The sequence below is a fragment of the Nymphalis io genome, chromosome Z, assembly GCF_905147045.1.
Source record: "Nymphalis io chromosome Z, ilAglIoxx1.1, whole genome shotgun sequence".
Classification (NCBI taxonomy): domain Eukaryota; kingdom Metazoa; phylum Arthropoda; class Insecta; order Lepidoptera; family Nymphalidae; genus Nymphalis; species Nymphalis io.
In genome coordinates, this window is record NC_065918.1 from 13,174,747 (window position 1) to 13,318,925 (window position 144,179).

At 32.1% G+C, this 144,179-nt stretch overlaps 4 protein-coding genes across 4 annotated transcripts; 3 read left to right on the forward strand and 1 right to left on the reverse strand.

Annotated features, from left to right (window-relative positions):
- The first annotated feature begins 1,301 nt into the window (after positions 1–1,301).
- Positions 1,302–64,882, forward strand: LOC126780467 (peroxidasin). Its single transcript, XM_050504968.1, has 7 exons — positions 1,302–1,509; positions 55,278–55,493; positions 59,896–59,967; positions 60,058–60,290; positions 60,361–60,654; positions 61,284–61,556; positions 61,718–64,882. Exons 1-7 carry the CDS (start codon positions 1,346–1,348, stop codon positions 64,579–64,581), a joined length of 4,116 nt encoding a protein of 1,371 aa, XP_050360925.1. The 5' UTR covers positions 1,302–1,345; the 3' UTR covers positions 64,582–64,882.
- Positions 64,883–70,402: 5,520 nt separating this feature from the next.
- Positions 70,403–71,748, reverse strand: LOC126780537 (acyl-coenzyme A thioesterase 13). Its single transcript, XM_050505120.1, has 3 exons — positions 71,559–71,748; positions 71,147–71,334; positions 70,403–70,969 (listed from the first exon to the last, which is right to left on the reverse strand). Exons 1-3 carry the CDS (start codon positions 71,640–71,642, stop codon positions 70,813–70,815), a joined length of 429 nt encoding a protein of 142 aa, XP_050361077.1. The 5' UTR covers positions 71,643–71,748; the 3' UTR covers positions 70,403–70,812.
- A 2,860-nt stretch (positions 71,749–74,608) lies between these two features.
- Positions 74,609–76,666, forward strand: LOC126780676 (piggyBac transposable element-derived protein 2-like). The gene is made up of 2 exons (XM_050505305.1): positions 74,609–76,382; positions 76,611–76,666. Exons 1-2 carry the CDS (start codon positions 74,609–74,611, stop codon positions 76,664–76,666), a joined length of 1,830 nt encoding a protein of 609 aa, XP_050361262.1.
- A 43,916-nt stretch (positions 76,667–120,582) lies between these two features.
- On the forward strand, positions 120,583–125,487 carry LOC126780510 (uncharacterized). The gene is made up of 2 exons (XM_050505066.1): positions 120,583–120,606; positions 124,174–125,487. The coding sequence occupies exons 1-2, from the start codon at positions 120,583–120,585 to the stop codon at positions 125,422–125,424; spliced, it is 1,275 nt and encodes a 424-aa protein (XP_050361023.1). The 3' UTR covers positions 125,425–125,487.
- The last annotated feature ends 18,692 nt before the right edge of the window (positions 125,488–144,179 follow it).

The window sequence follows — 144,179 nt, forward strand, 5'->3', positions numbered from 1 at the left end:
TTAGACACATGCAGGTTTCCTCACGATGTTTTCCTTCACCGAAAAACACGAGATGAATTTTAAACAGAAATTAAGCACTTGAAGCTATGAATATTCAGAGGTGCTTGCCCTGGTTTGAACCCACGTTCATCGGTTAAGATTTACGCATTCTTACCACTGGGCCATCTCGACAAACTGGCTCATTTTGAAAAACAAGCTTTGTAGCATTATAATATGTATAAAAACATAATTAAATGTTTCCTAATACATATATAAAATCATTTAATTTATTTTTATAATAAACACACTAACAGTATACATATTACACAATTATACACATAAATTCTGATATGTATATCAATTATAAGTGTACATTACATTCAAAGATTAAACTTTAAATATAAATTAAAGATAATGATTTATAAAAACAATATTTTGATGATGAACTAACCGTCATAAAATGATGAGTCTTATTTTTAAAAGTATTGAAACTGTCATGTAAGATGTTATTGGCATGAATATTTTTTACCAATTCGTTATGTTTAGCACATATACGTACGTACTATTGGAGCTAGCTTTCCTAGACGAGTTTTCGTGATAGGAATATAGAATATTTTTGTTAAATAACATCGGGGATATTAAATATAGAAAATAAATTTTAAATTAGTTTTTTTTCCAAGTACAATATATTTTTTTTAAATGTGTAAATGTCAAGCCTTACTGTTGAACAGATTTTTTCTGATTAGGTTACGTAGAAAAATACACTGATAAATAGTTATCTAAGAGGAAAATAATCTAAAATATTATTAAAAAATTAAAAAAAGGTATATTAATGTAAGTTTTTTAATTACACGATGTCTAAAATCAGTCACTAGAGCTAATAAATACCTATTTCTATATGAAACATAAATAATTTTAAAGTTATTTATTTTTCCGACGGCCACGTGAAAGATTAAATTCGTAAGCTAACAAGTTTTAATAATTATTTGATACTTAATGTAAAACGTGAAAACTTACTAGTTTAACTTTGTACTTTTGAGTAATCTTTGCATAATTTTAAATAATAAATCCGTTATTGCTCAACAAAAGCGAATCAACATATATACTTTATTAATTTACTGTATAATAATAATTAAAATTAAATAAATAAAAATATAAATTACTTGTTTAAGATAAAAAAAAGCTTTCAATCATGCAGGACTATATGTAGCGACGCTTTTATGAGATTTAATATGTGGTGGCGTCACTGTTTACGGCGCAGAGGCGGTCTCGGCGACTTGTGACCGTTGCGGAGACCGGAGTCAGTCTCACTCGCATCGCGGCCCTCGCAGTCGGCAGTGCACTGCGGACGCGACCACCGCCAACGATGCGGCCTCCAAACTTACTCAAGTTTTACCTCTTCCTAACTCTCCTCTACCTATCTTTCGCTGAAAAATGCCCTCCGAAGTGTCAATGCGTACACAACACGGTCCGGTGCCTCCACCAAGACCTGCAGGCGATACCGAAGACTCCCGATGAAGCCCACACTTTGTAAGTATTCAAACTTGACTTTTTAACGTCTATTTATAAAGTTGCGTTATTATTATGCGTGCGAATGCCGCTGCGAAAGAGATTTTTACGAGTAAATTTTAGGCATTGCGATTATCGGGACGACTTATTGCGATAATTTTTTTAAGATTGATTTTTAAAAATCAATTTTCGAAGATTGTAAAAGTTTAAATTGAAAACCAGCGTGTAGATTTTGACTTGTATTTTCTTTCGTGGCACAATTTGATCGGAAACTTGGTGTTGGTGTAGGTTTTTTATTTTACTGATTGCAAAATTCTTGATAAATAAAAATAACAGTCGTTTATGAAATACAATTAAAAATGTATCGTGTGTAATTTCGTGCTAGATATATTTTGCGTTATAAAATATGTTTTTAAAATGTTATCTAAATAAATGATAAATTATAAATATATTAAATTATTGACGAAATATATAAATTATAATTAAGTAATCTGTTTAGATTCGTTTCTATTTTAATGTGACAAAATTAACGTTTGCTTAAATTTTACATAAAAAACGGCAAAGCGTATAAAAAATTGACAATATCTATAAAATAATCATCAGTTCTCCCCTTTTTAGTACCATGTTAATTTTAATATGATTATAATCAATACTATGTGGTCCATCTGCGATAATTTAAAGAAAAAAATACGTCTTTCTAAACATCGGTATTGTTTCCTAATTAAATCTTTTCATTTATTTCCACTGACGACACTTAAAAGGAACCATAATTTAAAGTGCTGTTTATAAATTATATTGAATATAGTTGCATTTTATAATTTGTAGATTAATTATTTCTATTGTCATATAAATGATTGCCAATTAAATGATCGTCAATTATTGTATGTTATTCAGTTACAAAATGTGCTTCGTTGTGACATAAATATATGTTTCTGCAAAAAATGCAATAAATATATGTTTTGTATTAGAAAACTAGAAATTAAATAAGGACCATCATTGTATTACAAGGTATTATTAGTGATAACATATAAATATACATAATAAAGGGTTATAATAAAGATATATGCATGAAACGTAATGATAGGCATATCTTATTTAAGATATGCGAACGCTTAGCGTAGAAGTATAGAAATCGATACGTTTCGGAATAGGGTATATTTAATTTTATTTAATAAATAAACAAAGTAATCAAATTTATATAGGCGGACGGGCAAATGGGTTACCTGATGGTATGTCCCCTGTGCTCACTGGCTCACTCACCCTTCAAACTGGAACACAATAACACTAAGTATTGGCAGTATATTTGGTGAGTGAGTGGTACCTAACTTGCACAAGACCCTACAAATAAAGTAAAGCGCCGACGGGATGGCGAATTAACATAAAATAATATAAGCATCTTTACTCTGACAACAATTTTCTAAACTATGATTCTTAATATCGGATATAAAGAATAAAAGCGCGGTTCACGTGATATATTGTTTAATCTATAACTGTATTACAGGATACACGTTCACAAATGTTGCGCGACATTTTCCATCATAACTTTGAATAACTGGCTGAAACATATATAAAACTAATCTATCTATATGCAAATAAGTTCACTAGGGTATAGTCCAGTCTTATAGACGTAAAATATACATTAAAAATACCTCGAAGATATAACAACATTTTGAAACACAAGGAAACATCTTCATTAATTACTTGCTAATATTATAACAATAAAATTACGCAGACGGTTTTATATTTACTTATAAAATAATTTAAAACGTATATTAAAGAAAACTATTATCAAATAAAACATTTTATACTGTACATGATATAGGTGATAAGAGAGCTGAGAGTTAATAATCGTTAACGCTTATATTGAGGGACAATTATAAAAAAATTTTGGGGCCATCATCATTAGTTTCATCACGAACGAACAAATAGACACACAGAGGACAAAAAAACAGACATTATCTTTTATTAATATAGATAAACATATAAATTTAAACGTTATTAATGCCGTCAAATCAAATGTATGGCACACCTAAACTGTTTGTTACTCAATTATGCCAAAACAGATTCGAATGAAACTTTGTACGTAGTCGTAGAGCCGAGATGCCGGCGTGACTAGAACGCGTAAATCTTAACCCAAGATGAAGAATGCGGGTTCATACCCGGGCAATTACTACTGAGTTCTTTTATTGAAAATAATTTGGCTGAGTGACTTATATACCATAATAGGTCATCACCAACCTTTGTAACTAAGATGTTATGTCTCAATCACTGTTTAAATCGGAAGACAACATTACCAAGTATTACTTTTTGGCGGTGGTAAATGTGATGAGTGGGTGGTATTAAATTATAATTAAAATATAAGTAAAAAATTACCTTTAAGTACATTGATTGTGCTTGGCAGTGTCCATTAACCTGCATATGTTTGATGAAATTCTGTCGCTTTCGATTCCACAATTCCGTATCGGAGAAGCGTGGTGGATAAACTATAAGCCTTTAAGAGGAGAGAATGCCTTAGTCTTAGTTAGCAGTGGTTCATTTACAACTGCTGTTACTTATGTAGTATTTAAACAGCATATAGAATATTTTTTTAATGTCTACCATCTACACAAAACCTTAGCAAAGCGTTAGTTTAAATGACAGTATATAAAAATCACACACATAACACTAGTCTCGCCCGCGGCTGAGCTCGCGTGTTAGGGACGTGTTAGTACCATATTTTATGTCCTTCCTTGGTGCTTAAGCTTGCTTCATACCAAATTTCATCAAAATCAGTGCAGTGCAGCTGTGAAGGCGGAACAAACAGAGTTATTACATATTTATAATATTATAATATTAGTATAGACATATATATTATATATGTCTATTCTAATATTATAAAATAATTATACTTACTATAATTATTAAAATTGAAGTACAATGTAGCAGCGTTCATTCATCCTCGTGTTGTAGACATTATCTAACTTTTAATCGTATGTCTTTTCCAGCGAATGGAAATATGTGAAATTGTCATATTCCCGCGGATTGACATTTTATTTAACGCAACGTGTCTTGAGTTCCATCGATTTCCACACCGTAGCTTGAAATATATTTATGTCAAATAAATTGACATAAATATATTTCAAATTCATAATATATCAAAATAATAAGTCAAAGTAAATAATGCTTGTATAAGGTCTTGATGGTAATCCGACGTTTTTGGCAAATGTTTTTCATTCTGTACTTGTGTAAATGAAAAATGTGTCAAAAAATAACTCTATACAAAATATTTTTAGTAGAATAACGTTGAAGAACACAGAACTATAATTTTTATTTTCTATATTCTTCGACTTACAATAAGTGGAATGAAATTAAAACATTCTTAATGATAGGTTGTGAAGACTTGTAATTTGTCTTTGTCGTGTAAGTTTAATAAAGCTAAATAATTTAATAAAATCACAACCAAATTGTTTAGACTAAAGACTGGTACACAGATTATATTTAAATAATACGAGTTCATATTTGATATTATTTAAGGTACATCTATATTCTTCCGAATCTTCTATAGATTTAAATTGAGAGTCGTTTTTTTATAAAACTACTAAACCAATATACATCAAACTTATACAAGAAGATGTAGCGCGTTTCGGAAAAGGTATATTATATTCTTTTATAAGTAGCACCGCTTTGTAGCTTAACCGCTTTCAATTAAGACTGTTGACGCGATAAGCGTGAATTTCATGTTTTTGTATTTTGTAAAAGTAATATCGAGTCAAATAAAGAAATCTATGTTTCGAATACATTCGTTATAAAGACAAATAATATGTTAACGACGCTTTTTCATTTCCTATAAAGCGGAATCGACAATTTAGAACAATATTTATTTGCTTAACCCGCGTTGAGCCCTTCGTGCCCTTAGGCCAAGCGTTTGAAATCAGATAATTTATCTTTCATATTTACAATAAAGGCTATGTGCCTTAAGGCTGGTAGCAAAACGCTTTAATTGTTTCATAATTTGTAGGAAGTAAACCGTTTTGTTTACCGATATATATGATTTCAGTCGGCTTGTATGTATATTCATCTATTCCCGTGTAACTTCTAAACTATTCATCAGAATTCCACTAAGGTATCGTTAGACATCTTTTGAGTTCATTTAAATTTAATTTAATTTAATTTTTTATAAAATATACCACCGTGTTGGGTATCAAATGAAAAATCAAATTTTTCAGAGTGCGATTTTTGCGTAGTCGGATTTTAGTATTTAAGCTTTTACTTATTTTATTAAATCATTTCTATATATTATATCATTTCCATTATAATATTAACTTAAAGCATAATATATAATTGTAATGTGTCAAGTTTTAGACTAAGTATCGCTCCAAATATTAGATTTACAAAAACTCAGACGAGTTACCATCTGTTATTATGTACAAATATCATTGTGAATAATAACATTTGGTTTGCTAATTACTGTTATATTCAATTTAAATATATTACATTCGTAAATAAGGAAAATTTTATTGTTTAAGAGGGTTAAGTGTATTTTCAACAATTCATTATGTGTTTGAGATCAGAAATTTATATTGGATTAAACCTTTAATTAGAATATAATAAAATTCAAATGTATTAATTAAATCAAAGTAAATATAAATCAAACTTAAAAATATCTTCAGAAGAAACCATGATCGCGTGCAATGCTGCATTTTCCATTCTTTCTTCATTCTTATTCGTTCTCTATTTCCTAAATAGAATATTAACGTCATATTAAAACACTTTAAGGTTATTTTACTACGAAAATTATTTTCTCTTACCTCACAGAAGTTTTATTGAGGTAAATTAACGCAGGCAGTTTATAAAATTAAAAGTGTGTTTATTTATAATATAGTAATCATTCTACAGTATACATTGTATTTCTATGTAGGTATTTCCTAGTGCTTTTAAAACCTTTTTATCTTTAATAATTGCTGGATTTTAGAATTCAACTAAACGTTGTACTAAATTAGTAGTACGAGGCTTTGAGCTTGTTAATTAAATGTACAAAGCGTGTTCTTCTCTAACACCTGGCAGTGCAATGTTGAATATCTAATATTGCTGATATTGCCTGTCTTTATTTACAGAAGTGACGTTACCCCGATTAGTTTACGACAGAGCCCGATTCCTTGTCGTTCGCATTAAAGAAATCGTGAGAGTAATATTAGTGACTAAAAACCTTTTTGCGTCAGGTAAAAAAAAGTTCAAACATTACATATACGAACGTTGCAATTACAGATATTGAAACGTATATGACAAGATATTTGAAATGTTTATGGTGACGTTTTTTATAATTATAATTTTGGAAAGTTTGTTTCGTATTTTTTATTTTTATATTTAATATTGCGATGCTAATCATTTAATAATTTTCATTTGAGATTATTATACGAGTACAATAACTGAATATCAACATGTCTTGTCTCATTTCAATCTCTAGCTCAGTGCACGCATGTCAAGTTACGTCTCGAATTATGTTATATATCACTCGGATGGAACAAGACAGAGACTGGCTTTCGAATTATTATATTAGTAAGGTTTCTGTATTAATAGAGATGCGCGTCACAGAAGAGTAGGTCTCACATAGTTTATAAAATAACATAAGTTTATATACACTTTTATAATCACATATTTTCCCGTAAGTAGATAATCTTTATAAATTGTAATATGAATCTGGCCCAAATTATCCCAAACACCCATTTATGTGTGTGTACATCACGTTCATTCGTGAAGGTGCCTTGCAATTCGGAACAAGTACTACTGTCAGTGATAAACAATTTTATTCTATTTTATAAGTTAGATTTTTTCATTGCAACTTTGTTTTTTTTTTTCATTGTATTATATTTTTCTAAAACAAAGAAATACTAAAATGAATGAATGCAGAGTTAGCTTATAATTGTGTACATAATATTAATCATAAATTTCAATTTGAATTTTCATAGATACATTCATCGTGCACGTTTGGGTTCTAAGAAAAAAATCGACTGAATTTTGTAAATCCGAATGAATTACACGTAACATATTCACTTTAAAGAGCCGAGATGGCTCAGTAGTTAGAGCGTATGTATCTTTATTGAAGATTACGGGTTTTTTACTGGTGGTAGGGCTTTGTGCAAGCTCATGTGCGTACGTACCACCCACTCATCAGATATTCTACCGCAAAATAGCAGATCTTGGTGTTTTTGTATTCCGGTTTGAAGAGTGAGTGAGCTAGTGTAACAGGCACAAGGGACATTACATCTTAGTTCCGAAGGTTGGTGGCACATTGGCGATGTAAGCGATGGTTGACATTTCTTACAATGCCTTTGTCTATGGGCGTTGGTGATGGTGATAATGATGTATTGATATATAGTTATGCATTTAAATTCAATCGATCATACAATTTTTAAGACAAAACATTATCAACAATAGTGTTAAATATAAGAAATGTTTCAGTGGAAACAACAAGTGGATCTTTATCGAGGTTCAAATCCGGGGAAGCATCACTTAGTTTACAATTTTAGCATTAATGGAAGAACGAAACGTCCCAAGCAATGTAATTATAAATTTGTCTTATCAAATATTGCAGCTTGCTGTAACATATACTTAGACAAGATACAAATATAAAGAGAAAACTCACATATTCAAGATTAAGCCATCCTTTAAGTTTATAATAATGTTAAGTTATGAACACACTTACCGGCGGACTAAAGTTTAGCGCACTCTAACTGAACACGCTAACTTTCTCTTGCCTCGGCTTGGTTTTATTCATCTTTGAAAAACTTACACTAATGTGAGATGAATTTAATTAATTAATTAATTATACGTGTACAACAATAACATACAACACAATTACTTAAAAAGAGCGAGGTGGCCCAGTGGTTAGGTTATGTCAATCCTAACAGGAATTTGTGGGATCAAACCAGAACAAGCACCGTTGGCTTGTTTAGTGCTTTGTTCTTTGCCCAATACACAATTTCCAAAGCTTCGAGAGAAAAAGATGCCTTTGCCCAGCTGTAGAAGCCATGGGACATTTAGAGTTTGTTGCTGTCTTTTCTTTACTTAATCATTCTTTTCGATTTAATCTTATATTTAAGTCATAGGTTGATGATCATGATGATGAAAGTGGTAATCTTATATTTCGTTTTTATTTAGATATAAATTAGTCTAATTATAATTATAAATAGTATAAAGGCATTCGTGGGGTAAGTGTTATGCATAGAATTTCATTTAAACACTAGTATTGATATCTTACTTAAATAGAAACGCAATCTAATTATAATCATAGTTAAATGAAATTGAATTGAAATTCAATATATTATTGGCATAATATCATTTCTTATTCTGAAATAGTTTATTCTAAATATAAAAACAATTACTTCACAAAGTTTACTCAATGAATAATGACTTCGAGACAAACCAAATCCCAGCAGACGATGCCGCGAAATGGAAACTAGCTCGGTATAAGCTCGAGTTTAATATAAAATAAATATATTAAAACCAATAATTTAATATATAACGATTCTATATACATATATTGTGTTATATAACACGGTAATTTTGACTCTGATAATGAGGACACAATATTGTAATTAAATTAAGCGAATTCCCTTTATTAAGCGATTTAACTTTTTAATGTGTGTTTATTTTTCGTCCCGATAGTCTGGATTGCTATGAAATAATTTTGAAACCCTTGCCACTATCAAGTGCGGTCATGATATATTATACAGAATTTATTTTTAATATATTTGATAGTTAATTAATGAAGAATTTTTTATTTGTAACTATTGAACATTTTAGTGAATATTTTAGGCAAAAAATAGTATGTATCAAATATTAGCGTTAATCGTGTTTTAATATATCATATTTGGTTATAATGAAATATAAATTAAAACAAGTGTGAATTTTTTAAACCAATGATATATTATTTATTCAAAAGTAAAAACTGATTTTAAGTGTTAAAAGAAATCAAAAACAAACTTAAGTCGTTTGCTCTTCGTCGTAATAGGTCTTTTAAAACGGAGCGTTTATTGTTGTTTCTTTTTGAACGTTCGAGGTGCAAACCTGCCTTTGGATTTGCTAAACCTGTTTCTATCTACAGCAAGATTAAACTTAGTTTAAGAGTCAAGACTTAAAGTCGAAAATTGTTTGTGTTTTTCCTTACTACAAGTTCTCTACAAGTAAAGTAGTAATTATTCGCAGTAACAATACACGAATTTCAGCGATTTCTTAATTAGAAACGTTTTAGAACGGCAAACATCAGAAATGCTTTTAAGAAGTCTGAATTTTTTCAGATATTTGATAATACGTTCGAAATTTAAATGTTAAATATTAAAATCTCTCCTCAGTTATCCTGTCAAAAGTAGTATAAAGCTGTTGCGGGAAGTATAAATATGCTGAAAATGCTATTAGTATTCAACGATTCTGTCGCCGTAACTGTCTGTGGTTAAACCGGTTACGTGGTTAATTTTGAATAACTTTTGTGTGTGGTTTATAACCAATTCTGATTCGAGCATGTAGTGACCGATCACGAAAATAACTAGAAAGATGGAATAGTTTTGCAAGATAAACCAGAAGGAAACTAAATTGTCACGATGGAAGTATTCGAATAAAATATTAAAATATTTTAAATGTATTCCTAAGAATACCTATTACTAGTTTCTAACTTCGCGCTTTACAACCAATTAATAAAAAATGAGAACAAATGAACATTCATCGAACTCTTCTATTATTTTGAAGTATAAACTCCAGTCATTTTATGCCATCGATGAGATAGTTTAGCGTGTATACCAAACTGTTCCTATTTTTTGATGTTTTTTTTTCTAATAGGTTACCACTGACGATCAGGTTGGCCAACTTGCCAGATAGTTTATTTAAAAAAATTGTGAGAAAAATATATATTATATCTTAAATTATTGTTAATGTACGTCATCCTCTGATCTTTGATTAACTTAAAGACGCCTGCTCTAATTTGATTCAGAGCCTGACTAAGATGACTTAGTTTCACGTATCATATTCACTGGTTAATTTGATTATGTATTCAACCAGACCATTTCAACTCTGTAATATCTATGTATTGTACATGCAGCGCGTGTTGAACCTATTAATAAAATTTTGAAATGATAAGTTGAATTTAAAATTCGAATCATAATGAAACATTCTATATACGACATTCTATTTATTTTGAAATTTGTATCAATAATTTTCTCAACTTGTATTCATGATATATACAAAAAATAATAAATGAGTGACATATCAAAGCACAGCTCATACTACTTGGGCTAGAACCATGAAAATTTTCATTTATTCCTTTTACGCAGTAGGTTGGCGTATTTTTGAAAATTAAGCCTCTCTAAGGTCTATTATAGAGCAGACGAGTCCTAGAGTGGCGACCGCGGATCGGCAAGCGCAGCGTAGGGCGCCCTTCAGCCAAGTTAACCGATGACCTTAAGAAGGTGGCGGGCACCAACTGGATGCGGAAGGCGGAGGACAGGGAGCTTTGGCGCACCTTGGGAGAGGCCTATGTTCAGCAGTGGACAATGATTGGCTGTTGATTGATTGAAGGTCTATAAAAGGGATGAAAGTCCTTATATTTTGCAGAATGAGCTATGAGAGTTTAAATTAAGCTATTTTGATTTAATGCGCAAACGAAACTGCGCTAGTTATGTATTCATCGTAGTAGTAGCATTTATATCTTTGAATTTGAATATTTGTTACTTTGAACTTTGTTACGTTTCTATTTACATGTGTATTAAGCTGGTTTGTTGGTCAAGTAGCATGTACAGGTTCAGATCCGATGGCCTCTGATTTAAACCATTGGAAAATTAAGAAATTAGGATTCCTGTTAAGAAATTTTTAATAGAAGTTCGGAGTTAGGAAGTTTGGCATTGTTAAATGCTGTGTTAAGCCGTTAGTCATGCACCTGAGCTCTTTTGCGGTCGTATCAGATCACACACACTTGTATTTGTGCACATCGTGAGAATATCCGAGTGGCGTAATAGGTAAAGATTATTTGTATATAAAATCGTTTAAATACAAGTCGATGTTCGTTGAACAACTAAATCGAGAACAGCAACAGCGTATGTAATGAAAATGTATTTAATGAAATTTTGAATTTTTATTCGTTTACAATTTTGTTTCGAACAATTGAAACGAAAATATTATTATTAAAATCCCGATATAAGGATAAAATAGTTTGGAAAAGCAGTCACGTGTAAGATAATGATGAAATAAGCGTACGCTTATTGCAATAGCCTGGAGAAAATAAATCACACTTAATATTATATTCTTCGCGATCTCAGCGCAATATATTTTGTGCAATCATATTAAATATTTATGTCTGTTTATGTTTAGTAATATATTTCCAAGTCATAACTTTATTTAAAGTTCATTGAAAATTCTAAATCATTTTCATATTATTCGCCCATTATATTATATATTAGCTACCCTGGCTTCGCACGGGTATAACTACGTTTGTATCGTAATACATATAACTCTATATATATTAGTCAGATTTCAGCCAATTACTGAAAGCTTTAATGAATTACACACCTACACCATCATGAATTACTCCGTCCATTGGTGAAAACCGTATCAAAATCTGTTCAGTGCGTTTTGAGTTTATCGCGATCAGACAGAGAGAAAGACGCGTCTTTGTTTTATGATATGTTCATTACATGTTCTATATTTGTCATAATGTCACATCAATGTCACATCTATAAAGCAATATTATTTAAAAACTATAAGACAGGATAAGTAAAAAGAATAATTCTTTACCCCAAGAAATATCGGTTAGGTATCTTAAAAATGTTTTAGTAAAAGTTTTTTGTTTTCTTCTCACACAAAAAAATGTCTTTCTCATCCCGAGCTCCTCTAAGAACAAAACTCAAATCGTATTAAAAATAACAAAAAAATATATTTATTACATAGAATCAACTACTTGGATGCACTTCTTCTCAACTCACATCTTCTCACGTCATTTCCCGCGGTTGCGATTTGTATAGAAGCTATTTTTAATTTTGGTTTATTTTAGTCAACTACTATACTACTTGATAAATAAATTCATAGTTTTTACTGTACAGTCTGTAGAAATTGGACTAAAAGAATTCAGTACTTTTCGAACAAAATAAACATTCCTAGCCCTTTTTTATTACGGATCAATTTGCTCTATCTAAATAGCGAGTTTATATTTAAAAGGGCAATGGAAGGCCCTGTCTCTGTGTTATTGTTTGACGGATTCGAACACATTGAGATTGAACGTGTTTTTCTGAGAACGTGACGCGAATACGAATTTAATATTTAAACTGTTCATTGATAGCGTTTTGTAACGATGCTAAAGCGTCTTAAAATATAAATTCATTCATTGTTCATTCATTGTTATTTTTCTCGACACATGCACGCACGGCACGGGTATTTCACCAAACTATAAAATGTTCAACGCGAGCTACTTTGCCAAGAAATATATTTTTGTACGTTTCAAAGTAAATAGATTTTTGAATCTTGTTATTATTATGTAAATAAGACATTTAATGTTATACAGAGTAATTTAAGATAATGTTTACCAATACAGAGAGTTTTTATTTTGTACGATAATATTACTATTTACTTGATGCTAGGACTTTGTCCAAGCTCGTTAAGGTAGGTATTCATTCATAATATATTCTACCGTCAAAAAGCAATACTTAGTATTGCTATATTCTAGTGTAAGAATTAGTGAGTCAGTGTGACTACAAGCACATGGTACATAACAAAGATGTTAGAAAACTAAGAAGTTTCCTAGGTTGATGGCGCATTGGCATTGTCAGCAAATGGCTACGCCTATAGATTGTATAAAAAAAAACAAAGTATATAATATCTGTGGAACTCATCTATGTACGTCAGAGAAAAAGTAATGCAATATCCTGCGAAGTCATGGCCTTCTTATAAGATGAAGTTTTCTAACTTATTTCATTATAGAATTTTAATCGCAGTCCCTCTAAAAAGCAGATAGAAGCCAGAAATGTTTACGTCCATCTTAATAAAATGTCACTGTTTTAATAAAATGTAGTGTTTGACTTTTCATACCACTCAACCTTAGATACGTCATTATATTTGTCTACTCTGTGGTAGCTAATGATTGACACCAAGGCTGTATAAGTAAGGATTAACATACTTAAATATTCAACGTCTTATTTGCTTAGTATACTTCTGAAGATTGCCCATTAGGTACACATATGGCACACTACACGACGCATATAAATTGATTCTTGAGTTACTTCTATACATCATTCTATTATCGAATCGAAACGTACATAAGATTCAGAAAACTCGTTTAAAATTCAAAGGAAGAAAAATTATCGTGAAAACTTTTGAATTTAAACTTCTGTTACATTAAATCATGCTATATCAAGTATCGGTTCTTGTTCTAAATTAAAATAATGTTTTGTTTTATTATATGTACGAAAGTTGTTTTTAAAACACGCTCGCAATACAAAAGGAATTCTAATAAAAATTAGTATAGAAATCGATCGAAAATGTCGTGAAATGAGATGTTAGTATGATGAGCTGCTCAGAGTAATTTTCTGTCATATATAAAAGTTAATTAATTAACATCATTAGAGTATACATTGAAATGAGATCTGAAATGAATAAATTGTGTAAATGGTTAGATTATTAAAGCTAATAAACTCGTGAGTAAATAAAAATAAAACATATCGTAATATTTTAACAATCCCAATAGACATACTATTAATGGATTATCAAGCTGCATTATTAAAAGTCCGGAGGTTTCGACTTTGAAGAAAAAGCATAAACGGAACTTGGAAAGATAAGATTTAATTAATCAACTTAGGGAACAACTTTTAAGAGCTGTACTAAAGTACATTTTAATCACGAAATACTTCGAAACAGTTCCTTACGATTTCCGTTAAATAACTTCGTCTTTTTATTTCGCACCCAAGTCTTCCAATTCCACTCGCGGAATAGTATTTAAGCTAGAGAAGAAAATCAAACAATAGCTTCTAATAAAAAAACCATTTTGATAAATTGCTAGCTCAGTAAGTTGTCGTCTGTACTGTAGAATTACCTCCGAGTTCAAAGTCTGTCAAGAGCATACGGGTCTTAACACGTCGCTCTTTTCCACTTTAGCGGTGGCATACACAGCTTAAAATTTCTTCTGATGTTTGCACATAGAACGTTCTCACCATTAGTTTGTCACGAGCAGATTATTTCATAGTAGCAAGAAAGATTAAAACGTTGTCTTGTTGTCCGTAATTAAGCTATTCAGTCCTCGACTTCTATCAACTGAGGATTTTCTTCAATAAATCAATATTAACGAATAATATCTTTGCCGTTTACGGTTGTAGTAGTAATCTATTATTATTGTAGTACTATCTTAGTAACAAACGCTTATAAGTATCATAATAACAATCGGAATTTTAGAATTACAATAATAATTTGTTTTGTTTAAGCAGTCTAGTATTTGTTAAGTTAGTTTTTATTTATGTTACTTAAGTAAACCCACTGCTATACTAAAGGCTGCTCCCCTGTTGACTAGAAGGTTTGTAAAGATTTTTCTCAAAGGGAAAGGAGGCCTTAGCCCAGTTGTGGACAATAACAGTCTTTTTTCTTTGCTTTTTTATAATATGCAGGTTTCCCAACGTTGTTTTCCTTCAACTCGTCTCGCGCTCGAAGAAACAAAATAAGCACATATGAAAATTAAGCAACGCTTATCTAGGTTTGAAACAGAAAATATCGATTAAGACTCTGGGCTCTTTTTGTAGGGCCCTTATATCATTATATTATTCGAGTATGAAGTTGTCAACTCCTAGCTATAAATTATTCGATATCACTTCTAAATCCATTTTTATCTTTATCGAAGAAAACGCGACGTTTGCTAAAGAATGCTCGCGACTTGGATAAATCATTTGAAACATCGACGTCTTTTTGTTTCTGAACTGATTTAAAATTGTGATTTAAGTTTCGAATTCGCAGTCAGAAATTTTAATGACGTTTATATAAGTAGTCTAGTTCAAAAAGTCGATTTAATGAAAATACCTATTCATGTTTAATTATGTAAAAGAGTTTATTATCCTTGTCAGTATTTATAATTATTAATCTGTTTTATTAACATTAATTATTGGCTTAATAATTATTAAGAAAAAACAGTTATTAGTTTCTGTATTGATATATCCAGTGATTAGAACGCTTGAATCATAATCGATGATTGGGAGTTCGAACCCGATTAAGCACCACTGAATTTTTATCTGTTTATTCGTGTTTTTGATTCACCTTATGCTCAGCGGTGAGGAAAAATATCCTGAGGAAACTGAATATGGCGGCAGAAGTTAATAGCACATGTGCATCCATCAACCCGTATTAGATAGATGAAAGTATATATATATACTTACTTATATACTAAATAATGTAATATACCATGACATAAGATATCTTATAACTAAATTTCATTTTAATCTAATCAAGTCGTATAGGAGTAATGGTATGAAGCTTTTCAAATGAATATACGTTAAAATATTTATAACCAAACTTAATACAGTGAGATAACGACTTTGTACGTGTACCAAAATACTTTAAATAATATTAAACTTAAAGAATACTGTTATTCCGATTTTTGTCATCTTCTTGAATAACCTGCTTTATTATTATTTTTTAAATAAACTTTCATCGTGAATGTGTGGCAAATGTAAGCTACGTACATACCTAATAGTTATTTTTAATAATAGTTACATACTACCATCGATTGACCTCATTTATAATTGAAAATCAGCAATATCTACTTATTAAATCGATACAAATAATCATTTGTCCTCGTCGAACCTGAGTGAAATTTATACATACTAATATAATTTGAAAACATATCCCAGGTTACAATGAAAAAAATAGTGCTTGTCTTAGTTAAACTCAACGAAATAATAATTAATAAATCGTAGATCGTATTTAGAATTAAACTAAGGGTAAATATTGCATCGTTATTCCGGTTCAGGATTTCCAGAGTCGAGAGGAAGCCGACACTTTGTTCTTGAAATTCAATTTCAGCTTCATAGCCCTTATTAAACGGGTCGTAGTTCGCATTAATATACAGACAGGCAGAAGTTTAAATTGAAGGATGTAAGGCTAAAACGAATGCATGTTTTATAAACTAGATAGTAGCTAAAGAGCTTAATAAAAAAGTTTTTGTGATTTGTTGACTTTTCCATTAGTGTTTGGTAAAATAATATAGTGAAGTGAATGAATATATATATATATATATGTTCAAAAACTATTTTAAGCATACCAATTAATTTTATAAATGGATGAATTGCAATAAATTTTGAAAACATTCATATATTATCTTAGCTGCTATAATCATTTCCAAAAAATATATATCATAAAACATTTGCCGATATTATTGGAAAATTTCAAGATTAAATTTATAACCTAAAACCAACAGAACAAAATATAACATATTAATAGGATGACACTTCTGTTAGATGTTCTGAATGCTAACGATTGTTTTTATCGATGGCTTTTAAACGTTTGTTATGAGCTATGACAAAAAAGGTGGTCTAATCAAGATTCATCGCGCGTTTTCGTTTGTTCAAAATATTTGGCATAACGTTACTAAATAGTTATTAGCATGCCGACATCGTGATATTAGTATTGTTAACATTTATGGCCGACTATTAACCTTTTATAATTCATTCGGCTCGTTGATAATGATAACAATGACCTAGAGCGGATGGCATTACATTTATCAAACGACTTCTATGAATTATTATTATCTTTAAATTCTATTTTAGTGGAATGATAAAACGTCTCTACAACATTACAGTAAAATTAAATAAAATAACCATTTAAATAAAAAAAATAACGATAAAAAATTCAAATGTATGTTTTAGCGTTTACTTTTAAATGTTGCTTAGGGAGTGATTACTTAAACAATGCTTTATCTGCTTCTTTCGAATGTCAAACCAATAATAACAGAAAGATGGAAATCACTGTTTAACTTAACAGTCGCTAAACAAAGTTTATAAGTAAGATTCTATTGGCCTTTTGTTTAACTTTTTGAAACCCATATTTTATCGAACGCTTATGAAATTAAGAATAACTTCCTGATGCTACTTAGCTCGTTCAATTACAAAAAATCAACTTTGTATTTTATAGTTGACTAGTTCCGGTAGCTAGACTAGACACTGCTTATATTATCTGTTAATTTAATTAGAATGGTTGTTCTGAAGTAATACACCGAGCTCGTGTCATAAACAATTAACTAAATATTTAAAGTATAAATTCAGACAATTTAAATTTATACGTAAATTTTCAAAGAGATGTGTACTAACGGTTGCACAATTGACTGTAATAAATAGATCTTCCTTTAACGAACTGTTTCTTGTGCTTACATTGTTTTTATTCATCATATATTAATTTTCACTGACGTATTACTTGATGGTATCGTGCATACGCCGAGGTTAGGGCTTAGTCAGGATTTGTAGCCTGAGCAGATGATCGTAGTTTTAAGTCTCCGGATGCTAGAGTAAAGATCAAGTTAATATTGCAGTCAAGTCCTAGGAAAGGGTACTTAAGAAAGCTCGTCTCAACCGCAGCAATCGTAGTAGGATTAAATTGGCTTTTGACTCTAGGAAAAATAAGCATTTTAGTCACAAGTGAAATCGGTTGAAAGCAACTTCAGGTTTCCCTTTCTTCTAATATTGCTCAAATCTGTAAACTCTTGTCACCTATCAATATACAATGGTTTTAATGCTCGATGCTGGAAGTGTCAGTTTGCAAAACCCTTCAACTTTGTATAACAGATATTCGCATTATAAAATACTCCGCATTTTAGACTTGATCAAGGCCTGAAAGTTCTCACCTATTCAGACCGGATCGGTTTTGGTAATATTGTGACTGCAAAATACGCAAAGGCCCTAGCCATCTTTTCGATATTTCAAATCAATTTACCTGATCTGACTTCCTTGATAAAACTTAATGTTCTTACTTTTTTTTAGCAAAATTCTATGAAACACTAAATTGAAACATACCTTTCATACAAAAATTCTAAACGTTTTAAAATTTTAAAATTAATTTAAAGGGGATCCCCCCTTCATAAATTTCCATCGAACTATTGTTCAGTCAATCGTACGCCATACGTCAGGGCAATATCGTTATTTTGCTCTTCGGGCGCTGTACCTTTATGCAAAAATATGCGAAAGGTTTTTCTAAAATTGCTTTAACATCGTTCTATTGTTAAGCTAATAAGTGTACTAACACGTGAAATAGCTTTGTATCTTAATCGGTTTTCACTTTCACCTTTTTGTTGTTTAATATTGATGCTTGTACATATCTCTCAACTTAATAAAGTTTATTGGATAAGTGTTACCCTATTTCTTTTTCCCCTGACGACATGTGTGCAACAGTTCATGATGATAAGTTTAGTAGTTTACTAGGAATTAATCCTTTGGTTATCTTTTTTGTCTTAATTTTAGGAAAAATATGCATACAATATTTTATATTCTAGATTAACGTACTCAACATTGAGTTGTTTTTCTCTTTTATTTTATTTGGATAACAAGCATTATTTAGTTCCTTTTGGAAGCAATACAAGACATCCGATTCAACAGAAAAAGTCAATTAACATTTTTTGGTTATATTTTTTGTAGTCCTGGAACGGAATCACCACAGATATTTATCTGTTACGTTATTGGAGACCGAACAACTCCATCCGTGTAGCCTACACGTGATAGTCTATAGCGCGGCGGCGATAAAATATTCCAATCCAATTTTTATAGGTGCCATAAGATATTGGATGGAAATCTGTACCAACTAAACTATCAAATCGGAATTTGAATAAAAAGTAAACCCACGATGGCAATGAAGACAAATTACTTGATCGAAATTGATATGTATTTTCGAATTGCGATAAAACTGATTATATTTAACAAATGATTTATTTGAAACTGGTTTTACTCCGCGTCTTCGCCCGCGTATTGTATAATAAAGTAGCCTTCCTTGGTTCAAGTTAGTGTCATACCACAACTAAATCGGTTCATCGGGTCAGCCGTAAAGGCTACACAGATAGACAGACAGACAGTTTGTATTAATAATATAGACATAGAATATTTTAAAAATGTATAAACGCAAGTGACACATGTAATTTTATTTTTTATCAGAATCAAGGCAAAGTTTTCATTTGACTGAAACTTGTTGAATTCGAATCTGTTCGTAAAATTTTTGATATTGTCGCGCCTAATGAAGTTTTATTCCAAAACTTTTTAAAAAAAATTCTGAATGGACTTTAATTGCTCAGTAAAATACTTTTATCTTGGAAAATCTGTTACTAAAGCTAAGGCGAGCTAAATGATATCTGAGCCAGGGACAGAATATGATAATCTAATTGAACTTTGTTAGAAAATTTACTTTTCTATAAATGATTAACTGTTCATCATAATTGTATACTATAAATGATTTGTATACATATATGTATACTATAAATATCATTTATAGTATACATATATGTATACAAATCATTTGTATACTATTTCATATTTGTATACTATAAATGATTAATTGTTAGAAAATTTACTTTTCTATAAATGATTAACTGTATCATAACCAAAATATAATACGTATGTAGTCATCTTCTTCACCATCATCGTTGGCAATGCATAAATTTAATTAAAATACTCCTTAACCTTTCAATGCACCGACATCCAAGGGTCTAATATTTTATGACGCTCGCGCCTGTAATTATTCTAGTTCATTCGCCTTTCAAACCGGAACAGCAATATAAAGTATTGATGATTTCCAATAGGATAACTAGCAAGTGGTGTCTACATAGAAGGGTCTACACAAAGGGCTTATCAATTAATGCATGATTTTTTAATAAGCCTGTAATTGTAGATTGTTACTTAAACTGATTTTAAACGTTCTTTTGAATGTTTGTGTGTGTCACCGGTCACCGATAACTCGAATGGGCGTGTATTTTTTTGAGTACTTGTATTTCATTGGTTTTTTAATAAATAAATGAACAAAAGAGTTAGAAGGTAGAGGAACAAGAGGTTTTCTTATTTATTATTTACTAGTTTCTACCCTATGTCCTTTTCTGCACCTCTCATGACGTGAATACAAAATTTCATAATGATCTCTTAAGTAGTTAAGGCGTCAAAGCGTAACAAACAAACTACCTTTCGCATCTATAATATTAGTAAGGATAATGTACTTTGTCCAGAACAACGTATTATTTTAAAATATAAGTAAGGTGCTTTTGTTTAAGCTGTCGATGCAGATACTCAACATATATTGTTTATTTATCTTATGACGCCTTAGCATGTGGACGGGTTTCAATGAAACCCGGCCTAGTGTGATGATGATAGCTTTATTACTACGAATAAACAGTAAATAAATAAATTTAGATATTAATTATTTAAGAATTGATATCGGCCTGTCAATCTATTTTTAAACCGGGAAAGACCAAAGGATAATTGCGAGCTTTAATGTCGTAACACGAGTTAGGGGTTTCCTTCAATTAATTTAAGTTGTTTAACTTAATAAAATTTTAAAGTTGCAGATATCGCTAGCTATTTCAGTGGAAGCGAACTATAATGTCAACAAGGCAAAGTTTTGTTTTATTATATATTTAAAAATATATATTATTTATTTAAAAAAAACAGAATAATTTCAAGTCGATTCCATGATGCTGGTCGATTACAGATTGATCAGATTTTCTTAAGAAACATGCAAGAAACAGGAACAAGGGCTTAACATTAACATGCTTACCGAGGAACAGGAGTGTCAATACTGCCAGATCCCAGAATTTTTCGACAGAACAACGAAATAACTTTTTATTTACCAGACCCGGGATTCAAGCCCAGGACCTAAATAATGCGGCCTTTTAAGCTAGACTAACGAGGCAGTAATTGATATATAAAAAGGCTGGAGAATTGTATTACTGAAACCGACAATCTTATAAAGAGCTAGTCCAAATTGAATAATTCTTTTTACGTCAAAGCGTCCTTTCCAAGGACGGTTAAGGCTATTTTAGTTTACGCTTCGTCCATCTTGAACGGCTTAGTCACCGTAAATGTAAAACAATATGGCAAACGTTTTTATGTTAAAAGTTCAAACCGGTGCGTTAATAATAAGAATTCACCAATTACATTAAATGTTAAAAAGTATTCAATTATTGTATTTTGTTTATTGTATTAAATAGGCAGACTGGCAAGAAGGCCGATGGTATGTACCAACTTCATAGACATTAGAGCTGTAATAAATATTAATCATTTCTTACATCGCCAATGCTCCTCTAACATTGGGAACTAAGATGTTTTGTTTCGGGCCTATAGTTACACTGGCACACTCACCCTACAAACCAAAACACAACACCGCATATTTTACCGCAACGCAACTACACTCAGTGTGTGTATCGTGAGTACTGGTACTTATCCAGACGAGCTTGAACAAAGCCATACCACAAAGCCTTTTTAGTTTATTAAGCTTAAGCTCCAAACATAATTATGTATTACATTTATAGACATTTTCAGTTTACAGTTGCATCATTTTAATCCCTTGTTAAGGTATTTTTCTAGACGACATCAAAGTTAAATAATTAATACTTGAACATGTAACTAGACTGTCTATATGCGCATTACGCGGAGCTGTTGAATCGTTTTTAATGATACTCGACATGACGCTACCAGCATACTTGAAAGTTTTTGTCCCAGGAAATAGTAGAATCGCGAGTTTATAGTTAAAAGTGCGACGTTATTTGTAAACTTCAATAAAATTGACTTTTCATAATGACAAAGCGGCTTTGTATGAACCCCTTTTAAACTTTTTAATTACAGTTGCGTGTTAATTATATATTTTGTCATTTTTTTTTATATTCATTGAAGGAATGTAATGCAATTGGTACTTCAAATAGAACCTCTACCTCACATTAAGGCACGTCATAGCACTGCACTGCACAGTAAAACGAAGACTGAGCTATATTCCTTGTGGTTGTTATTACAGTGATTCGAACCGAAGCATTGTAGAGCAAAGGTATAAGAATAATCATAGTTACTGGTACAATAATTTTTGGAGTGTTTGCTTAAACTGGGCTCTACCAAACCAACCACTAGTCTAAAGTTTAGCGGAATATATTTCTATTCATTCGGATTTTTGACATTAAAGATAGAATAAATTTTAAGTTCATCTTCCAAACAAAAGGCATATAAATATTTCTAAGGATTGTTCGAAAACATGCGGGTTTGCACTCGATGTTATCAAGCGATTTAAGTGCTTCAATATCGTTTTAGTCTGTGTAATAAGTACCCTATGCTCTGTCAAGCAGGTTAATAACTTTTTTGACAGCTGTCATCGAAAGAACAGATTACGTATAACCACAAAAAGAGTAATAATGGAAGTGAGAAATGTACCTAATCTTATTTAATTACATTATTTTAAAAGCGAAAATGTATAATAATAATAATATCTTGGGACATTATTCACACACGGCCATCTAATCCCAAACTAAGCAATGCTTGTACTATGGAAATCAGACAACTGATATACTACATATACTATTTTTTTTTTGTAAATACATAATTATATAGATAATTACACCTAGACTCAGGACAAACAGACATGTTCATGCACACAAATGTCTGCCCTGGGTGGGAATCGAACCCACAACCTTCGGCGTGAAAGGCAGGTATCTTACCAACCACGCCAACCGGCTCAATGTGTCTGTTTTCTTTAAAGATTATTTCATATTATGTGTATATATATATTCTTATTTAGCCATGAGTAATAAATATTGTTATATTATATATCAATCGAATGTTTGAGACGCGAATGAATAAATCGATACATAATGATATGACAAATAAGATGATATTTTATTTTAGGCTATTATTCGCCACATAAACCTACAAAATTGAATTAAAAGTTAACAAAGCAGAATTTGTTTAGACACAATACGGCTTAAAAACCAGACTATTTTTATTTGCCGACAAAAGCTTAGAATCGATACTACATACCAATTAAAGTGTCAATAATCGAATCGATAACCGAAGTGTAAAGTTGTCGTGTTCACTAGTTTCAACTATCAAAAAGTTAACAATCAAATGAACAGAGATACCTATTCTGTTGAGAAAATATATAATTTGTTATGCAGCAGAATTGTGGGTTGCTGGAAACAAACTTGCCAGAAGTTAATCCAACTTTATTAACTTTATTAACCTGTCAAATGTTTTTAATCAATGTCAAGCATACGCTCACTAACAAAAGTTTAGCACTCTAATGTTTATTGGTGCCTGGATTCAAATTGTAACCGTTGGTTAAGATTTCTAAGGTTCTATCTACTAAGCTTTTGCTCTCTTGTTGTATGTATATATATTTTATATATATTCCTAAAAATAAAATATCAATTTCAAATAATTTTCACTATTGTATTGCTTAACATTACGTAACTAAATAATAAAATATATACTGAAAAGTAAATATGAACATATAATTAGTATCCTTTTTTAACTTGATCGGTATAATTAATTTTTATAATATATAAAAATAAAAATAATATAGCTTAATTGTAGCTTACATTTAGTTTAAATAGACACAAACACAGAACCTCACTTTTCTACTAATTATTTGGCAGTCAAAGTTTTGAAACGAAATACATAAAAACTGAAAATGTTAATGTTGTTTGTGTGTGTTAAGAAGTTATAATTGAAACGCGAACTTTGCTTATTAATAACATAAACACGTATCGTCTAAATTTTCATCATTATAGCCCACATTGCAAGAGCAACTATGACGTCACTGCTATGTAATAACCGTGTGTTACAATTTTAATACTGCTACTACAAGAGCAGCAGAAGTTCCATTACAAATTATTTAAATTTAAATTAAACCTTCTTTGGATGCATCGAGTGTACAACTTCGAGGACGAATTTATGTGTAGCGATATATGTAACGTTTCAAGGAAACGATTTTGATGCATAAAAATTGCTTCTATGGCGGTTTTTACAAACGCCTTAATTTATTTATTTATATTTGTATGGTCATACGATGTATGGGATAAAGTTTGAATAATCTTAGCGTGTCAAATAGATTTAAAAATGGATGTCTTTTGGTTCTTATGCACGGCATTTGACGGCAAAAATGGCGTAGGCAATGTTGAAAGTCGCTTCTTCTTACTACTCTTCTCGACTAATCGGCTAAAATGGCTGATTATTTAACAGAAGATGAAGCTAATCGGTAGAGACGTTTATACTCAACGCAGTGAAATATATTTTGACAACTTAGTGACGTGATAGTGATATGCAAATATACCGCACCTTAAACTTGCGTTATAAGGATTTCTATAAACGTAGCTTGTAGGGATTATTTTCTTGAAAATACTAATTTACTAATGTTTTTTTTTAATATGCGAAATATTTGGTTATTCTTTCGCCTTAAATTTATTTAGAAAACAAATAAATAAATATGGAGTAAAAATAATGTTTAGAATTTTATACTATTTATTTATTAAAGAATATATTAATATCAACGAAAAATGTAGTTAGTGTCTTTTAAATTAATAATCACTAAAGTTAATTATCATTAGCTACGTGTAGGTACATAGTCGTCGTGTAAAATGAGCTTAGGTTAACTTTTAATTTTTTAATATGATTTCAAAATGGATTTCAAAGCCCAATAACACTCAGGAAGAGCGTTAAATATAATGTGACATTGAACAAAGAGTTCAAAGACATAAATTACTTGAGCAAATTGACTTTACACGTGAATAACTTTACGACGCACAGTCGTATATATGTCACTTGTATGGAATTCCATTTAATTTTGTTTTATTACGTAATTAATTAATTACGTAAACCTCTAATTATGAGCAGATATTGAAAGAAAGTAATCTGACAAATAATGTTCTGTCTTTGAAAGAATGAAAAAACGAGTACTTTGTGATCGCAGCATCCCGGCATTTTGCCAGAGTTTTATGACTATAATCAAGATTTGAATGCAGCAAAATTACACGCGGACAAAGCTGCCCCAAACAGATTGTATCTACTGCATATAGAACAGTATAATATGACAGTTCCAAATGCTGTGATATTGATTTTTCTGTCACAAATACATTTTATAACAGTGGTTAGGACATTGGTTCAAGCCCGGGCGAGCAGCACTATCTTATCAAGCATAATGTGTGTTTCTAATTCATCTCATGTTTGGTGGTAAAACATCGTAAGGAATGTCATGATGTCATGATGTCAGATGATAATACCAAATGTCCTGCCCAAATTGGAGCTGAATTGCTTGAAAGCTACTCATTAATATGAGGGGAAGCCTTAGCTCAGTAGTCGAATCGTCAGCCATTTACACCTGTTGTAAATGAGAAAATATTTCAATTAGCGAATAATACGTATGATAATCCTTGAGAGTCCTTGAAAATATGACGTAGTTAAATCGCTTCACCGCAAGCGTTTTAACTAAACAGCGTTTAAACTAGAGTCAATGCAATATTTATCTTGTATTTTTAAAGTGTCGGTGTTAAGTTGCCTAAGGCGTACTTTAGGCAGGTTTGCGCCGGGGTATTTACTTTCTAGCGTCCTCAGATAAAAGTACAGACAGCAACCAACATTATTCTCTGTTAAAGAAATATAAACTAAATACACACACATGCACACAATACGCAGTGTGCAAACGCACATGCAATAAGTTTAAACTCCATCATTTTACATTTCGATAAGCTTGTATTATTTATTGTTGATTGCTGTAAAGTACCTATTGGCGTGCCTCGAGGGTAACACCGACTCGTATGCCGTCTGCAAACGGCATGACGCTCTTTTATGCTGTCATGAGATAAATATACGTATGTATTTATTAACAAAATACTTTGCTTTTATGTTCTCTTTTGATATTTTACATATATTTACCGCCTCGACATTTTTTTTGTAATATTGCGTAAACTGTAAACATACATTAAGTAAAAGCGAAAGGTGATTATTTTATATGAGACTAATTCATTTAATAGTTGTCTAATAATGGAGGTATAAATAGATTCAGTTATGATACTCACTGGAGTGGTGAGTTTCCGATAAGTCAGGTATATATATGATATACAATATGATATGATATACAATACCAGATCCGTGTGAAATATTTTTTATTACCTTCAGTTCGTTACGAGATAATGGTGACATATTGAGTAGCCATTGAATATGCATTAATTTCACTTTTATGAGAGGTCAATCGATATATGACGTACGAAAATTCAATCAGTATGAATTCAGTATTGTTACACGTGATCTTAATTGTAAAGAACATGATACTACTTCCGGAGTCGTACAGGCTTATATGCACAAGAAAAAATCTATGGAAAACACGTATATTGTGGAGAAGTTAGATTATACGTACGTATAGACGCTTCATTTGTAATAACAGTACCAGAAAGTTTATTTTCGTTTTTCATGGAGGCGGAAAATTGGCCGCCAAATACGAGATTGAACGAATGGTTTTGTAGGAGAAACACCAGCGATCTACGACAAAATTAAAAATAGGTCAAGTAAGTCTAGTAAAGATAGCGAGTGTTTAGTGTTATACTATCAAAACGTACGTGGACTGAGTGCACGAAGTTGCACCAACTAGCTGCCGAAATTAGTGCTTCGCAGATTGATGTATTTTTATTAACGGAAACATGGTTAACGTCGGGCATTAAAGGCGAAGAGGTTGTGCCCCAGAGTTATAGTATTCTAAGGGCAGACCGGCTAGGTTCGAAACGTGGTGATGGGGTTTCTATCATAACAGCTCCACGATTTCAGCTTAGACGGATTACTGTTACGAATATGGTGTCGACAGGGTGTGACATAATTTGTGCAGGGTTATATATACTAAACCATCTACTGGTTACTCTTGTGTGTATTTATATTCCGCCTAATACGGACGAAGATAAATATTTGCTAGTGTTTAACGTTATTGAATCGGTTTGTGAGAAATTTGAAAATGTTTTAATATGTAGGGACTACAACATGAATTCCACAAATATTAATATTAACAACAACTTTGAGTATTTACTGGAGTTTTGCGAACTACAGCAGGTAAATAGCATTCCTAATAGCTTCGGAGGGTTACTGGACATGGTTCTGGCCAGTGTGTCGGTGGGCGATGTCTCTGTGCACCGGGCCACCGATACACTCACACTGCCAGACGCTTACCATCCACCTATTGATATAGTAGTTGTCCGCAAGCTAGAGGCGAACAACAGTATTTCGTCAAGTGAACAGGTTAGTGATGTTGGAACTAGCACTGAATGGGATTTTAGAAGAACTGATTTTTATACATTGTATCAGAGTTTAAAGAGTGTGACCTGGCAATCAGTGTTTAATATGACTGATTCCGACACAGCTGTGGCAGAATTTTATGTTATTCTTAATAAATGTTTAAATAACTGTATTCCCCGTAAACCGCGTAGGGCGGTGCAATCTCGGTATTGTTACCCTGTGTGGTACTTGCCATCAACTAGGCGCTTCATTAGATTCAAAGCGCATTTTCATCGTTTATATAAAAAAACCTTACATTGTAAATTCCGTGTTAAGTTTTCCTATTATAGAGCGGTAGGCAAATTAAGTATTAAAGCGGACTTCCGAATATATAAAGATCGGTTTGAGAAGGATATACGATTTGATCCGTCGACGTGATGACTATGTAGCGTCAAAACGTAATAAACGGAGACCTATTTTAAGTAATGGGAGATCAGTACCAGGCAGCGAATGTGCTAAGTTATTTGCTGAATACTTCAGATCTGTGTATTCAGATAAACCACCTAAGTTAGATGCACAAAGAGAGGCAGAACAGGCTGAGGTGTCTAACCGACGCATCTATATAGGGTCATTGAGTCTGGCCGATGTGGAGCTAGCTCTTGAAAAACTCAAACCAAAAAGGTCCACTGGTCCAGACGGCATTCCGCCATACATCATTAAAGATTGTCGGTCAGTGTTTGCTTCCCCTTTGTTATATATCTTTAATTTGTGTCTCACAACCTGTCGGTACCCAGATGTGTGGAAAATCACACGTGTGGTTCCGGTACCTACGAATAATTTCAGAACAAACAAAGTGATTATAGGCCGGTAGCTGTACTATCAGTATTTGGCAAGTTGTTTGATTACAGTAACAGCCTGTAAATGTCCCACTGCTGGGCTAAGGCCTCCTCTCCCTTTTTGATGAGAAGGTTTGGAGCTTATCCCACCACGCTGCTCCAATGCGGGTTGGTGGAACACACATGTGGCAGAATTTCGATGAAATTAGACACATGTAGGTTTCCTCACGATGTTTTCCTTCACCGAAAAGCACGAGATGAATTATAACAGAAATTAAGCACATGAAAATTCAGAGGTGCTTGCCCGGGTTTGAACCCACGTTCATCGGTTAAGATTCACGCGTTCTTACCACTGGGCCAACTCGATTTTCATGTTTGATACTTTCAAACAACTTACCAAATACTGATAATGAAAAATGAAATCATACATCACTTAAAAAATGTGTACAGGTTGAGATACAACTGTCTGATGCCCAGCACGGATTCAGAGTTGGTCGCTCGACTACGAGTAACTTATTATCATTTTACTCATACACTACTATGGCGGTGGATTGAGGCTTTCAAGTTGACACTGTATATTTTGATTTCCAGAAGGCGTTTGATACGGTCGATAACGACTTATTGCTCCGTAAATTTGCAGCCGCCGGATTTATTCCTGCCTTGTTACAATTTTTCTCCTGCTACCATGTGTACATATATATATATATATATTATTTTATTTCCTGTAAGTAATTTATAAATACGTGGAAAGAACAATGTTATTGCTATTATCTAAAATAAATACAAACGAAACGAATGAAGCTAAATTAAATTTAACATTTTGTTCTTTATTCCAAGCTCATTAAAATCTATTTTTATTTGCAGTTGTTTCCACTTAAACGTTATCACGAGTACCTACCTATTTTGAACATGTAACAATAAAGTATTCATTAGGAGTTTTATATCTGTAACTCTTTCGCTACCGGTCGTACTCGGAATGTGAGAGAAATATTTTGTCGGTAAATACTTTGTGACATACGACATTTTAAACTTATAAACGAAAAAGTTTTAACAGAACGTATTGTTCGTAGGATTTTTGTTGGTGATTTTTATATTCAATTTCAAATTCGAATTTTGAATAGAAATGAAAATGATTTATTTATATATGAACATAATAGTTTATTAATACATAATATACATTTAGAATTCGTATCGATAGTTTTGATAATGTAATTATGAAATATTTATTCATATTTTATTGGGTGAAATTACCTTTTGGAACTAATTGTAATCAGTTCGATATTCGAAAGTTCTCAATTTCTCTAAATCGAACTCTTGTCTCTTTGTTTCTTTCTTTATACAAAACGAGAACAAATGCATCGCTTTTTTTAATAAGTTCATGTATGAACAGACTTGCTACTAACTATTTAATTTAATTTATTTTATTTATAAACTAATGTAACGCTAAATTTCTCACTGGAGAAAAACCCTCTCAAGGAAAAGTTTTCGATCATATTTCACCATGCTGCTTTATTGCTTTAATGTAAAAGAGTTTCATCCGTTACGTATAGGTTTCCCTCCCTATTTTCTGATTCGCGAAAAACGAAATTATTTATAGACACAAATTAAACTCATTGAATCAATAGTACTTGACTTGATCTAAACCCACAATCCTCGTTTATGATCCCGTATTTTATCCACCAAGTAAACTTATTTTTTAGCTTTATTTATGTTTCTGATTGCATAACCCGAACGCAAAACGGCAACATAGTGCTTTTTTATAGTAAGAATATAAAATTTACTTGGTTTATATTTGCACGTTTTATTTATAAACAAATAAAAATAACATGAATGAATGAATGAAACAATACATGGCTTTCCACTTGCATTGGAGCAACGTGGTAGAATAAGCTCCAAACCTTCTCCTCAAAAGGATAGAAGGCATTCGCCCAGTGGTGGGACATTAACAAGTTCTTATTTACTTACTAACTTTTTACATAACATATTAGGATAAATGATGCAACTGTAAAAACTGTTGAGCGTAAATCAAATCATCAAATTTTATGAATATATGTAACCAGCTATATATATATATATTTGTAAAAAATCCACGTTTTAACGTTTAGTCGTAGTAGTGTTGTTGTTAAGATTGGTCTTGACGTTTTCAACAAACATGACTTTCAAACTATTTAATATTAGTAAGATTGCATAAGTTTTCGTATAAACTATCTGCAGCGATTAGATTGCTTATCGTGTTATTGAAATAGGAATCAAACTGATGGAATTGCTAACTTAATTTAATTCGTAAATTATTCGTTAATTATCTTGAATATAGAATATGTATATGTTAACTGCACAGCAGATAAGATACTGGAACCTCAAGACTATATCATTTTTTGGTATTATAAAAGAAGCACGCTCTTTAAACAACTCAATATGATTTGCCTTAATGTAGTACTTGCTTGGCGTAATCAAATTGAATCGAAATCTTTTATTCAACTTACTAGAAAATCCTGATATGAAAGAAACCAGTGTAAGAAACTCAGCGGGTTTTTTTATCATATCTTGGAATTGTTTACAAATTTAACTGTACCTAAATACATATTATGTATAATATGTTAAATGTGTGTTTACAGCCGTGCCTCGGAAAGCACGTGAAGCCGTTGGTCCTGCGCCAGAACTTTCCGGTCGTGTTGGACTGCCATCCCGTCGGATTATGAGAGTTAGGGAATAGAGAGTTCACCTGTGTTTGCGCACACACTTGTGCACTACAATATCCCCTGCGTAGTTGGCTAATCTCTCTTGAGATTAGCCGCCTTGGCCGAAATCGGTCTGGAGGACATTATTATTATTATTATTAATATGATAAATTATATAATACTAACAATCTTCTGCCTGTGTTGCAATGCCTATTTGAATGTGTTTGTTAATAATTTTCTAATAAGGCTTTGGAAGAAATAATCTCTGTACTCAAATGTATACCCATTGTTGCCAATTGCCATGAACATTGTATGAACAAATGTGCTGCAGTTCAGTAGCTATTTACAAGTATATAGTATAAAAAACTTTTCCGTATAAAAATCATATGTGTGCCAAGATTCACTGTGATCGTTAAACATAATAAAAAATACATGAGACGATAATTACATAGAAAAAATTTGCTTTGATAATAGTCACCAATATTTTAATATATGCAGACTTTTTAAATCATGAATTTATATTATTGATTATAACGTCATTACCAAAGTACCAATGATGACTACAGACAACTGAACTTATGCAAACAGTTAGACAGAACAGACTTAAATATATATTTTATTTAATACACAAAAATGAGTAATTTTTGGTAAGTTATCGTATTCGTATCGGATTAGTTAGTATAAGAATAAAATAGTCCCATTTTTGTTTATTTATATATTTTCATACAGTTTTAGGTAAATCCACAATGTCCTAAAATGGTTAAGTCCAAATATCAATAAAGTAAATAATAATAAGTTTGGTTAATTTATTGTGCTATTTGAAACGGTGACACACTATTACGACGTCTTCCTTTTAATCCTTTTAAGTTTTACATTTTATAATAATTTTATTATACTCAATGGCGCATAACATCACTTTCTGATATTTCATGAACGGTTTTCGAAGGTAGTTTCGAGTTTGATCTTACTAATGTTTTGCGAGCTTTTTTTATATATTTGCCGGGAAGGCAAATGACTCTACTTCACCTGATGGTAAATGGCCCGTACAGTCGAGAAGAATGTTCTGTACTAGCTGCCTCCGCCTTGCCGGTCCGCAAGATGCCTCTTCACGCCTCGTTTGAATGAACCCGGGTTGTATGAGGAGGGGAACACGTGAGCTGGTAAAGAATTCCATTTTTTGGTAGTGCGGCAAAGAAAGGAGTTGCCGAGCTTCGATCGGTATAAATGAAAATTAAGTAGTTTTTTTCATGAACAATTAAAAATGTCGACTGCGATTTTATAATCAAAATATTTAAAGAATAAACCATATTTTAATAGAATCTGTCTAGTCAAAAAATACAAAATGCATTTAAAATTTTATTGATTATTATGAAGCAATTCGCCGTATTAGTAGACGTGTTTCAAATGACACATTCAGTGACGTCATCAAGTACAAGTAAACAATACGAATATCTGTTAGCGCTAGACTGGGACTCTGCAATTCTAAAATAGATAAATAAAGAACAACCATACTATAAAAAACTTCTAGCTCGAGGGTTTTATCTTCGCGCCAGGATAATTTTGTATGGGTCATGCATGCGGGGGCTTCATTCGGTCTGTTTATTTGACGCATTATATGTTTGTTCATGTTTAAGAGATCCACCGGCGTTCACAATTCACAAGACATTCAGCTATTTTTTTGTTATTGTGTTTCCATACTTGAAGGTTAAATGTTAACTATTTTATAATTAATATTTTAATCATGAATTCTGTCTTTATAAATGTAAAGGGAATGAAAAAAGTTTATAAACTATATTTGAACTTAGTTATAATTATTATAAATAAGTGACTCAAGAAGTATCCAGACGAACAGTAGGTAATACTTAAATACATTTAACAGATGTTCAATTATCTTAATGTAATACTTCTTATATAAATAAACACGCTCTGTAATTAAAGGTCAGTTTAATCTCGAGTATTATATTACTGCCCGTTTCACGCGACTCCGTTTGAATCGTAATAATAATATTTCTGGATATTTTCGTACTTTATCTTATACAGTCTATCAAATTTCATTACGATCACCTCAGCGACTCACTTCCGGTTCCTATGATTAACGAATAATTATTGTACATTAACCGATCGTTTTTGAGTTACGAATAACACATAAGTTTTGACGTCATATGAATGCAACTTCTACTATACTAATGTATCATACTGATAAAATATTTTTAAATGTGAGTTGAATTTATATAATAATAATATTAGTCTGATTCGCGTCCATGATGGTGTGAACATGTTTATATCCAACAAACATTTGTTGGATATAAAACAAATATCACATTGTCATTTCAAATTATATCGGATTCTGTTGTAGGCAATATTAAAAATAATATAATTTGATAGGAATAAAAATGTTCTATTTTATGTGTAGTTTAAAAAGGGATGGCGTACTACTTTAGTTTAATTCCTTAAACTTATAACTGCCTCGTTGGTTTTGCTTATAATATAAATCCCGAGGTAAATGGTTAAGCTCGGTAATGGTACTCCGGTTTATTTTTATGTTAAGTAGCATTTCGAAATGAAAGTAAGCATTCTTACATTTCCGTGCTTTGCTAAGATGAGATTAAGGTGAGATTAAAAATCAAAACGTCTTCCTTGTGTACGTAATTGATCTTAGTTTGGTTAAATAGTAGTATTAGTGCGCGCCATTTATTAAAATAAATTAAATTGTAAAATCTATTGTCAAACTTACCATTTTAAATCTGATTAAAACGTATAAAATACATTTGAAGTAGTTTCTTAAAAAAATATCTCGCCGGGGCCTTTCTTTTTCAGTGTGTAGTCATTTTCAGAGCGTCATGGTAGAATGTGCAAGCGACCCCGTGGCGCTCCTCGTTAAGACGGAAAGGGTGCCGATGGTTTTCCTATGTAAAAAAAGGTTCTTAAAAATTGGTATTTCAATATATCATAATAATTCTACGTCAATAACTATAACGGGTTCTGAACTTAACCACTGCCAATTAACGACTCATGTCTCAATAAAAACTATTTTAAACTCATTCAATTATCATAATATTAAGTTTGTTAAATAATAATGAACTCATTTAATATAAAAATAGTGTTGAATCAAAAGTCCCGTTTGTGTGAGTGCGGTATTTTATGTTTGAGTGATACAAATTCTGAAAACCATAATTCATTGTGATGATCATTAAAATTTACATTTGCTTAATGATAAAACTTTTAAATCATCTTAAGTTTGTACAGATTATGTCATTAAAAAATAGACGTTTTTTAAATTTTGAGACTAAGCATTTTTATTTTATACTGTTTTCCTGGCCGTGTAAATATCGACTGTTGAAGTGTATAACTTAATGTGTTTCAATGCAATTAAATAGTAAGCTAGAACTAAGTTAATAATTATAAAAACCTTCTGTATGGAAACACATGTGCACACTATAATTGTTATTGGAGAAGGTAATTACTATCTAAAATATAATGTAAATTAATTATAATTAAAAAAAAACATACATATTTGTGCCATAATATCTCCTTTTATATCGACTCTTAATACAGACACTGAAATTTAATACGCATTCAATATCAAACAAAATCAAACTATAAATACATATTTAAAATACGTGGAAGTTCCAACGTTCTACGTCTGTCCATTCGGTGTATTATAAATTCATTGATTTATAGCGCGTACATTCATTGAATGGGATCAAATTCATAATTCACGATAAATAGCTTTTGTTAATAAATTCACTTAAGTACTAATTAATAGAACGTGAATTTGATAGGTATCCTTACTAATATTAAAAATGCAAAAGTGAGTTGGCCTGTTAAGCTTCACGTCTAATACTACTACTACTAACTACTCAACCGATCATTATGATGTTTTCCATATTGTCTGAGGTACAGAAAAGGTAGTTATTGATAAAGGTAGCTAATACCAAACTCTTTGCCCTTTGCTCTCAAACTTTACACGCGGTCGAAGCCGCGTACGGAAACTGGTCTCATTATAATGAAAAATTCAATTCGGACGTGTTATATTATAGTTCAATATTTTAAATAAGTTAATTGTATTGTTGTGAAATATTTCATATATGCATATGTCATGTCAAAACCAGCATTTAAAAACGCTATAATTAAAAGAGATTAAAATACAATTTAAATTACCATAAGTGCAATACATACTTACCAGTAGAAACACAAAAACACACTCATACACACGCACCTCCATTCATTACATTCTCATCTCTTAATAACTTTACTTTATAATAATAATAATATAATAAATGTTTATTTTCAGATAAATATCAATAGTGTTGGTTACAAGCTTAAAAACTATGTTAGTAGATTAACTATTATTTAGCATACATAAAACAACAAGTTGATACATGAAGTTCCCCCCAATGGTTAACAAATGGATTATCCATTTTCAGCATCAATGTATTCAGGATACCGTTAGAAACTCCGAGCTTACTTACATTACTTGCCGTTTTCTAGTTAGTAATTTGATATATTATGCTTAAGCTAATATTGGTTTTAGTTACAAGTCATGTAATACTTAATATAATAAGCTACCTCAACTGTTGGATTACCTAAAAAATAAATAAATATATAATAATAAATTATGTGTAACCAGTATTCGCCTGAAGCTTTGCCCGCGTGTTGGGGAAGAGCGGCGGGTATTAGGTACAAAAGTAGTCTAACGTTAGGTTACAGGCAGACATAGTTACTATCACATCCATAATATTAAATATTGAGAAGTACAAAACCGAGACATATAGTGGCATATTGGTTGAATTATTTAAAGCTTATCAATGTTTGAACTTAAAATTAAAGACAAGCATCGCATACACCGAGGAGTATTGGCTATTAGTTTTGTTTGATCATTTGTCTATTTCTAGATTTAAGCATACCTGATCGATATTGCAGAATTTTGTTATGATAGTATACAATATATATTTTAGCAAAACACATAGTTAAATGTACGGTCGTGTCTTGTAGTTTTCTTTTAGATTTAGCTTATTATGTTAACGCAGTCGTAGAAAATTGTCGGTCCCGGCGCTTTCCGAATAACCGCTATAAAACGTGATTCAGATACACGTAAATTTATCCGTTGAATTTGTCGATTTTCGAATGCCTAGAAATCTAAGCAAATAGTTTTAAAAATAAATTAGAACAATATAAGAAATTACTAAAATAAATTTATTCTTAACAAAAAAAATAATATATGTACAATCATAATATAGCTGGCTTTTTCTTTAGATGTTCTTTTATTGTTTACATGTTTTCTTTAAACGCCGTCTCGGTTAAGTAAAGCTTTTACGCAATGAAACAATTGTAATATTAACCATAAACACGTCTCCGAGTATTCGGATGTACCTACACTGTAACTGAAAACATAATAATATTTTTATAAACCGCGTAGAAGGAACAAATAGTACAAAAATATTATATTAATAATAAATTAAAATACCGAATAATTTTTATAGTCGGTTCGGGTCAGAACAAGCTTCGAAAAGTAAAGAATATTAAAAATCTAAATGAAATGCCCTTGTGTTGCTTTAGTTAATTCGAAAACTATAACTAAACGATACGATGTTGAGAACTTGGATTAGCAAACTTGTAAGCTTATCTCAATGAAAATAAAGTTTTTAAAGTTGACGAATGAGTTACGTTTCAATCACATCTGCAAATAAAAACGGAATTGCAGAGTTCTGTTAGAAGTCAATTCGAAACTAGATGATGAATACAGTACGAAAAAGTAATAAAAAAACTATCAGAACAAGCGATATCGACCACAATAATTATGTTAATTAACGGAAGCATCAATACGACGTAACAATATCAGTTTTTGTCAATTTATCAAATTAAAAAAAATTATAAGAATATATTTACATTATATTATTTATTAAAACCACTCGTTCTATCAAAAAATATTATAATACATGTTAACACAATATTATAATATAAAATTATATAATATTATTATTATATAATTTATTATTTATTTATTATATTATATTGGTCTAAATATCTAACTAAATATGATAATATAGAAAAAGTACTTTTAAAAAATGAGAGGAGTGCTTGCAATGAATAGAATTAGACTGAATATTGTAATATACTCAAAGGAAAAATATGGCTATTCTTTCTACTGACTTTCTCCGTGCGCATATGTAACGATTTTAATCTATCAACTCCTAATTTGTAATTTGAATCGTCTGAACAAGCTTTCAATCAAAATTAAGCAATAAAATAATTGGAATCTTTCAACTATTATAATGGACAATTTGAAATATTATTTCAACTCATAGAAACTCGCCTTTACTTGCATGGAATCGTTTGCGCAGTTGAGCGATTTTAGCATTAAATTGAAAATCGTAAAAAGCGATGTTAAGTTTGTGTCACTAGTACTGGAATTGAGTAATTAATTAATTTAAAAACAAACTTTTAATTGAGAGAAGTTTTCTACTTGACTTCATCAACTTGCGGTCATAAATTATTGAAATGTGCTAAATACAAAATATGTTTGAATGTATTAAATGTAAAAAATATGTAATTATATATATATTTATAAGATTTTCGAAAATTTTAGGCGCGCCGTATTTATTACTTAAATTTTTTAAGTAAGATCATCCTAAAGTTGGCATATTGTCGCTGGTGTATTTTCATACGACCGGCTTTACCTCAATAACCGAGTTGACGAAAGTAAAACACATAAAAAGTTCGAGCAATGGAATGTCTCTGTGAAAGAATTATCACTTAAGTTTTTAAAGAAAAATGGGATGATGCCCTTTGAGGACAAAGCTACCCAAACCTTTAACTTTGGAGAATGCCTTTGGTATTTTAATCAGTTTTCCTCACCAAAATCCTACAGTTTTCTTAACATTTCAGAAATTCCCGGGTTTAAAATATTTATGGGCTCGATAAAGCGATTGAGCGTTGTATTGACGTTTTTCTAAAAAATAAATAATTTTGCTATAAATTTTGCGCCAACAACTAACGAAATGTATCTTATGAGAACGGAATTAAATACAATTTAACTACTCGGTACAAATAAATTTAATGTACCACTTACGCTTGCGATTTAACTATATCGGTTCGTTCCGTCGCATTCAATTCTGGAAACTCTCTTCGTTGCTGCTTCGTAGATACTGGTACTGTTTATTTTTTGGACTCGCCTGTTTTCTCATTTTTTATTCAAAACGTGTGTATTATAAATGAGACCGAAAAAGGTGGCAAACATTCGCATTTAAAATAAAATAATATAAAAATTCTATTTCAATCGGACATGTAGTTTTTGCATAAGTCGGAATATAACAAACAAAACTTATCTCTATAATATAAGTTAGAGTATGATTGCGCATAGAGTGCGTTTTAATCTCTCACGAAGCGTTCTATTGTAACAAAACTTCTCAGTTACCAGTAGAAAGTACGCGTATTAAACCTAATCCTCATACCTTATTCCTGCTAGAACGATTTCAAAAGTGCAAACGTGTTATGGCGCAACCTGTATAAAGCTAAGTATTCAAAAAGCGAATAGTTTGATGATATTTTTGAATGTTTTTTTTTAAATGGTGAACGTTTTTATGACCACATTTTATTATTAAATATTAGAGCCTTCTTTGTAACATTGCCAATATCAAATTTATATTTATAAATGTAACCTTAAATAATAAGTAGGTATAAAAAACTTTAAAGTTGAAAGGTTTTTGAAAAGTCCCTTGTACCAAAAACTAGAAAATTATTATATTAGGACATACATGCATACATAACATGACGCTCATGTTATGTGGATAGAGTCACTTTGTGTTGCAGAGTCAGCAGAATAAGATATAAATGAAAATCTATCACTTTTTCTGTACTCCTAACAACGTGAGTACAAAATTTCTTGATAATCGGTTGATTAGTTAAGACGTGAATTAATTATATAAGTTACGTTAAAAATATATATTATCTCTGCGTCCAAATCTAGACAAACGAAGTTAATCATGAATCGTTTAATAGTGGAAATAACCGTTTAAAATAAACTAAAACTATTAATATTAACTCAATATATCCATTGAATAAAAAAATATGTCGAGTGTCAATCTAAATAATATCCATACCAAATTCTATTCAATAATAATACTTATGATTTGATTTTAAAAATATAGTTTACTTTGGCTGTAAGGAGCATGCAGATAATAAAGTCATTACTTTTTATAGATATAAGTTCTTAATTATTTATTAAAAATAAATGAAGTAATGCATTAATTTTAATGTGAATCAATAAGGTTAGATTAAATTATATTACCATTTAAGTAGTTAGCAGTTTCGAATGCGGTGCGAAGTTGATGTTTTAATATTTTAGTTTTTTTTATTTAATACCTAACAAGTATTTACAAGAAATTATTTAACAAATTTGTAATTTTTTTTGTCGATGATAATTGGTATGGGTACTTGTCATTTGGCGTACCTAACAAATAAGTGTAATATAATAACATTCACAATTTCAAATTTGGTTAACCGGTTTTTTATATTGGCAGGACGTTTTATATTATTTCTTTGAAACAATGAATTACAAAAGAAGTGTTAAAAATAAATAAGTTATTTCTAGATATATATGTACATTTTAGAAATATTGTGCGAGTTTAATGATTTCTGTAATAGTAATTCAATTATGCCATCGGGCGACATGTGAGCTAAATGGAGCCTGATAAATGTCAGTCGTTATAGTGATTACATTACGAGTGCATACCAAAATGCGAAAGCAATGCGTTTTATTATTTGAATATAAATTCTAATAAATGTGACATCACAAAGTTTTAAAATTTTCCGCCAATATGATTATAATTATTAAAAATTACATATGTTGTTAACAACTATAATATATTTTGTTTATTTTAGCCGGGCTTCTCGTGACGAACATATTTTGTATTTAATTTAAAAGCGCACTTAGCGTTTATTGGATGTTTAATAATTTAAGCAATCCAAAATATTTTCGTTCTTAATAATGTTATCGATAAACTTTAAAGTACATCTCATGTGATTTAAGCTGCGAGTTTAAAATTAACATTTCACCTTTTATTTTCAATAGATCAACTTAATAGCATACATAAAACAAACGTTTGATTTTAGTGATGTAATAATCGAGTTTTATCAAGTACTTATGGCACATATCTACATTATGGCATTATTAGATGCAAGATTCTTCTTCTAATGCATTGCATTCTATTTACTCTATTTAAGAACTAGTTTTTTGGAACGAAATTCTTTGACGCGCCTTACAGTAGAGTGAAATTGAAGAAATTGTCGCATAACGAATTAGCGTTATGCATTTTTTTACTTAGTGGAAAACTAAGAGAGAAATAGCGTTATGCTTTTTTTACTTATTGGAAGGGCTCCTTTGGGGGGATCCGTCCCCCCAAGGGAGCCTTTCCACTAATTTCCGGATTATGTAGGATTCTTACCCACTAAAATCACTCCGATGGCCATCCTCGGCACGGATTGGATAGGCTGCGGGATCGTAATCTTGCCAAGCACTCCTCGCTAGTGCGTACGGCAACGCGAAGCCAACCCGGCTGCCGTCTTCCTCGTAAGAGTTTCAGAAATTCGTAAATACATTTGGTTAATGATTTCCCGTATCTCTGAACGTTTACTCTCGAAGTGTTTCCCTATACTTTGCTTAATATTATTACTATAGATAATATAATGATGAAGTCCTCCTGCTCGACTTCTAATCTTAAGAGAGATTAGCCCCATATGCAGTGCATATTATAGTGCACAAGTGTGTGCGCACTGTTCCCTCGCACTTATAATCCGATGGAACGGCAATCTGGAACGTCAAAAAAGAGTTCAGGCGCAAGACAAACGGGAATTTAGAGATTTCAAATTTCCAGACTACGGGCTGCGAATCTTTGACAGAAAGACCTATTTGGTCCAGCCACTAAATTAACGAAAAGAAAAAAAAATAGAATCTAGATATATCTAGATTCTAATTTTTTAACCTGAAAATCTACGTTATAAACAAACATTCTTGGTGGCAGGGCTTTGTGCAAGCCCGTCTAGGAAGATAACACCCACTCATCATATATTCTACCGCTAAATTATTACTAATACTTATTTTTATGTTCGGTAATTAATAATAATAATATCCTGGGACATTATTCACACACGGCCATCTGATCCCAAATTAAGCAGAGCTTGTACAATGGAAACCACATGGACAACTGATATACTGCATATACTACTTTTCTTTTGTAAATACATACTTATATAGATTTAAAAAAATATGTTAAGCTAATTGAAATCAATTAGCGTTATCAATAACGACTGATTTCAAAAAGTCTTTCAACTTTATACAACGTAGTCAACGAAATAAGCTATATCCAATACAAACGTCAACCGTCGTACCACTTACACAATTAACAGAACTCTGGCTCTGCTATCGAATCTATCCAATCGTCAAATTGAACTAAGAAATGGTTTCAATTTTTTTTAAACAGAAAAATTATGATAGCAATCTAAGCGCCAGACGAACTTAAGCATTTTAAATTTCTAAAACAGTTTTATTACACAAGCAAAAAAAAACTATGCGAAAAATAATGTTTCCCCAGAAATTCTTTTGTTTTCCTTCACCGTCAAGCACGAGATTAATTATAAGCATAAATTAAGAACATGAAAATTCAGTGGTGCTTGCCCGGGTTTGAACCCACGATTATCGGTTAAGATCCACCACGTGTTCTAATCATTAGGCCATCTCGACAATTTAATTAATATACAATAAATATTTAAGTCGAGCCTAGATGGTCGGCGGAGGTCGGGCGGATCAGGGCTCTAGCCCAGCAGGCCCTGATCACCCGATGGGAGGAAGACCTGGGGTCCCCCACGGCGGGCCTGGCGACAGTGGAGGCGGTACGTTCCAACTTAAGTCGCTGGGTCAAAAGGAAACTGTAATGTATGGGGTAGTTTTAGAATATTACTTTTATAACTGTGGGTAATTGTAAACCCATGTATGGTGGTCCCTCGCTATTAAACGCTCAACCGAATGGACGTCTTTTATTGCGCTCAGTAATTATCCTCAAACAATTATCAATAATATTATATATTATTCACATATTCAACAGTGGCGACGAGTAGTAAAGAAACTACGTGTGTGACGCATCGTTTTTATTACTATGTCGGTGGGAAAACTGGAACACTTCGACCTTGGCAAGGACGATTGGAATTTGTATGTGGATCGGTTGGAACAGTATTTTATTGTTAACGATGTGAAACCGGCGATACGAGTAGCGACACTGATAACGGTGATCGGAAGTGACGCGTACGAACTGATGGTGAATTTATGTACACCAGTCAAACCATCTGCGAAAAGCTATGAAGAGCTGGTGGATGTTATGCGACGCCATCTTCAACCAAAACCGAGTGTATTGGCGGAGCGGTTCAAATTCAGACAAAGAGTGCAACGTCATAATGAGTCCGTGGCGGAATATGCGGCGGCATTAAAGAAATTGACGAAACATTGCGGTTTTTGTTCGGAAACATTATTGGATAATTTGAGGGGTTCATACATGCCCAAATAAGATTGAAGCAATTCAGAAGGTTCGCATACCGAATAATGTATCCGAATTGCGCTCATTTTTAGGATTAGTTATGTATTACGCTAGATTTGTTCCAAACATTAGTACAATTTTAGCACCATTGTATATTTTATTAAAAAAGGAAAAAAAATATGAATGGAATACAGAAAGTAAACATCTGTTAACATCTAGTGAAATTTTAGCACATTATTCACCTGACTTACCCTTAATTCTAACAACTGACGCTAGTAGTTATGGAGTAGGGGCTGTAATTTCACATATAACCGCTAAAGGGGAGCGACCTATAGCTTATGCGTCTCGGGTACTTAATGCTGCTGAGAAATCGTATGCTCAAATAGAAAAGGAAGCTTTAGCTATTATTTATGGCATTAAAAAATTTCACACGTACTTATACGGAAGGAAATTTACGTTACGCACGGATCATAAACCGTTGGTAGCTATTTTCGGTGATAAACATGGTATTCCTACAATGGCGGCTAGCAGAATGCAACGGTGGGCCGTTATTTTAGCTGGTTATAATTATAATATTGAATACGTTCAAAGTAATAAGAACGCGGCCGATGCTTTATCTAGATTTCCAACGGGAGAAGGGAAACTACAAGTAGAGGAGAAAACTTACGTTAATTTCATACAAATTTTTTTACCTATAACACGGAAGACAGTAGTAGAACATCAGAATAAGGATAACATACTTGAGAAAGTAATTTTATACTTACAACCCGGGTGGTCCAAGGCGTGCGACGATGAAGATCTTAAGCCATATTTTGTACGTCGTAATGAATTGTATTTAGATGCGGGGTGTATAATTTGGGGATACCGCTTAGTAATACCTAAATCATTAACATCTGAGTTGCTAAAGGAAATACACGTTGGTCATTTAGGTATAGTAAAGATGAAGAGCATTGCACGTAGTTTAGTCGTTTGGTGGCCCGGTATCGACGCCGACATTGAACGCACTTGTAATGAGTGTGTTACGTGTGCGATGGAAAACGCAGCACATATATTATTCACATATTCAACAGAAACGAGGCACGTTCTCGTTCAGGCTGACGCAGGTGCTTACCGGACATGGTTGTTTCGGTAAGTACCTGCACGAGATAGCGCGGCGGGAGGTGTCACCCTCCTGCCACGAGTGTGGTGCGCCATTCGACACGGCGCATCACACCCTGACGGAGTGTGCTGCGTGGGGGCCCCAGAGGCATTCCCTGACGGCGGTTGTTGGAGGAGACCTCTCCTTGCCATCATCGACGCGATGCTCGGAAGCGAGGGGTGCTGGTCGGAGATGGTCTCCTTCTGCGATAGTGTGATGTCACAGAAGAAGGCTGCGGAGCGGGCGTGGGAAGAAGATACCGCTGCAGACCCGCTCCGCCGGAAAAGACCGGGGAGAAGAAAAAGGCGCTATGCGCACCTTCTCTCCCCGCCACAATTATACGCCGCCGGGACTTGGGGGGGTTCATAGTACCATGGGAACCCTCCCTAGAGAATGGAGGCCCGCATAGGCAGGCCGGCCGTCAGAGCGCCACGGTAGCATGCGAAAGCGATCCCGTGGCGCTCCTCGTTAAGACGGAAAGGGTACCGCTGGCTTTTTAGTGGGTATTCCGATGTTCGGGGCGCACTCGGCGTCTTGGACACCGGCGAGCCCCACATACCCCCCACTGTTCCCGTGGGGGAAACGCGTAATGTGTTTTTCCAGCTTTAAAAAAAAAGAAAAAAAAAGTCGAGCCTAGATAACCTGCGTAACATGACCTGGCCGAGGTTAGGTCATGTGAATTTTACCCGAAGATTGCGGGTTCAAATTTTCATGTACTTAATTTGTGTTTATAAATTTCTTGCTCAGTGGTAAAAGAAAACCGTGAGAAATCACACACGTGTTTTATAAAAATATGCCGCATGTGTATCCATCGAATTGGGGCAGCGTTGTGGAAAACGGTCGAAATCATTTCAAGAAGATCGGGCATAACCCAACGTTATATCGGCAGCCATTAGGTAAGTATTTATATTACACAAAAAATAAAAAAAAACTTGCATTATATATTTAAATGAAAATACCATTCCGTTTTTGATATCAAAGAGGACCTACATACTAGGACTATATATACTAGGACGTCTATTGTTCTTACATGATTCCGAAGGAAATCACCGTCACGCGTCATGGTTCAATAGAGTTACCTTCATTAGTACAAGGCCGAAGTCCTACCTAATAACTGCTCGATACAATGGAGACATAAAATATTGTATATTTGGTATAGTCTTTTACATCTCATTGCAAATTATAGATAGGTAATTAAACAATGATAAATTAGAAGTCTTCGATACCGGCTTGCTAATGAAATAACAATTATATTATTTTATAATACTCCTTATATTTATTTATTTATTTATTTATATAAGAAACTTCTAGAAAATTTAAAAAAATAACAGCAAAAAATACGACAATATTAGGCTATATGTGATGTACAGTTTTAGGGATTTACAACAATATAATTGAAATGACGCTACAGTCATAAAATTAATAATACACTTATAATACTAATATTACGCTCAAATTAATGAAGGTAAAAAGAAATAACAAAACAAAATATAAAAATCCAAGTAAAAAAAAAAACAAATTAAATAAATAAAACTCTAAAGCTGCTGCTATTTCCATGCTTTCATTAGAATTAAAATTATGTTTATAAATTTTCACTAAAACAAATATATTATGAAATATTAATATATAAGGACAAATGCCTTTTTTTTGTTTGTATAATATTTTTATACAAGGAAAGGAAAGGAAGATAATATAAACTAAAAAAATACATATATTAGATAAAAGACTTTTTAGATTTATTGCATATATTTTTTGCTTAAAGTTTGTAATATTCCTGTCTACTATTCACCTTTGCTTTCTCAATACCTAAAAGGTTACTTGGAACACCTCACCTTCGTACACATTTTTTTTAATTAGTTAATTAACCACAGCAATAACAAAAAAAAACATAAACTGAATAAAATAGCAAATAGCTGCATTTTAAATCGAGATCAGGTTTTGATGGAATTCCATTTATTTTTATTTAAGTGTGCTCGTGTATTACCTTCTTAATTTTTCTTGTTATTATTTAAAAGATCTATGCTCTTGTATCTAGAGTACCACAACTATGTAACCTTAGTCGATTTTTTAAAAATATTATTATTGAGAATATGTTCATTTCATTTTTATAGTCAACAACCCTCTGGATTATCTTAAAATGAATATAAAAAAAATAATGAATATCGACATCAACCTTAATCGCTTTCAAGAACATGTTGATGATATATATTTAATAAAACCTAAAAATGGTGAAACCTACAGATCTGCGAAAAAATATTAATATGTAAATCGGAAGTTGAAATCTGGCAGGGACTTGACAAAATAATAAGAGGGTGGAACCTATACTCATCCGACGTAGAGGCGTTATGAAAAGAGCTCCAAATAATACTCCTCAAAAAATGAAGAGGCCTTTGCTCTTCAGCGGTACACGTTACTTTTTTACTTGTGATCTTTCACGACGATAACCTAAAATTGCAAATCCCTAGTCATTCGCAAATACTGCATGTATTATGTCATATTGATTATTAACGAACATTTGCTTTGAAATTATATGTATGAGTATTATAATTTATCAATAAATTTGTTTGAATGCTTTGTTGCAATTAAAATGTAATTCGAAAATTGAGTATAAATAATGATTTATACTCAAATTTCGAATTTGTCGAAGGACCTTAGAAACCGACTAAGGTATGTAACCTTAGTTGCGGTACTCTAAATACAAGAGCATAGATCTTTTAAATAATAACAAGAAAAATTAAGAAGGTAATACACGAGCACACTTAAATAAAAATAAATGGAATTCCATCAAGACCTGATCTCGATTTAAAATGTAGCTATTTACTATTTTATTCAGTTTTTGTTTTTTTTGTTATTGCTGTGGTTAATTAACTAATTAAAAAAAATGTGTACGAAGGTGAGGTGTTCCAAGTAACCTTTTAGGTATTGAGAGAGCAAAGGTGAAAAGTAGACAGGAATATTACAAACTTTAAGCAAAAAAATATATGCAATAAATCTAAAAAGTCTTTTATCTAATATATGTATTTTTTTTAGTTTATATTATCTTCCTTTCCTTTCCTTGTATAAAAATATTATACAAACAAAAAAAAGTCATTTGTCGTTATATATTAATATTTCATAATATATTTGTTTTAGTGAAAATTTATAAACATAATTTTAATTTTAATGAAAGCATGGAAATAGCAGCAGCTTTAGAGTTATATTTATTTAATTTGTTTTTTTTTTAACTTGGATTTTTATATTTTGTTTTTGTTATTTCTTTTTACCTTCATAAATTTGAGCGTAATATTAGTATTATAAGAGTATTATTAATTTTATGACTGTAGCGTCATTTCAATTATATTGTTGTAAATCCCTAAAACTGTACATCACATATAGCCTAATATTGTCGTATTTTTTGCTGTTATTTTTTTAAATTTACTAGAAGTTTCTTATATAAATAAATAAATAAATATAAGGAGTATTATAAAGTAATATAATTGTTATTTCATTAGCAAGCCGGTATCGAAGACTTCTAATTTATCATTGTTTAATTACCTATGTATAATTTGCAATGAGATGTAAAAGACTATACCAAATATACAATATTTTATGTCTCCATTGTATCGAGCAGTTATTAGGTAGGACTTCGGCCTGTTACTAATGAAGGTAACTCTTTTGAACCATGACGCGTGACGGTGATTTCCTTCGGAATCATGTAAGAACAATAGACGGCCTGTAGTATGTAGGTCCTCTTTGATATCAAAAACGGAATGGTATTTTCATTTAAATATATAATGCAAGTTTTTTTTAATTGTTTGTGTAATATAAATACTTACCTAATGGCTGCCGATATACCGTTGGGTTATGCCCGATCTTCCTGAAATGATTTCGACCGTTTTCCACAACGCTGCCCCAATTCGATGGATACACATGAGGCATATTTTTATAAAACACGTGTGTGATTTCTCACGGTTTTCTTTTACCACTGAGCAAGAAATTTATAAACACAAATTAAGTACATGAAAATTTGAACCCGCAATCTTCGGGTGACATTCACATGACCTAACCTCGGCTAGGTCATGTTACGCACGTTATCTAGGCTCTACTTAAATATTTATTGTATATTAATTAAATTGCCGAGATGGCCTAATGGTTAGAACACGTGGTGGATCTTAACCGAAGATCGTGGGTTCAAATCCAGGCAAGCACCACTGAATTTTCATGTTCTTAATTTATGCTTATAATTAATCTCGTGCTTGACGGTGAATGAAAACATCGTGAGAAAACCTGCATGTGTCTAATTTCATAGAAATTATGCCACATGTGTATTCTACCAACCCACATTGGAGCAGCGTGGTGGAATAAGCTTCAAACCTTCTGCTCAAAAGAGAGAGGAGGCGTTAGCCCCGATATTGCATTAATATTATATTGGATCATGCATCAAATGACGTGAAACAGAAGCTTAAGCTTAAGCCCTGCTTTATTAAAGAAGACTGGACTTTTTTTTTAAATTATTTGCCGCTTAAGAGCACGTGAAGAAAGTGTGTATTGTGCAAGTAAAAGTTTCAAAAGTGCCTTTGAATTGGGTGTAAGCACTCGAATTTAATGTTTACGTAATTATAGACTTCATTACACAATACCGATGGATCGTAATAAATTTTCAACGTTTTACCTTTTTTTTCCAAATGTCAAAATTTTTTTTAATGGATCCCTTGACTACCTCAAATGAAAATATATTTTACCTTTCCCGCTACGACTTTCCTGTCTAAGTTCCACCTGAGCAGGCTATTATGCATCTTATTGACTCAGTAACAAGTATCACTTAAAATTCATCTCAGTACAAAGTTAATAAAAATAATAAAGAATTTTTATCATATAGCAGTCTTCATAACAATATTCTTTTACGCACGTTTTTCCCTTAATTGAATTTCTCCAGCAGCTGAGTATCATGTATTCGTGATTTATTCTTTTTGTTATTGTAATATCAAATACCTACTTACTTACTTTTAGTTAATGATTGGCGAACGAAAAGAATTTCCGAGAGCGCTTGCATGACGAAAATTAAACTAGTATAAATTAAAAAACTCTTATTTTTTATGATTCCTATGTTTTACTTACTCTGGCGCTATTATAATTTGCTATCATAATTTTTCTTAGTTCAATTTGACGATTGGATAGATTCGATAGCAGAGCCAGAGTTCTGTTAATTGTGTAAGTGGTACGACGGTTGACGTTTATATTGGATATAACTTATTTCGTTGACTACGTTGTATAAAGTTGAAAGACTTATTGAAATCAGTCGTTATTGATAACGCTAATTGATTTCAATTAGCTTAACATATTTTTTTAAATCTATGTAAGTATGTATTTACAAAAGAAAAGTAGTATATGCAGTATATCAGTTGTCCATGTGGTTTCCATTGTACAAGCTCTGCTTAATTTGGGATCAGATGGCCGTGTGTGAATAATGTCCCAGGATATTATTACTATTAATTACGGAACAAACAAATAAGTATTAATAATATTTTATAATTATAATAAATTATATATATTTTTTCTTTTCGTTAATCTAGTGGCTGGATCATATGGGTCTTTCTGTCAAAGATTCGCAGCCCGTAGTCTGGAAATTTGAAATCTCTAAATTCCCGTTTATCTTGAACAGTGCGCACACACTTGTGCACTATAATATGTACTGCATATGGGGCTAATCTCTCTTAAGATTCGAAGTCGATCAGGAGGACATCATCATCATATTATCTATAGTAATAATATTAAGCAAAGTATAGGGAAACACTTCGAGAGCAAACGTTCAGAGATAGGGGAAATCATTAACCAAATGTATTCGCGAACTTCTGCAACTCTTACCAATACGATAAAAATATGATTTTAAAATTTTGTTAATTGTACATGCGACATCTTGATTAAACTTGTACAATAAGGACTTGACATCTGAACGGTGACCCGCAACGGTGACCCGTACTAGGGGATATTGTAAGCGGTATCGCATTAAGGGATCACGTATTGTTTGGTTTGACGACAATAAAGCTGTTGATCCACGATAACGGACAAGAGGAGTAGTAGAATATTCTTTAAAATACAGTACAATAATTGTACATAATGTAACAAAATATTAAATTAATTTAAATACATTTATCGATTAGCTTATTTTTATTTTTTATAGCATTATACGGCCTCACTTATATAAGTCTTAGGGGTGATTAGTAAAACAAAGTCTTCTTTTTGAATTTTGAAAGTTTTTAACTAAACAGCCACTAATAAGCTACGATTATAAATAAGACAATAATATTTTAATTTTATTTTTGCTGTTTCTTTAACATATTGAGTATTGTATACCGTAACTGAATGAAAATTGAATGAATGAACATATGGAAATTCAATGGGGCTTATAATTGAAGTCATCTCGTGATATGATTATAGGAAAAACGAATCACCCTCCATTTTGAAAGTAATGTAACGGCTTGTCACATGTTGAAGACATGGTATTCGTGTGATCAAATAAAAATATAATTCTAACTTATTGGCTTAATCGCATAAATTATATTTGGATAATTGATGTAGTTTTTTAGATATACATTAATAGTTGTAACGAAGAACTCAAGCGTTATGATTGAATTTCGTTACATATATTGTATTTTTTTTAATTTTTTTTTTACCCATACTTTTGATTGATCTTTTGATGTTTAAAAAATTTAATATGTTTATAACATTTCAAACAAACAACGGTGCCGTTTAAATTTATCCTATCAATAGTTTTATTCGCATTTTGACTAGTGACAGCCTGTGAATGTCCCACTGCTGAGCTTAGGTTAGTTTGGAGCTTATTAATTATAAAAACAACAATGTTGCTTGCCCCGTCTTGAATATTGAGCATCATGACTACATACCATTGTTGATTTGTTATAAATTAATAGAGTTAAGTTAGAGGCATCTTGCGGGCCGGCAAGGCGAAGGCGGCTAGTGCAGAACGTTTTTCCCGTCTGTACTGGCCGCCGTCGCGTTTGGACACTACTATCACTTACCATCAGGTGGAGTAGAGTCATTTTCCCTCCCGGCGAAAAAAAAAAAAAAAAATTATAATATTAATATAATAATAATAATGTCCACCAGACCGATTTCGGCCACGGCACCTACTCTCAAGAAAGATTAGCCAACTGCGCATGACATATTATAGTGCACAAGTGTGTGCCCGAACACAGGTACACTCTCTATTCCCTAACTCGAGAAATTTGGTCTGACGGCAATCCTACACGACCGGAAAGAGTTCAGGCGCAGGACCAACGGCTTTACCTGCTTTCAGAGGCAAGGGAGTAAATACACTTCCAACTTCCAGATTCCGGGCTGCTATTGAAAACTTTTCGATAAAAAAAAACCAACAACTTTTTACTGGCCCGATCTGGGATTTGAATCTAGGATCTCCGGGTCTGCGGCCTCACATCTAGCCACTAGACCAACGAGGCAGTCAATCATCATATCAGCCGAAAGACGTCCACTGCTGGACAAAGGCCTCCCCCAAGGATTTCAGGCAGTGAATATGTAATAATAAATAATATTTTACATTTATAAATAGAAATTACAAATATCAAATGTAAATAATTGATTTCAAACTTTAAATAGCAATTGAAGCAAGTATTGCTTCAATAAAATTCAATTGACTTTATATCTTTTTTTCCTTTTACTATTATACGGCCGCTGTGGAACGTCGACCATGGCTACGATCCGAGTTAACTTAGCTACGGTTTCTATTTGAATGTATAATAGACATTAATAACGTGAATTCAAATAGAAAATTAATTTCATCGAGTTCAAGTTTTTACTTGTCAATGAATAAATACTAGAACGCTATTATAAAATTATACGGTTTCTATTTGAATTCACAAGAGCTGTGAGTCGAGATGGCCCAGTAGATAGACAACTTGGGTCTTGTGGATCTTGAAGGATTCAAAACTGGGCGAGCAGCTTATAACTTATCACGGATACAATTTTTTTTATATGTATTTTGCTTAGGAATCCTAAATATTATGCTGGATAATTGATTATTATATGCATTTACCGTAAGGCTTAGGGGTTACCGTAAGGGTTGGTACTACCCGCTCATCAATTATTCTACCGCCAATAAAGTCAATACTCTATATTTCTGTGTTCTCGTTTGAAGAGTGAGTAAGCTCTATAGAAGATATAAGACAATATAACAATACAACGATGCTGTTGTTAGCAAAATGAAGTTGTATGGAGCCAATGCCTAAGGGTGAAGGTAACATATATATATAAAGACGGATATTCTACTTGTTTTGTAATATGATTTAAAATTACATTAAATTGAAGAGTAATTAAATTAAAAAGAAGAAGCGAAATCCAATATATACGTCGAAATATGTTTACCGAAGTTAGAAAGAACACAAACTAACAGAAAAATACAAACAGTTAATCAATTTTACTAAAGTTTCACAGTAGCGTGTAAAAGAAATATCAGAAAGTTGCTTTATAAAGTACTGTTTTGCTTTAAGTAATCTGTCATCAAACAAAAAAAGACTCGAATATATTAAACGTGCATTTTTTTCTACTATATTTAACAATAGCCCGTCCCGGCTTCGCATTGATAGAAAAATGGTCTACAAAAAACGTTGATACATATAACACTATTGGTTCACGCGGCACGTTAGCAGTCTACATGATTTTTCCGACGCGTTCAACATTTATCCTCATATTCCAGCCAATTTTTACAAAACCTTAGTATATACATCTGAACCTTCCGCTTGAAACGCTTAATTGGTAAAATCCGTATGAAAATCTATTTGGTAGTTTCTGAACTTATCGCGTTTAAACATACAGATGAGATGGGACACTTTGTTTTATAATATATAGTGATACTGTAGGTATATAACAAACTGGAAATAAAATGTACATACAAATTATGCCTGAAATACAGCAGTTACTTAAAATTTCCATTATAAAGGATATTCAAGGTTACAGATATTATATTCATGAATTTTTATGTTAAATTAAATACGTGCCACGTTTAAGCTGGTCAGAAATAAGACACCGTTGTCAATATAACGTTATTTATTCTCCGATATAATCTTAATACCTAAAAATAATTAATTTGTTGGTTCCTTCATTTTTCTAAAAACCGCTACCATGTCAGCTGTCCTCTTCCATAATGACAGTTGACAGACCAGATGTAATTTTATTATAAGTTATATCCAACCGACCGATATTGATTGTGTATTAATTAAGTGCTAACACAAGTAAATATAATATAAATTTCAATCATCTTATATTTTCATTAGATTCATTGGTGATATACATATTTTTGGTAAAAGGTCATTATAATATTTACAGCTTTTTAAAATATAATAGCTTCTTTGGTTATTTATATATTGTTGTATATTATGAGGGTTGATAAGTGTTTTTGTGCATGTCCAGATTATTTTATATTTCGATCCACAACAACACCTTGACACATACATATTTACAATACACACAAAAACACGGACGATAAAATATAGTTTAGTACAATTAACAAAAATGGAATAAATTTCAATAGAATAAATAATGCTAAAAATGTTTTTGATCTCATTTCTTAAATAAATTAATAATAGATAACATATTAAAACCGTAAACAGATTATCACAATAAATAATAATCATAAAAATCGGTTGTGTATGCAGATACATGCTTTCTAATTTTCCGCGCTTAAACTTAGTAGTATCCGTTTTATTTTTGTGCAAAATTGCGTTTTTTCATTAAAGACACTTGTATATAGATATGCTTTAAAAGCAAAGCCTTATATAAATATAATAAAAAATTGAGCCATTTCTGAGATACACGAAATATATTATACACTAGAATTGCTCGTTTAATATTATAAGTTATGTCGAACGTATTTGCAATAAGTAGACAAGAATGAAGTTCTTCTATCTTAGAATAATGTGTGATAAATACTACTAGTTTATTTAAGAAACAATTTAATGCGATCATTATTTTCGAAAATCGAGGAGATACTTAGTTGATTGAACTTTTTAATCGACTTTGAAGCATTGTAGCGTAAAATTCTCGCTGAGAAAAACAAAATGCATTTCCAACGCGAATCTCTTCTGGATGTATTGTTTTATTGTATTGTTTTTCTAATAGGTAAATTATTTGCAATTAAGCTTCGAATGTACAGTTATTTAAATTCTAGGTAACTATAAAATTTAGTATGTGCTAAAAGTTTTTTTTTATAAAATATCAAGGTGGACGGGCAAAGGTGCCGCCATAGGCGGTGTAACAAATATAAGCCGCCCCTTAAATCGCCAATGCACCAACCCTGGGAACTAACAAGTTATGTACCTAGCGTAATTACACTCGCTCACAAACTATTTAAACCGGAACACGACAATAGTAAGTACTGCTGTTTTGCGGTAGAATATGATAAGTGGGTGAACCCAGACGAGCTTGCACGGAGCCCTACCAGCAAGTAAAATTACGTAAATAATTCAACTGTGATTGACGTGTGTTAATGTTTAGGCTTTAATTACATTTATATTTTGGGTGATGTCAATGATGAAGCTATCAAAGCGAATGAATCGTTGGAAACTTTGATGTAATTATGTAACATAACGCTTGACTTAATCGCTTGTGTATAACCGCTTATTAGTCGTACATCTCTACGTTCATTTAATTTAGTAGCTCACATTAATTTGCTCGTTAAGCGCTTATATTTTTCACTGTTGTGGTTTTTCCGTTGCTTAAATTTATACCAGGTATTTTCTTAGAACTCATATATTATACTCATATCATTGTTAAAATTAGCTATTTTTTAAGAGGATATTTATCCAATTTTTTTGTAAAAGTTTATAACATAGCAAAGCTCGAATGATTTTAAATGTTGAAACTATAAACTATAAAAAAGCACTAGGAGCCACTCGCAAACACCGCAAGGTTGATACTTATTAATTTTATAATTTATTGATATGATTAATTACACATTTAGTTTTGTTTAAATAAAATAAGTATCATGTATTACGAAAATATTAATTATTAAGAAACATTGGTATTCCGATTCCAATTTTATTAAAATATGAAAAAATAATTATGAATTGGTTTTAAAATTTAAAAACAAATGTGCACTTTGTTACTTAGCCGACATGGTCCAGCAGATAGAAAAAGTTGACGTAAAATCCTGTGGTTATTTGTTATTTATAATTCACCTTTTGCGCGAAATCAGCGGTTAAGGAATACATCATTACTCCTTCCATGTGTGGACAAAACCGGACTAGCCTTTCATGGTTTTTCCTTAATGAGTTAAAATAACATAAAATTGTAATATATTTTTCATCGAATTTTGATTTTCTTTATATAATCGTGTATCGATCTACTTATAAGAAGACGCAGAGGATTTCGATTTAACATGTTATATTAAATTATGCATTTTGTTACAGGGACGTGCGTTTCAATCGTATCTATGACATCGCACCAGGCATTTTCAGCCATCTACACCGGCTGCGATCTTTGCTCCTCAACGACAACCAGTTGAGGGCAATACGTTCCGGTGCTTTCCATGGCCTACGACGACTCAAATATCTCTACCTTTACCGAAACCACATACAACACATTGACTCCGATGTATTTCACGGAATGGTGCACTTGGAACAACTGTAAGTATCGAATTAAGTTTCAGACATACCTATTCTTAATATTTAATTCGATTTTATACTGATTATACCATCAACCACTTAAACGTTATAGTTAACTGTTAGACGGTAATTGAATCATCGTTATTATATAATCTATATAAATATATCAAATAATGATAATTTCGTCTATCTACAATTGATAGATAAATTCGTTTCAAGTTTTACTTGACTTACGAATATACTATATAATATACGCTCCGACTGTCCAACTACCTGTTTCGAAAAATTGCATACTATTAAGATAACATTAGCCTTAGTTTTGTTTTCAAAAATAAAAAATGTATATAATAAACACGTAATGGACACGAGCAGTCTTACTCAGTTGTTTTTTCCAAACACAAATGCGCAATTTTGTGTGCGTGAGTCATGTTAATGTAAATGTTTCTAGTGCTTAATTACGTAAAATAAAATATAGAGCATTTGAAACTGTAGCGAGTAATCAAGTTTTGAGAACATTAATTAGTATTCAGAAATATAAACAGACTGCTTAACATCAAGGAAGCTCCTCTAATGTTTTCGTCGGCTTGCATTGTTTTAGTGTATAATGTATTAGTACAATGCGTCGTTGTTACTGTGTACGTTCGAGCGTAAAGCGCTTTGTATATTGTGTATCAAATAATTATACGAACGCTATGTAATAATTATAATTGGTGCGTAAATTCATATAAATATATCTTAGTGGAATTTGACCGATTTTACGTCTTTGTGCAACCTATATGGGTGGATAAAACCCGTTCATCAGATATTTCACCATCAGATTTCTTGCACAGACATCATAAATAACTCTTGAAATGTTGAAAACTGTGTGTGTGTTAATACCTAAAGTATTATAATTATTATAGTCAATATCACACAGCAATTTCTCATAAATCACGATATTTTTTAAGTGTTTCGAGTTCGTTCTAACATAATATCTCTACTGAATAAATCAATGAAGCTCAAAATTTAATGGCTTAATATTCTCATCAGTGAGAAATGTGCGCAATTCTGTATAATACATTATAATTTCTCTCGGTATTCAGCATTCTAACTATTATTATAAATGCGAAAGTGAGTTTGTTTGTATTTTACGCTTTTGCGTCTAAACCAGTCAGGGGTTCAGAACTGTTCATAGGGTACTCAACTCCTGCCTCCCCCCTTACATGCGGGCTAAGTCGCCGGCGGAAACTGGTAACAATATAATCGTTATTCGACCCGTGTTAGTACCTACTGAATACAAGTACTAATGTAGTATTTGTAGCCGGCTACAATTTGCACTGATAAGCGTTTTCCGTTCAAAGTCTATTGACGCTGCGCGTTATAAAATGTTCATGATGTGTTACCCAATAAATCTAAGACAGGAAATTTATTAGGGGAGCATAAAGAGAATAATACGATGTTGTGATATGTTGCCTGTGCATTACAAAACCGATCACAATGAATACTGCCATTGATTACATCCATCGGATCCCTCACATCAATCATCATCACTCGGAAAATAATCAGTTTATATCATAAAATATATAAATATTGTTTTTGATAAGGCTCTTTGAGACTAATAAACTTGGACATTTTATTTGACTGCTGAACGAGATCAACATGTGAAAAGATGATATAAAAATGTTTTATTTCATCATGGATTTTTATGCTATCCACTCTGATGTAGCCGCTAGATGGCGCTGTTGAATATGTACTTTTATGCCCTTTAGCCGATCGTCATGACAATGTTCGTATATACACATAGGCAGGGCATAATCTGCTAGATGTTGGCAGTAAAATATGTTACAGCTAATTAATTGTTACACGTCATATTTAAATTAAACTTTTCCATTTCCCTTTTCACATTATGATCACCAAATCTTATTAAAATACGGGCGTTAAGTTACAAACAAATTTTATATGACACGAGTTCATACGGAACTTTTGGTCAACAGCAAAACTGTAATTTAGATACGTATATCTACATTTTATACATGTAGCTGGTGACCAGCGCGTTGACTATTATTTTCGTAACATTAATTTCATAATTATATCTGCGTGGTGTTTTAACAAATTACTTGGAATATAGTGTCACCATCTCCAAGTATATATAAATATGAAGAAATTATTGTCTTCTGTCCAAAAGGAACTGTTCACGATTTTAATCTATTAAAAACAAAGGCATCATTATTAAGTTTAAAAAATATTATATTTTTTTTATATACGGATAAGAGTCGCTTATAGTGTATATCGTATATAATTTTAGCAAACTTCACTAGAACATAGGAAAACAGTTCAGTTTCTGTAAATAACTGACATCGAGGATCTCTTGAAATCGGACAGGTCAGATATGGAGTATGTACAATTTTAAGTCTGAAACAAGTTCAAATAAAATTGTTGGAAATGTTCGTCATCTGGAAGCAAATTAGGATTTTTATGGACTTTCTGATTTTAGTTTCGTCATATTGTTGACAATAAAGATGGACCAGATGTTGATTAGTATTTATTTGATTATTAGTTATTTATAAACTGCTTGTTCACTGGTTCGAATTTTATGGAACGTACGAACAATTTTGCTATTTATAAAGACTGACTTAATTGGCGGGAGGCTGCAATTACAAAGTGTAAGGAGTACACACTTAAGCCGTTGCCCACCATGAGGTTATGACATCTGGGACATTGATGTTTGCCGTTAGAATAACTGCTATGGAAGTGGGCTATCTGCAAAAAGCGATACCTATGATGTTTTTTTTAAAAGAATAATAGCAATACTCGCTTTCTGAAGGAATTACTAAAATTTCTATTTATCCCTCCATATAAGCTTGTGTTAGGAGTGAGGACGATAATAGCCCCAGGGGTCAGTATCAAACCTTCGACTTTTACGTCGCTAGGCGGCCCATAAATCATTGCGCTATTCATGCTTATGCTATTAACGCATTGTTCTTCAAATTTAGAGTCTTAAGTTAGTGTAAATAAATAAAATAATAATAACGAGGAAAATATTACATTACTATATTAGGAAAAGCGTTGTTAAAGCCGAGATGGCCCTGTGGTAAGAACGCGTGAATCTTAAGCGATGATCGTGGGTTCAAACCCGGGCAAGCACCACTGAATTTTCATGTGCTTAATTTGTGATTATAATTCATCTCGTGCTTTACGGTGAAGGAAAACATCGTGAGGAAACCTGCATGTGTCTAATTTCACTGAAGTTCTGCCACATGTGAATTCTACCAACCCGCATTGGAGCAGCGTGGTGGAATAAGCTCCAAACCTTCTCCTCAAAAAGAGGAGAGGAGGCCTTTAGCCCAGCAGTGGGACATTCACAGGCTGTTACGGTTACGGTTGTTATTTTAGTGATTGAATTATAATCAATATATAAACGACGCCCAATGTCAGTTTTTTTTTAATTCGTGTCATTATACTAGGGATATGATAAATTAATAATAAACTGCCTACACTAATTTTCAAACCTTACATACATACATTACGTAAACAATAACGTGAAATTATATTGAAGTATTAAGCTGTGTACAGATTAAAAGCAGCTTAAATACCAGCCGCCACGCCACACGTAGGTACTCGTAGTTCCCGTTCGAGGCTGCTCAAGTGCCGAGCCCCGAGTGTGTGGAAACGCGCCAATCATCTGCTCATTGGCATTATGTAGGCCTTAAATGGCATTAAAAACACGCGCTTTTTTATATGATTAAATTGAAGAATATATCACCTTAGTAGATATTTAATATAAAACCAAATACATTTTTAATCTAAATTTGTATTATGAAATCACTTTTGAAAGTTAAATAAAAACCAAGGACTACTTTCTTCTTTCTAATTTATTTCTTAAGCTAAGTTACTTCTTTGTCATCATTATTGTTATATGCAATTGATTGATTACATGCAATCGAATCGCGAAGGAACTTATTAACTAAGAATAGAAGCACAACAGTTTTAATCGTTATTTCTATGTTGATCTTAATGTCGCACATATAAAAATTGCCCCTTAGGTCAAAGGAAAATTAGTGATTAAGCTTTTTAAAATGGTGTACCCCTTCAAACACAAATAACCTTTTGCTGGCGTATTCAATATAATGTTGTACTTGTCTCATGAACTTTTAAAATTTAAGTACGGATAATCTAATGGAAATTTTCACCTAATAGTTTATATTTTCAATATAAGTCATTGAATTTATTCTATTTTCATTTTACCATTATTTAGCTTGAGCTGATACAAAAGGTACAGTGCTTAGTGAAGGTTACATGCTTCACTGTGTTATATCTTATTGTTCTAAGAGCTCGGTAAGCTTAGTAATATAGTCCATGTTTAACTCGACTATACCATACCCTACCATTATAACTAAACAAGTAACTTAAATAATATGACCAATATTTACTAATGTTTTTATAGGTACTTGCACGTTAACGAAATACATCAAATTGAACCGGAGACATTTTCCAACATGCCACGACTTGAACGATTGTGAGTCTACTATTATTAAAGTTATTTTCGTAATAATTTTATTATTATTTTTATTCGTGTCAAAAAATGTCAATGGCACATTATTTTTAGATACTTACACAACAATAACCTGAAGACCATTCCACCGGGATCATTCAGAGGGATGCCGAAGCTGCAAAAACTTCGGTTGGATAGTAATGCATTAATTTGCGATTGTGGTATGCTATGGTTTGTCCGGATGCTCGCTGAGCATAGTGAAATGAGCATCGCTGCTACTTGCTACGAACCAGCCGGAGCTACTGGAACATCCTTAGCTGCAATGAAAGAGAAAGATTTCCAGTGCCGTGAGTTTTATAACCACATTAATATAATATTAAAGGTTAATAACTGGTAGTTTAATAATTGACATTTTAGGTCACCCTGAAATCGCCTCCGATCCCGAAGATGTTATAGTAAATTTTGGAGAAGATGCAATGTTCTCTTGTAATGCAACTGGAGAACCGTCACCTGAAATTATATGGTATCGAGATTCCACAGTGATACCTATCGATAATTCACGCTATGAACTAATGGATAACGGCACCCTGATGGTTCATAACGCAGACGCGAATGACGTTGCAGTATTTGAATGTAAAGCCAAAAACCCAGCTGGTGAGGTACAGTCCAAACCAGCCAGGATGATGGTGCAAATCAAACCAGACAACCAAGGTATGTGCCTAGATTCATAGATAGACTTACATACAGGTTGTATTTTCTTTACCGTTGGGAAGTAATTGGATTAGAAACCTACGACAAAGTTTCTTATATACTAAGAATAAAACCAAACTAACAAACATACTGTGTATAAATACTGTACATCAACACAACACATGAAAATCAAGATAAAGTGTTAATCTGTTAATAGTATTGCCTTCCAGGTCGCAATTACATTTGCGTCTCTTTTTATTTAAATAAAACAACTGTTAGAAATGACAGAAAAAATTCACTGTCTCATTGAATTAAAACAGCGTATGATTTTTAGAAGCGTTCGATACTTCAAACGTTATTTGGAGACATAAAGCTGTTCAGCAATCAATTGTTTAAATTGATTGCTGAACAGCTTTATGTCTCCAATGAAAATAATGAAAATTCGTGCTGTTTGTGTTAATTGTCTAGTAATTTGTAAATAACTTAATTCGATTTCTTAAATATGTTAGCACGTCGTTGATCATGTAATGCTTGTAAACGTAGCAAGCCCACGAATCTACTTCAAAGACGAAAACGTTAAAAACTCCAGTCGGTAAAAATGTCACCTGTATATATGAATTATTTCTTTATAACATTGTTTTCACTTCCAGGATACCCAGTATTTACTGTCTTGCCTAGAAATCAAATAGTTAAAATCAATCAGCCTATTACACGCTTTGATTGTGTGGCACATGGAAATCCTAAGCCACATATTTCTTGGTATTTCAATGACCAACGGATATTACTAAGCGAAAGACTTTCAATGCGTCATAATGGTTCCATAATTATTGAAAAAGTACAACATGAAGATTCAGGAGTGTACACATGTCAAGCTGAAAATATAAACGGGAAAATAACAGCAGCTGCTACTCTTGAAGTTATGGGTAATTATCTAAATAATTAAAGTAAATATCTATATATTTAATTAAGTAAATATGTTGGTTAAAAATGGTTTATATTTAGTAAATATCTATATAATTAAAGTAAAAGACTTATACACGATTTCTTAAAAAAATACTCAAACCATTTTTATCGTTTGTTTTAGTTGCCCCAGCATTTATCACAGTTCCGAAAGATCAAACTGTAACCATTGGTGATACGGCGCAGTTTATGTGCACGGCTAGAGGAGTACCTAAGCCCGTAATTACGTGGTACAGGAATACTATGGTATTGCCACCGAATGAAAATATTGTACTACGAAATGATAACCAAAACTTAACGATTATTGAGACAACTGACGACGACGATGGCTTATATCACTGTAGAGCTGAAAATTCTGAAGGTCTTACGGAAATATCTGCTGTACTTAAAGTGCAAAATTTTCAAATTATTGCACCCAAAATTCTATTAAGACCTGAAGATACCGATGCATTTAAAGAAACCTCAGTACAAATGCCGTGTGAGTATGAAAGTGAGCCGCCAGCAACGGTAGAATGGAGAAAAAATGGAAATCGAATTTTTTCAACTGATCGAATTACAATCTCACTTATTGGAAGTTTGATTATTAATAATGTCAGCCTTAGTGATGCGGGTAGTTATGAATGTTCAGTTTATAATGAGTACGGCCGTGATACTGCGTCAATATTTTTGAGTGTGAAGGATCATATACTACCTGGTGATGAATATGTAAATATTGCTCTAACTGAAGCCACGCGAGACGTTGATCAGGCTATCGCAAAAACCATGAAACAACTATTCAGCAATCAAAGTTCAAATTCCAACTTACATGATCTATATAGAATAACAAGATTTCCCAATGCACCGGCGAGAGAAGTAGCGCGAGCAGCAGAAATCTATGAGAGAACTTTGGATAAAGTTAGGGAATTTATACAGTCTGGTTCAACAGTTACTTCCGTGCAACCATTTAATTATGAAAATGTTTTATCCGCTCAACATTTAGAAGTCATCGCTCGTTTATCTGGTTGTGTCGCACATAGAGAAGCTAAAGATTGTTCGGATATGTGCTTTCACCTGAAGTATCGTAGTTTCGATGGAAGCTGTAATAACTTTGCTTTTCCTTCTTGGGGCAGTTCTCTTAGTGGTTTTCGAAGAATTCTTTTTCCCATCTATGAAAATGGATTCAGCCAGCCAACTGGCTGGAACAAGGAAATAAAATACAATGGATATACTTTACCAAGTGCGCGGCTGGTATCTACTACAATAATAAGTACAACAGAGATATCAGAAGATATTGCAATTACCCACATGACTATGCAGTGGGGACAGTGGCTTGATCACGATTTAGATCATGCTCTGCCTTCTGTAAGTTCACAAACGTGGGATGGCGTTGATTGTAAAAAAACTTGTGATTATGCAGCTCCGTGTTTTCCGATAGATGTACCTGAAAGTGATCCCCGAATAACCAACCGTCGATGCATTGATTTTGTTAGGACAAGCTCAGTTTGCGGCTCGGGCATGACCTCAGTACTTTTTGGCAAACTGCAACCTAGGGAACAAATCAATCAATTAACATCCTACATAGACGCTTCTCAAGTTTATGGATTCGAAAAATCCGTTGCGGAAGACCTTCGTGACCTAACGAACGAAAATGGTACTCTTCGTGTTGGAGCCAAATTCCCTGGGAAAAAGCCATTATTGCCTACTACGGGTTTGAATGGCATGGATTGTAGACGTAATTTAGAGGAGAGTAACCGAAATTGTTTTGTGGCTGGTGACATCAGAGCCAATGAGCAAATTGGTTTGGCTGCAATGCATACTATCTGGATGAGAGAACACAATCGAATTGCTACTGCATTGAAGGGCTTTAACCCTTTCTGGGACGGAGACAAAGTGTATCAAGAAGCAAGAAAAATTGTTGGAGCTCAAATGCAAGTAATAACGTATGTACACTGGTTGCCTCTTATACTGGGTCCCGAAGGATATGGACAACTTGGTGAATACCATGAATATAATCCAAATCTTAATCCATCTATCTCCAACGTCTTTGCAACAGCGGCTTTGCGATTCGGTCACTCAATTATAAATCCAATTCTGCATCGCTACGATGAAAACTTTGAACCCATACCTCAAGGGCATTTACTATTACGCAATGCATTTTTCTCACCTTGGAGATTAGTTGACGAAGGTGGAGTAGATCCTTTACTGAGGGGCATGTTTACTACACCTGCAAAACTTAAAACTTCGACGCAAAATCTTAATACGGAGTTGACAGAAAAACTATTCCATACTGCCCACGCCGTTGCTCTTGACTTAGCTGCTATTAATATACAAAGAGGAAGAGATCATGCCATTCCTTCATACACTAAATGGCGCCAAGTTTGCAACATGACAGAAGTTAATGACTTTGATGACTTAGCAGGTGAAATTTCCGACAAAACTGTGCGAGATAAACTCAAAGAACTTTATGGATCAGTCGATAACATTGATGTTTGGGTAGGAGGCATCTTAGAAGACCAAGTTGAAGGTGGCAAAGTTGGTCCTCTATTCCGTTGTCTCTTAATTGAACAGTTTAAGCGCTTACGAGATGGAGATCGTTTCTGGTACGAAAACCCCTCTACATTCAAACACGAGCAACTAAGACAAATCAAAAAGGCAAATTTGGCAAGAATATTGTGTGACAACGGTGATAACATTGACACAATAGGTGAGAATGTATTCTTACTACCAGAAGTTCAAGATGGTTTAATTTCTTGTGAAGATCTGCCATCGATCGATCTTCGGTTCTGGACCGACTGTGAATCTTGCGGTGACGATAATGTTGGTACAGACACGAATAGAGTTCGAAGAGAAATTGTACCCGATGTTGACTATTACAGCCAACTTACTGAAAACGATCATCGTATTAATACATTGGAAGATTCTCAGAATGATATGAAGCAAACAATTGATGAATTAAAAAGACGAATTCGGCAGTTGGAAGAAACTTGTCCGAATAATGATATAGAATAAAAAGGAAACTGAATAATTTAAACGACTCAGGCTACGAATCTATTTAATCACTTCTCCCGGTAACAAGGCAACAATTATTAATATTTAGCTCCTTCATATTCTTATTGATGTATTTGATGTTTAAAAAAAATAAAAAATACAAAAAAAGATAAAATAAAACAAAAAGTAAAAAAAAATGTTGATGTAAGTAAAATAACAAAAAAATACAAAAAAATATGTGTACACTAATATTTAAAAAAAAAACATGTATTCGTACATAAAAAAAATATCAAAATCCCTATATTTGTGTAAGTAGTATTCTTCGTCGTATTCGTAAGTCTTCTCTGTGTGGTCCAACTAATTAAGAATTTATTTAAATTTTATTAAAATAATAATTTATGCTATACACATATATATGTATATATATATATATATACATATATATATATATATATATATATGTGTGTGTGTGTGTGTATAATATATATATACTATAAAGTGATTTTATTACAAACAATTTTGTTGTCCTATTTTTACAATTGACTGTAGGTCCTTTATAATCCGAATACATGCCGTAAAAAAAACCTTTAGCACTAAAATATCTTCATTTAAATTATAGTCACATAAAATACGTGTTATCACTTTTCAATGTTAGGTGTCTATGCAATATAATCTAGTCGTAATAATTAATCAGTACTTTAAGGATAACTAATTATTTGACAACATATGTTTTGTGATTCAGTTACGGTAATATTTATTTGCAATAATTCGTCTGATATATAAAATTAAACAACCTAGTGTGCCATTATTATTTTAAGTTTGCTATGTAATTTTTCACTTGAGGAGCTAAGTTTCGCAGTATTAATGTTATTTGCATTTACTAAATAACAGTTTCTTAAGGGTATCGTGGTATGTGTTCATAGGGTGAAAGGTCAAGATCCGTCCTAAATTGTATTTTGCGGGGTCAGAGACACGAATTAAGAATGTATAATAAGGACTGAGTATATTTCGAGTTCGGATAATAAATGAACGCTAAATTTATGCGATTATGAATTGCACTTAAGCTGTTGTTGCTGTTTATCTAATGTTTTTAGAAATAAGGTGGATGAGACTGCGCTACCCTTAACTACTATCTTGAAAGATTTATACCAATTGCTAATTTTATTGATACGCTTTGAAAGGATTTGATGTCGACGTTTTAGATTAGTAAGTAGGTCTCCATACATTAAATGGGGGCAAGTCTGCAACATAGCAGATGTTGATAACTTATACGACCTGGCTAAGGGAATTTCTGACAAAACTCTCAGATTAACAAGCAGAGGGTAATTTTACGGACGTCTATTCTGTTGTCGAACTGTTTAAACGAAACGCGTTTTATTTAAACGCATTTAATGGGATTTGCTGTAGATGTGTTAATTGTATAAGGTAGTAAGTATTATTAGGTTTATTTTAAACAGATCGCATGAAAACTTCAAAAAGCATTTTAATTAAAATTAATTCGGTATTCATGTAAATCATTTACAATCTGATCGATCATATCAGATTATCTTTCCAAAAAAAAAAATGAGGTATTTTAAATGATTTACATTAATGCCAGATTCATTTTTAGTTACGCATATTTAAATCATAATTCATTAAAATATTTCTTAATGCTAACCGACACTAGTGTCATAGCCAACATAGCCCAGCGATAATAGTACATGGATCTTTTAATCGAATATACAAATCAATATGTGTATACCTAGTCCTCAGTGGTGAATTAAACATTATAAAGAGGCCTATGATCATCGAGTGAGACCCTGCTACAAACCCGCGTTGAAGCAGAATGGATTAAGATTTATTCCTTTACATTAAAGGAAGAGTGGGAATTTGCCACGCATTTTCGGGCTTTATTACTGTACTTCATGCGGTCGGTTTGAAATTCCGTATTTAACCATTATACGGTTATAATCTCGTAGTGTAATCTCAATTATCTTTACAAGAAATGATGCAGAGTCTTTGAAATTATAGACTATTGATATATTTAGATCTGTAAAGTTATTCTATAAGAACACATTCGATACACACCGCAGAACATGATCGTGAAATGTCAGAAAGTGATTATGCAACATTTACTATAATAATTATAGCGCTTATATGATACAAGCATTGAAATAGCGTATTACAGCATGGTTACAATATTTTCAGCTCTTACAGAACAGCACTTAGGATACTTTAATACGAAATATTTAAATTATTCATCCATTCCATCTATCTAATAATAATTATTAAACGACGAAACCAGTTTATCCGCGCTTATTGCATTACTTAATTAAATCAATATCCGAACGACGCTCACAATCCACTACATATGAAAAACCTCTTACTCAGGTTTTTTTGTAACTTCATGATTAAAAATATACTTAAAAAAGCTGCTCCAGAAAAATTCGTACAATAATGTAATAAGACTAAGACTACTAATTATTTGGAACTAGCTTTGCACTGAATTATTGCTATCTTTTTCTTATGAGCGTTAAAACATAAGTAGATAGACAGGATAGAATTAATTTGGTCATTTCGAATTGCTTAACGAAAACATATTTTTACAAATAAAATCAGCGTCCGATAACTCACTATAATTAAGTCACGTAAGAAAGTTGAACCCATGATATTTGGTGTAAATGTCAGTTGTTGAGTCGACTGCATCAGAGGATTACTTAAGACTATATTGTACAATTCAAACTTGCAAGATTGTATGCATATATTATTAAGTTACAGATGTTATATAGTAGATACATACCACAATCTGCTATATAGCGTGCAAAGTTAATAATTATGGTATTATTATCGTTGCCACAATACAAAACATAGTCATTAATAACAAACAAACCGAAATTTTAAAGAAAAACATTCAAATAAGTGACTTCAAAAACCAGACTGTCTTTAACTTGTAACAGAGACCCTGCAACATTTTTTCTCATATTTAACATAATATCTGACTGTAATCGATGTTTAGTCATGTAAATAAGTGTCTATCATGGACGTGCTTGGCAATTAGCTTTGGGGAGGAATCATGAAATATTTATTGTATAGGAAGAAGAGTTGGTACCATTTGTATTTTTCTTTCTTGGTTCCTTAAAATTATGTAACTCCTGTCGCTCTTGTATATTTAAGTATTCTATTATATTTGGGAAAGGATTTTCACATATACAACGTGTTCAGATCTTGTATGTTATCTTCCCTACTCCTCCCTAAGTACGCCCATGATCTAAGCATACAACACCAAGTTTATATATTTGTGCTTGTTTAACATCAAACATAATTAAGAATAATGCAATGTAATATTTATATGTATAACCAGAAGCGTCTTATTCTCTTCATGTAGCGATGTACTCGATGATAATAATACATAAAAAAATATTCGTAAAATAGAAATAACAAATTTTTTAATTTACATATTATGTGATAGGTACATATTGACAACTAGTATCTACCTCATTATTTTATGTAAAAAATATACTATTATAAAAAAATATATACCATGAGTTATTTAAACAAAACAATTAAATATTAATTTTCAGTTAAATGAAAAGAGTACATCGCTACATAGTTTTAACGATTTAACTAGGTGAGGCTATAGCACGTGTTTTTAATCAACTTTTAACTCCTGTCATTTGTGTGTCATATATCACATATGTTTGCAACTATATCAATATCATAATTTAATAAGTAATTAATCGATTTGGAGGCTTAAAGTGCAAAAAGAAAATTATAAACAAAACAATTAAAAAAAATGACGTAAGTCTATCTATTTTTTTTATGTAATGTCTAAGACGCTCCGAATATATTATTTATTAGCTATTTTAACATTGAATATTTTGTTATTGGTTTAAATTTAATAAAATACGCACCACAACTTAAATATTCATAATACCTATCTACATTTCAGTGGAATTTGTGGGAGAAATATTAAATTAGGCTAAACATGGTTCGACTTTAACAAAATAAGTTTCAATATTAGTTATTTTAAATTTACACAACAACGCCAAAAATGATAAAATTTTACACTTTTTTAATGTAAATTAAAAAAAAAAAGATTGTTAGGTTAAGTTTTTTCTGACGTTTATTACTTTCACTTTTTCACAAATTCTAATGAAATGAAAAAAAAAATTTAGCAAAGAACATTTTATCGCAAACAAGGCTCCATTGTAAATATCTGACAAAACATGCGTTCTTTGTTTCGTGAAATTGTTTTTAACTGTCTAAAAAAATGGTTGCATGTGAAGTTTCATTTATTCACTAATTTCGCAATAGTAGACAATGCGCTGACAGAATGATTAAAAAGGCGTGTAATTGTTTAGTGAAATAACACAACCAAATATACATCCAACTTTTTAAAAATTTTAAATTATTATTATCGAATAATAAAAATAGCTAATGATAATGTAATAAAATATGCAAAATCAATGACGAATTGTTTCCGGAAATTTGTTTACTAATATTAATTATTATTTGCGGAATAATTAATATATTAAAAATCAGTGTTATAACTAGAGCGTAACAGTACTATGACAATATTTTAAGCAGGTTCGAGAAAGTTAAAGAAAGACAATTTAATGTAAATGCAATATAGTCGTAAAAAACATTTGCATACATTAACTAACCAATATTACGATTACGGACCCATAAAAAAAACAGTCAGTACAGTATTAAGATACGAAAACGTACTGTGCGTTTGAGTCGAAAATAGCAAAATCCAGTTCAAAAACAAGTATTTTTGAAATTGCATAGTAGTGTTTACACAGCCTAATATAATTGATCCTAACAACTTATTCAATTTAACAAACTCTGTGGTTTTCAAAAAAACACAGCGCTTTGCGTAGGAATCTGAAGACTAGCTTAATGTTGTTAAGTACGTCCAATAACGATACTAGTTATAGTTCTGTTTAAAAAAAAATGTCGTAGTAACTTTTAATGATTGTCTCCGTGAAGTTGAGTACTTACCTACGTATATTTAATTGTTGTTATTTATTAAGTTTATCGTTATTTCATTTGGATATATATCTATATACATAATATATTTTTTATATATGGACAATATAAGTATTATGTAACCAAAAAAATGGAAACTATTTATAATGCAATATGTGTTGAGTCACATTTCGGTTTTTATTGATTGAAATTGAATGAATATTAAGTACATATCTTTTAATATCTTGTTAAATGTTATTATTATATATCGGACTGTTAATTGATAGCGGGACTAGTCCTAAATATTAACTACAAACAGTGCGACCATTGCCTATAATCATGGAACTCTTTAACTCGAAATGAAATCCAGTACTGTGGTTAAATCTATAAACTAGTTACCTATATATATTAGATCATAACGTCACGCTGTCAATTAATAAAACATGTATTAGAAGTTACTACATCATTGTAAAATGTTTAGATGTTTGTGTAGTAAAAGTAACCACATATTTTTACCGAATGAACTAATTGTATGAATGACTAATTCATAAACGAAATAATACCTAATTTTGTTAAGAAAATTATCAAACTTACACATTCCTAAAGAAAGAGAAACATTTAGTAAGTAAAAAATTGATTAAAAAAATTTTTACATAAAATTTTGATTCATATGATTGGGTTTTTCATTTGTTGCATTTATATAAAATATCTACCCAATAACTATTTAAATAAGTGGTAATTGTTTTATTTACAATTTCTAAAAGATGTCCATACAATGAGTAAGGACTCAAATATATAATCTAATAAGAATCAAGGTCTGTATTATATAAAATAATTCTAAGTTTGATTACATAGATTTTAAAAAGAGATGATGGTCAATGAAAACAAAATGCAAATGCAAGACAATTTATTTTTAGTACCATAAGACAGAAATTATTTACCATTAGTATTAATTTTTCATGTTTTCATTTCATGTGTTTCTGCGTGGTTTCATTTACTACAAAAATTCTAAACATTACTATAGGATGGTGTATTATGCTTAGAAAATAAAAGAAAATAAAAATGTCTGCATTTCATTTTAAATATCCTTCTTCCCTGTTGAACAGTAAATTTATTTTAAGTAGACAGTCATTCATACCAAATCCAATTAATTGCAATCTTAATATATAATAATAAATAACTAAATAAAAAATTACATGACATGAAATAAAATCACTGTGTTATATTTGGTCTAAGAATTCATCATTTATTCTTAACAAAATTATAATAAATACAACAATTACTACATTTATTGAGACTAGTTTAAATGCCTATAAATTTGGTATGTCTGCCAGTTGCTAATAATTGATTGTTATCTTTGTTTCTAACTTCCACTTCGAGGAAGGCTATCTTCTTGCCAACTTTTCGGGTGACAGCTTCAACAAGTACATTGTCACCTTCCCTGGCCGCAGTCATGAAGCTGAAATATTTTTTGAAACAATAATATAGAAATTAAAACAGATGAGCTTTAGTTCGATGATTAAAAATAAGGTTTTATATTTTTAATGAAGGATATGCACTCACATGTTACACATTATAATGTTCTAACATCATGAACATTTCATTTCAAAATTAAATCTATTAATATTAAAAGTACCTCACACTAAGATCTATTGAGACTCCTCTGGTATCCACATTTTCATTAGCCGTTAGAGCATATGTGGAAATTGCATCTACTAGATGTGCAATAAATCCACCATGTAGGGTACCGCGCTGGTTCAAATGTTCAGGGCCAACTTGGAACTGAGTCACCAATCTACCATTGTCACAGCAAACAACCTTCAACTTTGTGAATTATATATTATGAATACTTTAGAAAGTTAAAACTTTTTTTAGATATAAATTAGTTACATAATTTATTGAACTCATATCATACACAGACTTTTTAATTAAATTGTAAAAAAAAATTGCAATATTCAATGAAATTTTTCGAATCCCTTCGGGGATTAAATTGATTGTCGATAAAACCACAGTACTATTATAAAATGAGCTAATATTAAAAATATTACCTTTCGTAGGTTATGATCAAAACATTTAGTTTGAGCGATGGTTTTTGTAAATAGTTCTGCGACTTTTGCTGCTTTATTACTCATTTTAGCATATCTTATGATATCTAGAAGAAAAAAATTATGTTAATTCAAGCTAATCCATTTCACAACAACCAATGTTTACTTTGTTTTTGACATTGACATCTAAAATGTCAATGTAATGAGTGTCATTTAATATTACTAATAATACAATTAGCACAATGTTTACAAAATTGTAAAAAAATACTCAAATTATTTTATTTTCACTTAAAAATATTATGTTGTAAGGAGTCAGTCGAGAAGACTGGCAACACAGGGGCACCGGGCTATAAAAGAACCCATCTTGAAATGATGGGCCTCTTTTTGCTCCTGAAGATTGGAACTCTATTTCTCCCATCTAAGCTGTGTCGTAGTGGTATATTTCTCTATTAATGTTAAACAGTCATTTTCCGTTACTAATTTAATTCCTTTGTTTCTTCATTTAACTTTTCATTTCTGTTATTTTAAAATCTACTTCTGGTTCCTAAAAATGTATTAATTTTTGCCCGTGACTTTGTACTAATTGTAACTGTTTTCATAATCAGTATTTATCACCGGCGGTTCAAAGTGCCTGACCTTGAGATTTGTTGATGGTCATAGCGAAACATACAAACTGCACGCAATAGAAATGGGAAATTGTTGGGAATGAGGGGTATGCGCGGAATGAAAACTATTTCACCAACTCCACAGCCCGTAAGAATTTCGGCTTCTATAATATTATATATAATATGGAAGCGACATCACTTTAATGCGGGTTGTTCCACTGCATAGCTCTGGAGGATTTAAGTTCCGAAGCAGCATAATCGAAATACTCACTTTCAGAACGATGTTATGCGCGGGGAGTGTGGAGGCAGAAAGATAGTTAAGAAACTCTACCGGATAAATGGTAGTATCGCTTCTAGAACTATGTTTATGGACCAGTATACCACCTGATTAAACTCACCTCTTTAAATTTTTTCCAAAATACTGTGATTAATAAAAAAAGCCAAGAATTATTCGGAGTGTTACTTGAGATACATCTCCATAAACGAGATAAATGAATTCCTCCACCGAAGGAACAATCTCACAAAGGTTATCTGGTAGAGTTACTAAGCCATTCGATTCGGGAAATGAAACTCCACCGATTTTTAAAACAACGTCCGTAAATTCTTGCGCACTGTGTTTCTACCTAATTGAGCCCTCACGTTCCTTGTCAGAATCAATTTCTGTGTTAGGGCCAGAGTATGGAGCATATTAGATATGCGCTCACCTCATCAGCTCTTATCGGGTTATAACGGGTAGAGTCTAAGAAAATTCCAACAAAATAAAACAGTAACCCTTCCCATGGTGTGATCGCTTCGCCGGATGTCTTGCAGAGTGCGATTGACTATTTCAACGGCCTACTTGTCCGCCATCGTAAACTCGTCCTAAACGATTAGACTGGAAGTTGGAAGGGTGTACACTCCCGTGCCTTGGAAAGCACGAAAAGACGTTGGACCTGAACTCTTTCCGGTCGTGTTGGATTGCCGTCTTATCGGATTATGAGAGTTAGGGAATAGAGAGTGGACCTATATTTGCGCACACACTTGTGCACTATAATATTATGTCCTGCGCAGTTATCTAATCTCTTTTGTGTTTGACCGCCGTGGCCGAAATCGGTCCGGAGGACATTATTATTATTATTAAAGAGCTAAGGGCATATAATAATATATATGCATAAAGCACACGACCTGCGAAATTTATCATGGGTTTATTTATTATTAGGTACTGTTTATGGTTTGTATGTAAATGGTGGCTCATCGTACATTCGTCCTACATAATGAGATAGACCTCTTGAAAAAAGTGGTCCGTATTTTTTTTATTATAATAGTTCATCTCCACTCACATACATTGGCATTATAAAAAAATATAAACCATCCCTTCCGTCGCCAATGCCCCACCAACATTGGGAATGTGCCTGTAGTTATTAGTAATTAGTTACTGGCTCATTCGCCCTTCAAACTGGAACACAAAAATACTAAATATTGCTTTTTGGCAGTAGAATATATGATACACACTACAAATTTTGATAATTTTTGATTACAAATGAAATGGACTAAAAATTAACGAGGGTTAGAGCAAGTCATCTCAAACAGCAATAACTATTTTACGCTTACGTATTAAAATATATTAATAACCATTTGCCTATCGTCTTCATCTTCTTACGGTTTTGTCGCTATCAAAAAACTGACCATCCGTACGTAGTAATACATAGTTGGAATAGTTGCTCAGATCAATCAGCTTTATGCAATCCTTATTAATATTACAAATGTAAAACTGAGATTGTTTGTTTGTTACGCTTTCGCTTCTTAACTCCTCGACCGATCATCATGAAATTTTGCATACATGTTGTCAGGAGTACATGAAGAAATAGATGGTGAGCCCCGCGTGTGGGATGGTGGCAGATGTTAGTTACACCTGCCCCCTGCCGAGTCAAGCACTTTCAACCATTTAACCCTTAATAACCTAGAGTTTCAATTTTGATACTAATATTTTAAACCGAATATTCACATCACTATTAGTTTTTTTTTATATGTTGGCTGTATGTATTTTACTGTTGTATAGTATTCTATCCAACGAAATTAAAAAAAAAACAAATGTCATTATTGTTTTATTTTATCTGTGACATATTACTTGCGCGGCAAAGTGAACAAGTAAACACATTTTACTAAAAGTTTTGTTGAATATAAATTTGATATATTTTCTTTTTCTGAAGAATATAAATACTTTTGAGGTAAGTGAATACATTATTTTCGCTATGATATAATTATTTTTAGCAAATACATGTTTTACTTGAAGAAATTAGTGCTTTTTTTTTGGTATCAATATTGATACTTCAGGCATTCCGCCCTACATAAAACCTACCTACTAACTCTTTAGCTATAAAACTTTTTGAACTTTCGTTTCATATTTTTTCTGCATAGCTTGGTGTGGGGATTACTTTTGTTTTTATTTATTATAGAAATTTATCCAAAATGCGGCCAGAAGAGATTGAGAACATATTGAAGCGGTTAGAAAATGGTGAAATTTCGGAAGACGATTCCACCGACAATGAAGATGACATAGACTATTATTCGAGCCAAAGAGATCGTCTGATGGAGCTAGATGATGAAGAGGATGTCGGTAATTTTCCCACTGACCCAAACTTGTATGCAGATCCGCCTGCAGCAAACGTAGATACCGACATGCAACATAATTTAGAGACTGTTGAACGAAACCCAACTCCTACAACCAGCAGCCAGAACAACCTGCAAACTGCACCTTTCAACTCTAGAAACTTAGTGTGGAGAGTAAAAAATATGGATTTAGTCCAAAATGCTTTCCAGTTTGCTGGAAATACTGAGTATTCACAAGAAATTATGAACTTAGACACTCCATTTCAGTTTTTTTCTTATTTTTTCGGTGAAGACATTTTGAGATTTCTAGTGGACGAGTCAAATAAATATGCCTTCCAAAAGAATCCCAACTTTACAGAACCTGTAACTGTCTTAGAATTACGTAAATTTATTGGAATTCTTATTTTTACTAGTGTATATCATTATCCTAGTGTCCGGTCATACTGGTCAAACATTACAAAGTTTGAACCCATAGTACAAACAATGAATCGCAACAGATTTGATAAAATTAGAGAAATTTTTCACATGAATGACGACTCTAAACATTTGCCCATTGATCACCCCCAGCACGACCGACTGCATAAAGTAAGACAAGTGATAGACTATTTGAACAAGAAATTTATTACTTTACCATTTGAGCATCGTCTATCACTAGACGAGCAGATGTGTTCCACAAAAATGAAACATTTTATGAAACAATATTTACCCAACAAGCCCCATAAGTGGGGATTCAAATTATACGTGTTATGCTCTCTGTCTGGTTATGCCTACAGTTTTGAGATTTACTCGGGAGCTAAGGACATGGACCGTTTACCTGGCGAACCAGACCTCGGAGCTGTGTCGAATACAGTTATTCGATTGCTACGACCAGTACCAAGGCATGTCAATCATATAATTTATTTTGACAATTTTTATACGAATATTCCTCTGGTACATTACTTGACCAACGAAGGTATTTATTGTCTTGGAACAGTACAGAGAAACAGGCTTGGAAAGTCGTGCAAGTTGCCGGATAAACGGGAGATTATGAAATCCAACGTACCCAGAGGAACATATCACGAAAATGTGGCCTCTCACGAAGGCCTAGAATTGTCGGCCACAAGTTGGAAAGACAACAAACAGGTATTATTACTATCCACGTATGTTGGCGCTGAACCAGCGGATACTATAACCCGCTACGAAAAAAAACTAAAGGCCAATATTCAAATATCATGTCCTCGGGTTGTAAAAGAATATAATGCACACATGGGCGGCGTTGATTTGATGGATAGCTTCATTGGTCGATATCGCATCCGCATAAAGTCGAGAAAGTGGACAACGAGGCTCTTCTACCACTTGTTAGACATGACTGTCATCAATGCTTGGGTACTGTACAAAAAGGTAAACACAAGGAAAGGAAAACTTCAGAAGAATATTATGAAGTTAGCAGATTTTAGAACTGAGCTTGCCGATACTTTATGTAGATATCAAAGTCACTCAAAAAATAAAAGGGGCAGACCCAGTACCAACAGTCAACAAGACAATACAGTACCCTCTAAAAAACCCCGGACAGGTGCACAAGTACTACCCCCAACTGACGTGCGTTCCGATTGTATTGGCCATGAAAAAATATTTATGGAGTCTAGGAATAAATGTAAATTTAGTAATTGTAGGAAACTTACCTCCTGGTTCTGTAAAAAATGCAAAGTATCGTTATGCGATAATAAAAACAATCGATGTTTCGCATTATTTCATGCATAGGTCATTTAAGATTTCTTTATGGCCATAATGCCTGAAGTATCAAAATTGATACCTGTTTTTTTTAAAATAAATATGTAAAATAAATATTGTGATTTATTTAGCTATTTTTCCCTTCATCTAGACCCTCAAGCAAATACAGTAATATTTAACAAAGAAGACTCGCGTAAATCAGGCTAAGGGTTAATTGCTACTGTTTTATCACAAGGCGGTCGACCTCTCTCTTCCGTTTCTTAAACTTTAAATCTTTTAAACTTAACGGGATTAACAATGCTATGAGATTTGAAACTAAATAAATACATATTATATAGTAACATTTATTTTGTTGTATTATTCTGATCGACATAAATACTTCACAACGCATTTGCTCGTGTTGTTTTTGAACAATGATGTATGAAAAAATATTTAGCTATAAGCTATGTGATATGACTGAGTAAAAACTTATAATATTGTTTTATAAGTTACGTATATTATAATAAATTAATAATTCATTTTTTTTTTATTAAATATATTTTTCTTTGTATGTTTAAATTTATTAACCCCGCATCTTTATGAAAACTGCCCAATATTATTAAAACCTGTCTATAACACAACAATATAAGTTTGATAACGGCATAAAAAGTATTAAAATTAATAATTGCAAAGGCGAATGAAATTTCTTCATCTACAATTTTGCTATTTTATTTGAATAGGAGTATTTTAAAGTATCACAATCATTTAAAGCAAAATGGCAATAACAACTTGCTATTGAGGTTAATATCTATTAAATTCCATTTTTAAATAGGTTTATTATATTTATTGTATCATAGAGGCTAAAGGGGGTATTCATATTTGCAATTAAATTATGTGTAAATAACAATTAATCAAAATGTTTAGTTACTATTTAACTATATGATAATTTTAGTGAACGTTTAATTATACTATATTATCTCTTAATAATAATTAATCAATGACTTTAATTAGTAAAATCCATATTCGTAACAAGATCTCCAATCACGAAGTGTATGCAGTTGGGATTTACGTAAACATTCGCTTAATGTATGGATACATGATATGGCTTATGGACGACGAATTTTAAAACTGTTGATTATATATTTTTTAGCTCTTAAGTGCAGTAATTAAAAAAGAGTTATTTTAATGTTTTAAATAAAATGCATCTGCTGATAACTTTTTGAAGTAGCGAGAAGCCCACGCGTGGGATTCTTCCAACTAGATACTCCATTGCGGTTTGGCTTTGCGGATTTACATGTCTTACGAGTCCAACGCTAAAACCCCTTACCGCCGAGCACGAAATGAATGGCAAACATAAATTTAGCTTAATAAACTTAATTATAGTGCTTACTTTGATTTAAAGCTACTACAATAGGTTAAGCCTAGGAAATAGGTAAAAACATCTCGCCTCTCTATTATTATTGTACTTATATAATAATAATTAAATAATCTTATATTCGTAATAAGTTAAGAGTAGGTTAATTTTCTTTAATACTGCATAGTATGCGAATTATTTACTTCGTCATATTTATATTTTGTGCCAATTTTTGTGAGTTAAATATGTGAAATTTCAAAATCATTAGATATTTAAAATCATCATTATCATTTAAAAATTTAACATTCCATAAATATTGAACTTACCGATTTAATTTTTTTTTAATGACCATAATATTGTTAAGACAGTAGTCAGTATACATTACAGCCAAGTCACCCACTTAAAGTAAAAATGCCTTAAATTGCGACTTATCTCATACACATCTACACTCACTAACATAACGTAAATTTACAAGTGCATACTAAGTAATTTCTGCTCCCATTATTAAATACAAGGAACCAGTTCAAACTGGAATGTTATGTAAGTTGTCTTGCTTTAAAACCGGCCAACTTTTTTGTATCGAATTTAATCGGGTGAGTTTAATAATCTGTCAATTCAATCGTGATAACTGATATCTCCAAAATGTACTTCAAAGAACGCACTTTCATTTTGCTCTTTGTAATTATAGTTTGTATGGAGCAAAATTATGTTAAAATGAAATGAATACGGTTGAGAATAACAGTCTTAGGTCCTTGGTTAGTATGTCAAGGTTTCAAATTAAACTAATTTAAAATATTTTACATTAGTTTGTGTTTGTAACAGCTTACAAAGTCAAGTATCAATTTCGAAGAATTTCAATTTACAAAGACAAATATCATTAGAATAGAAAAAAGGTAGCTGAAGGTATTATCTTGTATCCTGTCTGGTTTTACACACAAATATATAATATAGTTATACTAGTATAGATGTCATTTTGGAAGTTTTAGTTTATATAACTTTATTAACTATAAAAAACTTTATAGTTGTAGATCATTCATACAATGTTACGTACAATTTTTATATGAAATCTTTAGAAATATTTTCAAATTTATACCAAAATTGGTTTTTTCAAAAAGTGTGTAAGGTAAGGTGTTACAATGGCAAACAGTAATATATTATACCGCTCAAATCTGAATTGTGAACCAAGCTTTATAATATTTTCTAGTTACAAATAAATAGCGGCGGTTATACGAGTTGTTTACTAGATATATCTATAAATGTTTAAAGAAGAACCTAAGGGAAATAAACGGTTATTCTCGAACATACGTGTTCGCATACATTGGCTCTCCGTGAAACCAAACAAGGCCGAATACAATAGTAAAACAAACATTAGACGGACGTCTAGTTTCTGGTTTATTTTTAAAATGACAATTTTTATTAAAATGTAACAAAGGTTTTCTACGCAATTTGTGCAAAACTAATACTTAATATAATATAATACTTAATATTTGCAGGGCTTGAAATTTCTTATTATTGTCAGGTCATCGTCATATTTCTCTTGGAACTAAAGCTACAAGTAAATATCGTGAAAATCAATTAACAAGGGAACGGTGAAAGACAGTTGAGTAGATGACAATTCTGTAAATACAATATTATAATAGATGCGATCGGTGCGTGGTGATAGTGTTTATAAATAAAAAAAACAAATATCCAGCTCGGCAGCCATTTATTATATCCCTCCATATTTACAACTCTCTTTGCCGCCTTTTTATAAGACCATGTTGCCAACTTAAAAATATTAAAAAGACAGTTACATCTTAACAGTAAAAATATTACGTCATACTTTTTTAAAATTATAACAAAATCAATGAAATATGGTACGCCAAAATAACATAGATTAAATATACTATTAATATGAAATATTTATCAATCTCATTAATCACTAATTACAGCTAGTTTAAATAGGTTTGTTACAATAAATCATTATTGTTTCTTTGTTTATTTATTTAAGATTGGAGATTGTCTAGTGTACTTTTTTTTTTTTTTATAGAAAAGGAAGGCGGACGAGCATATGGGCCACCTGATGGTAAGTGGTCACCAACGCTCTTAGACATTGGCATTGTAAGAAATGTCAACCATCGCTTACATATCCAATGCGCCACCAACCTTGGGAACTAAGATTTTATGTCCCTTGTGCCTGTAATTACACTGGCTCACTCACCCTTCAAACCGGAACACAACAATATCCAGTATTGCTGTTTTGCGGTAGAATATCTGATGAGTGGGTGGTACCTACCCAGACGAGCTTGCACAAAGCCCTACCACCAGTAAACAGAACAGAACAGTACAGAACATAGATCGTGGGCAACGAGTAAATACGTGCAAGCACTAAGGAGTTTACGTGTGTTTCATTTGCGTTTACGATTAATCTCGAGCTTGGCGGTATATAATTGAGAGTGGTGTTATTTTCATTTGGTTTTATGAATTTTATATTTAATTTAATTTAATAGAAATAAAATTATATTATGTAAATTAAACCTTGCGTGCGATCAAGAAATCTTGTCAAATAAACTTCAATTAGTACTTGACATTTTGTAACAATAAGCAGTTGTAACGCGTATAGATAATTGTAAAGAACTACTTGTTCATGTTTTAAGCAAAAGGAGAATCAGACAAAGAGAGTTGAGTATTCAGGAGATCATTTGCTTAATAATTTCATACAGTAAATTTCAGTTAGGTATTTCAATTGACTAAATCAAAGTGACATTCTTTTAAGAACACACAAAAATGTATATAATTCTATGCGTTTTTCGGATAAGACATTTGTTTCACTAAACACGCACTTTTTAACTCATGACCGAGAATATTTGTTACATAATATATAATAATCGATAACAAGTAGTTAAGACGTGAAAGCGTAACAGACAAACGAATAAACAAAAATAACTTTTGCATTTATAATATCAGTAAGGATTATGGAACGAAATGAATAAAAAATAATATATGACTGCTTCATTTTAATGTTATAACACCATTATACGTATTCATTCTAATGCATTTCTTGCAAAAATACTTGCTTAGAGTCGATTTGTATAAAATATAGTAAATTTGACTTTTAGTTACGGGTTATATTTTAAATTTATAATGTGTAAAGGTTAAATCGTTGGATTTGGAATATTCAATATGTACGTTTTCACGGTTGCATGCGCAAGCGATCCCGTAGCGCTCCTCGATAAGACGGCAAGGGTACCGGTAGTTTTTTAGTGGGTATTCCGATGTTCGGGGCGCACTCGGCACCTTGGACAGCGGCGACACCCCCACTGCTGCTGTGGGTGAAATCATTATACGTATTAATTGTAATGAATTGCCTGCAAAAATACTTGCTTAGAGTCAATTTGTATAAAATATAATGAATTTGATTTGCAGTTACAGCTTACATTTTTAACTTTATTTTTCTAAGTTAAAAAAGGTGTGGTATGGTAGGTGGCGTAATGGCAACTCCAAGGATCAAATTAATTTGTGTTCCAAGATTAAAAGCTTGTAAATTTACACCTACCAGGGTAGTTTCTGTTGTAGAACTATTTTTGTCATGAATGTGAACAAAACATCTTAGAAGTTAATCTTTAATTATCGTATATTTGTTTTTGTATACTCTATATTCATCGTAGTCTACAGCTGGACATAAACCCCATGGTGCGGCAAACATCCTGATGATGATGCTTCACTTTCACCCGACTGGAGGGCGCCATCTGCGTTCCGCTGTTACAAAGGTGGGACACGCGCAATATTAATTATTATACATGAAATACATGCTACGTTACATACAGAAACATGACAAAATTGAATAATAATTATGCAATAAAATACAGAGTATATCGACTTCAAACAAAATAATTTGAAGTTTTCGTAATCAAATATACAAGATCATTATTAATAAAATTTAACTTAAATTTATAAATAACAAATGAAATATTATCGAGTGCGTAATATACTTTATTATCAAAAGATAAAATGATTATTATCGTACTTTATTTAAGTGAGTAAACTAAATTTACTTGTAAAACCATACGGTAGGAGCTCTATCGGCTTTATTGTTACCGCCTCTGTTACACGCCGCCACTGAATAATTAACATGCATTAATATTCCTTTTATTTTTGCAAGTTTCTTCTTTCAAGTTTTTTCTTATTTTAGAATTATAACATTATACCTGAGAATAATTTTTCTATTGAAGAAATTATTATAAAAAAATAGCCATGAGGGTCCAGTGAATATAACACGTGGATGGATTATACTAACTATAAGTCTTTAATGTGTCTTTCCATCAATTCACTATGTAAGTAATTAGTATGATAGAAAAATCAAGTATAGACCTCGCAATTATGTAGCCTCGTGATGTTCTGTCAACACTAATCAAAGATATTAAGATGAAACCATAGACTTACTTTTTCCACAGACATAATTTACAACATATTCCTGATTTGATAAATTCCTAATTGTAGATATTAATCGTAGATGCTGTCCAAAGATTCAAGATGCTTTATAATAATATCTTCTCTTTGACGTCCAGTAAACATGATTTTTCTTCTGACACTAGTCTACTCTCCATTATTTAAATATTTCATTAAATGTAAATTGTGTATGTTAACAAATAAATTGAAATTATACTGATTATAGATTTTTATATTACTTATATGTTATTTTCAATTAATTAATTCATCGCCATGTTGTTCTAGATATCTACAGCAGTATTACATAGTTTCTACCCATCCTCATAAAACATTTAAAATTTGAAACAGATTGTTCTCATATGTGTCATCTCTTTCATACGCAACATTTACGGTGTATTTTATCTCAACTAGCAAAAATACGTGTATTAAAAAAAAAAGAAGAAAAGAAAAATAAAATGATAAAATAAGCGTAGATAGCGTGTTAAGCAACACTGACAGTTGAGTGTTTATTGATCGCTGACACTAAATTTATGTGGTCCTTAATGGCTATTAAGCCGAGTTGGGGGGTTCAAACCCGGGCAAGCACCACTGAATTTTCATGTGCTTAATTTGTGTTTATAATTCATCTCGTGCTTAACGGTGAAGGAAAACATCGTGAGGAAACCTGCATGTGTCTAATTTCATTCAAATTCTGCCACATGTGTATTCTACCAACCCGCATTGGAGCAGCGTGGTGGAATAAGCTCCAAACCTTCTCTTCAAAAGGCAGAGGAGGCCTTAGCCCAGCAGTGGGACATTAACAGGCTGTTACTGTTAATGGCTATTAAACTGTATTTTATTCACAAATTACTTATAATAATATAATAATAATATTCTGGGACATTATTCACACACGGCATTCTGATCCCAAATTAAGCAGAGCTTGTGCTATGGAAACCAGACAACTGATATACTACAGATGCTACTTTTATTGTATAAATACATAATTATATAGATAAAAATAAAAACATTAAAAAGAGAGAAAAAGAAGTTATATTGAAGTTAATTTGACTAACAAATATTTTGACTTTAATCAAATAATTGACTAACAAGTCATTTTTAATACTTAATAACTCATTTCGTAATATACAACAATTATAAAATTATTAAAGTTATAATATTATCAAAATATAACGATAGTTTAACGATGAAACATCATAAAATTAAAATTCTTGAATGTAAAATGAGTTAACAAATACGTAGTAAGACCTACAGAAAGGTAGGTTGAATGTAATTTCGTGTAATTAATGTAGTGGATAATCATTCCTCCGATGGCATTAAAATATTTCGGTGCAATTGCGATTCGTAATGATTCAAATTAAGCACCGCCTCGTTACCGTCAGAAGCAATGGTCGGTATTATGTTATATACTTTGATTCGTTTATGTAGTTTCATTTTATTTAATATAATAAGAATATATGACGTGATGTATTATTAATCAACTATTTAATGTATAACATCGAATACGAAAATTGTAGTCTCGATTTATACAATAAATTTTCACGTTAATTTTTTCTGCAAATTGTATTGAACATTTTATTTCAAATAGTGATAGAACAGTTTTAATATTATTATGATAAAATATTCACGGTAACGACAGTATGTATCAGTTCTTCTTAAATTTAAATAATTTAAGCAAAGATATATGATAGTCAAACTATGGGGTTCAGTTTTAAAAAAATAGTTTGACTTATCGTTAAGTATGCTTTTCACTGGTATGTGAGTCAATACTGTCCTTAGGCGTCATGTAACATGTTATATAAATTGCACTTGAAACTTGTCACGGCATTATATGCGACACACATTTCCAATAGAAGTGCGATGTAAAAAAAACCACAATTAAATTAGAACAATATAGGCCTAACATATAACTAATTATACTACATACCTGCTGCTCTTATTTAAACGATTAACGGACAATGTCGCCAGGCTTTGGTAAGTAACCTTTATTATAAAATTCGGACATTGTTGTGTGAGTAAATGTTGACGTTTACTTTAGGCCTGTCTAATGAGGATTCGTTTAATTAAGCTTGTACACACTATAAGCCACGTTTACTGAAATTATATCGCCTAAAATTAAATTGCTTACTCATGCTTACAACGTTATATTAAGTAAGCGTGACTCGTAAACAGTATAACAGCAGCTATAAAAAAATTAAACTATGGAGATGGTATAAGTTATTTTTTAATTTTAAACAATGGAATGTTTATTACATTTTCCAATTTTTTTATAAATATTCACCTAAGACATTGTTTTTTTTCGTTGATGTTTTCTACGCAATGATATTTATTTTGAGATGTATCATAAGTTGTTTAAACGATACTAATGTTTTAGAGAAGTAAGTGTTATTTTTCGAGATTCACGCAAAAACTAATAATTTGATTGACTCAGATCGGAAAAAGACTATATGGTCGAAATTTCCAGAACGAAAACGTTGAAACCAAAAACGTACCATGCTTCCTTTTGCGACACCAGCGCCGTACACATCATTAATCCTTCGAGCTGATTCTGCAGCACGGGTGCCACGGTAGAACTCGTACTCGTAAATATACCGATATTTCATGTTTTCCGTTGTGCGGTAATAAGCGACGCCAAAAAAAAATAATGAAGAAAAAACAAATGAATGACTGTTTTCAAAATTCAAATGTACCAGCTAAATGAATTTATAAATTTGAATTTGGAATTCTTAACCAAAGAGGAGATATTTCAGATCAAAGTGGTCAGTACGACAAAACGCCAATTTCATATTTAAGGACCTAATAACTTATATACGTATAGAGCGACACGCGCCTGCTCTGCGGGGTTTTCTAAGCCAGGACATTGTGAATAACATCAATAAATAACAAACAATATTACGATGTCTATCTAAAGTACCCGAACCTCAAATCCCATAAATATAAAATATAGCCTGAGATTAAATATAATATTAGAATGTACATTGTACATTGAAATAGCTTAAAAACAATTTAACCGTCTGAAATGTAGATATTTTAAGAAATAACTAAAGTTGTACTTTATATATAATGATGAACAATTCAATTTAAAAAATTACCTAGTTCCACTATATTAACGCTCTCAAAGAATTTTTAACGATTATATTACATAACATCAACATTTCTCTACTGATGTACTGTCCTAATGACCGATTTCAGTCATAGCGGCCAATCTCAATGGCCAACTGCGCAGGTGTTATTATAATGCACAACTGTTTGCGCGAACAGATGAACTCTCTATTCCCTCACTCATAATCTGATGGGATGGCAGTTAGACACGACTGGAGAGATTTCAGGTACAAGATCAACAGCTTATCGTGCTTTCTGAGGCACGGGCTGAATTTTTTCGACAGAAAAATCCAATAACCTTTTTATTGACCTGACTTGAAGCCAGTGCCTTAGGATCTGCGTCCTTATATCTAGCCACTAGACCTCGTCTAGTTCCGTCGTATAGTTTAGGAGAATGGAAAGAATAATTAAGTAACGCATGATGCTATAAGGTTTAAAGAATAAATATAGTGTAACCATAGTATAATACAGTAATTATCTTTCGTAATAAAAAGAAATTGTCTGCTTCGTATATTCTAATGTTATATATTCGTAATGTTAGAATAAGCAAAAGCCGTATGATGAAGTATGAAGGCTCGATAGTTAACATGTTTTTTTAAGAGAATAAAGGAACCTTTGTTCTACGTGATGATAAGTGGTCACCAGATTTGTATAACCTTGAAGAACTTGACGCTCGACTCTTAAAAACCCCTGTTTATTATAGTACTTTGGGAAAAATTCAGCGTCAAGTAACTTACCATATAGATGAAATATTTATTATAAATAATATTTTATTACTAATGTTCAATTTAAGGATACAAAAAGAAAATGGTCTTGAAACAGTTGAGTTAATTTTTTAGTAAAACGATAAAGGTTTAAAGTCTACGTTACAATAATAATATACAGCTAACATAACACATCTTTAAAAACAAAAAATATATATCTTCTTATGCGAATTATCTACAAGTACTAAAACTATAAGTCTGAGGATTGCCTGTTTGAACGAACTAATCGCAGGATTTACCAGCTCAGTTGGCGTTTGATCGCCATCAACTTATCGACTCGTGCGTATACGTGTGCTCCTTGTGATTTTCCGACATATTTTGGATTTGATATTTCTGATGCAATACATATAAATTTTTGGATTTTTGCGTTCTCCGTTTAGCATATTTGGATTTGTTGTTTGTTATAGGTTCTTTATTAGCGATGGACGTCGACAACGAGTTGTCATCTGATACTAGTGTGGGCAGTAAACACCCACACGCAGGCCTCGTTCTGCTTGCAAGTTTTTAGTTTAGACTGGCGAACAAATTTTCTATATGATTTGCTCATATGGTAGACAATATTAATAGTGATAATTATTGTGAATAAGAAACACGACGGACTGCCACCATGCCAATTGACAGCAATATAAATACGTTTTTAATGAATATAATGTGCTTATTATTTACAAACCTGGTAATGCATTGTTCTATTCTTACCCGTTTGTTGCCCCTCCGTTGTCAATTTACAATTTACTAATAGTACTGAATATTAATTGTTATCGATATACAATATGAGCAAATCATAATGTAAATTTTCATCAGTTCCCTAGCCAATGGTCAATACTCATATAAATAAATAAAGGTATCAAATCCGGTCAGCTACAATAGGATATTCGTAAGGTATGTTCACCAACGCTTGACTCTTCTCCGTGAGACTCTTCCTACTAAGAACACAGCTTTTACAATATTTTTTACGAATTAGTATATCATAGTATCAATAGACCGCTTCAGTTCAGCCTATATGCTTACTGCCCCGCCTCGTAACTACAACTGAAATTCGAATGGCATGTTTCTTGCAGAGGTCCAAGCAGCTCAGGAAACTAAAGAGTTGACAAATTAATCTTGGAAATATCACTTAAAAAAATACAAAATTTGCTTCTCATGTTCATATTATTGGGTACTGTAAAAAATCAAAGATTTTTTTGGAACTTTTTTTACGTGGCTTACAGTAGAATGAAATGGCAGAAAATGTCGCATAACGAAATAGCGTTATGCCTTCCCGTCTCTTTCTCTTTATATTTTATAAGGTTGATGTGACAACAAATGTAAACCAAAAGTGAAATTAGTAAAAATGATAAAAGCAAAAACATGTATTCAAACTTTAAAAAATATTCAAAATAAGAGAAAAGGAAGATATGGATAAATGTTTAATGTTTTTGAAGTTTTATAAAATTCAATAATATCGTTATATTTCTGGCAATAATGGGTATTACGTTGTAATGGCACTCCCTTTTTTTATGTATATCAAAGTTCATTAATATAAAATAAATATGTAAAGTAAATCTAACGTCCAAGAGACTAAATAAATAAACAAGATACTTAAACAGTCTGCCTCTTTTTACTGTAGGTTAATATTATATTATGATATTATTAGGTTAATATTATATTACGATGTTAATCCTTTCTTAGATTAATTAAAATATTTAACAATTTAAAGAAAACTATATTTTTGGATTTTTTCATGAATTAATTTTAGTTTTTGATTCTCAGTGTTAGGAATGTCAAATATTGATATCTTTTTTTCTAAGTTATCATCATTTAAATAAATGATTTTATCTTATTAATGTCTAAAACACGAAATATATGTTCCAATAGTTTTTGAAAAAAATTAGAAAATTATTTATCAAGTTATTATTGTTTAATTTATAGTGGTCTCTTCGTATTATATTATATTGTATATATTATAATTAGTTTCTTAATCTTTTATTAGAGAGAGTTGAATAAAGTAAGCGGAGACGCTTTTTGGTGTGACAAAAATACAGTTATATAATCAATTAAAATCTACATGTTAAAACAGGTTTTTTTTTTTTAAATATATTTGGCTTGTTACATTAAATTTCAGTGTTAATAAAATAATTGTCACGTTCCATTTGCAAACACATATTTAAATTATCCAAATATCCTTCGCACTAATTTAATACATATCAATTACACAGATAACATATACGATTTGTCATTAATTAATTTTGTAACATAAGAACGTTGAAACTATATGCACGGTGCTCGTTCTGATTCGATTAAATAGTAATTTGTTCATCAAAATATAACGGTGTTTTATAATCTATAATATTTGTATATTTGTTTAAAACATATAAGTATTTAATACGCTTACATCGCCAATGCTCCACCAACCTTGGGAACTTAGATGTTATTTAGTTATTATTTCCCTTGTGCCTTTATTTACACTGGCTCGCACACGTATTAAACCTGAACACAACAATACGAAGTACTGCTGTTTTGCGGTAGAATATCTGATGAGTGGGTAGACGAGCTTGCACAAAGCCCTATCACCAGTAAAATGAATGATATAATGATCAATGTCCGAAACTCTATTGATATTGTCACATCCGAAACGTCGAGTGAAGGAGAATTGTCAAATAAGGCATTTTTTTTGTAATTTTACTAATGGTTACTAAAAATAAATCTAAATGACGTTGGGACATTTATTTTATTGTTATAGTGACCTTCACTTTTTAATTTTTTTTGACATTGTTTCTGATAACCTTATTATGTACATAACTATCCTAACGGGATTCGGATATAAATAAATATCTCAATTTGCAAAGCTTTTCATTTCAATTTCCTAGAAAAGCTTGCATCGAATAGTAACGAAGACACGACATATCTTAGCAACCTGTTGGTCCACAGGCGAGTAAACGATATCGAATCCGTCCGAGACAAGAAAACGTAAATGCGCCGTCGTTAAATTGAAACAGTAATAAAAAACAACAAAAAAATGCGTTAAAAGCAAACACAAACTACTGTACACACATATCTAAATATTCAGAGAGCGTACTATCTGTTACGCTTTCACGACTATACCACTGAACCGATTTTGATGACATTTGGAATGAAGCAAGCTTGAACTTTAAGGAAGGTCCACTTTTCTATAGATAACACATGCCACGTTTACCAACCAAGCGGACGAAACCGCGGGCTAAAACTAGTATTTATATAGAGTTGGATATTTAATATGGTTGTACCGCGTTTATGACAGTTTAATTACTACAAGTAAAAATCTTATTTGAATAAATCTATTGAGTTTATTTAACAAGCTATTAAAATCATGCTACAACGTCAGAGCAGACAAAAACGTCAACCGATGATTAATTTGGATAAACCGTGAGGCATATTCTGGTATATTCATAAACTAACAAACCCGCGGCTTCACCAGCGTGGATTTAAATTTGGTAGTATCGGTAGCCTTATTGACTTAAAAATATGTAATTTCGAAATCACAGGCAGACACTTCAATTTTATTTATTAACATAGATAGCTTAAAGTAGTAGACAAAAAGATACGTAATTGAACTCTAAATTGGTATAACTTATGATAGACACAAATGATTCGATAAAGTAAATCTTAACGATACTCGGGAATACACCTTATAATAATTATTTGTATTTGTAATTTTTAACCGTATTGAAGATAACCCCGGACAAACCGACACACAAACTGATAACTCGCAAAACGTTTTATTTAAAAAAAATAGGTAGTTATTTTGAAATAACAGATAAAAGCTCTATTTCATTTATTGATATAGATATCAATATGTAATTACAGGCACAAGGGATATCACATATTAGTTCCCAAGGTTGGTAGCGCATTGGCCATGTAAGCGATGGCTAACATTTCTTACAATACCAATGTCTATAAGCGTTGGTGACCACTTACCATCAGGTGGCCCATATGCTCGTCCGCCTACTCATTCTATAAAAAAATAATAATAATTGTGCAGCCAATTCATATTGTTGGTCGGAGTCGTCTGAAAATCAGTATTATGGTTATTCAACCTAGCTTTAACTGTTTGGTTGTCCATTTCGGATCCGCCATTCATTTGTGTAAGTTTTGTTTTGTACATTTTGTTTAGTTGAAGTGGTAATGTTCATGCAGACATTTATTGTTCTTTTAGAAATGTTATCTTTGTGACCTTTATGATTAGCTTCATGATGTGAGTGCAAATAAAGATTTTATTTACATACCTATCAATCTAATAACTAGGCAAAAAACTAGTACTAGCACAAACGATCCCTTGACGTCACAGAAGGGGAGTACCAGTACGGTTGAATGCTTAGTCTGGCATGGCTTTGTGTCTGACACAGCACCATTAAATAATTGTTTAGCGAAAATAAACATTCAGTTAATGTATGTAGTTCATAGAGTCAAAACTCAAGCACTAATCGAATTATGTTAACGATGATCGTCAAACGTCCAAAAATGGACTGATTGCAAACTCAGGTTGTTGAATCCATAATTAATGATCAAATCAAACACCGCGTCACGTACAGATGACATCAACAACACGACCTAACTATACCATGCGTCTGTAAAACATTTCAATTTCGAAAACCAATACATTCACTGTCAGTTAGTAAGTGTCTCATCGTTAGTTTATCGAAAGTAAACATATTTATTTTATATATTTTAAAAAATATACATTTATATTTAAATTTAAAATTTGAACATTAAAATCTTATTGGATTATTGGACTTTTATTTATATAAGTATTTTGCACAAACAATGCTTAGAGAACTTTCTAGTGAACTATAGTTTTTTTTTTAATTTGTCCACAAACAAATCACTGAAAGCTTTTAATACTTTTTAATTAGATTTTCGTGAATATTATTAGGTTAAAGTTGGTTAAAACGTATATTATTTTCTAGACATATAATTGATTAACTTAATAAGACTGTATTGATTAACTTAATAAACTTAATAAGACTGTTAACAATTACAAATCTGTACATCTATACAAATAAATAAAATTGAACTTTGACTTCAAAATGAATGCCTCTATTTAAGTTATTTTTATTGGTGGTAGCGCTTTGGGCGAGCTCGTCTGGGTAGGTACTACTCACATACTTATGTTTCGGTTTGAACATTGAGTGAGCCAGTGTAATTACTGGCACAAGGGACATAACATCTTAATTCCCAAGGTTGGTGGCATAACGGCGATGTAAGCGACGGTTAACGTTTCTTACATTGATAATCCCAAAATGTCCCAAACTGAATTTCAGGCTAGAGAAGCCGCAAGTTCAGTTAGTAATTAAATATACGTCTGAATATACAAAGTAATATAACCATTTGAATTTTTTTTATTGAATATCATAGACTACAATATTAAATACAAACTTAACAAGTTATTATTTCATAAGCAATGTTCTATTTAAAAAGGTATTATTATTGTTGTTCCATATATGTCTATATACTATATCTAGAATGTCGATTATCAGTTCATTATCATGCATGATATAAGGCCTACTACACAATTTATGTATAACGGGCGTCATGTCGCTGATTACAATGTACACGTGTTAGAAGTGAAACCATACTCTTCTCCATTTTGCTTCTGAAACGTTGTAATCAAATTCAACCATCATTCATTATACCTTGACTATAGGATATATAGATGTAATTGTACGTATGTATTAATACGTGTGTTAAATAATTATACTGAGTTCCTTGCCAGTTCTTCTCAATAGAACCTTAAATTTATGATTCAAAAGTAGTTTTAAGAACGAACTTGAATGAAAACATAATTTGTTTTCATTTGTCTTTAAATTTAACTTTCACGGTAACTATACTACCTTATTGCTATACTTTATGTATTACTTTATTGAAGACATTTAAGAGAGAAGACCATATCTAAACACCTAACCTTTGATAATAAACTTATTTTCCACATTAGTCATGTTCCGTAACGTTCATAACAGTCTGTTACGAAAATCTGCGAAATTGGCAAACAATTGCCGAAGACCAGTTGTCATAACGATTTTCTATTGCCATATGCACATGCCTACGTAACCTAGCATCCGTCATCCGGCTAGGCTGAATTTGGCCCTAATTGGGTAATTTGCATTACAAAACGTCGTAGAAATATAATAATATTTATATAAACGTTCATTCCAATATCTCGATAAAATTATATTGTGACTATTAAGATGATAAAAAAGTGGAGTTTGTATTTGTCTTAATTTTAATTTCCATGCGGGATAAATAATAATTTAATTGTATTTAATTGTCTATTTAACTTAACGAAAAAGAGAAACTACTGAGTTTCTTGTCGGTTCTTCTCAATAGAATCTACATCCGGACCGTTGGTAGCTTTAAATTTAATTTAATATTGTAAAATGATTGAATAAAGTATGTTTTGATTTGATTCTAAAATGTGTTATGTATTATTACATTGGTTATTTATTAAGTAGAAAATAATCAATGGCATGTTGCCTTAAACATTATATCTTTGTTTATGTACTTAAAGAATTGAGTTTGAACGTGGCCTAAGCGAAGATTCCAAATCCATTCGACTATTCTCTCCTTCATCCTATTTATTACGTTCTGCTTTCTAAAGTTCCTATAAATGTTGAATGTTTATTTTAGTTTGTATTCTATTTTGTTCATTTTCATGTAAAATATATAAAATGAAGGTGTGAATAACCCAATTGGTTGTCCTGTTTCATTAAACAGGCTTGTAATATTATTTATGATAACGAATGTTTGTGTTGTTTCAGAATTTTATGTTGTTTTTGTAAAACGAATCAATCTCTTTCTTGTAATATATATTTAAAATAATCTGTGCCCCCTTGGCACAACAGATGCCATTAAACTAAGAATTGAAAGAACATATTCAATGTTAGAAAAATGTTTTCATAGAATTTATCATTTTCATTGTATGTTTTAGTTAGAAAGGTAGTTAGGTCAATTGATAATTAACTATCGCACACTGCATGAACTACAAGTCACTGCTTATATTTATAGTCAATGGGGATAAAGTATGTCCCTTGTACCTGTACCATAAGCTCAATCACCCTTCAGGCCAGAACTTAGCGTCACAATTCACGGAGTATAAGTCTTGGAATATTTTATGAAGGACCGGATTAAATTGCATTCGTACTCAAATGGCATTCAAAAATGTTGAAAAACAACAAATATATTTATATATCTATACACATGCAATAGTATTAATTAAATTAAAGACAAAATTACTAAAACAAACACCAGCTAATTTGCTAATAAATTAATAAAACAAATAAAGTACTCAAAACATCAACCAACGACATATAACTCTCAAACGGTTCTAATTAAAGTTCATAAGCTGTAATTTTTTAAAACACTTTTAGCAGAGCGTTTATGATCAACGCTCTATTTCTTACAAACGGTGGCAACATTAAAATTATGACCATGATAAGTCTACTTTAGGAATGTAAAATAAAGGTGCAAATCTTCTAGTGGGTATTTTATGTTGGCAATTAAATGAAATTTTATCATAAATACAGATTATAACATTAACAGTCTTTCGTCGATACTTTCACGCGTTGCATTGAACGATAAACTATCACTGAACAATAGATGCTCGTACAAATATCGTATTTATTATCGTATTGTTTATCTCATCTTACGTAACATTTACCAATCTCCTGCTGTCGAAGTAAAAGTTCGGATTCACTTACGTCATAATTCAGAATTGCATCGTACTTTCTTCAAAAATGAAAGATTTTCATACAAAATTAAATATCTTGTATCACTACTTTACAGGTTAAGCTTTCAAAAATCAATAATGTTAATTTCTTGTGTCATAGGAAACTGTATGCAAATTTTCATGGTGTTAGGCGCAGTAGTCTGAGCCGCCAATGCGCCACCAACCTTTTTTTTTGTTTTCGCTGGAAAAACAAATTTACGCGTTTCCCCCACGTGAAGTGCAACAGAGACCCCTAAATGCGCCACCGACCTAGGGAACTAAGGGCTCAATCACCCTTCAATCAGGAACACAACAGTACTAAGAATATCTGCTTCGCGGAAAAATATGTGATGAGTGTGATCCAGATAGACGTGAAAAAAGCCCAACCACTTAGTAAATATAAAATCAAACTAATAATATAATCATAATATAAGATTGAATCTGGGTGAATCTGTTAGTTTATTACGTTTTTCGAATATTCTTTACTTCCTCGCTCGCTTCGCTCACAGTATATATAATTTTATTGGTAACGTTGTTGCTCTTTTCTGAATTGCCTTATACGGCTGATCTTTTAACAAAACATACCTTTATATTTTCGGAATGTTAACACCACACGAACACAATTGACAAATAATGCCGATGGCGTTCTGGCCTTGCAATCGTTTGCGTTTACATTAATACCGCGTAAGCTATAAATAAGATCATTGACTAATTGCTCAGAATATAGAATAACATAGGGGAAAGGCATTTTTTTAAATTAGCTTATTTATTTATGCACAATAAAACAATTAATAAAGAAATTATAACAAAGATTACAAGAAGCCCAATCATAGATTTGCTGCTCAAAATAGAATCAGCTCAAGAACAATATTATACATTCCCTATCCATAATTAAAATACATATCTTATTATAGATAAAAATTTAAATTAATTAAAATACCTCTATAATAATAAACTGTTGAAATGGAAGTTATTATTCTATTTTTCTTGATTACGTTATCTTCTTTACTTTGTATTGTGGGTGTAGAGCGAAGTAAGTTCGAGAAAGTAATTTGACTCGTTTTGTGATATGGTTTCCGCGAGCCGACCACTTTACGATAAGATATAGGGTTGTTCATTACAAGAAATAAAAAAACGTAATAAAAGTAACCGAATTTTGCTGTTTCAAATCCGTTTATTCACCAATCAATTTTCATGCGCCTAATTTGTACGTATTATTCATCCTATATTTTGGGGTAATAGGAAACTTCGTTAGGAAGCATGCATGCATGTGTCGGATGGAATTCGGCCATATATATATATCTACCCCAAACCTCATTGGAAATTGGAATTGGCGAGGTGGATTAATCTCGCTACGTCCTTCAGTTTAGCTGCTGCTACTTTCTTAAAGCATTATTGAAATCTTCTATTACTAATAAGTAAAGTATCTAATTTTATAAATGCAAAAATCGTTTGTTTGAATTATAAAACGCTCGACTAGATGGACTTTAATACAACTTAATATAAAAATCTAAGCCGCCAGAAATATGTTAAAAAACTAAATTGGTCAATACTATTGTCATTATAATTATTTATTGAAAATAATTCAACATTATAAGCTAGTTTGTTAAAAAGCACACTAAAATTTTTAGATCAGTCGCTCGTTGTGCCATAATAGATTGACATTTGTGTAATGAAATGCGATCTCGTTTCCAAAATACCGCACATTTTCACAGCAATCGGGTAATTTATGTTTAAAGATAAATACGTCGCACTGTATTTCACCAAAAATTGATTAAGCAACAAATTATATGTCATTAACGTCAATAAATATCCGATATGCCACCGTAGACAAATGACATAGAGATAAATTGATCAGTTGATATTATATGAAATGGAAGTCGGAAGTGCGTCAGCCCTAGTTCAGTTTACCAAGCTTCCTCATATCACACCTTATTGGACGTTATCCATATATAATGTGGACCCGATGTATTACATATAAGCGGAGTGGCGCCTATTACGTAATCCGCTAAAAACGGATTCGTTATAGACATTTAATCTTATTTATACTTGATTTCAATTGAATTTGTTCAATGAACAACGAAATAAATTCTGTTAAATGTTCTCTTTTCAAAACCTAATTTGTTGATTGTTTTGTTTAATATGTTTGAAATGTTCTGAAAAATCAAATATAATCAGTCGTAATAATTTTTATTATTTTTGTCTTGATGTCTTTTAATTGTCTGTTGCACCATTTCATACGAAATATACTACAGGTGTTGAAAGACAAGTAACATAAGTATTTTGCAAGTTGAAAGTTTTTTTTTTTAAAAGAAATGTTGTGGTTACTCCTTTTTTATTGCCTTTGCTTTTTCATTTCATAATATAAGCAAATTTTATTGAAAAAAAATTCCATTTTTAGTTGCGTGTCTATTTGTTTTGATAAACATTACAATATATATATGAAAGAGTGTTCGTTAGTTTGTCCGTCTTTTACGCAGCAATGAATCGTCGCAATTCTTTTTATCTTTATTCCGAGAAAGGCAAGGTTCCTGTGTAATAGGATTCTATATCATAATTTTGTGATTATCAGTTTTTACATTATACATAAGCCGATATAAATAATATGTTAATATATTGTAAGACGATTGATCATTCAATTATTCAAAAAACCTTAAGATGTTTTTCTACTTCCTAAAACTTGATTTTTTTTATTTATGAGATTAGATGTGTGGATATAATATGATATATCAACAAGTATAGGTATGTATATTATATATATCTGCATCTATAAAACGATGTCATTATACATGCCAAGCATCAATACTAAGTTCGGTAAGAGTTGGCGGAATTTAATAAAATTATTCGTATATTTTAACTGTAATAGTGATTATGATTAATATACATAAATTATACAAGTTTTAAGTTTTTAAAGGCTTAGAAACAAAAAGGTAAGAACAATTCGTTCAATATCCATTATTTAAGTAATTCACTTCTATCACGTGAACGCTTAACCCTGAGATACTTATGTCCTCCAAACAACAAATATTTACGTCATTTATTTTTGTTATCATTAAAAGCGTTACTTTTATTTTGGCGTTCCGGTCAACGCAACGTAACACTTATGCAATAATATTTAGCGTGACATAAATATTAAAATGTATTACGCATCATTATAGTGCAGTTCACCACGTTTGAAAGTTACCCAAATATACTGCACATATTATCTATATATGCTTTAAAATAGCGTTCCAAATTACTGTTTAATGGATCGTTATTTTAAAAAAAACCAAATGTGATATCTATATAACGTTCTCTAAGTTTCCGTAAGCGTCACATAAGTTTCCGTTTTTCTAACACAAATAAATCATGAATTGAAACAAGAAGAATTATTGGGGTACACCACATTAGATCTTTAAATATTTCTCTTATCAACCTCATCGAAGTTACTATAAAACAATTCACTACAGTATTACCTATTTCCGGTTTGTCTTTGCTTCTATTATACCGAAAGACCTTTGAGAATATTTATTAAAAAGAATGAACAGGTACTTCTCATTCAGTTACAATTAAAGTTGATAAGACAGCAAATCTCATACAACTGGAAAACGTTCAGGCGCAGGACTAACTTTCTTAGGCTCAAAACTGTAAACAACTATTATATTTCGTACTGCTACTACGACTTAGTTAACAAAAAACGCAATAACATTTTTATTAGGCCTACTCGTGAAATGAAATAATGATCTTGGGATCTGAAACTTTATAAGACGGCCTCTCCTTGAGCGACGAGTTTCAGATATACCGTTTGAGCGAATAATTTGACAGGAATTAATCACGTAACATAAAGTGATGTAAGTTATTACAATTGTATTCACGTACGATGACCTTATGATATCGCAGTAATATTGTCACGTTTGAAAGTTTGCAGGCGTTGATTGCATAATATATTACTAAATAACATTGTTATCAATGGAATATTCTAGAAAACGATAATACATCAAGAATATTATTCTGGGGGTGAAGGGTAAAATTTATTCCAACTTCGATACGAATCTGTTAGCGCGTATGTATTAACTACTTACATTTGTAATTAAACGGCTGCCGCTCGTGGCTTCGCCCGCGTGTGCAGGGAAGGGACGTGATAGGTACCCATGTCGTTTTCTATGCCTGCTTTTGTATGCATGTAAGAAACACACGCACATTTTTTTATTGTAAAATTTTGTAATTGCTTACAATTTTCAATATAATAAAGAAATACTCGGTATTAGGGCTAATATTTACTTGATGGTAGGGCTTTGTGCGAGCTTGTACCACCCATTGATCAGATATTCTTCCGTAAAACAGCAATATTAGTTTGGTTGTTTTCAGATTTGAAAATGAGACGATTGTTTTACTCCAAATGTGCGCTATCATATAAGTCACATAATTTAATGATAACCTTGCTAATTTATATTAAAACATAAAGAAATTACGAATATCATATTAAGGGAATTTCGTTATACTATTTATTTATTTATCTAGGTCGTTTCAAGTTATATACGACGTTAAAAGATCCGTGTTGACGTAAAAAACCACGTAACATAAGTGCAACATCATTCTCCTGTTAATATAGTTTGAAATTTGTAAATATTTCGACTCGCATAATATTATAGTGCATGAGTCAGATAATTGCGTTATGTCATGGAGGTCGGCATGACGGGTTTTCAGCTATAAACTTCCAGATCATATTTCGTTGCCCTCGGTCTTTGTAAAGTTATAGTTTATAGCATTATCCAGATACGAAGCAATAATAGCGTGTAATATACATGACTATATGTTGGCGTATTTGGATAAAATGAGGTTGCATATTAAATGAACTTTAATAATATTTCTGATAGTTGGTTGCATAGATTTTACAACTAAATGAAATAAACTATAACATTATATATTTATAAACGTAGTCTTTCTTTTTTTGTTTGTTCCTTGATTTACAATAGCATTTGCGATTTCAAATATGATGTTGTGTATTTTAATCTGTAAAAACTACATCACGATGATATCAAATATTCGTTGTGCCGAATTTTTCATAAAATCTTTTATGTTTTTTACAAATTGTTTTTGTGCGGCACTAACCACGAGTTAGTATTCGTTACTATTACGGAAAGCTAAAGCCAAATCTTTTTTCAATATATCTGCAATAAGGGTTTTTTGAAGACGAAGCAGACTAGTTATGTATGTTCTTGAAATAAGTTCCTAATTAAGATTGACCGTGCACTATATCTCTTGACTTACATTGATTGAGAATAAACACTTAAAATTAACAACTATCAGATAACCATTCGAAGTGATTTGTTTAGCGGGTGATAAGTTAAACAACGCTGTCTTCTTATTTCAAATGTCAAATCAATAATGCCAGAAAAAGCAAAGTCACTGTTTAACTAAACTGCCTCTAAGCAACGTTTATAAATAAGGCTGTAAATATAAATAGCACTAACTTTTTGACACAATTAAAGTAATCACTTCTTCCCATCCTCACTAATGCTATAAAAATAAGAAAATAATTACGACTATAATTGTGAATATGTTTTCATTCTTACCATTATGTATACATAAGTGGTGCTTGAATTCACGTACCCGTAAGCGACCTTTATGTGAAAATATTCACCCCAGGCTCTGTGCAGCTGTTAATTGCATATATGTATTAAGCATTGGAACAGTCGTGAAATAAGCATCAAATCTTCAGCTCAAAAGGAGAAGATTCCTTAGTCCAGCAGCGGGATATCTATAACATACAATACAATACGCTATACACACCATACGCCTACAATACGCTATACCATACTAGTTTTCGTTATTAAGTAGATTGTCATAATCTACCGCTTTTGGTTTTGATATACCTTAATTTTTTGTTATAATAATTATTTAATATTTAATGTTAGCGATCTTCATATTAAAATGTGTTTTTTTTTAAAGAATAGTAATTAGTTTCATCAACCATTTGTTACCATTTGTTCAAATCTTGAATCAACGGGAATGAAATCAAACATTTTAACAATCTATTTTGCATTTCGCTATTTGAGTGAACGTACTAAACTTGCAAAGTATGTTCTTGATGCAAACAACCGGCCGATTGCAGATCAAAGATTGAAAACGATTCGGAACTTTGGTTTTCTACTATCAAATTACTCATGCAATTACGATTGATTCAAGCTCCGATCGTGACGTCTAAACTTCGACAAACTTTCTAGTATGGATTTCTAACTATTAATTTAACATGTAGGTACCAATTAAAATAATTTTGATTACGGGTCGACAAAATTATTGAAATTCGAACAATTCGAATTTAGAACTTTAAGACAGGTTTTATTTTTGATTATATGAACAGTAGTTAGAATGCAAGGTTGTTAATTGTTAACATGTTATATATGTAAAAGTCTGTAAGTGTCCCACTGCTGGGCCAAAATGTCTGCTTCTTTTTGAGAAGACGATTTACTTTCGTCGATGAACGCATATATGGCAGATTTTCATCAAACATATGCAGGTTTAAATACGAAATTTGTCGTCACCGCTGAACAATAGATTGCAGTGCTACCGGAGTATTCTAGATTTAGTTAGATGACGAATATTTACGGACGTCTAATTCCCAAGTTTAGTAGGGCATGGCTATGGAAAATTGCCTTTCACATTTAATACGGTGTTTCTTACATATTATATTCATTACGGTTAATATTTATTATAGCGTCTATGTTTGTAGGCGATGGTGACCACATACCATGATGGACAGGCATATTATGATATGTAGTCACTAACCAATTTAGTAATAAATACACACACAGTTCACAATTTCGCTAGATTTATTATGAAGCTACGGACACAAATTTCACTATTGTTAATGTATTGACTTTGATTCATTTATAAAACGATACTGTATAATAAAAGGCACAAACGATCCTAGGTTAATATTATTAGTTCCTTATACACGAAAAATCAGTTTTATATAGAAAAAAAATAATGAAAATTATATAATTTTGTATCAAAGCATTTTTGTAGTTGATTTTTACATACTTAAAGAATCAGTAATTAAAAAAACATTAGCTATATTATGAAATTAATTTGAATTTGAAATTCTAAATAAAATGTAAGTATTTATTAATAGCCAGTATTAAAAATCAGCATGATGTGCTTACCTAGTGTAAATATTTTTATGCGGAAATGGCAGTATGCCGTTTTTAAATTAAATTGTTTTTATTTATGAGAGTACACAATGTAGCTCATTTAGTCGAACGAACCATTAACCGCTTTTGTTCCCTCCACACTACTTCCCTTGTGACTTATTTTACAATATTAAATACAATCGGCTTACTGTAAATTATTTGTAGTATTGTATTTATTAATTTATTTATACATCTATTTCTTCTTCTTTCTTCTTTTCTCTTCTTTTAAGAATTTTTCTTTTTTTTAGAATTCTTATTTTCTATTGATTAATTTCGTTATACATCTATTGGCGGCCATTGGGGGTAGGACCGACACGCATGCCGTGACGGCAAACGGAATGACGCTCTTTTATGTGGTCACGACCCACTCTCTTCCGTTGATCTTTATAGCTCTTGTGTGTGCGTGGCGCGTGTATTACGTGGCGAGTATACTTCGTACCAATTTATAACATTATAATATCCCGTAATAAGATATATAAGAAAAATATCTTTCTTTTAAGACTTTTAACCTCTTCACTCTTAACCGAAGATTGGGGAAGAAAAAAAAGTTTCATTTGCCTAACTAGTGATTTTTATTGTACTCTGCGACGAAAAACATCGTGATGAAGCTAGCATATGTCGGATGAAAGTCTGCAACAGGTGTATCCACCAACCCACAATGGATCAGCGTGGTGGAGTAAGTTACAAAGCTCCTCCTCAAGAGGGAGAGGCTTTCCTGTGAGGATCATATTTTTATTTTCATCTAATTATAAAATGTTTGATAAATAAATAAGTTTATATTCAATTATGTATTTCGAAAATAAAGGTTCCGCGTCGACTTTCACAAAGAATATATATGTAACTTACGTTTTCCACGCTTTTTTGCCCGTACATGAACCTGATGAATTTAAATAAGTACAAACTACACTTATTAAAATAAATGCAGCAATGTACGTGTATTGTTTCAAGTTGATATAAATTCTTATCTAATGTTGTGAATGGTGTGTCGGTTTATAAATACTGACTCCGTCGCTGGTCTATTGGCGAGCTTTTAAGACGGTCCACGCCCAGGATCAAGCCCGTCAAAAGATTTTTGTCTCGAAAACTTCTCAGTAGCAGTCCGGAATCTGAATGTTAGACACGCTTACCGCCCCGTGCCTCGGAATAAACGTAAAACCCAGCGTCCTGAACTTGAAATCCTCGTGTTGGATTTACCGCACGATCGTGATGGGAGTGAGGGATAATACTTTAAGCGCACATATTTATGGGCTATAATATATGTCCTGCGCAGTTGGCTGGTCTCCCCGAAAAAATTCTCCGTGGACAATATTGGTCAGGACTTCAGTACATCACCCATACATACATTTGGGGGTCAAAATTGCTCACGTCCGTAGGTCTCACCAAAGTCAGGTTTCATCCCTCATTACCCTACACGTGGCCCCTGGGTGGTGCTAATTGAGCAACATATTCTAGGCGGGAGGCTCCGGCCATAGCTAGTATTACCACCCTGCGAACAAAGCCGCACCGCCATAGCGATTTGTCGAGCGGCTAGATTCACCTTGTCGCGCAACACATCGTGTTCCTTTGCGAAGTTCGCAGTAGCTTACCATGGATTGATCATGATCATGGGGGATTGGGTCTGTATAGTTGTGCTCTGCATTTAGTAAAAGGTTCTGACCGCACTCGCAGTGACGCCGGGCGGCTAAATCTGGAGGGCAGCGGGATCCGAAGCACGGTGCACCGCTGGCCGACCGCAGTTAGTAGGGGGCCTAATTAGTAGGTTCGCCATCTATGAAAGGCCGCCCCGCCAACTTGCGAAAAATCCTGGGATGGCTTCCATCGTGCTGGTTGGCGACCAGAGAGAGGTCCCGGTGGCGATTCCCAGGGGGGTTCGGGCGTCCCCGCGGTCTCCAGTTGAGTCTACCATCTCCGTCTCTGCGGTGAAAGTCACGATGTCCAAAATGCGGCACTTCGTACAACTTCCATTTCCTCATACCTATTCACACCCACATGCAATGGTTTGTAAAAACAGAATGAAGAAAGATTTACAGCGGTTGCTCCACCTCTCTTTTTCAGTGCATCTCTCAAATATACGAGGTTTGCACTCCAATCCCTTTGCGGTCCACCACCACCTTGAAACCGCCAAGCCGCACTTGCTCTTTCTTACGGAGACACAAATTACCAGTCCAGCAGATGTAGCGTACTTACAGTATCCCGGATATTCACTCGAACACAACTTCAAACCTCGTGCTGGGGTCTGTATGTACGCTCGTAATGACGTCTGATGCCGGCGTCTCCGAAACTTGGAGGTACCCGATTTTTCAGTAATGTGGTGCGTATCGGATAGTTTCTGATAATAATAATAATTTTATATTTATATATATATATATATATATATAGAATATATATATATATATTACAACTGGCAGTAAGTAGTGACCTTATACATAAATTATTCTCATTAATTGACGAATCAAAGATTAAAAAATTAAAGTAAAATTACTATTTCATTTTTATTGAAAACAAAATTTAAAACGTTATGTGATAAATAATTATCAATGTGAAAGTGAGCATATTTGTGTACTGCTCTTACGCCTCAATCGATGGCTGTTAAATGGAGCAAGATACAATGCACATTGACATTTTTATCTCGATTAAATACAAATACGAGCTACACGCTAATAGCCGCGAGCAACACACCGCAGAGCGGAGAAACTGAGATCTCTTTGCATAATCACAAAATTTGATGGCTACTCGATGCGGTTAAACGAACACATGTGTTGTATAATACCAGTGCAGTTCAAAACACTAATTACTGGTCGGTCATTCAACGGGTAAAAGGCAAAGGCGTTCTCTTTGCTCGTTAAACTAAACTAACGAAATACGACGCTTCTGGTTGTTTGCGATTTGAGCTCATACATAACTAAGCATATATATAATTTTCTTTCAAAGTTTGGCTGTTTTAATGTTTACTCTATTTGAAAATCATAATATTTGGTTTGCGTTGTCAATACGACTTCAGTGGAAATTTAATATGTTGGACGACTGTTGCCATACCCTATATTGTTTGATATTGCATTTTACGGATGATTGCAAATTAAAATGATTGCGTCATCATTAAATTTTATGCAGCGTTCTATAGGAAATGCACCACTAAATCTGTTGAACGTTGTTTTTATAATCTTTTATAAAGTTTGTGTATAATATAAGTTTTCTTTGTCTAGTTTTTATTGAGAATATGTAGGCACTGACATGAGCTTGAGAATTCTCTGTACTCCAAATTTTAGTCATAAAAATAGGGTTCTCCGGTTTCAAATTAAGTTTTTATGTTAATTTTAACACGATAGGATGAATTATTATTAATACTTTCCTAACAAATACAAAAAGTGAGCATCTTAAGGCTAAGTAACATTAAAAACGTTTACATCTTTACATAATTTGTGTCGATAACAGAAAATTTACAATGTCGTCACGTTCAGTATGTACATGAATCGGAATAGAACCGATACATTTTCACGCTGTACTAAATCTTATTTAAATGACATAGTTATTATAAAATAATGAATAAGCACTGCCCTTAAGTATTTAAAGAAAAGTACTATCCATTATGTATATGTATATACTAGATATAACTATTAAAAAACTTATAATAAAAAAGACAAAGGCGTTCGTTAGAATGCACGTTTGCGTATTGTTTCAAGAAATCTCTACCTGCAACCGTCTGTCAATCCATAAAGCTTGTGCTTGTATCATAATATTGATTTGCAGCTCTATTTCTACAAACAGTAACCCGATATAAAGCCTTATCTTATCTGCAAATAACTGAGACTATATAGCTTATGCACACAAGTAGAACCGAGATAGCCCAGTGGCTAGAACACCCTGTTTGGAGTTGTTTCTCCATTGGGCGCAGTTCCAGGTGGCAGATAACGGTTCGTAATTAGTTATTAGATTCGAAATTGAATAGCACTAGAGTGCGGCGTGAAACATCGGTGCCGACTGTCAATCAATTTTCGATCTACTTCACGGGTTGGGCTGTCTTATACGAAATTCTGGGGAGCATAAAGCTGTATAATTGTTTTTTTTCATACAAAGGTAAGAACTTATAACAGATAAAGAGAAAGAGAAGAGGAAATGAAGAAGGTAGAGGCCAGCATGGTCAGTAAATTGAAAATAGAGGATAAGGTTACCATCAGACTCTCTCGGTCTGGACACTGAAACTCACAGATGGGCGGCCGTAAATGCCTCAGTGTTAGAAAACATGTTGATCAAACAGATATGAGCAATTCTCTGCCACCTCCCAGAGTAACGTAGGCACGGTCTAGAAAAAACGAAACGAAGGAGGTAAAGGACTCGGGCTCAGATATGAGCTTGTTGAGTCGCTTGTCAATAGTGTGGATCGGGCCCTCTTATTTGACATTCGACTGGGACTTTGGGGATGAGTTCTTCGACTCTTCTGTGGCACTGTTAGTCACGTAAGCCAAAAGAAGCCTCTCAGGCTCGTGAGTGCGAAAATGCAGCTGCAATAGACGGTCTTATAGCCTGCATTTCAACCAATTTGAAGGCAATTAAGAAGATTGCAGAATGCTATCCCAGCATACAAGAGACCTAGTCTGTGGCCTGCGCCACGGAGACTGTGGACGCTGTCATCGAGAAGCTAGTCTTCTGGTAGAACGAGATCTCTCGGAACTTGATAGGGCGTTACCCTGGGGGAGAAAGCCAGAAGATTAGAGGAGGCTTCGCGTGCCCTGTTTCAGAAAATCCTGGAAAGGGTGACAGCCGAGGTGGCCTCACACTCTTCACCTTTGCCCCCTGAGTAGAACTATGAACGGATCATAACAAGAAAGGGACCTTGGAAAACGTACCGAATGAAATACTTTATTTCTGTACACCAACCCGCATTGGAGTAGGGTGCAGGAGTTTGCTCCGAATATTCTTCTCAAAAAGGACAAGATGCCCGAGCCCAGCAGTGGAACATTGGCTTAACTTTATTACTTTCATATAATTATTTTCCACATATCGATTAAAATATGCTTTTAAAGCATATTTTTTGACATGAATATATTTTAAACGTCATCAAATTTTCGCCAACAATTTTATTTTACGTAACGAATAATTTCCATGTTGAGTAACTAGTGATTTTAATTAAATGATCCTTCGCCGGTAGTACACATTTATTTTCGTATCGAGGTTATATGTCGTTGTTTAATATTAAAATTTTAATTAACTACTATTTCATTAATAGCAAATTAATTAACATGTAATGATAACTACTATTATCTTGATTTGACTTTAAATTTTGTTATCATATTTTTTAATAAACCATACAAGCGATGTTGAGTTGATACTGAAATCAAATTTAATATAAAAATTTATATAAGACGACTTTTACAAGCATTTTTAATAAGCATTTTATAAAATAAAATAAGCTTTAAGATGCTACCGGAATGTAGCGTCCGAGAAGATAATACTATAATTTTAGAAAATATGCTTAAATTCAAAATCATTTTGTCATCTTTATAATATATAATCGAAAACGACGTTTTCTCATTTATCATAGCAGAAGCCTCTAAGTGTCTCACTGCTGGACTTAGATCTCCTCGCCATTTGAGGAGATAATTAGAAGCTTAAGTCACCACGTAGTTTTAATGCGGGTTGGTAAATGATAGAATTTCATCCGGCAAAATTTCTCACAATGTTTTCTATTCTCGCCAAACGGGAGATTAATTAAGCACAATATATGTATGCATGTATGTAAGATTTACGAATTCTGAGAACAACAAGGATATATCTTCTCTTTGATATAATATGAAATATATGAAATACTTTATTCGGTACGCCGCTCGAGTCGTTACCGTGTGTCGCTCGAATGTGTCCACTACGAGAACGGTTTCAATGCAGTGACTGACTTTGAGATAAGATACGTCCACTATAGTCAAGTTCTCATGAATGCAAGCGCAAAACGGCGCAGCGAACACGGAGTATGCTATTCTTCATCCATATCCTTGACATCGTGTCATATAAAGACTGGAATCTGAAATATTACTGTCATAAATTTTGCGAAGTCGACGACAATATATTCATAACATTCTTATTCAACTATACCTTACAAGAACTTTTAAATCGTCGTTTTACAAAGATAAATTTAATTAAAAGGTACCGATAATAAGATACGCACCGCCAAGGTCTGGAATACCCTTCCGACCTCCGTTTTCCCCACCACCTACAAGGCATGCCTTTTAAGTTATGTCGTTTCCATATTTCCCGGCAAGTTTGAATTTGGAACTGTTCTATATTAGAATGTGTTTAAATTTTGAATCTCAAAACAGTTGAAAGTATTAGGATTAATGCTATTGTTTAGTCACAGCGTCGATTGGAATCTGTCAGGTTACGTACGAAAATGAATCTTTCTAAGGAAAATGTTCGTGCAATAATTTTCTACAACTTTAGAAGAGGCCTGACACGGCCTCAGTATTTTGAAAAGCTAACATCTGTGTTCAGTGATGAAGCCCCATGTCTGCGGCCGCTGGTATTTAGAATTTCAGCGTGGACATACTAGTTTTAGTGACAAATCTCGCGAAGGACGCCCAAAATACGCCTTAACTGAAAATAACATCATTGCTGTGAGACAACTAATTCTCGAAGATCGTCATGTGACATATCGAGAGATAGACTCTATTAGGCATCTCAGGGACAACCATTCAGAAGATCTTGCATGAAGCGCTTGGTGTGAGAAAGCTAATTTGCCGTTGGATACCGCATCTGCTTTCCAACGATCAGAAGGCGGCTCGCGTCAGATGGTGTAAGAAAACTCTTCAAAGGTTCAACCGAGGAGAGTCAAATCACGTCAACAACATCATCAGTGGTGACGAAACTTGGATCTATGCCTATGATCCTAATTCCAAACAACAATCTACAATCTGGGTCTTTCAAGACGAGCCAAAGCCGACTAAAGTTGTTCGTTTTCAAAGCACTTTTTTTTCATTTCATTTTTCAATAAAAAACCGGCCATTTTGCGCTTATTGTACTTGAAGATCGTAGAACGGTTAACGCAGAGTGGTATACCACAGTTTGTTTACTACAAGTCATCGCTGAACTTCGAAAATCTTACTCAAAGCGACGCATCATCCTGCACCACGACAACGCAAGCTCACACAGCGCTCGTCAAACGATTGAGTATTTGAAGCAGGAAAAAGTAGAAATTCTTGACCATCCTCCATACAGTCCTAACCTAAGCCCTAACGATTTCTTTACATTTCCTAAAATTAAGAAGTCTTCGTGGTCAAAGGTTCCAGTCCGGTAAAGAAGCAGTCGACGCTTTCAAGTCAGCCATTTTGAACACCCCCACTTTAGAGTGGAATAAATGTTATAATAACTGGTTTGAGCCAATGGAAAAGTGTATTACGCTACGTGGTGAATACTTTGAAAAACAATAAAAAGTACTATAAGGTTCTAGTTGTGTTTTTTTCTTCAAACGAAAAAACTTAAAAGGCATCCCTCTTACAATATGGGTACCTTCGAGTCTAGAGTGAATAGGCATCTTCTAGGCAAGCGCGCTCCATCTTAGACTGTATCTCCATCAGGTGAGGAGCCTATACATTAAAAAAAAATTAATTAAATTAGTTTCGAATCTAGATTATACCAAGGAGAGCCGCCGAGATAGTCAGCTGTTATTTCTTTAAACCAATGAAATGCGTACATATCATTTACAATTATGTTTATCTATCCTGATTGAAAATCGACGAATAAAAATTCCAAGTTATTTTATCTTCTATATAGTCTTGTACGGTGCGATATCAAGATGTCTTTAGTCTATTACCATTATTAGTATTGGAACACAGGGTCATTACACATTACATTACATTTTAAAGAAATTTTGACTTACATTACAAACTTTTAAAAAGTATTTAGGGTGTAATAATAAAATTTAATCTAAAAGACCTTAAGCCATTTTTCTCTGGATTTATTATCATAACTAATCATAGACTAAAAACAACAACATTTTGCTGCTATCTTTAGATTACTTATTTTAACTGTCAAAAGTCTTAAAGAAATCTTACTACGCTATTCAAATTAAAAAGTTCGCAAGATGTAACTCAATTAATGTTTACATTTTAAGTTATTATTATTATAATTAACAATTATATATATATATATATATATATATATATATATATATATATATATATATATATATATATTGTTAATAATATAATTATAATATTACAAATATTCATTAGAAATTTCCATGATTACGCAGACTTACATTTTATCATTTAACATGTTATGCACATGACACGTTAACTTATAATGAACATCAACTGCAAGAATATCGAAGCTGAAGTTCAAAAGCTTTGTAATATAGTTTGCAAGTTTGCCAACTTGGTATAAATGAACGTTTAATATAGTGAGATGTTCAACAGGCATTTGTGTTATCAAGCATGTAGTTTTGTTGACGTCATGGGTATATTGTTAGCCTTTGTGGCTGCGTAGCCGTCTTGGAGAGCATTCATACTAAGGAATTGTCACTTCGTCGTGATCGAATCGTATTCGTTGCTGGTTAATCGTTTTCTAATTCTACTAACACAATGATCTGCTTGCTCTTCGGTCGAAGTTGGATTGGAATCGGAAACGTATAGTAACCGTTATAAATTAACCTTTTTAATTTCCCGACGCAATTATCTCCTTAAGTAGTATGACTAAATTAAAGACGGGTTGTAGGGCTTTGTGCAAGCTCGTCTGTGTATGTACCACACACTCATAAGATATTCTACCACAATATAGCAGTAGTTGGTATTGTTGTGTTCCAGCTTGAAGGGTGAGTGGGCCTGTGTAATTACAGGTACAAGGGAACCTTGGGAACTAAGATGTTGTGTACATCTTAGTTCCCAAGGTCGGTGGCGCATTGGAGATGTAAGCGATGGTTAACATTTAAATTTGAAAAAGCAGCTGTTCAAAATAAATAAATAAAACGAAGGTAGTCGAAGAAAACTCGTGCACCCTATTGATGGTCGCACGGAACAAGTAAATACGTGACCACGACAGAATACCACAGATAAGTGAAAAAGATTTGGAATAATCTTGAAACGTAGTCAATTTCATCTATTTTTTGCTCGAAACCTTGGTGCTTGTCAAAGTTTAACTAGAACGGAATATGCTTAAAGCAAAGATAATTATGAAATAAAAATAAACGACAGTTGGTTAGATTAGATTAGTTTTCCTTTGTGAAAATTCCCTACTAATTAAGAATAGTGTAATATTTAAATCTTGACATGAGAAAATGTTACAAAATACTAATTTGTTTGTCTATATTAACATACTTTAATATTTTTTGTTGTATATTGTTATCGTCTTGTATTGTTACGAGTGCCGAGTCGAAAATTCCTCAAAGTCTTGAGATGACAAATTATTGATCTACTATATATAAGATTACGTTTATATATTATATACCAAACGATCGTCTTGTTGTGAAATCCCTTAGAAGTACTGGTTAAAATTATAAACTGTAAATGGCAATATATATTCATATAATATATTCATTCACAAAAATAAATACCATGTTTGTTCTTATTATTTTCTTTATTAAGTTCTTATAAATTATATGATTACTTATATCTAATCTGAAGACATATTTTCATACAATTGCGGACTATTATGTCCTCGTTATGGAGAAATACTCGTATTTACGGATCTCCGTGTGAATCATGCGGATACTCAATCATTAATTGCATTTCCTGGTGTGTACTTACGTGGTAAGCTCATGATAATGAGATCATTACGGGCGCAGGATCATCATCCTTTCGGGCACAGCAATATAGTATCAGATAATACGCTTTAACTCAAGTCTCATGATGTTATTTTATATAATTTCAATGATTTGAATTTTTTTTTATTTAAATCCTGTGTTGATTATATAACTATTTTTTTTAAAAAGCAATTGTATTTTATCACTTAAAAATCGTTTTGTCTTGTTTTTATATATATCATTCACATAGATCGAGATTACTTATAGAATGTATTTTTCAACGTGAGGAGAATGTAGAATGTATTTTTGGGAACGGAAAAGCAATTGTCGACAATTTAGAACCTACTATGTTGAAACAAAAAGCTATTATATGCTAATTTATCATCATCATAATTATATTATTCGTCCACTGCTGGACATATATAGGCATCTCTTAAGGTGCACTACTGAGCCCGATCTTCCATTCTTATTAAACACCACCTTTTTGATTAACCACCGTCTTGATTCCACTGGGCCACTTTGGTTGCTCGGTTCCACAGCAGACAACACAGACATACAGCAGAGATTGCGAGCAACACAAGGCGTGCTTTTTCTTTATACTTTGACGGATATGTAGTGTCGTTTTCTTTTAAATCACCTCATTTTTGGACGAGTTTTTTGAAGATAGTCTAAACTTTGCATAGCTGTGAACTCACCTGAGTTGCCCGAACCAGGATTTCATAAATAACCTTGGTATCTTCAGCTTTATAATATAATAATAGAAAAACAAGGCGTTTTGTGCGAAAAATGCACGTAATAAATATATAGCGTGTCTGCCCTGAAACTATAACCGTCTAAAATGAAAAATACTTATTGTGTGTATCCGAAAAAAAGCGTTTATTTACTTCGTTATAACATTGGATTTTAGTGTAATTTGACTCCATACATTTTTAAAACCATATTTATTTGTTATTTCAACATAAACCTCTCTTATTATGTGAGAAACTATACAACTCTGATGAATACAACATTCAAATAACGGAAAGTCAATTATGTAAATGACGTACGTACGCTTAAAACATAATTAGTACTCAAACTATATGGAATTGAAAATAGAACTGAAAACAGCACAGTTTAGGATATGAGTGAAGCTTAAACTTTTGTTGATTGTTAATTTACCTTTGAGCCAACATAAAAGTTTTCTCTTTAACGTGAACTGAAATCCAAATGACAAGAGCACTCCTGTTTAAGGTTGTCCGCTGCGCCGTAAAGCCAGTGCATATGACATAACATACCTTGATTTTAACTAGACGGTAAACAGCTCCACGATAATATTAGTTTAAAACTTATTTACGTTTATTTCGGTTAAAATATTTCACGTTTGCTTTTGATTCGGCAAGGACATTCACCTAATGAGAATTTGTGAAAATATGATAATTTATTACGTTTACAATTAGGAGACAATTAGGAGTTATAGAATTTAATAATTTCTTAATTTTAATCGGATAAGAAATACTATCACCATTCTACGCAGTTATGATTCGTACAGTAACTTCTAGATTTTTTAGTAAATTACTTTTATTGTTATTATTTTCATTGACGCGACTTCAAACAATCGATAGTTCTCAATTAAATAACCGTTTACAGTCAATTTCTTTGATATTTTCGTATAAAACAAAGCAAAGCGATGGCTTAACTGCAAATCGTTTTCAAATTATATTTCTATGTGTATATTCCGTTTCAATCGTTTTAAAAAATGTATGTTAGAGTATGTAAGAACCATTTATTGGTTTATACTTCTTTTTATTTCATTTTGTTTACTTCGTCTGTCACTATCTGAGGGTCAACTGAATTCTTATATAAGTTTTCGCTTGCGGCTTCGCCCCTCGTTATATGTGTGTATGTATGTACCTCTTTCTGTGCCCATAATAACTTGTAATCAAAATTTCATGTTGATCAGTTGAGTAGTTAAGACGTGGAAGCTTAACAAATATATAAATAAACTCAATTTTGCATTTATAATATTAGTATCTTCAAAGTAAAGTAAAATCGTATCGGAATTTAGATTATTTTAAATCATTCAATATTCAACCATATTTCAATTTTTGATCTTGTTGATAGAAAATATTGGGAGAGGCCTATGTTCAGCAGTGGACAACGATTGGCTGTTGATTGATTGATTGATTGATAGAAAATATCATATTAAAACTCCCGGCAGTGCAATCAAGTTTGGAAACAAACAGCCACTTCACGATCGTGTGGATATATTAATTATATACATAGTCTATTTGAAACGACTTTTGATCCTCCTACACTGAAAATAAATTTGACTTGCAATTATGATAAATTTAAACTCTCTATCGCAACGTAAATCCCAAGTTTCATAACGAAATATAACAACATTTAGCCTAATCCAATCGAAGAAGGTAGAAAAATAAAAAATCCTTTACATATGTAATATTTAAAGGTTTGTTTTCGTGGTTTGCTAATGGCTCTGCAATGTTATACGAGTACACTACACACAGTTTTTGACTAATCTGTCTTTATTTATAACACAGCACTATTGCACTCAACTACTTATATCCATTTTAAAAACGCAATTTTTTCAAGAATAATATACATTATTTAAGTTCTCGATAGAATTCACATGTGGCAAAACTTCAGTGAAATTAGACACATGCAGGTTTCCTCACGATGTTTTCCTTCACCGTAAAGCAAGAGATGAATTATAATCACAAATTAAGCACATGAAAATTCAGTGGTGCTTGCCCGGGTTTGAACCCACGATCATCGGTTAAGATTCACGCGTTCTTACCACAGGGCCATCTACCAACATGTGAATTCTACCAACCCGCATTGGAGTAGCGTGGTGGAATAAGCTCCAAACCTTCTCCTCAAAAAGAGGAGAGGAGGCCTTTAGCCCAGCAGTGGGACATTCACAGGCTGTTACGGTTACGGTGTTACGGTAAGTTCTCGATCAATTATATTGCGTTAGTACAATATCAAAGTTGTTGATTTGTCTTCACTTGTCTTGTGGTTAGAATAGGCTATAAAGAATTTTATCTTTTACCAGCCCCGCATTTATGTTTAGTCATACAAGGCACCGAACCACTCATAAAAAATAAAATAATTATACACTGTTTCAGAATGGGGGGCCTCAAATGTCAAAGTGCCAAGGGGGTAGGTTCGGACTAAGCTATAGTCCGAACCTGCTTTTATTACAAAAAGGGAATGTATTTGTAATTTCAGGATCCTAGCAAAAACTACTTATCTAAAGTTTATATAACGATATAAGTAAGCTATACTTATAGTTATGTATGTTCTCAAATGAATCGTAAAAATAAAGCGGGAATGGTCGAGCAGGACGCGTTGAAGGAAAACCAAACTATAAAATATATATTGAAACTTTGCAGAAAGTCACGAAGTTGTTTTAATAACGGCTAGTTTAAAATAATAAAACGGCCATATTAACCAAATTATAGATCCGTAAATAAAGGGTTTGAAGGCTGACAATTAAGTCTCGGAGAACTGGGATTCTATAATAATAATTTATTTAAACATACAAACATAAAACATAAGTTGACATATGGATTACAAAGATTATATGCTTGTGCTATTTAAAACTTAAGTCATGTTTAAGTGAAAGTAAATGATTTGGATACCATGTATTCGAAAATACTTCAAAATAGCTATATATTATTAGAAACATTCTGTGACCACAAACAACATGACTATAATTTTATTAAGTTAATTTATAACAGGTTTTCCTCAATTATATTTTTTTCAATAACCATCAATTTATATCTATCAAATCTGCCAGTCATCTTTTGTCCTCTGCATTTGTTTATAATTGAGCGTTTTTTTTTCTTTTGTCTTGTAATTCAAACACAAAAGTAAGTTAAATCATTACCTTCATTAAATCTGACGATTTTGGACAAAACAGGCGCTATTGTCTTATTAAACTCAGGGCTTGATCTTTCATTATTAGGCGATTTCACATACAGATTCCTTTATTTATTGTATACATATTAGATTCTGGCCTTTTGGCTCAGGCAATCTCCGGTTTTTATTTAGTTATACATTTACCAAACGACAATACTGTGTATTGTTGAATGAGAATCGTGAGTGAACCATTGTAATTGTATGCGTAAACTAATAAACAAATTGATCTACAAGGTGACAGGCGCTTTGTTAATGTTCAGGGACTTGAAAGCATTGTCTAAGTCTACGACTAGACTGTGTATTGAGATGATATGTCATCTTCATCATTTTCATCATCTTCATTCAGTCATCATCATCACGATGATCTATATATCGATTGCCTCGAAGGTCTATATTGAAACTAAATACAATATAAAGAAATAATATTCATAACCGATCATATTTATGCACCGAACCGACCGTAAGACTAACAGAACGTTTTTGAACGATTCGATTGAGAAACAACAAAAATGATAGCGGTATTCCCTTTATCCTAGAATAGCATTCCAATTATCTAGATGAAAAATAAACCCGACCTTTGATTAGCAGAGACAATGAGACGGGCAGTTAAATCTTTATTAAATTTGCATTATTACTCTCAAGTCGAAATGTTTCAATTGCACAACAAACAAACTATTAAATTAATAAACTTAACAAAATCTTTGAACCTAAATTGACAATGATGTCCAGTTGGTCAGCTTAAAATATTTTTGCTATTCACTATGGATTCGTAAAATATTGACGTTTTGAATGACAGCAAGGTTGTTATCGCATATTTACAATATATTTAAAGTTTCACGTGACTTATTATTGCCTTTATTATATTTTCTTTCTGTAACATTTTAATATATGTAAATGTACGTAACTTTATAATGCAAGTAAGTCCCTTTTTTCTTTTATGAGGTATTCTCCTTAATTTGTCATCCATCTAATCTTAAGCTATTTCTTTTTTTGTTTTTTAATGTTGTATTGGTATAATTACTCCTGGAGCTACCTAATAAATAAATAAATTAAATACATAGTTAAGTGAAATAGTATGGCATTATAAAGATATATTAATTATTAGATATTTGTAGTGCATAACGTAGCAAAGTATTTAGCCAATTGCATGGAACGTGCAATTCTGGTGCAAGCTGGAAAAACAATCTTATTAATATTACGTATTTTTCAAATTTTATTGCAAGATTTTTAAACAACTGGCTGCCTTTTAAAAAAAATTCAAATAAATTTATGATTTATAACACGCCTTTTTAAAACATTAGTCAGAAGTAATTTTTTCGTTTTCAATAAAAGAAAACACAGTGCTTTGTTAGGTATTATATTTTATCGCATCGATTGTCCTAACTAATGTTATAAATGCGAAAATGAAATTGCTTATTTGTTTTTATTATGCTTGTACTTCTTAGCTATTCAACTATATTTTTTATTCAAGTATATTTTTATTTGATTCCATTCGATTTTTTACCCACGTCCGTATTTTGCAAACTAAACATAAACGGTCTTACTTACCTATAAACGTTGTGTAGCGGTTGTTTAGTTAACTTATGTTGTGTTTTCTTATGTCAAATATCAAATTAATAATGACAGAAAAAAACAAATCATCGAATCGAAAAAAAACAGCATATAATAGAATATTGCTTTCAATGATTTATTTCATTTGTTAGTAATGTTTTAGTAGTCATTTTAATAAAATCTTAGCGAAATAATGCACTTTATTGTATTGAATGATTCTTATTATTAAAAAAACAAAAACAAATTGTTAACATATGTTGGGTAGCGAATATTTGTTTACCCAATATAATCAGGAAAGAAAATACGTTTAGTATTTGGTTTGGCCCCAACTTAAAAATATTTCGTTTTATATTATATTGACTATATTATTATTTTATTAACGTAATTTAAATATTAAAGTACAACTTAATATTTTGAGACGCCGTTAGCTTAACAATTTGTCATACTCAGTATTATTTACATACGCGATAAAGTTGACTATTCTGATAGAAACAGTGACAAACATTATTTAGACAGGAGTAAGTACTTAATTTTTTGAGCACCATTGGCCATGACCACTTGCCATCAGGTGGCCCATTTGCTCGTCCACCTATGCATTTTATAAAATAAAGAATTATAATATGTATTTAACTTGATGTAAAAGCATAAATATATAGTTATTCAGTAAAGTGACAACCGGGAAATAACAACACACTGGTCAGTGGACTCCGCTCTTATTTAGGAGAATTACTTGGACTTCCATCACTTTGCTCTGAAACCGGTTTTGTGTTCATTCTTGAAATTTCTTCCGATATATGTATTACAGGTTCCTTTACGATTTTTTCCATTTTTAAATTATTTTAGTATTGGTAAGGATGTGCCACTTGTTGGTAAGACAATAAATATTATTTATATAAGCAGTATAATCCATGTGATCCTAAAAATCAAAATTCGAAGTCAAACACTGCTGTTTGACTGTAAAATTACATATTCAGATTCTAAATGAGATATATAAGACCTGAAAAGCGAAAAAACTCAGTGAGATATTATTTTTACTAGATGTTTAGAAACGCTTTAACGTTTCATTCACAAGCTGTGTCATCGGCTGGTTTTGTAATACATAAATGGCTCTTGACGTTTTCTTAAAGCTTTTTGGTGTGCTTTTTTAAAAGCGTATCATTTTCCCATTAAAAGTGATTAACTAATTGTACGGTAATATAAGTTATACGCCTATGTTTGTTTCTTGAAAAACTCTTTGGTGATAGAATTGGTAGGCGGTACCCACCCACCCAGTCTTGCACAAAATTCTACCAAAAAATCAATAAAATAGGCTCACATTTATATGTGCTCGTATTTTCACGAAAAACCGGCTAATTTAACCATTTTCTATGATTTAAATTTTATATTCCGCTTGAAAATTATCAAACACTAAACACGTTTTGTTTTATCGTCTTTATAATATTTTATTCAGTTCTAAGACTCTTTATAATATGAGAATTAATATTATCAATTGGTAAAGAATTGCGGAATTTAATTACAGTAGAGAAGAAACAACTTGCTCGAAAGTTGCCTGAGGATGAATTAACTTTGCAAACGGATAATAGGTGTTTTTAGTACTTACTCGTGTCTAAATAATGTTTGTCACTGTTTCTATCAGAATAGTCAACGTTATCGCGTATGTAAATAATACTGAGTATGCAAAATGTTAAGCTAACGGCGTCTCAAAATATTAAGTTGTACTTTAATATTTAAATTACGTTAATAAAATAATAATATAGTCAATATAATATAAAACGAAATATTTCTAAGTTGGGGCCAAACGAAATACTAAACGTATTTTCTTTCCTGTTTATATTGGGTAAACAAATATTCGCTACCCAACATATGTTTACAATTTGTTTTTGTTTTTTTAATAATAAGAATCATGCAATACAATAAAATGCATTATTTCGCTAAGATTTTATTAAAATGACTACTAAAACATTATTAACAAATGAAATAAATCATTGAAAGAAATATTCTATTATATGCTGTTTTTTTTTCGATTCGATGATTTGTTTTTTTCTGTCATTATTAATTTGATATTTGACATAAGAAAACACAACATAAGTTAACTAAACAACCGCTACACAACGTTTATAGGTAAGTAAGACCGTTTATGTTTAGTTTGCAAAATACGGACGTGGGTAAAAAATCGAATGGAATCAAATTAAAATATACTTATTACAATTAGACTAAGTACTTTTGAACTGTTATTTTCCACGAATTAATTATATTTAATGTATACGCCGTTTAACGATTGTAGATTATAGTGAGTACTGAGAAAAATCGCCAAGAAATTCTACTAGGCACCTTACTCTGACCAAAAATTAAATGGTAAGTAATACGTATGTTAATTAAATACAATTTTATTTATATATCGTAGGAATAATACCTGTACACTTTTTCTTCACAATGTCATCTTTATGTTCTTGTATTGCGTAATATGCCTTTTTAAATCGATGATATTTTTAAGTTTCATGTTTTTAACAGGCAAAGAGAAAAAAATCACTCATGTTAATAACTCTATCCGTATTCTAAATATGTTATATAATATATTATTTTTCTTGGTTTTGTGTGAATGAGATGTTTTTAGACTAATAATATATGGTTCTTGCTTATATATAAAAACTAATTCATTAAGTTATGATATAATTATTATATATATATGTAAGAAGAATAAGAAAAGAGAAATCTTATCTTAATTAGTAAGGAATATCTAAGTTTCCGTTTTTTGACTCTAGTCATGTTTGGATTTGTGTCTGCGATTTGTTATATTATATTATATTTTGCGTCCGGTTATCTGTTATTTATTTTTTATTATTAAAATTCAAAAATAGAAGTTCATTTGTTTAGTTAGATAGATAAAATATTGATGTAATATAATCTTGTAGTATCTAAAAATATATTATTCAATGATCATTAAGATCTAGTCTACACTAAATTTTCAGGAACAGAACACTACACAATAGCTAAGTAATTATTAGGACGTCTGTTTCGTTTACTGTCTCGGAATGTGTGAACTTGTTGTTTAATAGATTTTTAGTAGAATTTTATCGTAATTGAATCGAAGCGTAATCGTTGCCGATTATCCGTGGTCCTATTTCTTTAATTTAATTATCGACTATTGGCATAATATTTAACAATTAAGTTTGGTTTTCTCGTTACGATATATGTTAACATTATATTGATTTGGTTATAATCCGAATAAATATAGAATAATCAAAGTTGGATTGGAATCGAATCGGGAACGTGTCGTATTCGTTATAGATAAGTCGAATTGGCCCACTGTACCTGTACCTTTCTCTTTTATATCGGGCCGGTTACATCTTAATCGGCATTAGCCTATTTTTTCGTTCGAGATCCCTAAAGCGGCTTTGTATTATCATAACCGAAAGTAAAACTAAACACGTACTAAAATAACATTCGTATTGCGTAACCATCGCCATCAATTATTATGGTACTGGAAGGCAATAAGATTGTTATTAATTTAAACACTTTCGCTTACTTTAACTTGAACATATATTTTTTCCAGCATGTTAATAAAACTTATTGCATAAGTCGTCTTAATAAAATAGTTGTTTTAATATTTTTAATCGCATGTTACCAAAACTAAAATCATAAATATTAATGCATACGTTCAATAAAATTCAATATATTCTTTTATACATTCAATAACCGGTTCTTTGTGCGGTTCAGATTCGAAAAAATGTGTTTTATTTATTTTTAGACAAAACGTATTTATTCTTGCTACAATAACTTAATTTATATTTATTTAAAATTTTAAAGGTCTGTTTTAATCCCACAAAATAAAATAAAAATAAAACGATTCGCAATATATGTCACTAAAAATTTGTAAATTTGCAGACATTTTCTAAAATTTACTGCTAAACTTGTGATAATAAATATACTCAGCGTATTGCATGTCGGGGAAAGCACATGCGTGAATTGTATTCTAAGATTCTAATTGGTCCTAATTTTTAAAACATATCGACATCTTTTCATGTACAAAAGTACAGTTTCGTTTATAGTTTATATGGAACTACTAAAACAAAATAAAATATAAATTGTATTCTCATAATCATAATTATGCAAATTTTATAATCATTGTATTATCTAAATATTCTTTGTTTATAGTGTAACGTAATGGAGCACTAAACGATATTATATTTAAATATTCGTCGAATTTCACTTTCGTATGACGTCTAGAAATATCCTTTGAACTTCCCACGCTTCCTGAGGGCCCGCGGAGGACCGGCGAAAGTGAACATCCCCTCCTCGAATCCGTGTGCCACGGGGTGGGCTCGCGTATATATAAACTGAAAACAAACTTAAACTAATAGAGTAAACAGTTTTACCGTCGAAGCTATCAACGGCCGTTCCCCGCCCCACCATGCGAGGGATATGGAGCCTAGTGGTCAGTGAAGTTTTTTAAAATCGGAATACCGTCTCGTGGTTTTTTGGGTGTGATTGATCGATTCTATATAAATTCGGGTTATCTTCTCGACAATTTTGGCGTGTCGATTGTATTAATATATTCCGTATTTTTCGGGCGAAATAACGTTGCGTTTCGCAGATTGATTTTTATATCGGAGGTGATATTGGCCGTTAATTTTATTTAATTTCGGTTTAACGGGTATTCATTATTAAGCCTGTAGTTTTTAATTCCTTTTTTTATAACGGCTTCCTTTTAAACGCTATTACTTCAGTAATATTTAATATTTTATAGATACTCTAATGAAAAAAATAATTTTCAAATTAAATCAGAATCGGTTGCTAATTATTAATTAACATCAAATAGCTCCGCTCACAAACTGTTTAGTGAGTTTTTTTAATCTAGTAGCAAAGTCAAATATTGACTCCACAGACTAAATAAAACCACCGGTCCAGTGTTTTGCTTACACGCTTTTACGCGCTTTAGTGATAATAACGGTCAAATATTTGTACCGGACAAACTTCACATTTTAACGCAGCAATTTGGAAATCTCTCCGGAACTATGTATGGTGTAAAAATATAGTTTTAACTTATCATTTGAAATCGTTCAAATGAGTTCGTTATTTGAATATTCAAATTTTGACATATATTTTAAAATCCTAAAAGGTTATGTGGGTGTAATATGAGGAATATTGTTGTAATATTTAGTTTCGAACATAATTTATCGTAACATAAACATCAAATTTATTACTTTTAACGTAAAATAACTTTATCCTGGCTAATCAGTTCATTTAACATTAAACTTTAAACCAAATAATACGCTAATAACAAATAAAAAGCTAATGACGTAGTCAGAAATCGTAACTAAATACGTTTTTTGTGCAATTTGTAACATATGTCTTATCTCAAGCTGAGGATCCTATTCTTTTGACTGAGTCTTGAAAGAGTTAATTAATTATTTCGATATTTTTATTCATTCTTAATTAATTAAGATTGAAAACATAATATTTAATTCATCTAGTAAAATGCTATTCAGAGATGCTTTAAAGTAAATTTTGAATTTAGAACAAAGAAAGGAAGAAAAAAAATACCAATGAATTTAAGTAATAAAATTAAGTAAATAAATTAAATTTGTTTACGATATGAAGTGGTATAATGATAATGATTTATATGTTAATTAACAATTATACGTCACGCGCCTTAGGATATAATTTGTTGAATCACAAATATTTGCGATATAACAGAATGAAGACACACATTTAACATAATGCTCTTGTACGTAACTATACAACTATTATATATAACAAATATAAAGCCCCTTGAAATGTATACAGAACTAGTCTCCGCAGGTTATTCCGTCCGCGTTTGACGAGAACGTGGTGAAGATCAGGCTAAAGTAAAGTAAATTTCGCATTTGTAAAATAAGCACGATACTAGATAGTTAATAATAAATAAAGGAGCCTTAAATCCTTTAATTTTATTTTGTAACACCTAATCATATTTACGTTGACTGACATAAATATGCATATGCATGGATATACATTACAAACATTTACTTTTTAGCATATTCTATTATTAAAATACACAGATACGTAGATGATAAATGGTGGATAAAAAAATTATTTCAGATTAATTGCATAACTATTGAGTGTAAAACAAAATGACTTCCTTATAAAAAGACGTGATATAAAAAAATCTTATCCGTACCATCTTTGTTACGTTTCCCTTCGACGATTCACAGCATTGTTTTAATCAAAGTATTCTTTATTAAAACCGTATACGATTTTCGTTCTAATTACTTAAGTCGTGATCACAGAATTGTGTGTATCATTTACAGATAAATATCTTTTTAATCGTAAAGGCGTGTTTCTCGTGGGTTGCATAGCAATGTTTGTTATATAAGGAGCGGATTTCTTTCGGTTCCGTTCTGTCGGGTCACGAGCACGAACGACTTTATTTTGGTAACGACCAATTATACGTAACTCTGGGGAGGACGTAAGCAAACAAAAGCCTTCACATTGCACCATACGAATACGACAACGATTAACGGTTATGTATCGATTCGCACGAAATTCTTTAAGTTACAATTTAAATTTAATCGATTCTTTTTTTAAATCTAAACCGATATGTTTTATAATTAAAATGAATTACATATAATCGTAAAACGAAAATAAATATTTTATATATATATATAAATAAATTAAAAAAAGATACTTCGACATCTCGTTCATAAATGAACTCATCTATGATTCTTTCAAGTACCTAAGTAGAGAATAATGACAAAAGTAAATACAAATGACGAGTTATTTTTATCCTGGGCGTGACGCGGATGTTTAATCCTGTGATAAGATCTAAGCGGGAATATAAAATGTAATTGAAACTGTTGTGTAACTCTTGCATAACACCATCCGTTCTGTATGTTACTACCCATGTGCGAAGTACTATAACAAATGTACTTTCACGGGTTTTCACTATATTTACATAAGACATGATAATAAGTTAATAAGTTTTACATATAAAAATCTTTGAAATTTTATTTACAGTTTTCAAAATCTATTCTTATTAATAGATATTATAAACGTGAAAGGCTTTTTTTTATATTGGTCCTTTAATGTTCGAACGATTGTATTTGAATTCTTAATTAACCTATGACGTAGAACACGTCGTGTAATAAACACACTGGTTACATATATCAACAATTTTGAGATCAATATATAAATAAATCATGCTCATAATTATAATTGGAAGCATATCAATAATAGTCAATATTAATCTCATGTATACTTGAGCATAATAATAATATTCGTGTATTTAAAATTTCAGAACTTCATTGCTGGACGTGTATGGACACAGCAATGCGTTTAAATAACTGGCTATTAAATTTGAAAATGTTTTTTTGTTTATGTAGCACTCGAAGCTTTAATTCTTTCACACAGGGTAATGAGATTTTTACTGTTCCAACTTTCACTGGTTTCGCCATAACAGCCGTGAAGTACTAAGTCATTACTTCCTGTTTTGTCTCAAGCAGGACCGGTCATAGATAACTCTAGGCCAACTTTCTTTTATTATTCGTTCAATGCTATTACATAATAAGTTATGTTATTTATGTAACTCTCAAATGTCAGGTACATTGTCGTTTGTTACAGCACATAACAATAAAAGTCAACTGATTGTAATTTATAACTTGCTTATCATATAAACGTTTATTGTCTTCTAATTTATATAGGATTTCTTATTTATATAGGATATTTGGATAGCAGATTGGGTTATAAGCAATTGTTTCTAAGATTGCTTGAAATGTTTTCATTATAATAATTGTGTTAAACTAAAACTCTAGAAGCTAAAGAAATAAATGTTATCTAATTCTTTCTTGTGTACTATTTATAATTTTAAATAAACAGTTTGTCAAATATCCCACATATATATACTTTATACTACAATGTGTGTCATATGCCTTGCGACTTTATTATAGATACTGCTATGCGTACACGGCCTTGCGTTACAATAACACTTGGTTTTGAATTAAAGAAAGTGTTTTATTTGTTACAGATTACCCTAGCGGTAATTCTACAAATCGCTCTAGTATCGGGAAAGGCGTTATTACCACAAGATCAACATGCTCAGCAACAGTTAGAACAGAAAGGACAAACGAATTCTGCTCAGAAACGAATCGGATACGATTACCCTGCGCCGTCAAATGATTTAGTCAATCCTTTCCAAGATCATGACAATTTACATCCACACGATGGCCACCATGAAGTTGTCGATGAACATGTTGATGAATATCATGGCCATGACGACCACAGTCATCATTTAGAAGAACATCATATTGAAGAACATCATGACCATCAGGATCACCACGATCCCCACGACCACCACGATCACCATGATCACCACGACCATCACGATCCTGGATATTGGAAGAAGAAGCTAATATGGAAACCAGGATGGAAGAAAATTTGGAAACCAGCCAAAAAACAAATTTGGAAGCCATCTTGGAAAAAGATTTGGAAGCCAATCTGGGTGCCAACGAAAGTGCCTGTGTGGAAAGAAATCAAAGTTCCAGACTGGAAAAAAATTTACAAGCCAGAATGGAAACCTATAAAAGTGCCCGCTTGGAAAGAAGTTAAGGTTCCCGATTGGAAGAAAATAACCATTCCTGTTTGGAAAGATATTGTTGTTCCTGGATGGAAAGATATTCAAGTACCTGCATGGAAGAAACTATGGAAACCAGAGTGGGTAAAGGTTGGTATACCCGGCGAAAAATATTTAGGTAAAGATCATGAAGGTTGGGAATATACATCTCACGACTTATGGAAAAAAAAGTTAATATGGAAACCTTTATGGAAAAAATACTGGAAGCCAGCTAAAAAGCAAATTTGGATTCCTGATAAAAAATTAGTCTGGAAAGACCAGTGGAAGCAAATATGGAAGACAGAAAAACAAAAAATTTGGATTGATGACAAGAAACTCGTATGGAAAGAAGCTTGGCAGCAGATTTGGAAGCCATCGAAAAAACTAATTTGGGTGCCCGACAAAAAGCTAGAATGGAAAGAAGCATGGAAACAGATTTGGGTTCCGGACTGGAAAGAAATTTGGGTACCAGGAGTAAAGAAGATATGGAGACCTGTATGGATATCTGAGTGGTTCCCTTCGCCTGATCATCACGAACATGTACACAGTTGGGACAGAAACGACAATAGCTTAGCTGCCAGTCAAAAATCAGTAGCAGTGCAACCAGCTCCACAACAACCACAACAGCAACAACAACAACAATCAATCTGGCAGTTTCCAAAATAATTTATTAAAAGCTTAAGATATAGTCGTATATGTGTAAATATGAGTCAAAGATTACCTTTTAAGTTCTGACTTCAGATATAAATGGCTGATGAAGTCAGAATATGAAGCTGACTACAGATACGAGGAACAATCGCATCGCATTCTGCAAATAGGTAATGACTGTTTTATAAATATTATCTATTTGCGTTGCGAATAAAAAAACCAGGTGCGATGCGATCGTTAACTCTAGTGTAAAAACATGTTCTGTAGTAATAAAGTTTTAAATGAAAAGCTTTAATAAGTCCTTACTTGGATTCAGTCATTTATCGAAAAAGTATCTCATCCCTATAATTTTCGTATCTCTTTTATTGGATGAATGAATTTTGCAATTATAGAATTTCAACTACCGAGTTGCAATAAAAGTTCATTCAGGCTGTTTACAGTTTATAATTCCGAATATCTGATTTCATTCTCCAATGGGTCGTAAAGGTTGTTATTGAATGTAACAGCATTCATTTGGAGAATGTTGAGTTCATTTATGATTTTTGTTTTTCGAATTTAATACCATAATATTTCGGTGACCATATTTTGTATAAATGTGAGATTGGGGAATAATTCAACTTTTTATGTAGATGAACAAGATGAGTCATATTCATAAGAAATAAATATTGTTAAAAACGTTGATAAAGGCGAACTGGTAATTGTTCTGATGACGCTTATCATGAGTCAAATCAATTTTAAACGAATATTTCATACAAATGATAGATTAAATGGACTGAGTATGTTATTAAAATTCTCGTTGTTGAGATATTTGTGCCCACTGATGCTGTGTATGTTGATTTATGTGCATTGTTAAGTTTATTATTAGTGTAAGTTGTTAGCTGATAAAGCGGAACCAATGAAATAAAGAATAAGGTTTTGTTTTTAAATAGTCTAATTTCTTTATCATACCTATCATTAAACATATCTAAATATAATATTTAAGTTTATTATAACAATTATAACTTTGTTTTTAATACAATTATAAAGTATATTATGATTTACTTACAAGTAAATCATAGTAATTCAATTCTATTTATTATAATTTCGTTTAAAAATAATGTTAGCATTATGTGTTTACAGATGATTACTGAAATTCCTATTTTCCAGAGCAGTTAAGCGTGAAGCTTGTATTAATTTGGTTTGATTGTGCTCAAAATTGAATACGATTTAGCTTTATTGTGCATATCATTACCTTAATAACATGCATATGCATGACATACAATAAGTAAAGAGTATTATTATGTATTCATAAATAATAACAAAGCAAACAAACAACACGCAGACAAAAAAAATATCGACTAAAATCAATCATAGTTGCGTTTGACTGTGACAAATGATCTTTACAGAAAACTCTATTCAAATCAATTATATATTAAAATAGCTTTCTTGTAACATGGACGTAGTTTAAAAAAGATATTAAGATTTATATTTATTTAAATTATATATTTATAATTATATATATTATTATTTAAATATTTAGAAAGTATATAGCATACCATAGAATTACATTTCAATCAACTGATGGTGATGAAAAAATAAGTAATTTATAAGTAGTTAACATTCAATATAATCTCCTAAAATTAATGCTTATTAGAATAAAGTATATTTTGATTTCAATTTACTTAACAGATTTACTTAACAGCATTTGTGGTGACTTTTTTTAGAACTGCTGTTGTGTCTTTAAGACCTTAATTTTATTCAAATAAACTGACTTGTGTTTGATTAGCTGGATTCGGATTCGAATTATTTATTAATAGCGACAATTCTAAATCGAATTATATGTTTGGAAGAAATTATATTACATATACCCCTACACGAACGCGGTGAAATAAGTCTTAGTCAGACAGCGGACGGGACAAGATGGTGAAACTCCGCTGGCAAGACGGCGCTGCGACAGTGACATGTCAGCGGCGCGTTGTTTTCTATTAGTATTCATATTAATAGTCACACAGAGGGTTAAACGTGGACGATGCACGATGGACCGGTATGACGTCTTCTATTGTAACTAGTAAGGGCGTGGATCCATGTCTACGGTGCGGCACCGGCCACCGTGTATCGGCACGGCGTCGCTGCCGGGAGACGGCGGGGCGCCTCAGAATATCACTCGATAAAATTAACATCCTTATATCGTTTTATCATTAGATTTTCACAGCGATCTCTGTCAATAAATGTAGTACGATTTTAGAATACAGTATATTTTATAAACTATAACAGTTTTAGGAACGTGTATTTCCAACTCGAAATAAAACCTCGGGCCATCAACAAGTTTGGTTTTGACGTTATTCATTTTGAACTGTTTCTGCAAACGTATGTGTTAAACGTATATTTGAAAATGGAATTTGGAAGTATCATTTGAATTGTTGCTTTTAATAACCCAATCGAAATTTATTTAAAAACAAAAACATAGACATAAGGTCGATAAGTATTCGGCTATCACCTGATGAAATTTTTTTATATTTTAATATAATATAAGATAATCAATACATGCAATAGTCGCATTGAATAATGATTTTGACTTTTACTATAGACCTTGCAATTGTATTGTAAAATTATAGCATTCTTATGCCAACCAAGGAATTATCAAACATCGTAAATTAGACCCTTGTGCCAGTTATTACACTGTCAATCTTACTCTTAAAATTGGAACGTGCAATACTTATACATTTTATGAATATATACGTAGATAAAGACGCTGTGTCACATTTTTAAATTATTTGAATTTGTTCCTTTAATGAACATTTCAAGTCAATAAACACTACACCACACTCACGTTTTAAAACTTTAAGAGTTATAAACGTAATGGATGAATGGAATATACATACGAATAAATAATAATCAAAAAATAATAATACAGCCGAATACTTAAAATCATATTTTTGTTTTATGACACCTTCTTCTAATTAAACTTCATATATAACTACATCATAGATGGAATAGATAAATGACTGGAGTTCATATCTATTCGGTTTTATAAAAAACGGTACCTTTAACGGTATTTAAAAAAAAAACAAAGGACTAGCCATTCCCATTTTACAACGTATTATTGGTGTTTTTATTTTGGATTTTTTTATTTATTTGTTTGGACGTGATTGATATAGCACAAATTTTCAGTTAGTCAGTTCAGTTATTTAATAAGTAATTACTCCTTTTTACAATTAAATTATAATATAGCTTATTTATATACAGTAACAGCCTGTTAATGTCCTACTGCTGGGCTAAAGCCTCCTTTCCTTTTGAGGAGAAGGTTTTGGAGCTTATTCCACCACGCTGCTCCAATGCGGGTTGGTATAATACACATGTGGCATAATTTCACTGAAATTAGACACATTCAGGTTTCCTCACGATGTTTTCCTTCACCGCCAAGCACGAGATGAATTATAAATACAAATTGAGCACATAAAAATTCAGTGGTGCTTGCCCGGGTTTAAGCCCACGATCATCGGTTAAGATTCACGCATTCTAACCACTAGGCCATCTCGGCTCCACTCGGCTTATATAGAATTGAAATATTGTTTATTCTATACTGATATACCAATACGGTTCAACTGGTCAGGATTAAATCTAGAACATTAATATCGCTTTTATAAATAGAACTATTGATTTTTAAAACTATATAACGTATTTAATAATCTTCTGTATTAAATACATTACCAATCAGTTGAGAGCGTTCACAATACATTATTTGTACAGTAGAGGTATTCTTTAATAGAATTCGAAACAATGACTATAAAAATTATAACATTTACCGAATATACGCTTCGCATTAGCGCATGCTGAATCAGCAATCATTGAAATGTTGAAAACCGGCTTATGGTGATATACTATTTTGAGGCGTGTATTCTTGAAATGCTATAATTATTGTGATCAATGTCACATATTACGACAGTTTTCTGATGTGAGAGAGTAAGGATTAGCCCTACAGTTTGTAATTTTTTAGGAGTAAGATATAATTACACGAAGACCTTACGGATAAGCAAATTCTTTGAAATAAGTGATGTGTTTAATTTTTATATTATTTGTTTATCCATTTTACTATTTTCAAACTCATATAAAAATGACCGTTCATCATCAGATTGATAATTTATATATTTTCTGAGCTATAATAATAGGTTAATTTTTTATAACAAAGATTCTTAGTTCAAAAGATGATTTAGAATCGAATCACGCAATATTAAGCCAGCAATACACTCTACATACTGTTGGCGTTGAGTATGTATCCGTTGAATGTGACCACAATGCGCTCTACTGCATCGCTTGCGGGAACAATAAAAACTTTATATGGAACTATGGCGGCGTATATAAAAGTATCTGCAATTTAATGCTTGGGACTGGCTTTTTCGAACTCAAGTTAAAGCATTATTATTAGATATGGTTATCATGCGTACCATTTAATATTAGTTATAATAATTGAAGACCGAAAGAAACTGTGTATTTACGTAATATATTTTTTAAGAAAAGTTATACTTTTACTATTGTAGTTTGACTATTATTTTTTATATAACAAATAAAAAATTTATATATACCTTTTTTATATCAATATAATTTATATATATATATATATATATATTAAACCAACATAAATTTTTAGTAGTCTTTGTTCCGGCTGTTTTCAAGGCAATAGTCTTGTGCATCTCCTATTAATTGCAAAACTGCCTAAAGTGCCACCGGATGAGCCGTACATTGTGAAACTATTGAAGATGAATCTTCAGACCGATCTCAAGGTACTTTATTTTTAAAATAGCTGCAACATAAAATAATTGCGCTCATAATTATACTTAGACAAGTAAGTTCTTACTGGTGATAGAGCTTTGTGTAAGCTCGTCTGGGTAGGTACCACCCACTTATCAGATATTCTACCGCAAAACAGCAGTAATTGGTATTGTTGTATTCCGGTTTGAAGGGTGAGTAAGCCAGTGTAATTTCAGGCACAAGAGACATAACATCTTAGCGATAGTTAACATTTCTTACAAAGCCAGTGTCTATGGGCGTTGGTGACCACTTACCATCAGGTGGTATACACTCATCCACCTACCTATACTATAAAAAAATTATAATGTAAAAACCATCATAAGGATGAATAAACCAATTTATTCGTAACATTTAAATCCATTGACTAAACTCACAAATTAATTCCCACGATGCGAACCTCCATCCGAATCCGAAAATAGCAGTCGACAAAGGCAATATATTCCAACTGCACTGTGCGGTATTCTTTTGTTTTACCTTGTAAATGAATGATGAGAACGAACTTTGCTGACTGTACTAAACAGAAATTGTTATTTAGTACAGTCAGCACAGTTTATCCTCCTTTCTGAGTTTTCTTTTTTTATGTTAGAAGGGGTAAACGAGCAAGAGGCTCACCTGAAGGAAAGTGACTACCACCGCCAATGGACACCTGCAACACCCGAGGGCTTGCAGGTGCGTTGCCAGCCTTTAAGGAATGAATACGCTCTTTTCTTGTAGGTTTGTATGTCATATCGGTTCGGAAAAGTCACCAGCGAAATCTGGTTCCACAGCGTGGTTGTGCGAGGCAGGAAATGCCTTAAAAATCACGCTATTGTGGATTTCCAGACATCGAGGTGGCGAGGGTGGAATTTAAGATTTGGATGCGATGTCCGGTGGTAAAAAAAGATACCAACTTATTTGGAATTTCCTGTTGTTTTAGAAATATCTTTAACACCTGTAAGAGCAATGTTAATACCATCGCATCGACGTTTCATATTATTAAAGGATATATTTATAGTTTAAATAGATAGGCAGACTGGCAAAAGCGTCTTATGGTAAGTTGTCAACACCACACATAGACACACTGTGTTGAGTGAGTTACCTGCATAACGCTCTACCACCAAGAACAATTATAAATAAAAACGACAGCTACGGACAACATTCATTTTCTTATTTGAATACGTATATTTATTGTCATGTATTGTTTTATCTTACGATAGAGTATCTTTTTTTTAATTGATCTGTATCTTTAGCTCATAAAGCGACGTTCAACCAATTTATGTCATCTCATTGCATTCTATGGAAAAAAATCATCCTATACAATCATTAAAACTAATAAATAATTTCATTCGAAAATTTTATTTTTATATACAAACACTGTCTCTACAATATTTTATGACCATTTATTGACAGCTGACACAGTACATAACATGTACTTTTTTGAATGAAATACTGAATGTAAAAATAATAATAACATATTTAAACGAACAAATAATTTATTTTCATTTAGAGTCTCTCTACTGTTGTACCATTTACATAATGTAAATATATGAAAACGATCTTTTTGTCAACACAATATAAAATGAAATAAGTTATTTAAAATGTTATATGTAAAAGAAAACAAACTGTCAAACTAAATATGATGAACAAATACATTTAATTTATTAACAGCTAGTTAAAAAAAGAGTTTTATGCTCTTAGATAAATGCTGTGTCGACCATAAACATACTGCTCGATAAGTATATTGTATTCATTTTCATAGTATTATGTATTAAGGTTAACGCTTCGACGATTGAAACTGTCTTAATTACTAAAAAAGTACGTCTTTTATAATTTTGTATTTGTAAAAATGTACCTTAACGAAATACTTGCAGCGTCTTAATATAATGTTGATTACTTTGACAGAATCAGTGATAATTCATACATATAAATAAAATTGAATTTTTAGTCTATGATTTTAAAATAACTGCCTCTTTTAAAGTTTATATGGTTATTTGCGATTAACCAAGACCAAAATAAGCTTTTTTTAAAAATTTGTCTGTCTCTCTATCTGTTCGTCCATGCTAATCTTTGAAATGTCTTAAAATTACAAATTGAAATTATTTACCTATCATAAAAGGTATTTCAAGGTGCCGTTTAGTCTCTATATCATCAAAATCGGTTGTGTGTATCTAAAGTTATAAAAACTTACGTATTTTTATTGTTATCTATACACATACACATAATGACTTTTCCTGACTTATTCATCAACGCAGAGCGTAAACCAAAGTGGTTAGAAACTTGAAATTTTGGCAGTTACGTACACTATATGATGTAAACACCCACTAAGCAAGGATTTGTGGAAATTCCACCCCTAAATGGTTAAAATAAGAAATGTACGATTGATCGAAGAATGAAATGAACGAACGAAAACCAATCATTTTCAAAGTTAGAGGTATGAAATTTCATATAATACCTTCTGATTAGAAATAAAAAAGTATGTATTACGGTGTTTTTGAACATCTACCCCTTTAGAGGGTAAAATAGATGTTGAAAATTTGTATGAGAAACCCTTTGTATAGTTTTTTCTAACCCGGAAGACATTTCATGCTTCTTTACTTTAAAATCACAGTCTTCCAAACAATCATCTATCCTTTACTTATACTTCACACAAGCGGAACCGCGGGCAACAGCTAGTAATTTTATATAATATGTACATAAGAAGAAAATATTATCTTGCGCCTAATTTCCGCCTCCACAAAGACAATCAATTCTGGGGTAATGTATTCTATAATAAATTCCACAAATATACTCGTATTTTAAAACCGAATTAATTTACATAAATGTATTGTAAAAAAACATTTACATTGTATATTATATAATATACAACATTTGTAAGGTTTTACTGATTTTTAATAATTATTTTGAGATTTTTAAAAAATAAGGGTAATATTTTTAACTACATTAACACTGGTTGGAAATTATTGAGCGAAAAAAATTACGCGATAAAAAAACAAAACACGGTAAAATTGACTCGCTTGATCATGTCAGGGTGATTACAGGTGATTACAGGAATTCCAATGAAAATTGTAATAAAATTGTAAAATATTATTTGGTAATAAAATGTTGAAAGTAATTGTGAAGGATTGTTTTAGTGAGGTATTTTTACACATTATCTTGATGATAAGAAATATTGGAGTTAGTATTTGTTGATTTTTATCTATGTAAATAAATCGGTACAAAAGAGTTAATATTGACTATCTCGTCGGTTCGTGTCGGTTGATTAGTATATTTTAAAACACAAATCGACTTCCATTGATTTTTAAATACTTGTAGGTTCATAACTATTTATAATAATATTTACATAAATATATTTATATAACTTTTTAAGCCACCATCCTAACAATACTTTTGCTGACCGATGTCGTTTCCGATCGAAAACAAGTTTTTAATTGCATTGGTTTTATATTCACGTTCGGATGCGAAAAATAATAATATAACGGAACTATTCTAACAACAAATTTTTTAACAACAATACTAAGTTTATTAATACCCTAAACATAGACATTGATATGATTGATCCTAATTCGCCTGGATTTGAACAGGGTCCAGTGTTTCTCCATCGGCCCAGCCTTCACTTAACGTTACGTTTTCCTGAAAATAACCACGAGTTTTTTAGGAATGAATAAAATAGCTTAGCATATCCACCTTTATTAGGATGAGTCTTAAAATAACACATTAATTTTATATGAAAATTCTATGGATTGATTATGTTATACAGGCGCCTAATATATTATTTTGGCAATTTTGCAAATAACACTATTGCGCTTAAAATGAGTTTTTAATTACTAGTTGTAGACGCTAAATAATTTTATAACCCGGATAATTACTAATAATAAGTCCTCCTTACCGATTTCGGCAACGGTCTTCAATCTCAAGGGAGATTCACCAATTGCACAGAACATCTTATAGTGCACAGGTGTTTGCGCAAGCACAGGTGCACTCTCTATTCTCTCACTCTCACAATGGGACGAGATGGCAAAGCGATACGTCCGGAAAGAGTTCAGGCGCAGGATCAACGACTTTACTTGACGAGATGGCAAAGCGATACGTCCGGAAAGAGTTCAGGCGCAGGATCAACGACTTTACTTGATATCCGAAGCACGGGAGTGTACACACTCCTAACTTGCAATCCAACTTGATAATTACTAACAATTATATAGTGACTGTATATAATGTGAATATATGTATTGTAAATGACCAATAAATTTTACAGATTTCTAAAAGTAGATCGCGCACTAAGGAATATTGCCATTAAACTACAAAAAGTAGGTTTCAACACAGTTAGTACGGCAAAATGCAATGACGCTAATCAGTGTAAGTGGTTCCTTGAATGTCAGCTGTCCGCAAAAGTCATTCTCTTCATAAAGTACTGTATTCTCCTATTATAAGCACGTTCTATTTTAAAATGAATTGAAATTATAGATTCAAGTAGATTAATATTAGATCCTTACATATGAAATTGGCGTTTTGTACGGGAGGAATATAAAGTCAATTTTTTTTTGTAAAATATATTTAATTAATCAAAGTATGAAAAAAAGCCGAGGTGGCCCAGTGGTACGAACGCGTGAATCTTAACCGATGATCGTAGGTTCAAACCCGGGCAAGCACTACTGAATTTTCATGTGCTTAATTTGTAATTATAATTCATCTCGTGCTTTACGGTGAAGGAAAACATCGTGAGGAAACCTGCATGTGTCTAATTTCTCTGAAATTCTGCCACATGTGTATTCCACCAACCCGCACTGGAGCAGCGTGGTGGAATAAGCTCCAAACCTTCTCCTCAAAAAGGGAGAGGAGGCCTTAGCCCAGCAGTGGAGCATTCACAGGCTGTTACGAATCAAAGTATGCACCGTTGTTATCTATGCACTTTTGCCATCTCAAAGGTAGTTCATTGATCCCTTTACTAAAATAACCATGGGGGCGAAAATCAATAAGCTTTTTGAAGGCGGTTTGGATATCGCAGATATTCCAATTGTAGCTCATCTAACTTAGTGGTTATTTGTTGTACAGTGTGTGTGTGGTCTTCCGTTGTCGTGAAGCAGCAAGTGGCCTAGAGCGATTGACCAATCTCGGTTGTTTAGCAGCTAGTTCTTCCTTTATGGTTTGCAGTTGCTGACAATAGATATCTGCCGTAATCGTTTGGCCAGATTTTAGAAAGCTGAACGACACCGGCGCTAGTCCACCAAACACTCACAAGTAACTTTTTCTCAGTTCATTTTCCACTTTGTTCTCCGGCCGTCCACGGGGCTGGTTCTGAAGGTCGAAATTTCCGGAACGAAAACATTGAAACCAAAAACGTACCGTGCTTGCTTATGCAACACCAGCGACGGCGCTGGTGTACGGACACATCATTAATCCTTCGAGCTGTTTCTGCAGCACTGGTGCCACGGTAGAACTCGTACTCGTAAATATATCGATATTTCATGTCTTCCATTGTGCGGTAATAAGCAACGCCAAAGAAAAAAATAATTAGGAAAAAACAAATGAATGACTGTTTTCAAAACTCAAATGTACCAGCTACATGAATTTGTAATTCTTAACCAAAGAGGAGATATTTCAGATCAAAGTGGTAAGTACGACAAAATGCTAATTTCATATGTAAGGACCTAATATATATATATATATATATGTATTATATATATATATATATATATATACATATATATGTAAATATAATACATATTGTCTAACTTTCAGTTTCAATAATTACATTTTTATTTCATATTTCATAATAGCAAAAAAGGAAGTCGGTCAACGTAAATCTATCTGTAGAGATGAATTCCGAACGAGAACAGCGTTTAGCTAATAACTGGCAGCTGACACAAAAATGACCGCATCCGCGTGTGCATCAGAATGACTGTGCAAAGTGACAGATCAGCTATAAAACACTCCCAGCATTTAGTACCTAATTAATACTATTTAGAACATTTATTTAAATATTTGGTACCTATGGTATTATCAATGAAATTTTATTTTAAAAATGGCCAGTTATTCAGATATCAAGAGGTCCGGCCGTTTATGATTTTCGCATAAGGGCTCCTTATTGTGCATATGTCTTTGCAGAAACATATTTTAATACCTATTTGGTACCTGAACACACATTTTTATTAAATGAATAAATAAAATAATAAATATTACATTCCCGTTTAAGATTTACATGTTATAACCACTGGGCCATTTCTGCTCTTTATAGTAATTTTCACACATCATCATCATATTCGTACATCATTAAAAGTATCAGTTATTGAAATAATTATATTATGAGTGTAAAGTCACTTCGCTTAATTAACTCAACTGGATCTATTCACAGACCACTTCATTATTCCATAGAAATGTAGGAAACAAGTTGATCAATGCAGACCTCTCTGTTAAAGGGATCTTACAAAGACTTAAAACGAATGCAAGGCTCAGTAGAAGGGTGCAGTTATTTGCCGCCAAACCACAGGGTGACTCGACGTTTTAATTAAAGTAAACAATCAAGTCCGAAGAATGATAGAATATTACATAGTATGCTAATACTTTAACTGTCTAGATATTTTTTTCGAGGTATAAATTTCTATAATATGTGCAGAAAAGACTGTGTCTGCGTTTTTATTATAGTATTCGCAAATGACTTCGCCCGCGTTTGGTGGGAACGGGAGAGCGCATGTATTAGGTATGTTATATCCTTTACTATATCCCTAACAACGTGTATAGAAAAAATTATGATGGTCGGTTGATTCGTTAAATCCTCACAAATAAATAAAGAAAGAAACAAACGCATTTATAATATCATTTAGGATAGCTAAACCACACTAATAACATATAAATAAAAAAGAAGTAAATCGTTTTATAGATAAGTGATTGATATAGTTGCATTACTAATAAATATATAAAATAATCGCGTGCATCAGAATGACTGTACAAAGTGACAGAATCTCCGAGGTAAGAGCGGCAATTTTAATATTTCTTTTTAATGATATAGATACAAAAATTTAAGCAAAGGTTTAGTACCTTTGCTTAAATTATAGATACTAAATGCTAATAGTATTATAAAACTGATCTGTCACTTTGTACACTCATTCTGATGCACGCAAATAATCCTTTCTATTTATATAAAGAATAATTAAATATTATAAATATCACATCAGGCTCATTTTATCATACTAAAAAGATTTATATTTATAACATCACTCTAATATTGACAAGTTATAAGTTTGCTTTTTTGTATATATGTAACATATATATAATAAAATATATATGTATGTATCGGTGGTATTATGAGGTTAGCAGAAAATATTTTGTAAGCGAAGTGGAGGGTGACGATTGCACGAGCGGAGCACAGCACGGAAGGGGCCGCGGATGCGTTATATCAATACGATTCCGGAGCCTCTCCGATCCGTGCCGAGGACGGCCGTTGCAGTGGTTCCCCGAGCTCAGTGAGCTCTTTGGTTCTCTCGTTTGGTGGTTGACCATAAAATATCCAGGTCGCTCCCCCAAAGGAGCCGGGTACCCTGAAAAAAAAGAAAATGGTTATTGAAAATTGAACGGGTGTGAAAATTGCTTGATAGAGGAAATGAGATAAATAGAATTATTGTTAATTCTATATATATTGTATCATTAAGTAATAAAGTTTAATTATTTTAATAGTTCATAGTGAAATCGCAAAAAAATATTTATAAACGAGTATCGAATAGCAGCATAATATGATTGCCGAGTTGATATATACGAGCTTCTGTATACCGATGTGATTATAACTATCGGTCGGCCGTATATTTCCATCAGGTATTCGTATATTTGCGTCGGACGTCCGCGTTGCTTATACGACGACCGTATAATTATAACTATCGACAGGCCGTATCGCATTTTCCTATCAGGTACCGTTGGCATATTGCTTTCCAACAGACTCAGGCATGCAATCTTTCTCATAATATGGTAAAAAAGCTTGCAAATATATGAAATAAAAGAAGAAAATACTATAAAAGAAAATAATATTATAAAAAAAGTCGTTATCTGCCTCGGCTGTATCTCCGCTTACTATTTTAACACGCGTTTTGATACGGTTTCACACAGGCACACATGTGCCACCACTGTAGTAGTGGTTTTTCATTCATCCGATTGTGATGAACGGATAAAACTTTTTCGTCAGTTGTTTTGCGTGCACCCGCGAACAACAACTGCTGCTGTAAAAAAAAAGCTATTTTTTTTTTGTATTTCAGTCCTTCAATATAACGGGACAGAAAGTTAGTTGATAACAATTATTGTTTTGTTTTACACGATGTTTATTTATATTTAAGACTGCTTGTTAGACTAAAATGCTAAATATTTTTTTATAACGAATAATAAAATGATGTACTATGAAGAATATTCTGTACGCCGTGCTTTTTTTTAACCAATGATATATAAACAATCAATTAGTAATAAAACAACAATTTATTATATATCTCGTTTTAATTCTAAAACTACCATTTCGATTTGCAAAGTGCAAAAGTCAATATTTATCTTCATGAAACCTCAAAGAAAGGTATTTTTCATATCGCCACGTTTTTTCTCATTACGGTTTTTATGATACTGTATTGCAGTTGGTAGATTAATTTCGTCATAAATATTCATGGTATTGCAACGCAAGAAATAATTTGACGTTTGATAGTGCAGTTGTGAACATGGTTTGCCAATGAAAGATACAATCATTGAAGCTTTAAATCGGTACATTATTTACCTTGTGGTGGGTTTTTTAGTTTTTCGATAGGTTTCAATTTGACCGACTAACCACATAATAGTTTCCTTGGACAACCGATACTATTGGCAAAAGTCAGTAAGTCAGACAGTATCCCAGATGTCCAAAGGTGGATTGTGGTGGTTATGTGCTTTAAAAAATTTAGGCCTTTCCATTAACACGTATTCCGCAATAATATCGTCGTCTGATAAAATTTCCGACATATTATCATAACATCGAACTATATTTAAATTCATTACAAATAATACAAAGAATATTTGAGAAATACGACATTGACAACAAGAAAACTGTCGACAGCTTGAGAGTTAACCATCCGCCATAATGTTAACTCTCCAACGTTGGTTGGTTAATTTATGAAGCTTATAGTTAATTATTTGACCATTGGTAATACTAACTATTGACCAAAAAATTTTTGCCAAAATGTAACCATCGCTACTATTTTTAACTATTGATTGAGTTAAATATAGATCAAAAAACCGGCCCTAAGTGTTTTGAACGGTAGTTAACAAGTTAACAAAGAAGTGTTTACTGTAACACTTCTTTGACATTTTGCTGTAAGCCTAGTACTTGTATGATATATGTACCACATTGGCCTTGTATATATATCTACATAAGATATATTTATTATCTTTCATAAATTTAATAATATACAACTACTAATAAAAACAAAATACGAGTACTACATCTATATCCAGTATTCATTTCTTGATTTATCTATATTAATCTCGGAATACTCAGATTATCAAGGAGCGAACGTGAATATTGTCTGGTCCAAAATAACGCGATTTTTAGAAGTTTGCTTTCAAAAACTATCTGAAAATATACCTAAAAGTTATGTACCAAACTACATAGTCAAAAAGCATTCTTTCTCTTGATGGAAATCCAGAAGGACTATTCTGTAAGAATAAATTCGAAACCAACCGCAGAAAACGGTCGTGAAATGTTAGAAGGTGATATTTAAACCATTTAAACCATTTATTTTGCTACACACATACATTACATAGATTATAAAGAAGAAAAATAATTAAATTTAAAGAATACAGTGTAGGTAGCAAGGGGTTCATCTCAGTATAAGCTGTGCTAATGCACAGCACTGATTTTCAGATGGCCCCTGACTATTGGGTAAACATAAACAAATGCGCGCACACGAAAATAAATAAATGAAATTACAAGAACAAAAAACTAAAACTAAAAAGCCCTTATCCTTGAGAAAAAGAAACATATTACACAAAAAGAAAAACATCACAAGGAACTTAGACATAAGATAGACAGACAGACAGACAGACTTAGACATAAGACATTAAAAATGAATATGATAAATACTAAGTCTATGAGGTAGTATGACTGACACTATATTTGGAGGTTGTTACTCTGACTTTTGTTTATTTAAAAATAATACCGTCAAATGTTTTTTCCAAGTCACCTGGGACGTACTATTACGCAGAGGAGGGGGTAAGTCGTTCCATATCTTATATGCATATATATATGATATGCGATATGTATTTTTTTTTATAGAATAGGAGGGCGGACGAGCCTATGGGCCACCTGATGGTAAGTGGTCACCTACGCCCTTAGACATTGGCATTGTAAGAAATGTCATCCATCGCTTATACAGCCAATGTGCCACCAACCTTGGGAACTAAGATTGTATGTCCCTTGTGCCTGTAATTACAGTTACAAGGGACATACAATCCTGGCTCACTCACCCTTCAAACCGGAACACAACAATATCAAGTACTACTGTTTTGCGGTAGAATATCTGATGAGTGGGTGTTACCTACCCAGACGAGCTTGCACAAAGCCCTACCACCAGTGATAAAAATAATTGACCATAATAATTATAAAATTTTATAAATACACACATATAAATAGCATATCGCCATACGTCGGTAGTCAACATTTCGTGGGTGAATAATGAAGTGAGTTATTTTAGAACTTACTACTGAATTGAAAACGGAAGTCAAGTTACATCAAAACAACTTTTATTATGACCAAAAGTTATTAAAACACGTATGTTTTATGTTACTATAATTTTTATGTTTTTAATATAATTTTGCTTGACTTTATATCATACAATATTGAACTTAGTACATGTAATACTTGGCTCATAGAATGTAGATCAAATACCATCGATGCGATAGTCGAGATGAAATAACTTGTAAAGCCTCAAATAAGTCCTCGCTTTATTTTACTTTAAAACATAGAATGTTTTTGTTCATTGAATCGAGATGAACATTTATGATTTGAATATTATATAATTATATTTTATAAAGCATTTATTGTTAAATTGTTATTTCTCTATGATTAATTTGTTATTTTTTTTTACAATTTATCTTGCATCTTCTATCCAAATTTGGTATCTTGTTAATGCAATAGAGGACACTATTCTAGAATTATCAAGATAGACAGAATATATATATATATATATATATATGTAATCCTTACGGATTTAAGCCTCTCATCACATATTCTACAAATCGTAAAAAGCAATATTTAGCATTACTCGGGAACTAAGATGTTATGTCTTTGTTATGTTTGCGGAAGAATATCTGATGAGTGGATGGTACCTACCCAGACGATTTTGCACAAAGCCCTACCACCAGTAAATACATAATTTTTTTTTTTAAATTAGCGCAAGATATAATTTAATATAATAAAAGTACAAAATTACTTATGACGTAAGTTAGGCTATGAGACTAGACTATGAAGTTCGAATCGGGTCTTGTCAAAACTAAACTAATTATTTTGAGTAAAAGTTAACTAGGGCAATTTTTTTTAAGTATTCGATAGCGTCGACATTAACAGCGATTTAAATGGAATTCAGATTATTGTCACTAGATGGCTCTGTTTTCATTTTATACAAATACATAGTTAACATCAACACTATTAAATAAGTAACAACACCCGCACTAGGCGTACTGTGCGCCTATAAAAGCTTCTATAAAATTTATAGAAACTTTAAAGTTGTTTACCCATTTTACCCGTTTACACCGGAAATATGTTTAAAATGTATACGATGCGTTTGTTTAAAAATCGCTTACCTCGTTTGCAAACTTACCTGTTACAAAATGATGATACTCAAGATCATTTATTGAGTTTAAGCTTGCTTCATATCAAATTTTAAAATCGGTTCTGTGATTTAACATTGGAAGCGGTTACGACAAACAGACAAAGTTACTTTCAGATTTATAATATTATAACCCCTCGATATATACACTTATAAGTAATTACATGTACATTGGTTTTCAAATTTAACGAACAAATAATAAATATTAATAACAAATAAAAAACGGAAATTAATGAATGAATAGTGGAATTCAATAATAATGAATTTTATTTAAATTAAATTACTATAATTTATATTAAACTTTTATTTTACATCATCGTTAAGTCTACACAATAAACTTGGAAAGCTATTGATCCTGCTGAACTTTCCCCAGTCGTGTTAGATCGCCGTCCCAACGGATTATGAGAGTAAGGAAACAGAGTACACCTGTGTTTGCGCACACTCTTGAGCACTATACATTTATCCTGTTGAACGATTCTCCGTTAAGTATGGCCGCTGGGAGAGTAAACCGTTCTCGAAAACATTAAGAACGTCAAATCCTAGCTGTAGTTTTATAAACATTTAAAAACCAGTATCAAAATGAAATTATATTGTAATTTTTAGATAAAAATCACTATTAAAACTGCATGACTTAGACCAATTGCATTATACAGTGTTAAACCTTTTACCCTTATGAAAACTATAAATATACTAAATAGTATTGTTACTATGTCTTTAGTCTTTGTTTTCTTAACTAAAGACTACTTACGTAATATTTGTCACAAGTTAGCTGACATGGATCTCACACGTAGCCTTGTGGCGGACTGTCAATACTATCTTATCAACAATATTGGGATGAGATTATAGATAATTTATTACTTTTTAAATATTAAACATATCCTAATATACTATCGAAAAAAGAGTAAAGATAAACAAACTTAATATTTACGAGTAAATTATTTAAATGCATATATCCTGCATATTTAGCTTATATATAAATATTAATGGATCGCCGAAATGTATGTACGCGAATAACTTCCGAACAACTGCACCAAATTCGATAGTTGTTGTTTTTTTATTGTGTTCGTTATTGTCAGAACAAGCTTTGTATAAAAAAATCTCATAATATTAAAAATGAGAGTGAATGAGACAAAAGATTGTCATAATATCAATCTATCCAAACTGTCAAGATTGTCAGCATGGTGACATTCATTCATACAATTACCGCTTCTTTTGCAACAGCAAAACGGTGCTTCGTGTGTTATGATGTATGTTTAGTATGTTTAGTAGATGTTTATCTTCGTATTATTTATTATTATTGATGATAAGAAAATGCCACCAGTGAGCTATTTAATGCAATTAAATAGCTTTATAATTAAGGTTGATTATATAAATGTAAATTTCTCTTTAAATTATTCGAATCAGATCTTTCGTTTAGAAGTTAGGACTAGTATAATAACGCAAAAAGTAAGAAACGCTGTTATATAAAAAATTGATCAGCTGCTGTGCCCTTTCGAACATTAAACTATATATTTAATTTAAATTGATAGCTTAGCACGGCGGGAGGAGAAGATGCGAATAGCGCCGACGTCTTCTCCCCGGTCTTCGTCGGCGAAGCGAGTCAGCGGAAGCACTCGAGGAGAGTATCTCCGCTGAGTGCTCCCGCTCCGCGGCCTCCTTCTGCGACATGACATTTTCGTAGAAGAAGACCATCTCCATCCAACACTTTTCGCTACCAAGCATGGCATTTATCACGCTTAGCAGCGAAAGGTCTCCACCGATTAAAGTCGCCAGGGAAAGGCGCTGAGGCCCCCAAGCGTCACACTCCATCAGAGTGTGGCATGCCGTGTCCGTTGGCGCACCACACTCGTGGCAGGAGGGTTACCTCCCGCCTGACTATTCCGTGCAAGTACTTACCGAAGCACCCATGTCCAGTAAGCACCTGAGTCAGTCTGAAGGTCAGTGTGCCGCCTTTTCTCGTTACCCAGCGACTCAAGTGGGGACGGATCGCCTCCACTGTCGCCAGGATATGGCCTTAGCCCTAATAATAATGTCTTGCGGACCGATTTCAGCCACGTGACTCGTGATAGATTAGCCAACTGTGCACGACACGTTATTGTGCACAAGCATGTGCGCTGACACAGTTGCTTTCTTTATTCCCTAATTCTCATAATTCGATGGGACGGCAATCCGATATGACCGGAA

What these genes read in the sequence shown, in the direction of transcription:
- LOC126780467 (XM_050504968.1), top strand. Translation starts at nt 1,346, where the DNA reads ATGCGGCCTCCAAACTTACTCAAGTTTTACCTCTTCCTAACTCTCCTC. An exon ending in CCCGATGAAGCCCACACTTT is followed by an intron (nt 1,510 to 55,277) that starts GTAAGTATTCAA and finishes ATTTTGTTACAG; the next exon opens with GGACGTGCGTTTCAATCGTA. An exon ending in AGAGAAAGATTTCCAGTGCC is followed by an intron (nt 60,291 to 60,360) that starts GTGAGTTTTATA and finishes TTGACATTTTAG; the next exon opens with GTCACCCTGAAATCGCCTCC.
- LOC126780537 (XM_050505120.1), bottom strand. Translation starts at nt 71,642, where the DNA reads ATGAGTAATAAAGCAGCAAAAGTCGCAGAACTATTTACAAAAACCATC. An exon ending in TTGATCATAACCTACGAAAG is followed by an intron (nt 71,335 to 71,558) that starts GTAATATTTTTA and finishes TAATTCACAAAG; the next exon opens with TTGAAGGTTGTTTGCTGTGA. An exon ending in TCAATAGATCTTAGTGTGAG is followed by an intron (nt 70,970 to 71,146) that starts GTACTTTTAATA and finishes AAAATATTTCAG; the next exon opens with CTTCATGACTGCGGCCAGGG.
- LOC126780676 (XM_050505305.1), top strand. Translation starts at nt 74,609, where the DNA reads ATGCGGCCAGAAGAGATTGAGAACATATTGAAGCGGTTAGAAAATGGT. An exon ending in TATGGAGTCTAGGAATAAAT is followed by an intron (nt 76,383 to 76,610) that starts GTAAATTTAGTA and finishes CCCTTCATCTAG; the next exon opens with ACCCTCAAGCAAATACAGTA.
- LOC126780510 (XM_050505066.1), top strand. Translation starts at nt 120,583, where the DNA reads ATGCGAGGGATATGGAGCCTAGTG. An exon ending in GAGGGATATGGAGCCTAGTG is followed by an intron (nt 120,607 to 124,173) that starts GTCAGTGAAGTT and finishes TATTTGTTACAG; the next exon opens with ATTACCCTAGCGGTAATTCT.